This window comes from Bubalus bubalis, chromosome 5 (genome assembly GCF_019923935.1).
Source record: "Bubalus bubalis isolate 160015118507 breed Murrah chromosome 5, NDDB_SH_1, whole genome shotgun sequence".
NCBI classification, from domain to species: Eukaryota; Metazoa; Chordata; class Mammalia; order Artiodactyla; family Bovidae; genus Bubalus; species Bubalus bubalis.
The window spans coordinates 99,624,240-99,725,484 of NC_059161.1; the positions used below are offsets into that span (position 1 = coordinate 99,624,240).

The following is a 101,245-nucleotide window of genomic DNA, read 5'->3' on the forward strand; positions in this document are numbered from 1 at the left end:
GTCCTAAAAAATGTTAAATCCACACCAACTAACCAGGGAAAGTTCTGCATATAAATAGCTCTGCAAGACTATATAGTAGATAATTGTTTCTCCTAATTCAAAGAGTAAGAGGAATATACACAAAATGAAGAATCAGAGGAACCTCTTCCAGTTAAAAGACAATGAGAATTAGCCCGATGGAATAAACAGTGAAACAGACCTCTTCAGTATAATACTGGGATAGATAGCCAAAAAGTTCATTCAGGTTTTGTGTAACATAGATAGTTCAAAAAGTATGTAACGAAAATACTCAAGGAATAAAAAAAAAGGCTATCAACAGAAATTCAGATTACTGTAAAAAGGAACTAGAAACCATGAGAAGGAACCAAGAAAAATTAGAAAATTCATTTGCTGAGATGAAAGCTGAACTAAAGGCAAAAAATAGCAGAATGAATAATGCAGAAGGAATTAGTGATCTTAAAGATAGAATAATAGAAATTATCCAGTTAAAACAGAAAGACAAATGAAAAAAGATGAAAACAATATTAAGAGACTGGGGTATAATGTGTGCCATCTATGCATATCAGGGATTCCGGAAGGAGAAGAAAGGAATAAGGGGATTGAAAATGTATTTGAAGAAATTGTGGCTGAAAACTTCCCAACCTTAAAGAAAGAAACATATATGATGATTCAGGAAGCACAGAAAGCTCCAAACAAGATGAACCCAAACAAACATACACCAGGACATATTATAATAAAAATGACAAAAATTAAAGAAAATGGATTCTAAAGGCAGCAAGACAAGAGCCAAGAGTAAATTACAAGGGAACTCCCATAAGGCTATCAGCTGATTTCTCTACAGAAACAATGAAAGCCAGAAGGGAGTGGCAATATATATTCGAAGTCTCAAATGTGAAAAGCCTGCAGGCTGAAATACTCTACACAGCAAGATTATCATTTAGGAGAATAAAGATTTTTTTCAGACAAGCAAAAACCTGTCTTAACAGAAATATTGAAAGGTAATCTCTAAATAGAAAAGAAGATATAATGAGGAGGAAATCAATTGGACAGCCAGTATACACATCAAACAAAACTATTCATGAAAGCAAAGACATAAGGAATAGCAAAAGCATAAACATGAAAATGTGAAAGAGGACATCAAAATCATGAAATGTAGGGAAAGAGTAAGAAAATGTAGGGTTTTTTTAGAATGTATTTCAGCCTCTATGTCATTCTAAAGCAAGAAGATACAAGAAGGGTTAACATATTTGAAAAACACTGCAAGCACAAATTGAAAACATACAGAATACTCACAAAAACAAAAAGCATAAAATAAAACTAAATCATGAAACCACAAAAAGAAAAATAAAGGAACAAAGAAACAACTAGAAAGGAAAGTTTAATATGGCAACAAATACATATTGGTCAATAATTACCTTAAAAGTCAATGGACTGAATGCGCCAATCAAAAGACATAGAGTGGAAGACTGGATACAAAAAAAAAAAAAAAGTGCCTACAATATTCTGCCTGTACAGAGACCCAGCTCAGGGCAAAGGATGCACATAGATTGAAAGTGAGGGGATGGAGAAATATATTTCACACAAACAGAAATGGCAAGCTAATGGGAGATACAGTACTCACATTAGCCAAAATAGACACTGATAAATAGAAAACGATACCAAGAAATGGGAAGATACTCCTTGTTTGTGGATTGGAAGAATCAAATTGTTGAAAATGACTATACTGTCCAAAGTAATCTACAGACTCGGTGCAATCCCTTTCTAATTGCCAATGGCATCTTTCAGAGAACAAAAAATTTTACAGTTTGTATGGAAACACAAAGTACCCTGACTAGCCAAAGCAATCTTGAGAAAGAAAAATGGAACTAGGGGAATCGGGTTTCCTGGCTTCAGACTATAATAAAAAGCTGCAGTCATCATAACAGTACAGTACTAGCACAGAAATATAGGCCAACTGAACTGAATAGAAAGCCCGGAGATAAGCCCATACACCTATGGTCCCTTAATCTATGACAGTGGAGACAAGAATATACAGTGGAGAAAAGACAAGCTCTTTAGTAAGCGGTAGTGGGAAAACTGGACAGCTACATGTGGAAAAATGAAATTAGAACACTCTAGCACCATGGCAACCCACTCCGGTACTCTTGCCTGGAAACTCCCATGGACAGAGGAGCCTGGTAGGCTGCAGTCCATGGCGTTGCAAAGAGTCGGACACGGGACATGACTGAGCGACTTCACTTTCACTTTTCACTTTTCGTGCATTGGAGAAGGAAATGGCAACCCACTCCAGTGTTCTTGCCTGGAGAATCCCAGGGACTGGGGAGCCTGGTGGACTGCCGTCTGTGGGGTTGCACAGAGTTGGACATAACTGAAGCGACTTAGCAGCAGCAGCAGCAGCACCATACACAAAAATAAATTCAAAATGGATTGAAGACTTGACTGTAAGGCCAGATACTATAAAACTCTTAGAGGAAAACATAGAACAATTTTTGATATAAATCACAGCAAGATCTTTTCTGACCCACTCTCTAGAATAATATAAAATAAATGGGACCTTAGTAAACATAAACATTTTTGCACATCAAAGGAAATCATAAATAAATGGAAAGAAAACCCTCAGAATGGGAGAAAATAATTTCAAACAATGCCACTGATAAGGGATTAATGCCCAAAATATAGAAGCTGTTCATGCAGTTCAATATGAAAACAAACAACCCAATCCAAAAATGAATGGAAGACCTAAATAGACATTTCTCCAATGAAGACATACAGATAAGATAGCCAACAAACATATGAAAAGATCAACATCACTAATTATTTGAGAAATGCAAATCAAAACCACAGTGAGATATCACCTCACACTGGTCAGAATGGCCAGCATCAAAAAACTACAAACAATGAATGTTGGAGAGACTGTGGACAAAAGGGAACCCTCTTGCACTGTTTGGTGGAATGAATAGTAAATTGATACAGCCTCTATGGAGAACAGTATGGAAGTTCCTTGAAAAACTAAAAGTAGAACCATCATATGACCCTGGGGCTTCCCTGGTGGCTCAGACTGTAAAGAATCTGCCTGTAGTATAGGAGACTTGGGCTCTATCCCTGGATCAGGAAAATCCCCTGGAGGAAGGAATGGCTATCCACTCCAGTATTTTTTCCTGGAGAATTCCATGGACAGAGGAGCCTGGCAGGCTACAGTTGATGGGGTTGCAAAGAGTTGGACATGACTGAGCGACTAACACACACACAGCATATGATCCAGCAATCCCAATCTTCAGCTTATACACAGAGAAAACTGTAATTCCATAGGATACATGCACTCCAATGTTCACTACAACCCTATTCACAATAGCCAGGACACGGAAGCAACCTAATTGTCCATCAGCATAAAAATGGATAAAGAAGATGTGGTACGTATATACAATGGAATCTTACTCAGCCTAAAAAGGAATGAAATTGTGCCATTTGCAGAGATTGTGGTTGGACCCAGAGACTGTCATACAGAGTGAAGTAAGTCAGAAAGAGGAAAACAAACATCATGTAATACTGCTTATATATGAAACCTAGAAAAATGATACAGATGAGCTTTTTTGCAAAGCAGAAATAGAGACACGATGTAGAGAACAAAGATGGATACCAAAGGGGAAAGGGAGAAAATAGGTTGAATTGGGAGATTGGGATTTACATATATACAGAACCATGCATAAAACAGCTAACTATTGAGAACCTACTGTATAGCAGGGGGAACTCTACTCAGTGCTCTATGGTGACCTAGTTCAGTTTAGTCAGTTCAGTTGCTCAGTCATGTCCGACTCTTTGTAACCCCATGGACCGCAGCACGCCAGCCCTCCCTGTCCATCATCAACTCTTGGAGTTTACTCAGATTCAAGTCCATTGAATCAGTGATGCCATCCAACCATCTCATCCTCTGTTGTCCCCTTCTCCTCCTCCTTCAATCTTTCCCAGCATCAGGGTCTTTTTCCAATGAGTCAGCTCTTCGCATCAGGTGGCCAAAGTATTGGAGTTTCAGCTTCAGCATCAGTCCTTCCAATGAACACTCAGGACTGATCTCCTTTAGGATGGACTGGTTGGATCTCCTTGCAGTCCAAGGGACTGTCAAGAGTGTTCTCCAACACCACAGTTCAAAAGCATCTGTCCTTTGGCACTCAGCTTTCTTTATAGTCCAACTCTCACATCCATACATGTGAAAAGGTGGTGACCAAACTGGGAAGGAAATCCAAAAAAGAGGAGATAGGGACTTCCCTTTTGGTCCAGTGGCTAGGACTCTGTGCTCCGAATGAAGGGGGTCTGGGAACTAGATACCAAATGTTGCAAGTGAGGGTTGGCATGCCACAGCTAAGGATTTCACATGCCACAACTAAAAGATCTGATGCAGCCACATGCCACAACTAAAAGATGCGATGCAGTGGAATATTTAAAAACAAAACAAACAGGAGGGGATATATGTATTCGTGTAGCTGATTCACTTTATAACAGACACTAGCAGAAGATTGTAAAGCAACTATAATAATTAATTTAAAACAAACAAGAACACAAACATCTACTATGTATATACTGGGAAGATAAAGCCCTAAAATAGACAATTTCTAGAATAGTGCTGTGGGAACAGAGGAGAGGGTGAAAAACTTCCCAAACTGGAGATCAGGGACAACTTCACAGATGGAGGACTTTTAAGCTGAGACTTGACAAAGAGAAATAAAAGGATTTGTGCTGTGAGGTGGGAAGGGAAGGGGAAGGGAAAGGGAAAGGCAGAATTCACAGGCAAAGGGAACAACTTGAGACAAAGTGAAGAGGTGTGAAAGAGCCCATTCATTATGTTTGGTGGTTTATCACTGGTTCAGTATATTGAGTGTAGCATAAGCTATGGGAGATGAAGAAAGTGATATGAGCAGAACAGAGCAGAACTTCCCCAATTTATTTATTTTTAAATAGAGTTTATTTTTTAGAGTAGTTTTAGGTTCACAGTAAAATTAAGTGGAAAGTACACAGATTTTCTATAAACCTCCCACCCCCACATATACACAACCTTCCCTACAACCAACATCCTGTATTTGATGGTATGTTAGTTATAATTTATGGGCCTACATTAACACATCATATTGAGTTTAGGTCCATATTTTACATTAGGGTTAACACTTGATGTCATACATTCTGTGGGTTTGGACATATGTACATTGACAAGTATCCAGCATTATAGTATCATACAGAATAGTTTTCACTGCCCTAAAATTTCTCTGTTCTCTACTAATTCATCCTTCCTTCCCCCCAACCCATGAAACCCACTGATCTTTATGCTGTCTCCATAGTTTTGCCTTTTGCAGAATGTCACATAGTTGAAATCATAGAGTATATAGATTTTTCAAATTGGTTTCTTTCGTCTAATAATATGTAGTTTTCTCATTTTTTTAATAGTTTGATAGCTCCTTTCTTTTTAGTGCTGAATAATATTTCATTTCCCAGATGTACCCGAGTTTATTCATTCATCTACTGAAGGACATTTTGGTTGATTTCAAGTTTTAGCAGTTGTGAATAAGACTGCTATACTATCTGTGTTCAGTTTTTTTGTGAACATATTTTCAGCTCATTTGGGTAAATACTAAGGAGCACGACTGCAGTATTGTATTGTAAAAAGGTTTAATTTGGTAAGAAACTTGCAATCGGTCTTCCAAAGGGACTGTATAATTTTGAATTCCCATCATCTATGAATGAAAGATCTTGTTGCTCCATCCTCGTCAGCATTTGGTGTTGTCAGTTTTGGATGTTGGCTGTTCTAATAAGTGAGGTGATATTTCACTCCTGTTATAATTTGCAATTCTTTGATGACACATGATGTTGAACATCTTTTCCAATTGTGTATCTTTTAGTTAAGGTGTCTGTTCAGGTCTTTTCTCATTTTATTAACCAAGTTGTTTGTTTTCTTCTTTCTGAGCTTTAATAGTTCTTTGTGCATTTTGGATAATAGTTCTTTCTCAGATACAGTCTTCCCTCAGTATCCATGGGGGATTGTTCCAGGACCCCTGCAGGTACCAAAATCCATGGCATTGAAGTTTCTTATATAAAAGGGTACAGTGTTTGCATATACCTATACACAACCTCCCATATCATCTCTAGATTACTTATCATTTGATTACTTATCATATAATACCTAATACTAATGTAAATACTATATTAATAGTTGTAACTATATTGTAAATGCTATGTAAATAGTTTCCCATGTGGCAAACTGAAGTTTTGGTATATTTTTGATCTGCAGTTGGTTGAGTCCACCAGTGAGGAACTCATGGATACTAAGGGACAACGGTCAGCAAATATTTTCTCCTTATCTCTGGTTTCTCTTCATATTCTCTTGATCCTCAAATTTTACATGCACATGTTAAAGCTACGTGGATGATTTGGGACATAATTAAAATTCAGATTCATATGCAGTAGGTCTAGGGTGGAGCTTGGGATTCCACATTTACAGCAGTCTCTCAAGTGATGCTGATGCTGGCCTAAAAAGCAAGGCTACAGATCACTCTGGCCACTGTTGGAAGGGATGAAAATGCAGGTGACAAGTTCCTGTTAAAATGATTCTGGCCACAGAGAACAATGTGTGAAATAGGTAGGGTGGTGGCAGTGGCGATGGAGAAAAGTGGATGAATTTGATCACTCTCTAGAAGGTGAAATCATTAATAACTTGGGGACTGCATTGGGAGAGAGGTGAGAGAACACCATCATGCGTGGCCGCTGTCCAGAGCGGGCAGAGCGACAGAATACAAAGGCCTTGGGGCTGGGAGAGTGAAGACCTCAATCCTGGCCCCAGATCTGCTGCTCACTTGCTCTGTAGCCTTGGGCAGGCTACTTAACTTCTTGGGACCCTTTCTTCTGTCAAATGGGCACCATCATCACTGCTGTGATGTCACCCAGGCGTTTTGAGGCGCTAATGAACTAACTCAGGTGAGAGTGCTTTGCCAACACTAGGGCAGGACACACATGAAAGTGATCATTGTAATTATTATGAAATGTAAATCTATTATAAAGTGCTATGGGGTTTATTTGTTACTGACCCTTTCGAGTTAGGTCCTAACAAGGGTCCTCCAGCACAGTGAGCCAACGGAACGAGACTGAGTTTGGTTTTGAAGCCAAGGAAAGTTTTATCCTTTGAAAAAGAACAGAGGGGTGTGAGCCTGTGTGCCAGAGCCCCAATTCTCCTGGAAAGGCTGTGGCCGGGGCTGCTAGTGGTTTCCTCTGCGGGGGGAGGGGAGGAGTTCTCCCAGGCGGAGCACAGAGAACTGCTCAGCACACACAGCACTGCTCAGGCTCGAGAGCCGGGCGCAGCCCTTCTGCACACGGCCTGCGGCCGATGTCTTGAATACGGTGTCTGCCTGAGTTTCTACCCCCGGCCTGTGGATCTACAGTGTTGGGAGCATCCATTTCGCACTAGGAACTCTGGTCTGAAGAGCCCAGTGCAGGGCCCCCAGTACAGGTACCCTGAGAGCAAGTGAAGCTTGCTCAACACAAAGAAGAAATAAGGGTAAGACTTTATTTTATCACCAGAGACTATGTTTATTTCCTGGGAGTTGTTAATGGGCTTTGCTGGTAACATACTGACACTTTCTTTGGCCCTGGGACTATTCAGTCTGGTAGTAAGGCTCAACCTGGAAAGACAATAGAACAAGTGCTACAGAATAAATAGATCATATAAATTGCAGCCCAGTTCTTCTGGGCACTGGGGCCTTAAGTGTGAATTTGGGGGCCTTATTTTACCTATTGGGCTGCAGCGTATACTTTTAATATGAACTCCTAGGAGAGGCCCAGACAAGCCTGGTGTTCAGCCCCTGTCTGAGCCCAGCCCAGGTACCGCTCAGTGAATTCTTTCAGAGGTGAATTTGGGGCTTCCATTCTTTAATGCTGAGCCTTGCTGGTGTATGATCCTGGGTATTTCTAGGTGGGAAAATGTCTAGCTTGTCACGGAGCCCAGGACTTTGTGCCATGATTGTGATAGCATGGAGAATTACTTTTCCTACAAGAAGAAACTGGTTTTCCTGGGAGATCGGTAATGGGAAGGAAGAGACTCAGGGCTCCTCACCTTTCCTCACTTACTTATCTTAAAGAAGGGATAATCCGGTCTTGACTCTGGGATATTGTGGCCTTCAAGGTGTTTCTGGTTTGCCTAGATATCAAGTTTGTTACTTGACAGGGTACCTGTACAGGCCCTGCACCGGGCTCTTCAGACCAGAGTTCCTAGTGGGAAATGGATGTTCCCAACACTGCAGCTCCTCAGGCCGGAGGTTGGTTATACTTGTCAGGAAGGGTCAAGCCCAAGTAAATTATTAAAAAGAAGTAGCTATGTTTCCTTACCTATAAGATGGGGATTATTAATATCTGTATTGTAGAATTTCATGAGTATTTGGTGAAATAATGCAAACAGAATTCTTAGCACATGCCTGGCTACCATAAATGGTAGATTTGCAGTTGCCCTCTGAAACCAGTACTGTCAGATGATATGTAGGGAGTTCTCTGTGAGTTTGTTTAGACCACATGGCCCTGTTCTCTACCTCCTCCCTAGGAGATTAAAGGAGGAGGAACCCTGGCTGGAGGAAATGGAAGATTCCTACAGATTTTTAAAATCTTGGCTCTGTAGGTCCCCATCTAGGAAGAAAGATCATCAGGCTGAGCCTGCTGCTGCTGCTAAGTCACTTCAATTGTGTCCGACTCTGTGCGACCCCATAGATGGCAGCCCACCAGGCCCCTCCATCCCTGGGATTCTCCAGGCAAGAACACTGAAGTGGGTTGCCATTTCCTTCTCCAATGCATGAAAGTGAAAAGTGAAAGTGAAGTCGTTCAGTTGTGTCTGACTCTTCGCGACCCCATGGACTGCAGCCTACCAGGCTCCTCCGTTCATGAGATTTTCCAGGCAGGAGTACTGGAGTAGGGTGCCATTGCCTTCTCCGAGCAGATTGAGCCTAGGAAGATAAATATTTAAACCCATTTAGCTGGGTTGCATTTGTAGATGGCTGCGGAGAAGGCAATGGCACCCCACTCCAGTACTCTTGCCCGGAAAATCCCATTGACGGAGGAGCCTGGAAGGCTGCAGTCCATGGGGTCGCTGAGGGTTGGACACGACTGAGCAACTTCATTTTCACTTTTCACTTTCATGCATTGGAGAAGGAAATGGCAACCCACTCCAGTATTCTTGCCTGGAGAATCCCAGGGATGGTGGGGCCTGGTGGGCTGCCATCTATGGGGTTGCACAGAGTTGGACACGACTGAAGCGACTTAGCAGCAGCAGCAGCAGCAACCATAATGAGACGCTATTGAAACATTTTAAATGGGGGAGTCATACATTCTAACACAATGCTAAATAACCACCCCAAATACTTTGAACCATGCTTCCAGCAGTGGGGATTGGTTTGCTCTGAGTCATTTGTACCCTTATCAATTATAAAACAAATTTTCACATATCCGACACCTTGTGGCACACCAGCTCCTTTCTTATTCAGTATCTATTTTAATATTCACAGGTGTTTTATGAAGCAGCTTATTATCTTCATTTTATAAAAGATAAAACTGAAATCAAGAAGGGTTAATGGCAGTAGGTATGTGATTCTCAATATTTATTACTTTCCCCTTATTCACTCTTTCATCAAATGAAAGAGATGTAATTAAAAGACGAGGATGAATTTGCAAATGTTAAGGTGTTTGGGAATTTCTCCCAGTTGCTGAACTGTAAATTATTGAAGAAGAGGCCTGAATGAAGCTGAGCCATGCTTTGTGGCTCAAATGTTTTTATGCTTTCATAGAAGGAGTAATAGCTATTATTTATTGAATAACTAATATGTGCCAGGCACTGTGTTAATAAATTTATATATGTTAGCATATATAACACAATTACCTTGTGAAGAAAATATTATCCTCCCCACTTTGCAGGTGAGAAAACAGACTTTCCTGAAGGCTCATAATTGCTATTGGTGGTACAACCAGATTAGAACTAGGATATTCTGAGTCCCTGTCCTGGATTTTTTTTCACTGTGGCAGGGAACTGAGAAAGAAGATGTTGGAGAGGTCTTATAAAGGAGACTGCAGTAAAGCCTTTGGTCTGTTGTTCCTTAGAGGCAAAGAGGAGCCCTGGGGCGCATGCCATATGGCAGAGAGGAGAACACCTGCTTGGTAAAAACCTGTATTGGTTTAGAATCTACAATTAAAACCACCAGGCTGTCAAGATTATTTCTGCCCCAATTCAGAACATGTCCCTGTGACTCAGTCCTCTTTATCTGCTTGTTAGTATTACGTGGGGGATATGGTTTATATTGTACTAGCCTGGCATTGTTTTCATACTAGTTTCACATGGATCATTTGGCTTGTTTTGTAAAATAAGTGGATGGGATTGTTATCTCCATGACACAAGAAACAATGAATCAGAGAGATTAAAAGACTCTGTACCCTGGATGAGTCAGTAGTAGAGACCAACACAAAATTCAGTTCTCCTGAGCTTTTATTTATTCACTCATAGCACACATGTTTTTGTAGCACCTTCTTTTGCTGAGGTATTGATGATACAAAGTTGAATATGCTCTATCTTTGTCCTTAAGGAAAAATTAACAACAGAATAGAGGTTGAGGGCTGCAAGAGATGTGTAATTAGTATACAGTGGGGGTCATATTTTATGCAGTGATTTATTCTGTCTGGTAGTACAATGAGGTTTGCATGGAGCTGTTGGCACATTAACTATGGGTTCATTTAACAAAGATGATCTTCAAGTTTCCTTCAAGCTCCAGAATCGTTTTATTTGTGGCTCACTGATCTGAGATCTGGCCCTCAAATTCTAGCATTTTAGTGCCTGAATTCTCATTTATAAAATAAACACTTTCTATGTAAAAGGCTCTTTTGGTACCAAAGACTCGAGGACTAGTAAGGTCTTTGCTCTTGATCTCACAATTTAGTGAGGATTCATAAATATAAATAAGAATTTATAATGTCAGATAAGCACTGCTAATGATCCTAGCCAGAGGAAAGGGCAATAGTTTTTGTGTGAGGTGGCATGAACAAAAGCCAACTTAAAGATATATCATGTTAGGCCAGAGAACTTGGACTTTGTGCTGAAGCTATGGAAGTATTTTAGATCAGATATTGATGTAGTTGGATGTGCATTTTAGTGTAAACTACAATATCTGAATAAATTTGAGGGCTTCCCTGTTGGCTCAGTGTAAAGAATCCACCCACCAATGCAGGAGACATGGGTTCAATCCTGGTCCAGGAAGATTCCACATGCCTGTGATCAACAAAGCCTGTGTACCCAAACTATTGAGCCTTGCTCTTGGGCCTGAGAGTTACAGTTACTGAGATCCCAAGGTACTGAAGTTCACATGCCTTAGAGCCCATGAGAGAAGCCATTGCAGTGAGAACCTGTGCACTGCAACTGGAGAGCAGCCCCTGCTTGCTGTGACTAAAGAAAAGCCTACGCAGCAACAAAGACCCAGCCCAGTTAAAAATAAATAAATAAAATTAGCCTATCTCTCTTGCTGTGCTAAATTGCTTAACTTCAGATGCCATTGCCTTCTCCTCTTAACTTCAGAAAAGATACATAAAAATCAATTCAAAATAATGCACCAGTATAAAAACAGGATATAAATGGACCATTGCCAGAAATTCATGGAAGAGAGAAAGCAGATAAAATCAGATTGATCAGAACAGAAGAAATCATAGCTTAATGTGTATAAAAAGAGAAAATCCTAGTAAAATGAGACAAGCTCTAGAAAATACTGGCTGAGAGAGAAACAGGAATGAGTCATGGGTCATCTTCATGGATAAATTATTTAAAGTTCTGTATTCGAAACAGGAGGGGAAGTTTCCATTTTGCAATTCACATGAGGTAGCGGAATTTTGATTCCAAGCTTACACAAGATAATTTTTTCTTTTTTTCACTGAAGTGTAACTGACTTAGAATATGATATTAGTTTTGGAAGTACAACATAGTAATTCAGTATTTTTATGTATTACAAAATGATCGCTGTGATCATTCAAGCTACCATGTTACCATAAAAGTTGTTATCATGTTGACTATATTCCCTGTGCTGTACATTATGTCCTTGTGACTTACTTATTTTATAACTGGAAGTTTATACTTCTTAATTGCCCTCACACATTTTATTCATCCTCCTACATGCCTTACCTCAGGCAACCAAATGTTCACTGTATCTGTGAATCTGTTTCTCCTATATTGTTATGTATGATTATTTTGATTTTTAGATTCCATGTATAAGTGAAATCATATGGTATTTGTCTTTTTCTTTGACTTATTTCACATGGCATAATACCCTCTAGGTTCATCAGTGTGATCACAATTGGCAAGATCAAACTAGCATTCAAGCTTGATGTCAATATAAAGACAGCTTTGCACATGTAAAGTTCTGGTTTTATCACTCATAGGTGATCTTGGAAAGGCTAAACACCAAATGGTAATAATAATAACCTCCAGGGTTGGTGATTATGAACATTTACTTTAAAACTTAATTTTTCTCAACTATTAGATTAAAATCAAACAGGATTAAAATCCTTGTAACTAACAACTGTCGTTCTGGGATCTCCCTGCAGTATTGACTTGGTAGTATTTTTGAATTTTGGAGTTGGAGTTTCTGTGCAGTGCCTCCCTCAGTTTTAGTTTGCTTTTGCAGTTGGTGGAGCCTATATTACAGTAGGTTTGGGAAAGTAAATGGAGAGTAAATATTTAGTATCTTTTAGGTCTCAAAATGGAGTATTTCTATTCTACGCTCACATTTGATTTATACTTGAGAGTATGGAATTCTAATAAGGTTGAAAATTTTCCATTGGAATTTGGAAAACATTGTACTTTTGTCATTTACATTTCCACACTGGCTATTGATATCCAAAACCATTTTATTCCTGCTTCTTTATTTTCTTCTTCAGTTGAGAAGCTTGTAGCATTTTTGTTACCATCACATTCAAATTTTATTACTACTTCCTTATATTCACCTCTTTATTTTGTGAGGAGCTTTTTGGACTCTTTCAACCTGGAAAGGCTGCCTTCTGCTTTAGAAAATTAGTTTGAGTTGTTTTGTTGATGAGTTCTTCCCCTCTGTTTTTTTTTTTTTTTTTTCCTTTCAGAAATTCTTTTTATTTAGATTATGAGCTTTCTATTCTGATTCTCTATTTTTCATATATTTCATTCATTCATATATTTTCTTTTCTATTTTTTTATTGTATTTGTTTTGCCATACATCAACATGAATCCACCATGGGTGTACATGTGTTCCCCATCCTGATCCCCACTCCCACCTTCCTCCCCATACCATCCCTCTGGGTCATCCCAGTACACCAGCCCTGAGCATCCTGTATCATGCATCGAACCTGGACTGGCGATTCTTTTCACATATGATATTATCCTTGTCTTCATTTTGTTTTGATTTATGGGAGATTTCCTCAAATTCATCTTTCAAACTGTCAAATTTTTTATTTTTTTCTCACATTTAGTTTCTAACAGGTTTTTAAATTTTTGTTTATAAAATTATACCATTCAATTCCTGTTGGACCATAAAGAAAGCTGAGTGCTGAAGAATTGATGCTTTTGAACTGTAGTGTTGGAGAAGACTCTAGAGAGTCCCTTGGACTGCAAGGAGATCAAACCAGTCAATCCTTTAGGAAATCAGTCCTGGATATTCATTGGAAGGACTGAGGCTGAAGCTGAAGCTCCAGTACTTTGGCCACCTGATGCAAAGAACTGACTCATTGGAAAAGACCCTGGTGTTGGGAAAGATGAAAGGCAGAAGGAGAAGGTGACGACAGAAGATGAGATGGTTAGATGGCATCACCATCTATGTCCAACTCAGTGGACATGAGTTTGAGCAAGCTCCAGGAGTTGTTGATGGACAGGGGAGCCTGGCGTGCTGCAGTCCATGGGGTTGCAAAGAGTGGGACATGACTGAACAAATGAACTGAACTGAACTGAACTAATGGCTACTTCAACTTATTCTTATGGTTCCTGTTTGCATAGTATATCTTTTCCATTGTTTTGTTTTCAACATACTCATGACTTTGATTTTATAGTGTGTAATTATTGATATATTTGGATTTACATTTGCCATTTGCTGTTTGTATTCTATATGGATCCTGAATTTTCCTGTTTCTCCTTCAATGTCTTTTGTTAAATGAATAGTTTTATTTCACTATTTCTACTCTTTTTAAAAAACATATTTCTTAGTGGTAGCACTCAGGATTGAAATATACATTTTAATTTATCATACTCTTCTTCTGACCAACACAAACTGAATTCCACACACACACACACACACACACACACACACACATTTATATATGTTATAAGCCTAACAGTAAAGTGTTATAATGATTATTTTATACAATCTTCTGTCTTTTAAATAAAATGGAAGGCAGAAATGTATTTATAGAATCTTTCATGTTAATTTTCTTATTTACCATTTCTTCTGCTCTTTACTTGTATTTGTGGATTTAAGTTACCATTTGTATTATTTCTTCTTAGTCTGGCAGACTTCCTTCAGTATTATTTGTAAACAGCTCTGCTGGCAGCAAATTCTCCTTGCCCTTTTTTTATCTGGGTATTTTCTTATTTCACCTTCATTTTAAAATATAGTTTTGTTGGATATAGCTTTCTTCATTTTTTAAAAAAACATTCCTTTGAATATGTTATCCTACTGCTCTCTAGCCTTCATGGTTCAGGTAAGGAGTTTGTTTTTAATCATATTGTCATTTTGCATCATGCACCATTTTTCTCCTGATGCTTTCAGCATTTTTACTTTGGCTTTGACTTTTATCAGTCTGACTATGATGTCTCTATGTATGAATCCTCATGTATTTTCCTACTTTGTGTATGTTTTGGGATTCTTGCATCTCTATATTAATATTTTTCATCAAACTTTGGGAAATTTTTCTCCATTAGTTTTAAAATATTTTTCTCTTCTTTTTTTTTCTCTCCCTCAGACTTTTCCATTTTTGTATGTTGGTGTGTTTTATGTTGTCCCACAGTTCTTTGATACTCTGTTACTTTTTCTTCAATATTTTTTTCCTCCAGGTTCCTTATATTGGGAAATTTCTATGGATCGTTCTTCGAATTCACTAATTCTTTCTTCTCTCGGGTTGAATCTTTTGTTTAGCATCACAAGTGAGATTTTTCATTTACTATGTGAACCGTGAACTTCCTGATGTTCAAGCTGGTTTTAGAAAAGGCAGAGGAACCAGAGATCAAATTGCCAACATCCACTGGATCATGGAACAAGCAAGAGAGTTCCAGAAAAACATCTATTTGTGCTTTATTGACTATGCCAAAGCCTTTGACTGTGTGGATCACAATAAACTGTGGAAAATTCTGAAAGACATGGGAATACCAGAACACCTGATCTGCCTCTTGAGAAACCTCTATGCAGGTCAGGAAGCAACAGTTAGAACTGGACATGGAACAACAGACTGGTTCCAAATAGGAAAAGGAGTACGTCAAGGCTGTATACTGTCACCCTGTTTATTTAACTTATATGCAGAGTATATCATAAGAAACGCTGGACTGGAAGAAGCACAAACTGGAATCAAGATTGCCGGGAGAAATATCAATAACCTCAGATATGCAGATGACACCACCCTTATGGCAGAAAGTGAAGAGGAACTAAAAAGCCTCTTGATGAAAGTGAAAGTGGAGAGTGAAAAAGTTGGCTTAATGCTCAACATTCAGAAAACGAAGATCATGGCATCCGGTCCCACAACTTCATGGGAAATATATGGGGAAACAGTGGAAACAGTGTCAGACTTTATTTTTGTGGGCTTCAAAATCACTGCAGATGGTGACTGCAGCCATGAAATTAAAAGACGCTTACTCCTTGGAAGGAAAGTTATGACAAACCTAGATAGCATATTGAAAAGCAGAGACATTACTTTGCCAACAAAGGTTCGTCTAGTCAAGGCTATGGTTTTTCCAGTGGTCATGTATGGATGTGAGAGTTGGACCATGAAGAAGGCTGAGCGCCAAAGAATTGATGCTTTTGAACTGTGGTGTTGGAGAAGACTCTTGAGAGTCCCTTGGACTGCAAGGAGATCCAACCAGTCCATTATGAAGGAGATCAGCCCTGGGATATCTTTGGAAAGAATGATGCTAAAGCTGAAACTCCAGTACTTTGGCCACCTCATGTGAAGAGTTGACTCATTGGAAAAGACTGTGATGCTGGGAGGGATTGGGGGCAGGAGGAGAAGGGGACGACAGAGGAGGAGATGGCTGGATGGCATCACTGACTTGATGGGCGTGAGTCTGGGTGAACTCCGGGAGTTGGTGATGGACAGGGAGGCCTGGCGTGCTGTGATTCATGGGGTTGCAGAGAGTCGGACACGACTGAGAGACTGATCTGATCTGATCTTTAGTATATCCTTTGTTTTTTTTTTTTTTTAATAATGAGAATCTATATTTGTTGATTCATTATTATACTTTCTTTTAATTCTTTGAACATATTTATAATACCTGATTTGAAGCCTTTCTAAATTATTTTTCTTTGGAGTATAGTTGCTTTACAATGCTAAATTAGTTTTTGCTGTACAGCATAATGAATCAGCCGTACATATACATACGTCCCTTCCCTTTTGGACTTCCTTCCAGTTCAGATCACCACAGTGCCTTAAGTATAGTTCCCTGTGCTGTACAATATGTTCTCATTAGTTATCTATATATGCATAATATCAATAGTGTATATGTGTCAATCCCAATCTTCTAATTTCTCCCACCTCCCTTTTCCCATGGTATACATATATTTGTTTTTTACGTCTGTGCCTATTTCTGCTTTGCAAATAGGTTTATAATTTTTTAGATTCTATGTATATGTATTAAAATACAATATTTGTTTCTCTTTCTGACTTCATTCTGTATGTCACTCTCTAGGTCCATCCATCTCTCTACAAGTGACCCAGGTTCGTTACTTTTTATGGATGAATGATATTCCATTGTATGTATATTTACCACACTTTTTATATCCATTCCTCTGTTGACGGACAATCAGGTGGCTTCCATGTCCTTAAAGCAGCTCTATTTAGAATATTTAGAATAGTGCTACTATAAATTTTGGGGTGCATACATCTTTTGAATGATGGTTTTCTAGGGCTTTGTGCCCTGTAGTGGGAGTTCCCTTTTCGTCACACCCTCTCCAGCATTTATTGTTTGTAGATTTTTTCATGATGGCCATTCTGACTGGTGTGAGGCAATACCTTATTGTAGTTTTGATTACATTTCTCTAATAATTAATGCTGTGAACATCTTTTCATGTCTTTGGTGGCCACATGTATGTCTTCTTTGGGAAAGTGTCTATTTAGTTCTTTCACCCATTTTTTTTTTTTTTTGGGTTGTTTCTTTTCTTGATATTGAGCTGAATGAGTTATTTTTGTGTTTTGGACATTAATCATTTTTTCAGTTGTTCTGTTTGAAATTATTTTCACCCATTCTGAAGGTTATCTTTTCATCTTGTTTATGGTTTCCTTTCCTGTGCAAATGTGTTTAGTTAGGTCCTATACATATTTTTTTTTATTTCCATAACTCTAGGAAGTGAGTCAAAAATTATCTTGCTATTATGTATGTCAAAGCATGTTCTACCTGTGTTTTCCTTTAATAGTTTATGATGTCTGGAGTTATATTCAGATCTTCAATCCATTTTGAGTTTATTTATGTGTATAGTATTAGAGAGTTTGTAATTTCATTCTTTTACATGTGCGTGTATGTGTGCTCAGCCATGTTTGACTCTTTGTGACCTTTTGGACTGTAGTCTGCCAGGCTCCTCTGTCCTTGGGATTTCCCAGGCAAGAATACTGGAGTGGGTTGCCATTTCCTCCTTCAGGGGATCTGCCTGACCCATGTCTCCTGTGTCTCCAGCATTACAGGCAGTTTCTTTCCCCATGGAGCCATTGGAGAAGCCCTTCTTTTACTTGTTACTGTCCAGTTTTCCCAGCACCACTTATTGAAGAGTCTGGTCTTCATTGCATATTCTTACCTCCTTTGTCATACCTTAGTTGACCATAGGTGTGTGAGTTTATCTCTGGATATTCCATCCATTCTAAATGTAATAGCTTGCATCTAACAACCTGAAATATCTTGAATGGGGTTTTGCAGCCTGCCGAGGATGTTAAATGGCCAACTTCTGGAACATTATTTTGGCACAGCTGGTCCTGATATGGGAGAGAGAGCTGCCATATTTTACTTTGTGTGTGCAGCTAGCAACTGTTTTGGAGGCTCTTGACTCAGTTCTGTTTTCCATCCTATTTTGTGTGAAATAGTTTTATCTACATAGCAGCTTTTGACTCCCTAAATTCCCTAGGGTTCCACTCACATCTTTTCCTGTGTAGAGCATTGCAAAGTACATAAGCACATGCTGGGTGAGAGCAGTGTGAGAAGTCAGGGTAAAAAATGTAACTGCTTTTAAAGAAAGGCTGATCATCAAGAATCTGGCCTATTTTTTCCATCTTGGATAAGGAGCTAAAAATTAAGATCTTGTGATGGCCTTCAATGCTTAGATTAAAGAGAAGGATCTCCAAATCTGACTATATGTTAGTTTTGGATGGGTTTGTTGGCTGGAGATGGTAGTCTGCCAGTTGTGAGGGGACCTTGTTTTTACAGTGCTTGGCCAAGCTCTCTACAAATAGAAATGTTTGCACTGAATGTTAGCTCTGTCCTGCTGTCTCTGTGGTTTTGGTCCTCCCATTATGGTAGGACCCCTGGCCAGCATTGTGGCTTGTCATGTCAGCCCCATTGGCTATCCTGTCATACGTACCATTGCCTCTGAAGGACAAGTTTTATTTCCTTCAATAAAAGGAGTATACTCTAATTGGAGTATGCCTTTCTTTCTTCCTTTCCTTTTCCGCTTCCTTTCTTTTCCCTCTTACACTGTTGGTGGGAATGCCAATTTTAAATTTTGAAATAGTTTCAAACTTAAGAAAACCTAAGAAAAAATATATTATGACATAGATATTTCTTCTTCCAGAATCATTTGAAATTAAGTTGCAGATAAGATGTCCTTTTATCACTATGTGCTTCAACATGTATTAATTCTTCTTTTCACTTTTATTTTAAATATTAATTGATTAAGAGAAATGGGTCCCAAATGTTTGTGTATTATAAGATACTGAGTAGGCAGTTACGAAGGCTGAGAAGTCCCATGATCTGCATTTGCAAGTTGGAGACCCATGAAAGCCAGTGGTGTAGTTTGAAGGCTAGACAGCCAAAGAGAAGTAGTGTAGATTCTAGTCAAAGTCTGATGCCTAAGAACCAAGAGCACTGAGGCCAGGAGAAGATCCATGTCCCAGGTGAATAGTCAAGCAGCGAGCAATCTTCCTCTACTTTTTTGTTCTTCTTAGGCCCTCAATTAATTGGATGATGCCTACCCCACCAAGGAGGGCCATCAGCTTTATCCAGTCCACCAATTCAAAATGATAATCTCTTCTAGGAACACCTTCTCAGATCCACACAGAAATAATCTTTAACCAGATACTGGGCTTCCCATGGCCCAGTCAAGTTGACTCATAGAGTTAACCATCACACTCTCCATCCCCACCTCCAGGTGAGGAGCTAATTGTAGGAGGGCTAAGGGAGTGGATATCTCCTATAATGCTATGTGGTTTTGCCTTTTAGATCAAGGGGTCAAGATTGATAAAGGACTCATGACTTTTAGTGTTGGTTTATGAGGGGAAAAACAATTAAAAATAAGCAATAAAGGCACAGGAGATCCTCCATTCTCTTACTAAAAAGACAGGTACAATTGGATTTCTTTTTTTTTTTTTTTTCTTTTTTAGAATTAATACTTTCAGGGGTCATTTCTATAGTTTATTACAATTGGATTTCTTATCTTGCTAAGATAGAAGGAATGTTAGATTATGGTTTGGCCCACCAGCAGGCAGGCTTGACACTGACCCAAGGATTTCCTCACTTTGACTGTGTGGAGGTAAATGGTTAATCTAATGAAAGCCTAACTCCTAACTGATATATGATGAAATGGTGGAAGAGACTAGAAGCCACAGTTCTGCCATGTCATGCAGCTATTGGATCACAACTCTTATGAGGCTCACCATTCTATGCTTTTCCAACCTCTTCCTTTGTGAAGCAACAACCTCCCTCATTGGCAGTGAAGGGGGACGGGAGGGGATTAGACAACACTACGCAGTCATATATATGCAAGACCAAGGGGCCTTCTCATTCCTGTGTGTTGAGTACAAATGGAATAAGCAACAGCAGACTTCCAAACCTGCTATTGGTTTCCTCCAATAAATCCTATGATAAAGGCCTGGTATATGTACTGTTTAGCCATCTGGCTTTGTTTGCTCCATGTTATTCAGTTGCATGAATGTGCTGACATTATTTATTAATTCTTATCAATGAGCATTTGGATTTTTTTTTTTTTTTTCTTCTCTTTGGGGCTATGACAAGCAATGCTGCTATGAGCAGTGCTGTATATTTAGTGACCATAAACACGTTTACCTAGAGATATTCTAAGTGTGGATTTATTAGATAGTAGAGCATATATATCTTCAACTTTTTGAGATATTTCCTAAGAGTTTTCCAAAGAAGTTATGCCAGTTTTATCAGCCACCAATCTGGGAGTTCATATCTTTTGCTCAGCGTTGCTCTCATTGCTCAGTCCTTGCTAACGTTTGATAGTCTCAGACCATTTCATCATAACCAATCTTGTGTGTGATACTGTAGTATTTTATTGTGATTTTACTCTTTTGTGAAGTGAGTTTTCAAATTTTTTCTTCATTTTATTTATTTTTCTATCCATTGAATATTTTTTGTTAGAATTCTTTCATCACAGCCTTAGGTATGACCCACAAATTGTGTGTTATATTTTCACTTTCATTGAGTTCAACATATATGTATAATTTACCTTGAGACTTGCTTTTTTACCCATAGATTATTTCAAAGTGTGTGGTTTAGTTTCCGAATATTTGCAGATTTTCATGTTATCGTTCTGCTATGATTACTAGTTTGATTCCAGTGTATCATAGAACACACTGTGTATGATTTAACTCCTTTTAAACTGTCAAGGTTTGTTTTAAGACCACTATGGTCATATTGGTGTATGTTCCATAAGAATTTGAAATGAATGTAGATACTGATGCTATTGGATGGAATGTTCTATAAATATCAATTAGATCCTATTTGTTGATGCTGTTGTTGAATTCCTGTATATATTTGCTGATTTTCAGTCTAACTGTCCTATTAACTTTTGGGAGTTTAACGTTGAAAACTTAAACTATTGCAGATCCATGTATTTTACCTTTCAGTTCTATCAGGTTTTCATTCACATATTTTGCAATTCTGTTGTCTGCTGCACACAAACTTAGAATAGCTATGTCTTCTTTGTGGATCAGCCCTTTATCATTATATAATGTCCTTCTGTGTTTCTAGTAATTATCTTTTCTCTGAAATATAATCTATCTGGTATGAATGTAGCCTCTTCTGCATTCCTTTGATTTATGTTTACATGATATAACCCTTCCATCCACTTACTTTTATCCTGATCGTATTGTTATTTTTGAAGTGAGTTTCTTGTAGATAGCATATAGTTGACTATTCTGCACCTTATACCAGGGAGGTCATGCAAAACCAGATGAGGTGTCCTGATTTTTATTTATATTTATTTCCTGACCTTTGCTGCAAATGACTTAAGAACACCTCCAACAAGAACTTTTTCAATGAAGTAGTAATTAATAAACACAGAAAATTAGGCTCAAGGAAATGATGATGCAGATATGTTTTTCATGGGGGCTAAAATATTGTTATACTTGAGCTTAAACTTTGGAAGTCAGTACTGCTATCAGTTCAGTTCAGTTCAGTCACTCAGTCGTGTCCGACTCTTTGCGACTCCATGAATCGCAGCATGCCAGGCCTCCCTGTTCATCACCAACTCCCGGAGTTCACTCAAACTCATGTCCATCGAGTCAGTAATGCCATCCAGCCATCTCATCCTCTGTCGTCCCCTTCTCCTCCTGCCCCTAATCCCTCTCAGCATCAGAGTCTTTTCCAATGAGTCAACTCTTCGCATGAGGTAGCCAAAGTATTGGAGTTTCAGCTTCAGCATCAGTCCTTCCAATGAACACCCAGGACTGATCTCCTTTAAGATGGACTGGTTGGATCTCCTTGTAGTCCAAGGGACTCTCAAGAATCTTCTCCAGCACCACAGTTCATAAGTATCAATTCTTCGGCACTCAGCTTTCTTCACAGTCCAACTCTCACATCCATACATGACCACTGGAAAAACCATAGCTTGACTAGATGGACCTTTGTTGGCAAAGTAACGTCTCTGCTTTTGAATATGCTATCTAGGTTGGTCATAACTTTCCTTCCAAGGAGTAAGTGTCTTTTAATTTCATGGCTGCAATTGCCATCTGCAGTGATTTTGGAGCCCAGAAAAATAAAGTCTGACACCGTTTCCACTGTTTCCCCATCTATTTCCCATGAAGTGATGGGACCAGATGTCATGATCTTCGTTTTCTGAATGTTGAGCTTTAAGCCAACTTTTTCACTCTCCTCTTTCACTTTCATCAAGAGGCTTTTTAGTTCCTCTTCACTTTCTGCCATAAGGGTGGTGTCATCTGCATATCTGAGGTTATTGATATTTCTCCCGGCAATCTTGATTCTAGCTTGTGCTTCTTCCAGCCCAGTGTTAAATAGGCAGGGTGACAATATACAACCTTCACGTACTCCTTTTCCTATTTGGAACCAGTCTGTTGTTCCATGTGCAGTTCGAACTGTTGCTTCCTGACCTGCATACAGGTTTCTCAAGAAGCAGGTCAGGTGGTCTGGTATTCCCATCTCTTTCAGAATTTTCCACAGTTTATTGTGATCCACACAGTCAAAGGCTTTGGCATAGTCAATAAAGCAGAAATAGATGTTTTGCTATAGTTGAGCTTAAATTTTGAAATTGAACTTCCATGAAGTCAAAGTAACAAGGTACTTCATGTAATTCTCATTATCAGCAAAGAGGGAGGGCATTCCAATTACCTGTGATTCTAGACCAGCACTGTCCAGTAAACTTACAGTACTAACTTTCTCTACCTTCTTTGTCCAGTACAGTAGCTGCTAGCAAAACGTGGCTGTTAAGCACTTGAAATGTGGTTAGTAGCTCAGAAAATGACTTTAATTTTTATTTACTTTTTATTAATTAAATCTTAATTAGCCACAGGTGTCTCATAGCTACTTAACTGAAGGACCCAGGTCTAGGGAAAAACATGTTGCATCAAATAGACCAGAATAATTTATGAGTCAGATGTGTATGTGACTGTGGAGCAGCTACTTAACCTCTGAGTATCAGTTTCTAGATCTGTGAAATGAGTACAATGGTGATATCTAATGCTAAGACTGTGGGGAAGTAAATGATATGTGCAAGGTATTTAACACATAAATGCAGTCCTGTTTTATAATGTTCAGATAGTAAAGAATCTGCCTGCAGTGCAGGAGACCTGGGTTTGATCCCTGGGTCAGGAAAATCCCCTGGAGATGGGATTGGCTACTCACTCCAGTATTCTTGCCTGGAGAATTCCATGGACAGAGGAACCTAGTGGGCTACAGTCCATGGGGTTGCAAAGAGTTGGAAACTACTGGAGACTAACACTTTCACTTTATAATGCTTGGAATTACCTGATTTGTCAGACTTGTATGCCACAAAACCTTTTACATGTGCTACTGTGGAAGTTTTGTAGAAGAATCAATAACTAGTTATATTTAAGCATCTTAACCAATAACTGGTTTCTATTTCATAGACTCAAAGGCCAATCAACACTGATAACAACCTGAATCTGTTCAAAATCATGGGATTCTCTTTTTTTTCTTGTCAAATTATTAAGGATTTCAATCCTAATAGTACCATTTAGTAGCTCTTTCAAACTTGCTGTTCAGTATTTCTTCATTATGAGTGCATTAAGAGCAAAAATATTAATTTCAATGAGCTTTCATGAGGAGATTCATTACTTTTAATAAAAAGGACAGTTGTTAAAGTAGGAATACCATATGTATTTAACAAAGATAATGTCCAGACTTTGGGCTTGATACACTGCGGTACAATTGACTAGAGTCTGGCATCAGGCCCTAGCATGATGTCAAGATAGAGAAATCAAAGGCTGGCACTCAGCTGGTAAGGACATGTATCAGTAGGTCTTGAGTTTATCCTATTTTTCTGTCAATTTTATTGTTTTGCAGATTTAGGTAACTGGTACTTAAAACAACTCCTGACTCATCCTTCAGATCTTCAGGAAGATACCCTAGAGTAGGGATTGGCTACCCACTCCAGTATTCTTGCCTGGGAAATTCCATAGACAGAGGAGCATGACAGGCTACAGTCCATGGGGTCACAAAGAGTCAGACATGACTGAGTGACAAACACTTTCATCCTTCAGTCCAAGCAGTAATCAACAGAATGCTCTTACAGTAATTAGAAAGCTACAAATAAAGTTTGGGATTGCTATTGACTAGACTGTACACTGAAGGGCAAGTTAGGAATTTGGGTGTTTTTTAAAATATTGCTAGCTTCTGATATTTTCCTGTACAAAAGGCCCAAGTGACAGAGTGCCAGCCTAGATGTTTAAATAGCAAATGACTGTGTTTGTGTGTGTATACATATGTTTGCAAAGTATATGAAACATGTCTTATGGACTATAGCAAACTGCAAACTCTCTTACGTTGTTTCCAGTAGAATTTCTCCCTAGATGATAGTGTAACAGTGATCACTAGGAAAAAACTTTATTTCAGGTCGGTTTGCCCCTTTTGGAAGCTATTTGACTAAGAGTTCCTACTCTATAGGAGATTGGAGTTTTGAAAAAAATGTCTGACATTCTTTGTTTGCAGGCTTGAAAGTGTCTTTAAAAAATGGGCATACACACTGAGGAAACCAGAAGGGAAAGAGACACATGTACCCCAATGTTCATCGCAGCACTGTTTATAATAGCCAGGACATGGAAGCAACCTAGATGTCCATCAGCAGATGAATGGATAAGAAAGCTGTGGTACATATACACAATGGAGTATTACTCAGCCATTAAAAAGAATACATTTGAATCAGTTCTAATGAGGTGGATGAAACTGGAGCCTATTATACAGAGTGAAGTAAGCCAGAAAGAAAAACACCAATAGAGTATACTAACACATATATATGGAATTTAGAAAGATGGTAACAATAACCCTGTGTACGAGACAGCAAAAGAGACACTGATGTATAGAACAGTCTTATGGACTCTGTGGGAGAGGGAGAGGGTGGGGAGATTTGGGAGAATGGCATTGAAACATGTAAAATATCATGTATAAAATGAGTTGCCAGTCCAGGTTCAATGCACGATACTGGATGCTTGGGGCTGGTGCACTGGGACGACCCAGGGGGATGGTGTGGGGAGGGAGGAGGGAGGAGGGTTCAGGGTGGGGAACACATGTATACCTGTGGCAGATTCATTTTGATATTTGGCAAAACTAATACAATTATGTAAAATTAAAAAAAAAACAACTCAGTTTTTCAAGTACAGTCTTATATGAGTTCATCATACTTTTTGTCCAAGATCATTTATGGCCCATTAGACTTTGAACAGTATTCATTACAAAATAACCATTTAATTAGATGAATAACATGTGAAAACTGTATCAGTTCTTTTAGGACAATAGAGCTGGGAAAAAATATTTCCCAGATATCAGTGGAAACTGTGGTCTCTTATGCTACATCATGTCTTTGAGTCAACTTCTTTAACTATTTTTTGCAGTCAGGTTTGAAGCCATATACAGAGATTAAGTACTTAACGTTCTTTGAAATAAAAATGTGATACTTAGACTTATTTGATAAACTCTTTGATACCCTTTTTATATTCTGCTTTGCATGCTTTAATTTTGTCTTGCTTCTGCTTTAAAATCAGAAATGATAGGATCAGGCCTTATTATGGGTCCAATCTCTAGAACTTGTTTTATTTCAGAGAAGAGAAAAAAGTGTCTAAAGAAGGAGTCAGAATAAAGTTTTAGAAAATCTTTATATCATAAAATATTTCTTAATCCCTTGATTGCTACCTAATCTCACTGGATACAATGATTTCAAGGTATATATAGGACAAGAGGAGGAAGTATTTAACTGAGTATGGTTCTGAGGTGATGATCAAAGATGATCAGCTTCCTGAACTGAGTCTTACACCAATAAGAGATGTTAACAGGTGAAAGCTGGGTGTGGTAAGTGGGTCAACCTGGCAGTAGGGACAACATGATCAAAGATATATAATGATCTCGGGGAGCAGTATAGGGGTTTGCTTTTGTGGGAGTTTTCCCCACTTTTGCTGAGTGGGGATGAAGGAGAGTAGCGGGAAGATGAAGCTGGAAAGGAAGGCAGGATCCACTTTAAGAAGCTAAAACTTTAACCTTAGAAATGAATTTTAACCATGGTCAGGCCTGTGTTTTTAAAAATATCACTAGCCAACCCTTGATAGGTAAATTTTGGGAAAGATAAACTGGAAGTAGTGAGATTCTTACCTTAACACTTACCATAGAACTACTAAGTAGTTGGTACCAGGGTGACGATTATGGACCTAGTGGGCACTGAAATCAAATGACTAAGGGAAATGAGAAGGAAGAATAATTATCAGAATTTCTTAAGTATCCATGGGAGTGGAGTTGGAAAGGAAAAAGGGAAGAACTACAAATGAGGTATTGGTTTCAAATCTTGTCATTTAGGGATTTGGAGGCAGAGGCGATGGAGTGTATTCGAAGGGAAAGATCATTTAGGTTAGGGTTTACTGAGTCTGAGGTGTGTACAGCAGGACATTTAGATGAAGATAACCAGTAAGCAGTTGAATATGAGTCTAGGGGTCAGAAATGAAGTCAGAGCTAGAGAAATGCCTGGAAGAATCAGAGATCAAACAAAAAAGGTAAAACAGGTTCATTTTTGAAGCAGATTAGTGAAGAGAAAAAGAAAAAAACAGCAAGAAAAAAAAAAAAAAAAAAAGAAAAGAATGACAAACTGGGGTACTGGCTGAACTAAATGACAGACAAGAACTAAGTTTATGTGTAAGTTATTTTTAGAAAGAGCAAGACAAAACAAACCGGCTATTTAAAGTGTGCTGCTCTGAACAAAGGTTGGGCATTAGCCTTAGTGTCTGACTGGACACCTGAGGCCACGCCCCTGGCCATGCACACCCGCACCTGCAGCCATGGGCGCTTCCTGCTGCCTGGCCGCCATCTTGAGAGACGTTGGCCTTTTCTAGCCTGAATTCCCGATTTAGGTTAAGGGCTGTGAAATCACAGTATGTACAGCTCCTTGCTTACCCTTTAAGCATCTCCAGAAGGAGGAAGCTACATTATTAATACTCTCAAGTTGACAGGCACACCTGGGGCACCGTATCCTGTCAGCTCACTACCTCTGGTGAATTATCCTTTCCTACTCAAGGAAGGACTCTGAGAACGGAGGGCACCTGTGCACCTAAGCCGGCCCACAGCCCCCATGTGGGGCAGGTGGGGTGGGGTTAGGGTGAGGGGTCCCCAAGCCCTGCAGTCCCTGTGCAGGCCCAGTGGCTCAGCTTATCAGGAAGCCCTGAAGGTGTGAATGGTACTCTTGTTTCTCTTCTCAAGGGTCACTGCTCATGGCTGCCTTTTCGAGTTGTTACATGCATTTTGTCCAGTTTTTTAGTTTTTCATGTCTCTTGGGTAACTCTTGTTTTACCTTCTCAGTCCTGATGGCCGCATCCTGGATTTTGCCTCAAATGACTGGGTGAACAGTGGTACCCTTTACTAATAGAACTGACCTCAAGAGAAATAGATTTTGGAGGGAAAGTCAAGGGTTTGGTTTTGGATATATGTAATTTTGAGATGCCTGTGAGAAACTAGATTGAGATTGTAGTAGAGTTTTGGATGTATGGGTTTGGAAACCAGAAAATCAAATATGTAAGTAATTCCAAGTAATCCTGTAAGAGAAACCATGTTTATTAGTCTTTCTCTAACTATTACTAAATTTTCATGTGAATTTGGCCACCTTGGCTGGTAAATGCAAAGGTAAAGAATTGGTCGATATGTGGGATATGATTATGGTAATGATTCTGGTTAGAATGCTTTCTTTTATTCAGTATTCAAGCAGTATACCTTCCTCCCAGTCACATAACTTTTGTTCACAATGTCTTTCCTTGACTAATACTTGCAATATCTGTATTACAATTCATATTGCAGTTTCAACATCAACCAATTAAAAATTTTTTCTCATTTAATTGTAATTATTTTCCTTTGACTCATTTTTTTTTTTTAATGAATACAGCGTTTCATTCTCAAATGTGAGTTTTTCTAGTTATTTTCTGATTGATTTTTGGCTTGATTGGACTGTAGCCAGCAGGTATACCCATGAGATTTTGTTACTGAACCACAATTGTTTTTTTCAAGGGCCTTTATGGTTCCATAAAGTCCACTTTAGTTCTTTAATGCTGTCAGGTCATATTTGATTTTATGTATTTTCCAAATAGGACATTCCACTTAAAGACATGGTAATATAGCCATCATTACTGTGTCCTGTTATAAGGAGAACAAATTCTTAGTAAACTCGTGCAAGTAGCTATATTTCCATGAAAGTAAAAATACTGAGTTTCCAATTGTAGAGGGCTTGGGTAGAGAAGAGATAAATGTTTCAATTTTACTTACAAAGATATAACCTACCAGGTTACTATATGTCATAATTAGCTTAAGAGGAAAGCTTTCCCCATATCTGGAAATCACAGATTAAAAGTCAGTAATATTTCAGATAAAAACTATAAAACATAATTATATTCATCAGTTATAATCATCATAATTATATTCATCTGTCCTACATAGTAATCCTTGATCTTAATATTTTGTTAACAGTTTGAAGAAACGATCAGGGTTCCATCAGTGTTTCCATTAGATTTCTGTAATTTCTTGCTCAGTTGAGTAGTCTGATCTGAATGTTTTCAGAAACCTGTACTTGTCAAAATTCCTTTCTATGAATCTTCTTTTTTTTAATTAATGAAGCCCCTTTTGCAAAAAGCATCAGAGTGAAACAATAAATCTCTTTGAATGACAAATAAAACTTAAAAGTCTTGATTAAATATCTGATCACAATGCAATTGACAAAGAAACATGATTACCAAGGTGACATACAATGTGTGATGATAGTAGCTAGAATTATGACTGGTATTATTATACTAGGACGTAGCCAATTTGTAGAAATTTCATATGATTTCTAGGACATTTATATTAATGACAGTTACCCATACAGTATAACTTGAGATTTATCACCACTCATTTTCTAATGCTTTTCATGTAGTTTAAAATATCAAATAATCCTAATTAGTTTAATATTTCTCACTGAGATGCTTCAGGGCCCCTCTGAAACATCCCAAAGTTAACTCAAGATCCAAAAAAACTTTAGTTAGAATTTGATCCTTCGAATTTTGTCAGAAATATCAAAAAAGTTTCAAAATACTTGGTCAGATAGTGTTTTAAGGGGACTGTAAAGCACAAGTTATTCACTTAACCTAAGTGTTACTATGAAGGAAATGGCAACCCACTCCAGTGTTCTTTCAAAGGCAAATAGAGAAAGTTACAACAGATCACTTAATAGGTAAGAAATGTAAAGTCTGTAATCCAAAACAACTCACTATTCCAAGAAAACCTGATTCTCTTAACAGAGAGAACATCAAATTTCAGTCTTACATTTATTTATTTTTAATATCGAAGTCCCTAATTAGATTCATTTACCTAATTACAATCCAATCTAATCCTAACCATTCCTGACCATGTGCAAAACTCTTTTCTCAGGGTTCCTTTCCCATAAACCATCTACAATTTTATGTATGCATATTGTTGTTTAGTCGCTAAGTCATGTCCAACTCTTTTGTGATCCCATGGATTGTAGCCTGCCAGGATCCTTTGTCTATGGGATTTTCCAGGCAAGAATACTGGAGTGGGCTGCCATTTCCTTCTCCAGTGTATCCATATTAGCTTATCCTTTATTTTCACTCCCATTTAGAAATAACCAAGATTAGGACAAAATAACTTTGTTTTCCCTTAACAAAATGTATTTATGTTTTTCATACTTTCTTGCACTGAAAACACATATTTTACTTTCCTATATGCTGAAATATTTCCCTTATTATTTCTAGTAGCTTGAATTACACATATTTTACAATTTTTCCTTATTTTTTAAAAGGCTAATATTCCATTAGAATACACCTGCCGATGCAGGAGACATGGGTTTGATCACAGTGTTAGGAAGATCTCCTGGAGAAGGAAACTGCAGCCCCCTCCAGTATTCTTGCTTGCAAAATCTCATGGACAGAGGCGCCTGGCCAGCTACAGTCCACAAGGCTACCAGAGTTGGACATGACCCAGTGACTAAATAACAAAGTTTCCATTCCATTCCATATACATTGTGTATATATATATATATATATATATATATATATATATATGTATTTGTGTGTGTGTATATATATATCACATCTTGTTTATCAATTCCTTCGTCAGTGCTGCAATGAACTTTGGGGTTCATATTTCTTCTCAAATTACAGTTTTCTCCAGATACATGGCCAGGAAGGGTGTTGTTGCATCATAGGATAGCTCTATTTTTAGCTTTTTAAGGAACCTCTATACTGTTCTACATAGTGGCTAAACCAATTTACACTTCCACATTGTGGGAGGGTTTCATTTTCTCCACACCCTCACCAGCATTGATTGATTATAGATATTTTGATGATGGGTATTCTGACTGCTGTGAGGTGGTGAAGAAGAAGTGAAGTGAAAGTAGCTCAGTTGTGTCCAACTCTTTGTGATTCCATGAACTATACAGTCCGTGGAATTCTCCAGGCCAGAATACTGGAGTGGGCAGCCTTTCCCTTCCCCAGGGGATCTTCCCAACCCAGGGATCGAACCCAGGTCTCTTGCATTGCAGGCAGATTCTTTACCAGCTGAGCCACAAGAGAAGTAATTACAATTACTTCATTGTAATTTTGATTTGCATTTATCTAATAATTAGTGATGTTGAGCACCTTTTCAGGTGTCTCTTGGCCATCTTTGTGTCTTCTTTGGAGAAATGTCTATTTAGGTCTTCTGCCTATTTTTTGATTCTTTTACATTTTACTTTTGAGCTGCATGAGCTGTTTGTGTATTTTGGAGATTAATCTCCTTATCAGTAGCTTTATTTGCAAGTATATTCTCCCACTCTAAGGGCTGACTTTTTGTTTTTTAGTTTTTTTTTTTCTAACTTTTAATTTTATACTGAAGTATAGCCATACTGGGAGAAGGAAATGACAACCCACTCCGGCATTCTTGCCTGGAGAATCCCAGGGCCGGGGGAGCCTGGTGGGCTGCCGTCTATGGGGTCACACAGAGTCGGACATGACTGAAATGACTTAGCAGCAGCAGCAGCATAGCCATACCTTGTAGGTCCATCCAAGATGGATGGGTCATGGTGGAGAGTTCTGACAAAACATGGTCCACTGGAGAAGGGAATGGCAAACCACTTCAGTATTCTTGCCTTGAGAACCCAATGAACAGTATGAAAAGGCAAAAAGATAGGATACTGAAAGATGAACTCCTCAGGTCTGTAGATGACCAATATGCTACTGGAGAAGAGTGGATAAATAACTCCAGAAAGAATGAAGAGATGGAGCCAAAGCAGAAAAAACACCCAGTTGTGGATGTGACTGGTGATGGAAGTAAAGTTTGATGCTGTAAAGAGCAGTATTGCATAGGAACCTGGAATGTTAGGTCCATGAATCAAGGTAAATTGGAAGTGCTCAAACAGGAGATGGCAAGAGGGAACATCGACATTTTAGGAATCGGCTAACTAAAATGGACTGGAATGGGTGAATTTAACTCAGATGACCATCATGTCTACTACTGTGGGCAGGAATCCCTTAGAAGAAATGGAGTAGCCCTCATGGTCAACAAAAGAGTCTGAAGTGCAGTACTTGGATGCAATCTCAAAAATGACAGAATGATCTCTATTCATTTCCAAGGCAAGTCATTCAACATTACAGTAATCCAAGTCTGTGCCCCAATCAGTAATGCTGAAAAAGCTGAAGATGAACGGTTCTATGAAGACCTACAAGACCTTTTAGAACTAACACCCAGAAAGATGTCCTTTTCATCATAGGGGACTGGAATGTACAAGTAGGAAGTCAAGAGATACCTGAAGTAACAGGCAAATTTGGTCTTTGATTACAGCTGTGATAAGCTGCAGTAATCATGATTATAATTTTGTCTTTAAATATTCAGTTATCTTCTAAAGTGATATTATAAATAAGAACATTCTTTTATACCTATGGGCTTCCCTGGTGGCTCAGATGGTAAAGAATTTGCCTGCAATGTGGAAGACCTGGGTTCAATCCCTGGGTTGGGAAGATCCCCTGGAGAAGGAAACGACTACCCACTCTAGTATTCTGGCCTGGAGAGTTCTATGGGCAGAGGAGCCTGGCAGGCTACAGTCCATGGAGTGTACACATATTTATACCTACACATATATTTACTATTTCCAGTGTACTTCATTCATTTATTTAGGTGTCCATTCTCAACCTGGCACTTTTCCCCTTCTTATCAACAGACCTTCTTTAACATTTCTCATAGTAGAAGTCACCTGTTGATTAATTCTCCAGTTTTTAATATCTGAAAGGGTCTTTATTTCACTTCTTTTTTTTATGACTTTCATTGTTGTGTGTCGAATTCTAGGTTAACATATTTGTTTCTTTATTTCTTCAGTTCTTTAAAGATGTTGCTCCACTATTTTGAGGCTCACCTTTAAGTTTGTTTGGCCAGACCATAGCAGCCTTTATAAGGCCTTTTTTATTTTTATTTTTTTGCACTACTGAGGAAATGCCCTTCTAAGTATGCTACCTGGTGCCGCATGCAAGGTTTTTCTGCTTTGGTGGAAACTATCCCCAGCCTTTTATGAGCCCTGGAAATTGACTCACACTTTTTTTGTGTGGTTCGCTCTCTACTCTCAGATAAGTTCTTTTAAAGCATGTATTGATTAGTATTCAATTGAGAAACACAGGAGAGACACAGGGGAACACTAGTCTCCCTCAACTCCTGTTTATTTTTGCTCAGTCTGGGATACTGCCAGGCTCTACTACATACCCACACCCAGAGCTTTACCCTAGAAAGTGAGATTTTAAGTGAGGCATTCATAACATTCACTTCCTTTGTTTTCCTTCTATCGAGGATTGCTCTCCTTCACTGCTTATTGTATGCTGTCTGAAAGCTATTTCATATTTTGCAGTTTTTAAATCATTTAATGTGGGCAATTTACTCTAGCCCTTATTATTCCATTTTGGCCAGATGTGAGCATTCAGACATTGTGTTCTTAGTTACATTAGAGTGTCTTTCACAAAAAAAAAACAACAAAATGGAGCATAACAAAGTTTTCAGGAGCAACGACTGTCATCTGGGATCAACTCTTAAGATTTTTTTGTCATTTGATTTAATTTTTTCTTTCTTCCCCCAATTCCACACATTCTCTGGAAGTTCTGAGAATTTTATCCTGTCACAGGGGGATGAGAAAATGTGGTAGTGACAACTAGATATCTTTCAATATCTGTTTTTCCTTTTTTAAATTTAAATTTGTTTATTTTAATTAGAGGCCAATTACTTTACAATATTGAAAACACCTGTTAATGAAATGTCATGTCCAATTTCTTGAAATATCCTTAAAGGGGAGCACCCTTCTTTGTTCTTCCTTCCTTCCTGCTAGTCGGTATTTGAAGTGATAGTTATAGTTTGAGCTTCCAGTTTGTACCCTGAGAAGGAGCCATGTGCTGTAATGGAAGAGCAGACTGGAAGGTGTCTCAGTTCTAATGACACTGGGAAGCTACATACCATATTATTTGTTTATACCATTTTGGGGCAATTTTTATGGCAAAAGCAAAAATAAACTTGTCTAATTTCAGCCACTGCTGTTCTGAATTGTCCATCATTTTTGATTGAGGCTCTCAAAAAGCCATATGTGAGAGAAGAGAATGACAATGGGAAGGCATGTGTGTGTCTGAGTAACTCATTAGCCAAGGATTGTATTTTTTCATATACTTCACCCATGCCTCTAAGTTCTAAAGTTACTTCAAGACCGCACTACAGTTTTAAAAACACATTCATATCTATTATCTGACTTGATGTTTTCAACATCTACTAGTTGGCTAGTATATGGGCAGAGAATATGGTACCATTTTAGAGGTAAAAAAATTAAACATTGAATAGTGTAATGTCTGCAATAAGCACTAAACTAGTTCATGGGAAAGAGAGGGTGGAGCTCTATTCTTCTACACCAAATCCAGTGCATCTTCCAAGAACTTTTGAAAGACCTATCTATTGTTGATAGAATATTCTGTAGAATTGTGAGGTAGGAAATGTTTGAAGGAGCTACCGGATTCTGACTGTTTTATTTACCATTCCAGCAAAAGGGTGAACCATGGATGACATTGACAGGACTGAGACTGAGAATGAGGAGACAGGAAGATGGAAAAACTTTAATTCATGGATTAAACGCAACTTCAACTATGAATGCTATATGACTTTCCTTAATGGCTGCTACGGCTGCAACTGGGAAGCCAAACAGGAGAAGAAAGCTAGACGACCACTCTGCTGCTGCTCTTTGGTGCAGAGAGTTGGGCAGGGGGAGACCGACCACACTTTCTTTTGCCTTGAGAGAAGTGCTATAATTGTGTGTGTGTGTGTGTGTGTGTGTGTGTGTGTGTGTGTGTGCATGCGCCTACATACATCATGTGTAATGGGTCAAAAATAACTTTATTTAGTAGGTTAAAGGTGATCAGAATTGGATAGCTAAAGAATAGAGAATGGCAGAAGAAATGGTATCGGAGGAGGAGTCAAAGGGCTTAGTATAAGGTGTATTTTAGGTGGAACAGAGGATAAGAAGGGAGAAGTGATGCGAACTGAAGCTAGAGATGGAGGCAGGACAGATGTTGTGTGGTTTTAAGAATTTGATTTCTGCCATGTAAGCAGTAAAGAGTCCCTAGAGATTTTTAAGATACTGAGAAGCACAGTAGTGTGTTTAGTGAAAAAATAATTTCCATTGTTGAATTTATGCATACATGGCAATAAACAATAAGTGATCGGATGGAAAAAATGTGTTAACCAAATTATGAAGTATCTTTATGTCAAACTAAAATATTTGAAATTTATCCTGATAACAGTGTGGAGGCTTTGAACATTTTTGAATGAATGGCAGCAAAAAAAAAAAAAAATCAAAATAAGAAGATGGATTTATTCATCAGGCTTATTGAATGTGTGCCACAGTGAATAAGACCATTAAGGCTTCTAACCCTCCTGCACCTCACAATCTAGTAGGATGAGTTAGGTAGTAAACGGTAGTGAAGAAAGATGGCTTTGGCTACAGAGAAGAGCTCTGAAGATAATACATAGGAAAATGTGTTATGTGATGGGAACGTGGTTATAGAAGACTGCTTTGAGACAATGTTATCTGAGCAGTCTGTTAAGAAGACACAGGGGCCAGCCGTGTATATGCATAGGGGCAAAAATATTTCAGGCAGAGGAATCAGTAAGTGTGAAACTCTTGAGGTAGGAACAGATTTGGTCATGTTCTAGAAACAGAAAGAAAACCAGTGTGGCTGGAGTTGAGAAATGGCATCAATTGGTAGAATGAGTGGAGATCAGGAATGGGCAAGGCTTGACCATGTAGAATTTTTGGGCCATGGCAGGTAGTTTGGGTGATATTCTTGTATAGTAGAAAGCTCTGGAAGAGTTGTGAGCAGGGGATTGACTTTATCTGATATATGTTTTTAGAAGGGCACACATGTTTTGTGTAGAGAGTATCAGTTCAGTTCAGTCTCTCAGTCATGTCTGACTCTTAGTGACCCCATGGACTGCAGGACACCAGGTCTCCCTGTCCATCACCAGCTCCTGGAGTTTACTCAAACTCATGTCCATGGAGTCAGTGATGCCATCCAACTATCTCATCCTCTGTTGTCCCCTTCTCCTCCCGCCTTCAAACTTTTCCAGCATCAGGTCTTTTCAAATGAGTCAGTTCTTCACATCACATGGCCAAAGTATTGGAGTTTCAGCTTCAGCATCAGTCCTCCCAATGAATATTCAGGACTGATTTCCTTTAGGATGGACTGGTTGGATCTCCTTGTAGTCCAAGGGCCTCTCAAGAATCTTCTCCAACACCACAGTTCAAAAGCATCAATTCTTTGGCTCTCAGCTTTCTTTATAGTCCAACTCTCACATTCATACATGACTACTGGAAATATAGCTTTGACAGATGGACCTTTGTTGGCAAAGTAATGTCTCTGCTTTTTAATATGCTGTCTATGTTGGTCATAGCTTTTCTTCCAAGGAGCAAGTGTCTTAATTTCATGGCTGAAGTCACCATCTGCAGTGATTTTGGAGCCCAAAAAGATAAAACATCTCACTGTTTCCATTGTTTTCCCATCTATTTGCCATTAAGTGATGGGATCAGGTGATATGATCTTAGTTTTTTCAGTGTTGAGTGTTAAGCCAGCTTTTTCACTCTCCTCTTTCACCTTCATCAAGAGGCTCTTTAGTTCCGCTTTGCTTGTTGCCATAAGGGTGGTGTCATCTGCATATCTGAGGTTATTGATATTTCTCCAGGCAATCTTGATTCCAGCTTGTGCTTCATCCAGCCCGGCATTTCTCATGATGTACTCTGCATATAAGTTAAATAAGCAGGGTAACAATATACAGGTTTGATGTACTCCATTCCCAATTTGGAACCAGTCCATTGTTCCATGTTTGGTTTTAACTGGTTTTTTTTTTTTTTTTTTTTGACTTGCATACAGGTTTAGAGGCGGGTAAAGTGGTCTGGTGTTCCTAACTCTTTAAGAATTTTCCACAGTTTCTTGTGATCTGTATACTCAAAGTCTTTAGCATAGGCAATGAAGCAGAAAGCAGATTTTTTTCTGGAATTCTATTGCTTTTTCAATGATCCCACAGATTTTGACATTTTGACCTCTGGTTCCTCTGCCTTTTCTAAATCCAGCTTGAACATCTGGAAGTTCTTGGTTCACATACTGTTGAAGCCTAGTTTGGAGAATTTTGAGCGTTACTTTACTAGAGTGTGGAATGAGTGCCATTGTGCAGTAGTCTGAACATTCTTTGGCATTGCCTTTCTTTGGGATTGGAATGAAAACTGACCTTTTCCAGTCCTGTGGCCACTGATGAGTTTTCCAGATTTGCTGGCATATTGAGTGCAGCACTTTAACAGCATCAGGTTTTAGGATTTGAAATAGCTTAGCTGGAATTCCATCAACTCCACTAGCTTTGTTTGTAGTGATGTTTCCTAAGGCTCACTTGACTTCCAGGATGTCTGGGTCTAGGTGAATGATCACAGCATTGTGTTTATCTGGGTCATGAAGGTCTTTTTAATGTAGTTCTTCTGTGTATTCTTGCCACGTCTTCTTTATATCTTCTGCTTCTTTTAGGTCCATCCCATTTCTGTCCTTTATTGTGCCCATCTTTACATGAAATGTTCCCTTTGTATTTTTAATTTTCTTTTTTTCCTCATCACTTTCTTTTTTTTATTTAAATATATATATATTTTTTTATTATTATTTTTTTTACTTTACAATATTGTATTGGTTTTGCCATACATCAACATGCATCCACCATGGGTGTACACTTGTTCCCCATCCTGAACCCCCCTCCCTCCCCATACCATCCCTTTGGGTCATCCCAGTGCACCAGCCCCAAGCTTCCTGTATCCTGCATCGGACCTGGACTGGCGATTCATTTCTTATATGATATTATACATGTTTTAATGCCATTCTCCCAAATCATACCCCCTCCCTCTCCCACAGAGTCCGAAAGACCGTTCTATACATCTGTGTCTCACATACAGGGTTGTCATTACCATCTTTCTAAATTCCATATATATGCGTTAGTATATGGTATTGGTATTTTTCTTTCTGGCTTACTTCACTCGTATAATAGGCTCCAGTTTCATCCACCTCATTAGAACTTTGAGACTCTAGTCTTTACCATTCTATTTTTTCTTCTATTTTTTTTGCATTGATCACTCAGGAAGGCTTTCTTATCTCTCCTTGCTGTTCTTTGGAACTCTGCATTCAGATGGGTATATCTTTCCTTTTCTCCTTTGCCTTTCACTTCTCTTCTTTTCTCAGCTATTTTAAGTCCTCCTCAGACAACCATTTTGTCTTTTTGCATTTCTTCTTCCTGGGGATGTTTTTGATAACTGCCTCCTGTACCTCCATCCATAGTTCTTCAGGCACTCTGAAGAACTACAGCAAGTCCCTCCCATCAGGAAGCTTCCACAATCCTCTTTTCCTCACCCATCAGAGGGCAGATAGAATGAAAACCACAATCCCAGACAACTAACCAAGCAGATCACATGGGTCACATTTCTAACTCAATAAAACTATGAGCCATGCTATGTATGGCCATGCAAAACAGATGGGCCATGGTGGGGAGTTCTGACAAAATGTGGTCCACTGGAGAAGGGAATGGTAAACCACTTCAGTATTCTTGCCTTGAGAACCCCATGAACAGTATTAAAAGTCAAAAATATATGACACTGAAAGATGAACTCCCCAGGTTGGTAGGTGCCCAATATGCTACTGGAGAAGGGAGGAGAAATAACTCCAGAAAGAATGAAGAGATGGAGCCAAAGTGGAAATAACACCCTGTTGTGGATGTGTCTGGTGGTGAAAATAAAGTCTGATGCTGTAAAGAACAATATTGCATAGGAACCTGGAGTATTTGGTCCATAAATCAAGGTAAATTGGAAGTGCTCAAACAGGAGATGGCAAGAGTGAACATCGACATTTTAGGAATCAGTGAACTAAAATGGACTGGAATGGGCAAATTTAATTCAGATGACCATTATATCTACTACTGTGGGCAAGAATCCCTTAGAAGAAATGGAGTCACCCCCTCATAGTCCACAAAAGATTCCAAAATCCAGTACTTGGGTATAGGTTCAAAAATGACAGATTGACCTCTGTTTGTTTCTGAGGCAAACTATTCAGTATCTCACTAATCCAAGTCCATGCCCCAACCACTAATGCTGAAGAAGCTGAACAGTTCTATGAAGACCTACAAGACCTAGAACTAATAGCAAAAAAAGATGTCCTTTTCATCATAGGGAACTGGAATGCAAAAGTAGGAAGTCAAGAGATACCTGGAGTAACTGACAAATTTGGCCTTGAAGTTCAAAATGAAGCAGGGCAAGGCTAACAGTTTTGCCAAGAGAATACACATGTCATAGCAAACACCCTCTTCCAACAACACAAGAGATGACTCTACATATGGACTTCACCAGATGCTCAATACTGAAATCAGATTGATTATATTCTTTGCAGCCAAAGATGGAGAAACTCTATACAGTCAGCAAAAACAGGACCGGGAACTGACTGTGGTTCAGATCATGAACTCCTTATTGCAAAATTCAGACTTAAATTGAAGAAAGTAGGGAAAACCACTAAGTCATTAAGGTATGACCTAAACCAAATCTCTTATGATTATAATGTTATAAATAGGCTTCTACAAAATTCCATTAGGGTAAAAGAATACAGAGGTCTCTCCAGCCTGAGGAGGGTAATGCTGCACTGTAACTATATAGACTTTTGGGGAATATAAACAGATATTGCTGAGGTACCATGGATAAATGGAGCTAAATGAGACCTCCTTTTTTCTCTTCCCAGAGAGAGCGATTATTTTACCCTTGGTTGATTGTGTCATTTTGCTTGTCTACGCTTTTACTTTTCACATGCATAGAAACTTCAAATGAATTCAATGGCTTTGACTGGTGAGTTTCACTTTTTGTATTTTCATTTGTGTAAGGGCTCTTTGGTATAATTACCACATGGATCTTACTTCAGACTGAAAAAATCTGGTGACGTAAGAGGGAGGGTGGACAAAGTTGTAGTTTTGCAGCTGGTGGATGGGAGGCCTGACTCTGAGGAAGTGTAAGCATGCTCAGCACCCTCAGCTACTATACCTCCCTTCCCTGCTCAGTCTCACTCTTAGACCAAATCTGGCTCAGGGGGAGCTTTCTCTGTGCTTCCAGTCCTTCTATTCAGATGACTCCCTTGTTTCTCAGCCTCTTTTGCCTGCGTTCACTGATGTCTACACCAGTTAGTCTTCATGATCTTGGTCCATGAACCCTGATGTCTCTGCCTCACCTCCAGCCTCTACTTCTTCCTTCTGTCCCCACTGGGTTTCATAAGACTCTGGAGACAGAAACAGTGTCCAATCTCAGCACGTTTGTAGCCCAGTTCCTACTCTGGACTGCTCCTGGCTCTTCCCGTTTTTCTGGCCTGACTGGTACAGCATACCCATTAGTTGGTCTTTGAGGGGAAAAGGGGTATCTTTGAGTGTGAGGCTTTTAAAAAATGTAGTATAGTTTATTTTTTCCTTTGTAGAAGTACAGTATGGTTTGTTATTTTAAACATTAAGAAATGTAGAAAAGTAGATAATATCATCTTATTCTTGAGTAGCAATCACTTGGTATACTTCCCAGTCTTTTTTCCTGTGCCTGTTTTTATATTATGTTCATACTATATATATAATTTTTATTTTTTCTCTCATTTAAAATAGTTGTATACATTTTGACAAATTATTAAAACTCTTAATGATAATCACTTTAAATGGTTTTAAAGTATTTCCTGATATGAAGGTAGTATAGTGTGCTTACTTAACCACTTTTTATTGTTTAGGCTTTATGATTAATTTTCTGTTTTTATAAAATAAGAGTGAAGAGAAATCTTTGTGTTCTGACTTACGGTCTTACAGGAAATTCCCACAAGTGGCATTATTCAGTCAAGAAGAATAAGCACTAGTAAAACTCATTGTGCCTGCTACCAAAGTATTTCTCAAAGATAGTACAGTTTCCATTCACAATAGAGGTATTTGACTTTCTGTTTTAACCCTCCATTGACAGCATTGACTATTCTAATTTTGAATTGTTTTTATTAATTTTATTGATGAAATTTGCTTTATTTTAATTATTTACCAGGTATCAAAACTTATTTCTTTAGTAACTTATTTTCTTTTTAGTTCTCTCTGTTTGAATATATTTATCTTGTGGAATCTAATTTTCTCATTTATATGCATTCTTTATTTAGAGATAAGTTCTAAGTTTCTCCACAATATTGGAAGTAAGAAATGTTTCATTTCTTTATAAAATTTCCCTCAGTTTTAAATAACTTTACATTGAGATGTAATTGAAATATAATGTTACATTTATGTTAAGTATATATTATAGCGTAATGATTTGCTATTTCTATATATTGTGGAATGATCACCATAGTAAGTCTGGTTAATATTCTTTATCACACATAATTTCAGATTTAGTGTGTGATGAGAATTTTTAAGAAACTTTCTTTTAGCAACTTTCAAATATACAGTACTGCATTTGTAACTATAGTTACCATGCTGTATGCATTTTATCCCCAAGGCATGTTTTTTTATAGTTGGAAGTTTATACCTTTTTATCCATCTTCACTCATTTGTCCACCTCTCACCCCTGTCCTCTGGCAACCACCAATCTGTTCTCTGTGTCTATGAGTTAGTTTGGTTGGTTTGTTTTTATCTTTCATGTATAAGTGAGGTCATATCTTATTTATCTTTTTCTCTCTGACTGATTTCAATTAGCATAATGCTGACTGGGTCTATCCATGTTGTCATAAATGACATTTTTCATGTTTTATATGACTGAATAATGCTCCCTTGTGGTATGCATGTGTAAGTATATTACCACATTTAAAAAATTAAGTCATCTGTGGACACTAAGGTTTCTTTCATGTCTTGGCTATTGTACATAGTGCTACAGATGTTTTTAAATGATGGCCATACTGACTGGTGTGAAGTGATATCTCATTGTAGTTTTGAATTGCATTTCTCTAATAAATAGCAGTGTTGAGCATCTTTTCATGTGTTTGTTGGCCATCTCTATTTCTTCTTTGGAGAAATGTGGTCTTTTGCCCACTTTTTTATTTCATTATTTGTTTCCTATTAAGATGCGTGAGTTGTTTGTTTTGTAGGTTAATATCATGTCAGTCAGATAATGTGCAAATATTTTCTCACATTCTGTGTGTTGTCTTTTCATTTTGTTAATGGTTTCCTTTGCTGTGCAAAAGCTTTTGAGTTTAAGTAGGTTCCATTTGTTTCTTTTTTTCCCCATTACTCTAGGAGTTGTATCAAAAAATATTTTGCTGAAACTTATGTGAAAGAGTGTTCTTACTTATTTTATTTTTGTGTATGGTGTTAAAGAATGTTCTACTCTCATTCTTTTAAAAGTAGCTGTCTAGTTTTCCCAGAACCATTTATTGAAGAGACTGTATTTTCTCCATTGTATATTCTTGCCTCTTTTGTCATGCATTAGTTGAGCTTATGTATGTGAGTTTACTTCTAGTTTTTCTATCCTGTTCCATTGATCTGTATTTCTACCTTTGTGCCATACTGTTTTGATTACTGTAGTTTTGTAGTATAGTGTGAAATAAGGAAGCCTAATTCCTCCAGCTCTTTTTCTTTCCAAAGATTGCTTTGGCTATTCAGGGTCTTTGTGTTTCCATACAAGTTCAATTTTTTTTTGTTCTAGTTCTGTGAAATATGGCATTGGTATTTTGATATGGATTGTATTGAATCTGTAGGTTGCCTTGGGTGTATAGTCATTTTGACAATATTGATTCTTCCAATCCAAGAACATGTTTTGTCTTTCCATCTTTGATTTCTTTCATCAGTGTCTTATGGTTTTTAGAGTACAGGTTTTTTGCCTCCTTAGGTAGGTTTATTCCTAGGTATTTTATACTTTTGATGCTATGATAAATGAGTTTGTTTCTTAAATTTCTCTTTCTGATATTTTCATTGTCAAAGAGTCAGACACGACTCTTTGTGACTGAACTGAACTGAATGTGTATAAATATAATAGAATTCTGTGTATTAATTTTGTATTCTGCAACTGTACCAAATTAATTGATGAGCTCTAGTAGCTCTCTGGTAGCATCTTTAGGATTTTCTACATATAGTATAATGTCATCTGCAAATAGTGACAGTTTTACTTATTCTTTTTCAAGCTGAATTTATTGCATTTCTTTATCTCCTCTGAATGCCATGGCCAGGACTTCCAAAATTGAATAAAGCTGGTGAGAGTGGACATTGTTGTCTTCTTTGTGACATTAGAGGAAACAGCTTTTGTCTGTTGAGTATGATTTTAACTGTGGGTTTGTCATATGTATCCTTTATTATATTGATGTATGTTCCCTCTTTGCCCACTTTCTGGGTTTTTTTTTTTTTTTAATTATATATGGCTATTGAGTTTTTGTCAGAAGGTTTTTCTGCATCTATTGAGATAATCTTATGATTTTTTTACTCTTTAACTTGTTGATATGGTATATCATACTTAAGTATTTGTATATATTGAAGAATCCTTGCATATCTGGGATAAATGCCACTTGATGGTATATGATTCTTTTAATTCGATTCATTATTTTCAGTTTGCTAGAATTTTGCTGAGGATTTTTGCATCTATATTAATCACTGTTATTGACCTATAATTTTATTTTTTTGTGATATCTTCATCTGATTTTGGTACCAGAGCGTTGGTGGCCTCACAGAATAAGTTTGGGAATATTCTTTCTTCTGCAATTTCTTTGGAATAGTTTCATAAGGATAGATGTTAACTCCTCTCTAAATGTTTGATGGAATTTGCCCATGAAGCCATTTTGTCCTGGACTTTTATTTATTGATAGACTTTTAATTACACTTTCAATTTCAGTACATATGATTGGTCTTCATATTTTCTATCTCTTTCTGTTTCAGTCTTGGAAGGTTGTAACTTTCTAAGAATTTGTCCATTTCTTCTAGGTTGTCCACTTTTTTTTTTTTTTTTTTGCATATAGTTGCTTATAATAGTCTCTTATGATCCTGTGTATTTCTGTGGTGTCTGTTTTAATTTCTTATTTGTCATTTCTAATGTGAATGATTTGAGTCCTCTCCCATTTTTCTTGATGAGTCTGGCTAAATGTTTATAATCTTATCTTTTCAAATAAACAGCTTTTAGTTTCATTGATCTTTGCTATTGTTTTCTTTGTCTCTATTTCATTTATTTCTATTATGATCTTTATGTTTTCTTTCCTTTTACTATTTTCAGTAAAAGGAAATTACTGAAATTTTCTTGTTCTTTCTCTAGTTACTTTATGTATTAAGTTGTTGTTGTTGTTCAGCCACCCAGTTGTGTCCAACTCTTTGGGACCCCATGGACTAGAGCACGTCAGGCCTCCCTGTCCTTCTCCATCTGCTGGAGTTTTCCCAAGTTCACATGCATTGCATTGATGATGCCATCCAGCCATCTCATCCTCTGATGCTGTCTTCTCCTTCTGCCCTCAATCTTTCCCAGCATCAGGGACTTTTCTAGTAAGTCAGCTGTTCACATCAGGTGACTAAAATACTGGAGCTTCAGCTTCAGCATCAGTCTTTCCAATGAATATTCAGAGTTGACTTCCTTTAAGATTGACTGGTTTGATCTCCTTGCTGTCCAAGGGACTCTCAGGAGTCTTCTCCAGCATCACAGTTTGAAGGCCTCAATTCTTTGGCATTCTGCCTTCCTCATAGTCTAGCTCTCACAACTGTATGTGACCACTGGGAAGAACATAGCTTTGACCATATAGACGTTTGTTGGCAGAGTGATGTCTCTGATTTTCAACACATTGTCTAGGTTTGTCATACCTTTGCATATATATGTCATACTCATACTGCTGTATAGTCTTGAGTAACTGTATAATCCCAGTTGCTTTTTCAATTCCCTCTGATGTGTATAAACAGTCACCCAAGCAAACTATTCTCATTCTTCTCACTCCCTTGTGTTTCCCCACTACCATCACCTAAAGTAGAAGAAGGGGAGAGAAAAAGAGAGAAAAATATCATAGTTCTTCCTTTGACAGAAGTACTCAGCCTATGGGTGGGAACTTCTGAGTTTGGTGGGAGAATTTGTAACTCTACTAATTTTGAATATTTACATGTGAGTGAGTATAGAAAAGAAGACCATTATGTTGATAAAGAGGGAAAAAATCTGATGTGACTAGAGAAATGGTTTGAAAAGATAGAGGCACAATTAAAGGCTAAAATTAACCTTTCTTTCTCACCTGGAAAGTAAAGTCAATATCACTACTTGCATAAGCCATTTAATTAATTCTTTGGCTACATTTAGACTGTTTATGGGGATTCCCTGGTGGCTCAGACAGTAAAGAATTTGCCAGCAATGCAGGAGACGTGGGTTCAATCCCTAGATTGGGAAGATCCCCTGGAGAAGGAAATGGCAACCCACTCTAGTATTCTTGCCTAGAGAATTTCATGGACAGAGGAGCTGCAGTCCATGGGGTCACAAAGAGTCGGACATGACTGAATGATTAACACTTTATGTCTATCCTACATGTTTTTTTCCCCTTTATTTCATTATTTGATCATTACTCTGCTTGCATTTAAATGTTCTATTCTTCCTGGTCCAGTTTTGGAAAGTTGTACCTTTCTAAGAATTTGTCCATTTCTTCCACGTTGTCCTTTTTGTTGGCATATAATTGTTGATAGTAGTCTCTTATGATCCTTTGTATTTCTGTGTTGTCTGTTGTGATCTCTCCACTTTTATTTCTAATTTTATTGATTTGATTTTTCTCCCTTTGTTTCTTGATGAGTCTGGCTAATGGTTTGTCAATTTTATTTATCCTTTCAAAGAACCAGCTTTTGGCTTTGTTGATTTTTGCTATGGTCTCTTTTGCATTTATTTCTGCTCTAAGTTTTAAGATTTCTTTCCTTCTACTAACCCTGGGGTTCTTCACTTCTTCCTTTTCTAGTTGCTTTAGGTGTAGAGTTACGTTATTTATTCGACTTTTTTCTTGTTTCTTGAAGTATGCCTGTATTGCTATGAACTTTCCCCTTAGGACTGCTTTTACCGTGTCCCACAGGTTTTGGGTTGTTGTGTTTTCATTTTCATTCGTTTCTATGCAAATTTTGATTTCTTTTTTGATTTCTTCCGTGATTTGTTGGCTATTCAGCAGTGTGTTGTTCAGCCTCCATATGTTGGAATTTTTAATAGTTTTTCTCCTGTAATTGAGATCTAATCTTACTGCATTGTGGTCAGAAAAGATGCTTGGAATGATTTCTATTTTTTTGAATTTACCAAGGCTAGCTTTATGGCCCAGGATGTGATCTATCCTGGAGAAGGTTCCATGTGCGCTTGAGAAAAAGGTGAAATTCATTGTTTTGGGATGAAATGTCCTATAGATATCAATTAGGTCTAACTGGTCTATTGTATCATTTAAAGTTTATGTTTCCTTGTTAATTTTCTGTTTAGTTGATCTATCCATAGGTGTGAGTGGGGTATTAAAGTCTCCCACTATTATTGTGTTATTGTTAATTTCTCCTTTCATACTTGTTAGCATTTGTCTTACATATTGCAGTGCTCCCGTATTGGGTGCATATATATTTATAATTGTTATATCTTCTTCTTGGATTGATCCTTTGATCATTATGTAGTGACCATCTTTGTCTCTCTTCACAGCCTTTGTTTTAAAGTCTATTTTATCTGATATGAGTATTGCTACTCCTGCTTTCTTTTGGTCCCTATTTGCATGGAAAATCTTTTTCCAGCCCTTCACTTTCAGTCTGTATGTGTCCCCTGTTTTGAGGTAGGTCTCTTGTAGACAGCATATGTAGGGGTCTTGTTTTTGTATCCATTCATCCAGTCTTTGTCTTTTGGTTGGGGCATTCAACCCATTTACGTTTAAGGTAATTACTGATAAGTATGATCCCATTGCCATTTACTTTATTGTTTTGGGTTCAAATTTATACACCGTTTTTGTGTTTCCTGTCTAGAGAATATCCTTTAGTATTTGTTGGAGAGCTGGTTTGGTGGTGCTGAATTCTCTCAGCTTTTGCTTGTCTGTAAAGCTTTTGATTTCTCCTTCATATTTGAATGAGATCCTTGCTGGGTACAATAATCTGGGCTGTAGGTTATTTTCTTTCATCACTTTAAGTATGTCTTGCCATTCCCTCCTGGCTTGAAGAGTTTCTATTGAAAGATCAGCTGTTATCCTTATGGGAATTCCCTTGTGTGTTATTTGTTGTTTTTCCCTTGCTGCTTTTAATATTTGTTCTTTGTGTTTGATCTTTGTTAATTTGATTAATATATGTCTTGGGGTGTTTCACCTTGGGTTTATCCTGTTTGGGACTCTCTGGGTTTCTTGGACTTGGGTGATTATTTCCTTCCCCATTTTAGGGAAGTTTTCAACTATTATCTCCTCAAGTATTTTCTCATGGTCTTTCTTTTTGTCTTCTTCTTCTGGGACCCTTATGATTCGAATGTAGTAGCATTTAATATTGTAGAAAATCTTAACAGACCCACCACAAGCACGGAAATGGAAACTGTAATCAAAAATCTTCCAGCAAACAAAAGCCCAGGTCCAGACGGCTTCACAGCTGAATTCTACCAAAAATTTAGAGAAGAGCTAACACCTATCCTGCTCAAACTCTTCAGAAAATTGCAGAGGAAGGTAAACTTCCAAACTCATTCTATGAGGCCACCATCACCCTAATAGCAAAACCTGACAAAGATGCCACAAAAAAAGAAAACTACAGGCCAATATCACTGATGAACATAGATGCAAAAATCCTTAACAAAATTCTAGCAATCAGAATCCAACAACACATTAAAAAGATCATACACCATGACCAAGTGGGCTTCATCCCAGGGATGCAAAGATTCTTCAATATCCCCAAATCAATCAATGTAATACACCACATTAACAAATTGAAAAATAAAAACCATATGATTATCTCAATAGATGCAGAAAAAGCCTTTGACAAAATTCAACATCCATTTATGATAAAAACTCTCCAGAAAGCAGGAATAGAAGGAACATACCTCAACATAATCAAAGCTATATATGACAAACCCACAGCAAACATTATCCTCAATGGTGAAAAATTGAAAGCATTTCCTCTAAAGTCAGGAACAAGACAAGGGTGCCCACTTTCACCATTACTATTCAACATAGTTTTGGAAGTTTTGGCCACAGCAATCAGAGCAGAAAAAGAAATAAAAGGAATCCAAATTGGAAAAGAAGAAGTAAAACTCTCACTATTTGCAGATGACATGATCCTCTACATAGAAAACCTTAAAGACTCCACCAGAAAATTACTAGAACTAATCAATGATTATAGTAAAGTGGCAGGATATAAAATTAACACACAGAAATCCCTTGCATTCCTATACACTAATAATGAGAAAACAGAAAGAGAAATTAAGGAAACAATTTCATTCACCAATGCAACTGAAAGAATAAAATACTTAGGAATATACCTACCTAAAGAAACTAAAGACCTATATATAGAAAACTATAAAACACTGGTGAAAGAAATCAAAGAGGACACTAACAGATGGAGAAATATACCATGTTCATGGATTGGAAGAATCAATATAGTGAAAATGAGTATACGACCCAAAGCAATCTATAGATTCAATGCAATCCCTATAAAGCTACCAACAGTATTCTTCACAGAGCTAGAATAAGTAATTTCACAATTTGTATGGAAATGCAAAAAACCTCAATTAGCCAAAGCTATCTTGAGAAAGAAGAATGGAATTGGAGGAATTAACCTACCTGACTTCAGGCTCTACTACAAAGCCACAGTTATCAAGACAGTATGGTACTGGCACAAAGACAGAAATATAGATCAATGGAACAAAATAGAAAGCCCAGAGATAAATCCACGCACATATGGACACCTTATCTTTGAGAAAGGAGGCAAAAATATACAATGGATTAAAGACAATCTCTTTAACAAGTGGTGCTGGGAAAACTGGTCAACCACTTGTAAAAAAATGAAACTAGAACACTTTCCAACACCATACACAAAAATAAACTCAAAATGGATTAAAGACCTAAACGTAAGACCAGAAACTATAAAACTCCTAGAGGAGAACATAGGCAAAACACTCTCCGACATACATCACAGCAGGATCCTCTATGACCCACCTCCCAGAATATTGGAAATAAAAGCAAAAAGAAACAAATGGGACCTAATTAACCTTAAAAGCTTCTGCACATCAAAGGAAACTATTAGCAAGGTGAAAAGACAGCCTTCAGAATGGGAGAAGATAATAGCAAATGAAGCAACTGACAAACAACTAATCTCGAGAATATACAAGCAACTCCTACAGCTCAACTCCAGAAAAATAAATGACCCAATCAAAAAATGGGCCAAAGAACTAAATAGACATTTCTCCAAAGAAGACATACAGATGGCTAACAAACGCATGAAAAGATGCTCAACATCACTCATTATCAGAGAAATGCAAATCAAAACCCTATGAGGTACCATTTCACACCAGTCAGAATGGCTGCGATCCAAAAGTCTACAAGTAATAAATGCTGGAGAGGGTGTGGAGAAAAGGGAACCCTCTTACACTGTTGGTGGGAATGCAAACTAGTACAGCCACTATGGAGAACAGTGTGGAGATTCCTTAAACAACTGGAAATAGAACTGCCATATGATCCAGCAATCCCACTGCTGGGCATATACACTGAGGAAACCAGAAGGGAAGGAGACACGTGTACCCCAATGTTCATCGCAGCACTGTTTATAATAGCCAGGACATGGAAGCAACCTAGATGTCCCTCAGCAGATGAATGGATAAGAAAGCGGTGGTACATATACACAATGGAGTATTACTCAGCCATTAAAAAGAATACATTTGAATCAGTTCTAATGAGATGGATGAAACTGGAGCCTATTATACAGAGTGAAGTAAGCTAGAAAGCAAAACACCAATAGAGTATACTAACACATATATATGGAATTTAGAAAGATGGTAACAATAACCTGGTATATGAGACAGCAGAAGAGACACTGATGTATAGAACAGTCTTATGGACTCTGTGGGAGAGGGAGAGTGTGGGGAGATTTGGGAGAATGGCATTGAAACATGTATACTATCATGTATGAAACGAGTTGCCAGTCCAGGTTCGATGCACGATACTGGATGCTTGGGGCTGGTGCACTGGGACGACCCAGAGGGATGGTACAGGGAAGGAGGTGGGAGGGGGGTTCAGGATGGGGAACACATGTATACCTGTGGCGGATTCATTTCGATATTTGGCAAAACCAATACAAGGGAAAAGGGAACCCTCTTACACTGTTGGTGGGAATGCAAACTAGTACAGCCACTATGGAGAACAGTGTGGAGATTCCCTGAACAACTGGAAATAGAACTGCCTTATGATCCAGCAAGCCCACTGCTGGGCATACACACTGAGGAAACCAGAAGGGAAAGAGACACATGTACCCCAATGTTCATCGCAGCACTGTTTATAATAGCCAGGACATGGAAGCAACCTAGATGTCCCTCAGCAGATGAATGGATAAGAAAGCAGTGGTACATATACACAATGGAGTATTACTCAGCCATTAAAAAGAATACATTTGAATCAGTTCTAATGAGGTGGATGAAACTGGAGCCTATTATACAGAGTGAAGTAAGCCAGAAAGAAAAACACCAATAGAGTATACTAACACATATATATGGAATTTAGAAAGATGGTAACAATAACCCTGTGTACGAGACAGCAAAAGAGACACTGATGTATAGATCAGTCTTATGGACTGTGTGCGAGAGGGAGAGGGTGGGGAGATTTGGGAGAATGGCATTGAAACATTTATAATATCATGTATGAAACGAGTTGCCAGTCCAGGTTTGATGCACGATACTGGATGCTTGGGGCTGGTGCACTGGGACGACCCAGAGGGAGGGTATGGGGCGGGAGGAGGGAGGAGGGTTCAGGATGGGGAGCACGGGTATACCTGTGGTGGATTCATTTCGATGTTTGGCAAAACTAATACAATATTGTAAAGTTTAAAAAAAAATGTTCTATTCTTGTTATGTGGATATGAATCATTTAATTCTGTGGAGATCTTGAATATATTTTTTATGGTTCTTTTCTAATTGTTCTATTATATTTTTTCTGCAAGTTATTGTATTAGTTGACTTTATTAGGTTAATTTATTGGCCTTTCCTGTTATCTCAGGTGATGAAGAATCCACCTGCAATGCAGGAGACCCTGGTTCAATTCCTGGGTTGGGAAGATCCCCTGGAGAAGGGATAGGCTACCCACTCCAGTTTTCATGGGCCTCTCTTGTGGTTCAGATGGTAAAGAATCCACCTGCAATGCAGGACACCTGGGTTTGATCCCTGGTTTGGGGAGATCCCCTGGAGGAGGGCATGGCAACCCACTGTAGTATTCTTGCCTTAAGAATCCCCATGGACAAAGGAGCCTGGCAGGCTACAGTCCACGGGGTTGCAAAGAGTCGGACACAACTGAGCAACTAAGCACACAAACAGATTAATTTGTTAACATTGCTTACACATTTTCTGATTCCTGGCTGTGAGATCACATTTTACAGAGTACTCTTCAGAGTGTCTCGATCTGGGATCAGTCTTGCCTAGGATAGCTGCTTGTCTATTTCTTTCTCTTGGTGTCCTTTCTCAACCCTGACGAAAGAGAAATTTTTCTTATATTGAATGAGTTATATGTTCAGTAATCTATATTTTGTATCATTAAAATATAATTTCCCCTCATATGGAGGGGAAATAATTTCTGTTATCTTGAAATGAAGAGTCTAAATTATGTGACATATAATACCTAGACTAATTATAATATTGTTTAACTTAACAAATCAATGTACTAGCAGTTTTATCTCATAGAGTACTTTAGGAACAAAAAAGACCAGAACTGTTTTTAAGGGGTCCAAACTCTTACACCAAATATAGATATTAATATAGTGACTTGCTCTTATATAAGAAAACATATATGGATAAGAAATCTGCTGAAATGGAAAGTATTAACTATATGACAGCAGTGAACTTATGGATGACTTTTCCTTTTTTGACATTCCAGAATTTCTATATTTTTTTAAAGAGTATGTAATTTTTGTATGTATTCTAAATAAATTTAAAAACCATACAACTCGTATAGAACCCCATTAAAGTACCTGATTGTCTATGAACAAAGTTAAAACTTCTCAAATAAATATCCCCAAAGATCTTCACACATCTGTTCCCAAATTGCTCCTCTTCTTATCCCCCTTTTTATTTTCTTATGTTATGTTATTTTTTTTTAATTGTTTTATTATGCTTTATCTAGTCCAGTCTTATACCTTATCCTTGACAGAGATACTACTAACTTGTATGTTTTAGAAATTGAAACACATTTTTGCAGGGTTGTTTTCCTAGGTACAAGAGTCTGGTTCTTTTGGTCCATTGTCTTGCTGAGTTTCCTTGGGATCCTGGCTGCCTACACAACATTGCTACTGGTGAGTAATGTTTCCCATTTTCCCCACTCCCTTCCTGAGTAGCCTCATGAATTGCTCTGTCAGTAGTATGGTTCCCAGTTCGTGCTGGGAGCCATAAGATTGCTCCTGGCAGAGTTCAGATTTGCATCAGCTACTTGAATATTAGGGAGAAAGGAGAGATGTGCGGAATAGACTTGTGCTGGTAGAGGGTGTGTCTTTCCACTTTGACCCTTTGTAAGGGTGCCAGAACATCCTTATTCTCTTCCTGTGTTTCATGGCTTATTTTCTGACTCACATAGTATTGTCATTTTAGATGTTCATACTTTCATATGGTAGTACTTCTGCACATTGATCTACTCATTTCATAGGTTGTCTCCCAAGAATCAGTCTTTCTGTGGCTTACAAATTACCTAGTGTGCTAAACCTGTTTACTCAGTTCAGTTCAGTTCCGTCACTCAGTCGTGTCCGACTCTTTGTGACCCCATGAATCACAGCACGCCAGGCCTCCCTGTCCATCACCAACTCCCGGAGTTCACTCAGATTCACGCCCATCGAGTCCGTGATGCCACCCAGACATCTCATCCTCTGTCGTCCCCTTCTCCTCCTGCCCCCAATCCCTCCCAGCATCAGAGTCTTTTCCAATGAGTCAGCTCTTCGTATGAGGTGGCCAAAGTACTGGAGTTTCAGCTTTAGCATCATTCCCTCCAAAGAAATCCCAGGGCTGATCTCCTTCATAATGGACTGGTTGGATCTCCTTGCAGTCCAAGGGACTCTCAAGAGTCTTCTCCAACACCACAGTTCAAAAGCATCAATTCTTTGGCGCTCAGCCTTCCTCAGTGATCAATGCAAAGAAATAGAGGAAAACAACAGAATGGGAAAGACTAGAGATCTCCTCAAGAAAATTAAAGATGCCAAGGGAACATGTCATGCAAAGATGGGCTCGATAAAGGACAGAAATGGTATGGATCTAACAGAAGCAGAAGATATTAAGAAGAGGTGGCAAGAATACACAGAAGAACTGTACAAAAAATATCTTCACGACCCAGATAATCACGATGGTGTGATCACTGACCTAGAGCCAGACATCCTGGAATGTGAAGTCCAGTGGGCCTTAGACAGCATCACTACGAACAAAGCTAGTGGAGGTGATGAAATTCCAGTTGAGCTATTTCAAATCCTGAAAGATGATGCTGTGAAAGTGCTGCATTCAATATGCCAGCAAATTTGGAAAACTCAGCAGTGGCCACAGGACTGGAAAAGGTCAGTTTTCATTCCAATCCCAAAGAAAGGCAATGCCAAAGAATGCTCAAACTACCGCACAATTGCACTTATCTCACATGCTAGTAAATAATGCTCAAAATTCTCCAAGCCAGGCTTCAGCAATATGTGAACTGTGAACTTCCTGATGTTCAAGCTGGTTTTAGAAAAGGCAGAGGAACCAGAGATCAAATTGCCAACATCCACTGGATCATGGAAAAAGCAAGAGAGTTCCAGAAAAACAGCTAGTCCCCTGGTCAGGTTCCAAGTACATTTTAGCAAATATCTTTATGCAATAGAGACACCACCTGTTTCCTGACATAGTAGTGTCATGTAGTGTGAGAAATTCACACTAGACATAGTAGTGTCACCTAGTATGAAAAAATTGAGACCAGGCAGCAGAGGAGCCTGCAGAAGTGGAAAGCTTATGGAAGACTAACTTTTAGGTTACTGGAATTTTTCAGTGCCCACTTGAAAATAGGACATAAGTATCTTGCTCTGATTCCATAATTCCTTGTCCCCACTGATAGCCTGTCTGATACTAAAGAACCCAACCCCCAAATCAGTTTCCATTTGCATAAATATTTATTTCAGCAAAATGTATTAATCATTATATGAGTGATAAGTACTGAGGTTACAGAGAACAAAGAGGTGTAGTTTTTGTTTTCATACAGGGTGCCTCAAATAGAGAGGTGTGAGAAAGTTACAATGCTCCTTAATTCAATGAGTTTAGAATCTATTAGGGAAGTAAGTCATAGACAAAAATAACCAACACAGAGCATTATAATGGTCATTGCTGCTGCTGCTGCTGCTAAGTTGCTTCAGTCGTGTCCGACTCTGTGCAACCCCATAGACGGCAGCCCACCAGGCTCCCCCATCCCTGGGATTCTCCAGGCAAGAACACTGGAGTGGGTTGCCATTTCCTTCTCCAATGCATGAAAGTGAAAAGTGAAAATGAAGTTGCTTAGTCATGTCTGACCCTTAGCGACCCCATGGACTGCAGCCTACCAGGCTCCTCTGCCCATGGGAGTTTCCAGGCAAGAGTACTGGAGTGGGGTGCCATTGCCTTCTCCATAATTGTCATTAGTGAGACCTAAAAAAGTTCTGCCTGGGTTCTGAGAAGGAAGACCTTCAGTCAAGAGGATTAAGTGATGCTTCGAGGAAGAGGTGGCACAGGAGGGGCATCTTGAAAGGATGTTGGATTTAGACATGTGTTTATGGGAGAGGGGAAGAAAGTCGAGATCATGGGAATTTCACGACAGATTCAGCAAGACAGAGATAGGGATAAATGGGGTTCGACTAAATAAGAGCGAAGAATCGTACTGTTAGCATGTAGAGGATATTGAAGAGAAATGAAGTATATGACTAAAACAATAGGCTTGTGATAGATTTTAGAAAGCCTGAAAAGTATGCTAAGACACATGGTATAAATCAGATTTCTAGTTAGTATTATCATTCTGAAAGTCATTGCATGGAGAGTGTCTGTAGAGAGAAATAGTGAGAAACTTTTACTTTTAATGAGGAAAATGCAGATGAATGATGTGTTTGGGGCAAGAATCTGGCCACTGAAATGTACTGCACTCATACATAATCAAAATAAAATGGTTTAGGTAACTTCTAAGACGGACTTCCAGTGTCCAATAAGCCATGCTTTTTTTTTTTTTTTTAAACAACCTTGTACTCGAGGCTACCTCTTTAAGTTCTATTTCTGCTTTAAGTTATTTTGTAACCTTGACAGAGTCATTTAACTCTTCTGAGCCTGTTTCTTCTTTCAAATGAGAATTATTTCTTTCAAATGAGATAGTTAATAAATTTACATTTTATAAGGCTTGATTAAGTACAAGTAAATGGCCTGGTGGCTCAATTGGTAAAGAATCCGCCTGCAATGCAGGAGACTCAGATTTGATCCTTGGGTGGAAATATCTGCTAGAGAAAGAAATGGCAAATCCACTCCAGTATTCCTGCATAGAATAGACAGAGAAGCCTGGTGGGCTACAGTCCATGAGGTCGCAAGAATCAGGCATGACTTAGCGACTAAACCACCACCACCACCAAAGTACAAATAAAATCATATCCATAAAATTATTTTGAAAAAAAGGTGATTGCCTTATACAGTCAAATTCTCAATATCCTAAGTATCTGAAGACTCCAGTTTTCAATCTGCGTCTCCACACTGACTTGGTGATGACTTAGATTTAGATTCAAATCTAATCTAGATTTATTGACTAATACCTATGTTAACAATAGTGCTTAACAGTTGTAAAAAAAAAAAAGCTTTTAAAAATTATGTACGTATTTGGCTGCGTTTGGGTCTTAGTTGCATCATTCAGGATCTTTCATGGAGGTGCATGAACTCTCTAGCTGTGGTGTATGGGCTAAGTTGTTCCTCTTTGTGTGGGATCTTAGTTCCCCTACCAGGGATCAAACCCCTGCATAACAAGGCAGATTCTAAACCACTGGACCACCAAGGAAGTCCCCAAAAAGAAATTTTAAATGACCCTTGGAAGGGCTGGCCCCTGACCTCTGTTCCCTCACTCGTGTCTCTATGTAATACCACTAATAAGCTCCATCACAGGGAAAAGAAAATTGTAGGAACTCAGGAATATCTGTGTACTGATTGTCACAGAATCCCAGAGAAGATAATAATAAATTCTCTCTGGGTTGCTGGTGAAAGTTATGACTAGGAGGTGACATATGAACTGTGTTTGAAGGGAGAGCTATTTAGGCAGAGGGACAGGGTGGCAATCTCTTAGATGCTGAAAAGAGCAGGTGTATCAATGGCACCCCACTCCAGTACTCTTGCCTGGAAAATCCCATGGACGGAGGAGCCTGGGAGGCTGCAGTCCATGGGGTCACTAAGAGTCGGACACAACTGAGTGACTTCACTTTCACTTTTCACTTTCATGCATTGGAGAAGGAAATGGCAACCCACTCCAGTGTTCTTGCCTGGAGAATCCCAGGGATGGGGGAGTCTGGTAGGCTACCATCTATGGGGTCGCACAGAGTTGGACACGACTGAAGTGACTTAGCATAGCATCAAGAAGTGAAGATAATCCAGACTGTGTAAGGAATTTTGAGTTCAGAACAGTGTTTCGGGTAGTATCTTGGTGATTTCAAAACAATCTCTTCTTTCTTGTTTTTTCAGGTGCTTGGATTTTTGTTGTGTTGGGAAAAAAATCAACTATACCTGCACTGGTATCATAAGGTAAGACATTTGAATCTTCATAAAAGACCTGAGATCAGGGCTGAATGTGCCTCTTTGGCACTAAGGGTTAAATGCAGAGCTTCCCCTTTCTTTGCCTCCCTTAGAAAGAAGCAATCTGGTTACACGAAGTTTCAACTAAAATCAGTTTCCAACAGATGAAACTGGCTTACCAACCAAACTGAACCCAAACTTAATTTTTTCCCACTACTCCATGTTAAAACTCACTCTGTGACTCTGTTCTCTCTATCCCCATAAAATCTTGGGCAAGCTCCATTATTTTCCCAGTCCTTTAGAGTCACAAGAACTTTCTTATTTCAGTCATTAAGAATTTCAATTAATTGTAGTAGACTGAACTGCAACTTTATGAGACTTTTCCCTCCCCCTGTTTCACATGACCCAGGCCTGGGAACCTGCAGTGATGGAAAGAGTATGATTGTCTTTTACCTTTATTCCAGTGTATGGATCAGGGGAAGGAGCGATAGGTGAAAAAACACAGTCCCACAAGGAGGAGTTACTTTCATCAGGACCAAGTAGATGCAGTTTTTGGCTCTTAATCCTGTGGCTTTTTCCTTGCGTATTTTCAAACACCTTACCACTGAGAACCTTGACTGCAACTCTCTTGGTACACTCAATACTTGTCTTCCTATACTCCCTGAAATTTCTTTGTTGAGGTCCTTTGACTATCCCTTAGTTTAGAACCATTTAAAATTACACTAGAAGGGAAGTGGGTGAAATGAGTTGGGAGCTTGGGATTGACATATATACACTATTAATAACAGTGTATAAGTTAGATAACTAATGAGAACCTACCATTTAGCCCAGGGAATTCTAATTAGTGCTCTGTTGCAACCTAAATGGGAAAGAAATCCAAAAAGGAGGGGATATATGTCTACATATAGCTGATTCAATTTGGTGTATGGTAGAAACTAACACAACATTGTGAAGCAACTATATTCTGATAAAAACTTTTAAAATTAAATAAATTAAAAAATGAAGTTATACTAGCAGTAACAAAGGATCCATATCTGGTATGAAGAAGCAGGCATCACTGACCCAACATCTGAAGACATGCAGCTCATTTCCAACATTTCCTCCCTTGTCTAGTTCTGCCATGGGCTTGAGCATCTCCAGCACAGACTCTTGCTATTTATAGACTTTTTCAGGCATGGTTTTGATAACATTCTTTGTGTTTTCTCAAATCAAGGAACATGTCAAACTCTGAGTGGTTGCCTTAAATTTCCTTTTACTCAAAAGGGAAGTATGAACTGAAAATATAAACTTAAGAATTAGGATGAATGGAAATTAAAGTCATAGGATCATACAGGGATACAAGAAATTGAAGACTGAACATATAAGCCGTACTGAGATTCCCACAGGTTTTGGAGTTGGGACACATGAGCAGTTTGTCACTACCAAGGGTCCCTGTGGGTTAAAACATTCTGATTACCATTCCAGGCTTTGTGTCTATTACAGAAACCATGCTTACCTTGCCTCTGGCAGTGAGCGCTGCTACTTGGCCTCTGCCACAGCAGAATCTCATCATTGCCTTTGAACTCAGGAAGCCCATTTCTGTGGCAGCACCTCTCACCTTTATCCAGGCATAAAGCATGGCCACTCCAGTGCTTTTCAAGGATGCTGACACTTTCCTCACCAATGTGTTTCTCAGTGTCTTCTGAAACCTCCCATAGAGCCCAATATGAAGCAGGTTAGCTTATCACAGGTGATATTAATATCATTCCAGTAACCTTTTCTAAATAAATCATTGGATTTTTTCTTCCACATTACACCAAGAAATTGCTGACATCCTAATTTTATAAAGCATGGGCTACTATTGAGCCAAAGTTTCAGATAACTGAGCAATTAGAACCTCTTTGAGATGCATATTACCTGCTGCTGCTGCTGCTGCTAGGTCGGTTTTGCTGCTGCTGCTACTGCTAAGTTGCTTCAGTTGTGTCCGACTCTGTGCGACCCCATAGACAGCAGCCCACCAGACTCCTCTGTCCCTGGGATTCTCCAGGCAAGAATACTGGACTGGGTTGCCATTTCCTTCTCCAATGCATGCATGCATGCTAAGTTGCTTCAGTCATGTCCGAATCTGTGCAACCCTATGGACAGCAGCCCACCAGGCTCCTCTGTCCACGGGATTCTTTAGGCAAGAATACTGGAGGCATAATACCTAGATGCTGGTATATTGAATTCAGAGTCTTTGATAAATGCACACATATCAATAAATCCAGGCTGATTTAATATTACTTTATTTTCTCCTTGTCTAGCATCCTTAATATTACATTTTCCCCCCTCCTTGGCTAGCATCCTTTGAATTCATTCTTACACATTTTCTACAGGGTTTTGTTAAAATGCTTTCATCTCTTGAGGTATTGTGCGATCTAATTGCTGTTATGAATCCATAGCCAATGAAAAGTGGTGAAACTGGATATGAGAAGAGTTGAAATACCCTTGTTAGATAACTAATTTGGTTAGGCCTTTAAACCTGTTAACTTTAAATCTTCCTGGCAGGGGAGTTTCTTTAGGGCTTGGAATTTCGGTGTGAAAATAGTAAACCTGGGTTGTCCCATATTGTCCCTCCCTTGCTTCTCCTACATAGTCCAAAAGTCTGTTCTTTACATCTGTGTCTCTTTTGCTGTCTTGATATAGGGTCATCGTTACTGTCTTCCTAAATTCTATATATATGCTTTAATACACTGCATTGGTGTTTCTCATTCTGGCTTACTTTTACTCTGTATAATAGGCTCCAGTTTCATTCACCTCATTAGAACTGAGGTTCTTTTTTTTTTTAATAGCTGAGTAATATTCCATTGTGTATATATACAACTTCCTTATCTATTCATCTGCCTATGGACATCTAGGTTGCTCCCATGCCCTAGCTATTGTAAACAGTGCTGCGATGAGTATGGGGTACATGTGTCTCTTTCAGTTCTGGTTTCCTTGGTGTGTATGCATAGCGGTGGGATTGCTGGGTTGTATGGCAGTTCTATTTCCAGTATTGGATGGGGTGAGGAGAGGGGTGGGAGGGGGTTTCAGGATAGTGGGGCACATGTACACCGATGGCTGATTCATGACAACGTATGGCAAAAACCACGACACTATTGTAAAGTAATTACCTCCAATTAAATAAGTAAAAAAGCAATCACATAACTAAACCAAAAAAAAAAAAGAGAGAAGAAGAAATCTGGGAGGAAAGGATTAGTACCAGGCCTAATAGTGTATTGCCTTCTGCCTAGGCATGTTCAGAGAGCAATGAATGATCTCAATCAAAACTCTATAAATAGCTAATAACCCAACCTCCTAATAAATGTACTAAAGATATTTATTAGCCAAAATACAATGGAGAGTCCTTATCTATGGAAATTTCTATACAACAGGATTCTAACCTGTTGCATCTAGGTTGCTTGCAATAAATAAACCTGGAATTTATGGATTTGTAAGTGGGAGGCATGGCTGCTTGAAGTTGTATAGTTAACAGAATATATGAGAAAAGGATCCACCATAACTCAAAGATTCCTTCTGTGGAGAAATGTTTCCACATACTTTGCTCAGAACACACCTCACATTTTAAGTCCCAGACCAGAATGTATCCTAATATAAGAGAGGAAAGACCTTTATATGAGTACCTACATTTCACAGATTTCTCCAAGGAAAATTGTTTTATCTGTACCTTGTGTGTGTGCGTGCATGTGTGCTAAGTTGCTTAATGCCTTAAATCGTTAGTAAAGCTTCGTGTTGAGTAAGATCACAGAATCACATGAGATTCATGTGAGTCTGATTTGCCTATTAAAGTTTGTATTGTGATGCATTTTTTGCTGATAAGTTATTTAAGATTTTCACATCTATGTGGATCTATATATAAAAGAGTTTGGACTGTAGTTTTTGCTTCCTATAATGTCCCTGTTGGCTTCAAAAAACAAGTTAGAGAAAATTCCCTCTTTATTCTCTGGGAGAGTTTGTTAAAGTTGAAATATTTCTTCCTTAAATGTTTGAAAAATTAACCATTGAAGGCAGCAAGACCCAGAGTTATTTTGTGAGTTATTTAAGATACAGAATTATGGAAGGGAGGAAACCAAGCACTGTCTAGGAGCAACACAGATGTAGAAAACTGTCTATTTGAAGGGAAGAAGTAAAAATTATATCTTCTTGGTCTCAGTGTTTACCTATGGCTATATATAGTTTTCTGGCCAGCAGGTTTTTTCATCTGTTCACCAAATATTTATAGAAAATTTACTGTGTCAGACATTCTAAAGACACCAAATATATAATCATAAACAAATATCATCCCTGATCTCATGAAGCTTATAGTCTATTTGGGGAAAACATATATTGAACAAAATGCTGTTTACCTGAGATTGTATTGAGTCATATTAAAAAAAAAAACTGAATATTTATAATGCTTATTTTTGAAACTGAATGAGACCTGCCAAGCAATGTTGAGGGCCAAGCAGATATGGAGATAATAAATCAATAAAGGAATCAGACCACATAGCTGTGTAGGCTTTTTTTTTTTTTTCAGCCATGCTGCATAAAGCAGAAAGGATGGTAAATTATTAGATCCATGTACTGGCAACCCACTCCAGTACTCTTGGCTGGAAAATCCCATGGATGGAGGAGCCTCAGAGGCTACAGTCCATGGGGTGGCAAAGAGCCGGACATGACTGAGCAACTTCACTTCACTGTTAAAGAATGGTTAGATTAAAAAGATGAGGTAATGAGGTCCCTGAAATTGTGAGTACATATGTTTCCCAAGGACAGCTCTGATCCAAGTTTAGTGCTTAGAAGTCAAGGTATTCTTTTTATTTCCCCAGATCCTGATTCTGATAACAATTCTGTTTTGCTCACTTTTGTTATGGATTTTATTAACTTACTGGAAAGACAGGTGGCTCACCATTGGGCTGTCACTGCAGGTAAGCACCATCCTATAGTTGTAGCCCTGTCTGTCCAGATGTGTTTAGGCTGACTTTTGAATTTTCCCCCAGATCTTTTCTCCCTACATACACCTGAGCAGCATATCTGTGATGGTTTTGCTTTCGTGGCCTGTGGCCATCTACTTGATCCATTTGGAAGGAGAAGGTATGTCCTGTGGGTGGAACCTTTCCTGATTCTTCCAGCTCTGGCTTTAGCTAGTGTACTTCACTTAACCAAACAAGCCTGGTAGATAGCCAGCACTGTAGCTTTTTGAAATTCATTTAGCTCGTTACTTAGGCATGCTCCTTCTGGTCAAACTCACAACCCTACATGGACTGTCATAGCATTTCTCTGATCAAACATACCTTCTTCTAAAGAAGGATTCTCCTTCTAGAAAAATGAGAATTTCCTCTCTGTTATTACAGGTTGACTGCCTGGGAATAAATTGGAGTAGTTTTAGGGAGGGTAGAGGAAATTTTAATTTTTTTTGAACAATGATGGTACAAGTCATAGTTCTTTTAGGTTGTATTCCAATACTACTATTTTCAACTTAAGAACCAGGTGGAGATATCCCCTGGATACATCCTAGTCCTTCAAAGCAGTCCCTGGTGAGTTCCTGTCACATCTGAGGACTTCCACAGAAGCAGAAATGTCTCCCTCTGCCCCTGTTTCCTCTCCATTCTTTGCCCTAATATTATGGAAACAAAGAATCAGAGCTGTATGTGAAACTATTTTGAGAATGGAGTTATCTCTCAGTGCCCTTACTGAGAAACTAGGAGGGCTTTCTGTCCCTCTTTTTTACTGATGGTTAGATAGGGAGTGCAAGAGTGCAGGAAGGAGAAAACGTAACTGATAGTGCTGCCAGTAGGTGTTCACACATGTGGGTATGTGTATGTGGCCAGTGAATTTTAGGAAACTTTTTTTGGGAGCAAGAACTTAAAGGGGACAATAATGAATTCTTTCTTTTTCATTTCCTGAATTTTAGCTAGAATGAGAAGATTCCAGATTACAAGTATTGAAAGAAAAAGAAACGAGAGGTGTAACATGCACACAAAATTGAGAGGTCAGAGCTGGCAGATCTAAATTTGAAAGTGACATAGGTGGTAATTTTTAAATGTTCAAATGCATAAAATCCTTCGAGTAAAAATCCTCTAAAATAGTAAGTGTTGGGGAATGGCCAGTGATAACAGGTATTATGGTCAGGCTGTATGTGTGTGTGTCTCAAAGAGGGTTGGGAAGAGAGAAGTATCTATTATATACTGAAGATCTGTGACAAGTCAACACTGTCATATCAATTATATGAGATCCATGTTAGTAGCAAAATAGTGCCATTATTCAGAATGAAGAAAATGAAGACCCAAAGAGGTTAAACAATGTGTCTGAGTTATAAAATTAGAAAATAGTAAATTCTGGCTTTGAATGTGGATTTCTTTCAACTAGTGTCTCTTCCACTACCACTCCCTGTCTTCAATACGGGGTATTTTAGGCTGACCTATAAGGGCTTGAGGGCTTTCTCAGAACCAACCAAACTCCTCCTCCTTTTTAGAAGTTATTCCTTAACATTCCCTCTCCTTCTCACCTCCTGTACAATTCATTCCCTTGTAAATTTGCATTTGTAATAATTTTCACTTAATAATAAACTTTTATTTGGATAACACTTTTTTTCATTTTCAAATCACTGAAAGAATACGGGGATGTGACAGAAATTGGCAGTAAATCATTGAGTCTACAGATGCAGCGAACCCATGTACTGAGTATTTACTTGCTGTTCTTTTGAGGATAGTTACTTGCTTGGGATGGTTCTCCATTCTTCCTTTCTTTTTTGTCACTTTCTCCTTCCAACTTTTTCAGCTTTACAAGTGGCTATTGGGTTGCCCTTTGTTCTTATACTTTTGTGTCTCTATGTAGTGCCATTTGGGATTTATTCTGCCTGCGTTCAAGAGAAGGATAAATTAGGGCCCAAGCCAAACTTCTTCGGACATAGAGGTGCACCCATGGTAGGTCTGAGCTTGATGGATGTTGGTGAGTACAGATGTGCATGGGTGTGGAGGGCACATCAGATCCTTGGAACTCCCTGGAAAAGTAAAGGAGTTGACTTGAGATGACAAGAAAAAAAGTTAAATGTAGAGACTGGACTTGAACCCAGGTCACCTAATTCTCTGTCCATTTCTCTTTATTGTGCCTCAGTGACATTGCCTCAGATGAGCAGAGTCTCCAAATCAGATTTGAATAAAGAGCCAAGGGAGCCAAACTCTCTTCCTAAAGTCTTTTCTTACTGGGCCCCCTCCCTACCATAAAAGGGATGTCAGCAGAAAAGACTGTGAGATTAAAGGCCTGATGTCCTTTTCTTCCACAGCTGGGGCCTGAGAATACCATAATGTCCTTTGAGAAAGCTGTTGAATATGGGGCCCATGGACTGGAGAGTGATGTACAAATAAGGTAGGAAAGAAGGGACCAGAGTGGGAGGAGAAAAGACCAGTGGATGACTCCAGCCTGGCCCAAGCTGTAGAGAGAGCAAGCCCTGGGAGTTTCTCCCTTATTCTCCTGGCACATCTACACATAACACAATACATGAATCACTTCTCCTTTACAAACCACATCTCTGCATCTCTACATTCTCAATCACAGGCTTATAAATCACACACTCTATATAGTCTCCACACATAGCTCAAATTTGTCCTCCCTGCAAACATGCTTGCAGCTTACTTCTGTGCACTACCTTAGCAATCTATTTAACATTTCCTAGGCATCGCCTGTATTCCTACTATATCCTTTTTCTGAGTGCAGTGAGAGGCAGATGAGTAAGAGTCGTGCCTAAGAGCTGTTTGCAACTGGTGAAGGAGACATGGCATGTTTACAAATAAACACAGTATAGGACCATTTGTGGTGAGCGCCTTCCAGAGAAGAGTAAGGAAAATGCAGTGGAACCTCAGTGGAGGAGGAAGAGGCCACCTCTTTTGTGAAAAATGATCCGTGTGCTCAGAACAGTGTTTGGGTTGAGACTTGAAGGAAAAATAGTATTTTCCTAAGCAGAGATGGAGAACGAGAATATTCTGGGCAGAAGCAACAGCTTAGTCAAAGGCATCCAAAGGAGAAATAGCAAGTTTGTAGATCCGTGAGCTGGTCTGTATGAATGCCAAAAGTAGTCCACTTTGGGGACGTGAGGGGCCTATGTGAGGGGGAAGGTATGGCTGCAAGGCTTGCTGAGACTGGATCACAGAGATCCCTAAATGTGTACTGGGCAGCCATGGTAGGTTTTAGAGAACACATTAGCTTATTGTTTTAGAAGGACTTATTTGAGAATCTGTGAGGGAGAATCATCATGGCTTTGGGCAGTAGGCTCTAGCAATGTCCAAGGGACAACAAAGGAAGACTTGGATCCTATCAGGGACGAGGACAAATCCCATGCTTTTCTGTAGAATGTATGTCCTTGGGCAGCCGAAAGTAGAGACGAACCTTCGGATGGTTATATTAGAGAATGTGGCATGCATTACTCCCTTCCCAGCCTTCTGTGAGGCAAACAGGAAAGAAATGAACATCCTATTTCACAGTGAAGAACTGTGGTTTGAGCCTGAATTCAAAGAAGAGAAATGTATTGCTGAGGATATAAGGCTAGAATGTACATGATAAAGCCAGAATTAGAACTAGATTTCCTGACCCCAGGAAACACCTAACAGTGGTGTTACCCAGCTGTTCCATGCAAGCTATCTGAATCAGATTGAAACTGGATGTTCTTTCAGAGCTTCTAGGTTCATTGTGCAAGTGCCTCATGGTCATGACCTAATGTGGTCATGGTGCTGAGACAGTGAGTTCCTGGCACATGGACTTTCTCTCTTGTCTTGTGACTTCAACTTCAGTGTCGATGATCCTCCCAACCCTTTAGTTTCTCTGTGTGTTGATGTCTTCATTTCCAGTCTACTTCTACATACCTCCATCATCCATATTGATGGTCATAGTTTACACTTCATCATTAATAAAAATTGCATATCACTCAGTCTAGCCAGAACAGGAATACCGCAGCAGTACCTAGAACAGAAAAATGTAGTATCAAGAATTACTAAGTAGTAAAAAGTTGTTAACTAATAAAAGAGGAAAACAGGACTGTGGAAATGCACAAGTAACTCTATTAGAACTTCTACACATTCTACCCTATTCTTTCCAAGATTTACAAACACATGAAAAAAAATTAAAAACTGGAAAAAATTCACAAAACTTCTGACAGAAGACTCTGAAAGGTGAAGAAATGAAGGTGGACTGGCTGGGTTTATAAGACTAAAGGAACTTGCTAGTATTAAAGCAAGTTTCCCTGTTGGTTATTTTTGTTATTTTCCTCATATATCCTGACATGACCTCTGAAGAGACCTGTACAGAAACACCTACAGCTGCAGAGGGAAAAAAAAAAAAAGCCCCACAAAAATCTGCTTTTTCTAACCAGAGAAATGGCATTAGGGTCACCCAGCAGGCTATAAATGTTTTGACCATACTTGTCCTACTCAGGGCAACACCACAGAAAAGCACTCTCCTCTCTCTCACAGCTTGAGGCTGTGGCCCTGAAGGGTGTGAGCAGATCCCTGTAATGACTTCTGCCCTTATGTCAGAGGTGGTACTCCTCTCCAGTCTCTGCCCACTTAAGAGTAGAGGGAGGATTACTGAGAGACGTTTTCTAGAGAAAGTGATTTTTTTCTGGTAAAATATATTTAGCATAAAACTTACCATGTTAACCATTAAAATTTTTTTTTAATTGGAGGGTAGTTGGGCTTCCCAGGTGGTGCTAGTGGTAAAGAACCCACCTGCCAATGCAGGAGACTTAAGAGATTTGGATTCAATCCCTGAGTTGGGAAGATGCCCTGGAGAAGGGCATGGCAACCCACTCCAGTATTCTTGCCTAGAGAATCCCATGGACAGAGGAGGTTGGCAGGCTACAGTCCATAGGGTTGCAAAGAGTCTGACATGTCTGAAGTGACTTAGCACTCATTGTTGATTTGCAGTGTTGTGTTAGTTTCAGGTGAATCTGGTATACATATACATTTATCTACTTTTTTTAAAAATTTTATTTTATTTTTAAACTTTACATAATTGTATTAGTTTTGCCAAATATCAAAATGAATCCACCACAGGTATACATGTGTTCCCCATCCTGAACCCTCCTCCCTCCTCCCTCCCCATACCATCCCTCTGGGTCGTCCCAGTGCACCAGCCCCAAGCATCCAATATCGTGCATCGAACCTGGACTGGCAACTCGTTTCATACATGATATTTTACATGTTTCAATGCCATTCTCCCAAATCTTCCCACCCTCTCCCTCTCCCACAGAGTCCATAAGACTGTTCTATACATCACTGTCTCTTTTGCTGTCTCGTACACAGGGTTATTGTTACCATCTTTATAAATTCCATATATATGCGTTAGTATACTCTATTGGTGTTTTTCTTTCTGGCTTACTTCACTCTGTATAATAGGCTCCAGTTTCATCCACCTCATTAGAACTGATTCTAATGTATTCTTTTTAATGGCTGAGTAATACTCCATTGTGTATATGTACCACTGCTTTCTTATCCATTCATCTGCTGATGGACATCTAGGTTGCTTCCATGTCCTGGCTATTATAAACAGTGCTGCGATGAACATTGGGGTACACGTGTCTATTTCCCTTCTGGTTTCCCCAGTGTGTATGCCCAGCAGTGGGATTGCTGGATCATAAGGCAGTTCTATTTCCAGTTTTTTAAGGAATCTCCACACTGTTCTCCATAGTGGCTGTACTAGTTTGCATTCCCACCAACAGTGTAAGAGGGTTCCCTTTTCTCCACACCCTCTCCAGCATTTATTACTTGTAGACTTTTGGATCGCAGCCATTCTGACTGGTGTGAAATGGTATGCATTTCTCTGATAATGAGTGATGTTGAGCATCTTTTCATGTGTTTGTTAGCCATCTGTATGTCTTCTTTGGAGAAATGTCTATTTAGTTCTTTGGCCCATTTTTTGATTGGGTCATTTATTTTTCTGGAGTTGAGCTGTAGGAGTTGCTTGTATATTCTCGAGATTAGTTGTTTGTCAGTTGCTTCATTTGCTATTATCTTCTCCCATTCTGAAGGCTGTCTTTTCACCTTGCTAATAGTTTCCTTTGATGTGCAGAAGCTTTTAAGGTTAATTAGGTCCCATTTGTTTATTTTTGCTTTTATTTCCAATATTCTGGGAGGTGGGTCATAGAGGATCCTGCTGTGATGTATGTCAGAGAGTGTTTTGCCTATGTTCTCCTCTAGGAGTTTTATAGTTTCTGGTCTTACGTTTAGGTCTTTAATCCATTTTGAGTTTATTTTTGTGTATGGTGTTAGAAAGTGTTCTAGTTTCATTCTTTTACAAGTGGTTGACCAGAGTTCCCAGCACCACTTGTTAAAGAGATTGTCTTTAATCCATTGTATATTCTTGCCTCCTTTGTCAAAGATAAGGTGTCCATATGTGCATGGATTTATCTCTGGGCTTTCTATTTTGTTCCATTGATCTATATTTCTGTCTTTGTGCCAGTACCATACTGTCTTGATAACTGTGGCTTTGTAGTAGAGCCTGAAGTCAGGCAGGTTGATTCCTCCAGTTCCATTCTTCTTTCTCAAGATCGCTTTGGCTGTTCGAGGTTTTTAGTATTTCCATACAAATTGTGAAATTATTTGTTCTAGCTCTGTGAAGAATACTGTTGGTAGTTTGATAGGGATTACATTGAATCTATAAATTGCTTTGGGTAGTATACTCATTTTCACTATATTGATTCTTCCAATCCATGAACATGGTATATTTCTCCATCTATTAGTGTCCTCTTTGATTTCTTTCACCAGTGTTTTATAGTTTTCTATATATAGGTCTTTAGATTCTTTAGGTAAATATATTCCTAAGTATTTTATTCTTTCCGTTGCAATGGTGAATGGAATTGTTTCCTTAATTTCTCTTTCTGTTTTCTCATTATTAGTGTATAGGAATGCAAGGGATTTCTGTGTGTTGATTTTATATCCTGCAACTTTACTATAGTCGTTGATTAGTTCTAGTAATTTTCTGGTGGAGTCTTTAGGGTTTTCTATGTAGAGGATCATGTCATCTGCAAACAGTGAGAGCTTTACTTCTTCTTTTCCAATTTGGATTCCTTTTATTTCTTTTTCTGATCTGATTGCTGTGGCCAAAACTTCCAAAACTATGTTGAATAGTAATGGTGAAAGTGGGCACCCTTGTCTTGTTCCTGACTTTAGAGGAAATGCTTTCAATTTTTCACCATTGAGGATAATGTTTGCTGTGGGTTTGTCATATATAGCTTTGATGATGTTGAGGTATGTTCCTTCTATTCCTGCTTTCTGGAGAGTTTTGATCATAAATGGATGTTGAATTTTGTCCAAGGCTTTTTCTGCATCTATTGAGATAATCATATGGTTTTTATTTTTCAATTTGTTAATGTGGTGTATTACATTGATTGATTTGCGGATATGGAAGAATCCTTGCATCCCTGGGATAAAGCCCACTTGGTCATGGTGTATGATCTTTCTAATGTGTTGTTGGATTCTGATTGCTAGAATTTTGTTAAGGATTTTTGCATCTATGTTCATCAGTGATATTGGCCTGTAGTTTTCTTTTTTTGTGGGATCTTTGTCAGGTTTTGGTATTAGGGTGATGGTGGCCTCATAGAATGAGTCTGGAAGTTTACCATCCTCTGCAATTTTCTGGAAGGGTTTGAGCAGGATAGGTGTTAGCTCTTCTCTAAATTTTTGGTAGAATTCAGCTGTGAAGCCATCTGGACCTGGGCTTTTGTTTGCCGGAAGATTTCTGATTACAGTTTCAATTTCCGTGCTTGTGATGGGTCTGTTAAGATTTTCTATTTCTTCCTGGTTGAGTTTTGGAAAGTTGTACTTTTCTAAGAATTTGTCCATTTCTTCCACATTGTCCACTTTATTGGCATATAATTGTTGATAGTAGTCTCTTATGATCCTTTGTATTTCTGTGTTGTCTGTTGTGATCTCTCCATTTTCATTTCTAATTTTATTGATTTGATTTTTCTCCCTTTGTTTCTTGATGAGTCTGGCTAATGGTTTGTCAATTTTATTTATCCTTTCAAAGAACCAGCTTTTGGTTTTGTTGATTTTTGCTATGATCTCTTTTGTTTCTTTTGCATTTATTTCTGCTCTAAGTTTTAAGATTTCTTTCCTTCTACTAACCCTGGGGTTCTTCATTTCTTCCTTTTCTAGTCGCTTTAGGTGTAGAGTTAGGTTATTTATTTGACTTTTTTCTTGTTTCTTGAGGTGTGCCTGTATTGCTATGAACTTTCCCCTTAGGACTGCTTTTACCATGTCCCACAGGTTTTGGGTTGTTGTGTTTTCATTTTCATTCGTTTCTATGGAAATTTTGATTTCTTTTTTGATTTCTTCTCTGATTTGTTGGTTATTCAGCAGCGTGTTGTTCAGCCTCCATATGTTGGAATTTTTAATAGTTTTTCTCCTGTAATTGAGATCTAATCTTACTGCATTGTGGTCAGAAAAGATGCTTGGAATGATTTCTATTTTTTTTGAGTTTACCAAGGCTAGCATTATGGCCCAGGATGTGATCTATCCTGGAGAAGGTTCCATGTGTGCTTGAGAAAAAGGTGAAATTCATTGTTTTGGGATGAAATGTCCTATAGATATCAATTAGGTCTAACTGGTCTATTGTATCGTTTAAAGTTTGTGTTTCCTTGTTAATTTTCTGTTTAGTTGATCTATCCATAGGTGTGAGTGGGGTATTAAAGTCTCCCACTATTATTGTGTTATTGTTAATTTCTCCTTTCATACTTGTTAGCATTTGTCTTACATACTGCGGTGCTCCCTTGTTGGGTGCATATATATTTATAATTGTTATATCTTCTTCTTGGATTGATCCTTTGATCATTATGTAGTGACCTTCTTTGTCTCTTTTCACAGCCTTTGTTTTAAAGTCTATTTTATCTGATATGAGTATTGCTACTCCTGCTTTCTTTTGGTCCCTATTTGCATGGAAAATCTTTTTCCAGCCCTTCACTTTCAGTCTGTATGTGTCCCCTGTTTTGAGGTGGGTCTCTTGTAGACAACATATGTAGGGGTCTTGTTTTTGTATCCATTCAGCCAGGCTTTGTCTTTTGGTTGGGGCATTCAACCCATTTACGTTTAAGGTAATTACTGATAAGTATGATCCCATTGCCATCTACTTTATTGTTTTGGGTTCGAATTTATACACCGTTTTTGTGTTTCCTGTCTAGAGAATATCCTTTAGTATTTGTTGGAGAGTTGGTTTGGTGGTGCTGAATTCTCTCAGCTTTTGCTTGTCTGAAAAGCTTTTGATTTCTCCTTCATACTTGAATGAGATCCTTGCTGGGTACAATAATCTGGGCTGTAGGTTATTTTCTTTCATCATTTTCAGTATGTCTTGCCATTCCCTCCTGGCTTGAAGAGTTTCTATTGAAAGATCAGCTGTTATCCTTATGGGTATTCCCTTGTGTGTTATTTGTTGTTTTTCCCTTGCTGCTTTTAATATTTGTTCTTTGTGTTTGATCTTTGTTAATTTGATTAATATGTGTCTTGGGGTGTTTCGCCTTGGGTTTATCCTGTTTGGGACTCTCTGGGTTTCTTGGACTTGGGTGATTATTTCCTTCCCCATTTTAGGGAAGTTTTCAACTATTATCTCCTCAAGTATTTTCTCATGGTCTTTCTTTTTGTCTTCTTCTTCTGAGACCCCTATAATTTGAATGTTGTAGCGTTTAATATTGTCCTGGATGTCTCTGAGATTGTCCTCATTTCTTTTAATTCGTTTTTCTTTTATCCTCTCTGATTCATTTATTTCTACCATTCTCTCTTCTAATTCACTAATCCTATCTTCTGCCTCTGTTATTCTACTATTTGTTGCCTCCAGAGTGTTTTTAATTTCACTTATTGCATTATTCATTATATATTGACTCTTTTTTATTTCTTCTAAGTCCTTGTTAAACCTTTCTTGCATCTTCTCAATCCTTGCCTCCAGGCTATTTATCTGTGATTCCATTTTAATTTCAAGATTTTGGATCAATTTCACTATGATTATTCGGAATTCTTTATCAGGTAGATTCCCTATTTCTTCCTCTTTGGTTTGGTTTGGTGGGCATTCATCCTGTTCCTTTATCTGCTGGGTATTCCTCTGTCTCTTCATCTTGTTTAAATTGCTGAGTTTGGGGTGTCCTTTCTGTATTCTGGCAGTTTGTGGAGTTCTCTTTATTGTGGCGTTTCCTCACTGTGTGTGGGTTTGTACATGTGGCTTGTCAAAGTTTCCTGGTAAGGGAAGCTTGTGTCGATGTTCTGGTGGATGTAGCTGTATTTCTTCTCTCTGGAGTGTCATGAAATGTCCAGTAATGAGTTATGAGATGTCTATGGTTTTGGGGTGACTTTGGGCAGCCTGTATCTTGAAGCTCAGGGCTGTGTTCCTTTGTTGCTGGAGAATTTGCTTGGTATGTCTTGCCCTGGAACTTGTTGGCCCTTGTGTGGTGCTTGGTTTCAGTGTCGGTATGGAGGCGTTTGATGAGCTCCTGTCAATTAATGTTCCTTGGAGTCAGGAGTTCCCTGGAGTCAGGGTTTGGAATTAAGCCTCCTACTTCCAGTTATCGGTCTTATTTTTACAGTAGTTTCAAAACTTCTCCTTCTATACAGCACCATTGATAAAATATCTACGTTAAAGATGAAAAGTTTCTCTACTGTGAGGGTCACTCAGAGAGGTTCACAGTGTTACATGGAGAAGAGAAGAGGGAGGAGGGAGTTAGAGGTGACCCAAATGAGATGAGGTGGAATCAATAGTGGAGAGAGTGGGCTAGCCAGTAGTCACTTCCTTATTTGCACTCCACAACTGGACCACTCAGCGATGTTCACGGAGTTATACAGAGAAGAGAAGAAGGAGGCAGGAGACAGAAGTGGCCAGAAGGATAAAAGGGGGAAATGAAAAGGAGGGAGACAGATCCAGCTAGTAATCAGTTCCCTAAGTGTTCTCCATCGTCTGGAATACACAGAAATTCACAGAGTTGGGTAGAGTAGAGAGGGGTTAGGGAGGAGATACAGGCGGCCTTGTGGAGAAAACGGAGAGTCCAAAGGGAGAGAGAGCAGTCAAGCCAGTAATCTCACTCCCTAGTGAAAAATGGGTCCTGAAGATTGGGTTCTTAAAGGTACAAAATTGGTAACAAATACATAAAAGCAAAAATTAAAAATCGAGAGTAGAGTTTGGAATTTCAAAAATACGATGTTAATGAAATAAGAAGGAAAAGAAAGAGAGAAAAAACGAAAAAAGGAAAACAAACAAGGTCGCAAAAATTATAAAGAAACTACAGGTACAAAATTGATAACTAATACCAAAAAGCAAAAATTAAAAATCTAGAGTAGAGTTTGGAATTTCAAAAATACAATGTTAAAAAAAAGAAGAAGAAAAATAAAGAGAGAAAACAAACAAACCAACAAAAACAATGTCGCAAAAATTATAAAGAAAATACAGGTACAAAATTGATATCAAATACCAAAAAGCATAAATTAAAAGTCTTGAGTAGAGTTTGGAATTGCAGATATACGATGTTATATAAGAGAAGAAGAGAAAGAAACAGAGGGAAAAAAGAAGTCACAGAAATTATAAAAAAAACTATAGGTACAAAATTGATAACATATACTAAAAGGCTAAAATTAAAAATCTAGAGTAGAGTTTGGAATTTCAAAAATACGATGTTAAAGAAAAGAAGAAGGAAAAGAAAGAGAGAAAAAATGAAAAAAGAAAAACAAACAAGGTCGCGAAAATTATAAAGAAACTACAGGTACAAAATTGATAACTAATACCAAAAAGCAAAAATTAAAAATCTAGAGTAGAGTTTGGAATTTCAAAAATACAATGTTAAAAAAAAATAAGAAGAAAAATAAAGAGAGAAAACAAACAAACCAACAAAAACAATGTCGCAAAAATTATAAAGAAAATACAGGTACAAAATTGATATCAAATACCAAAAAGCATAAATTAAAAATCTTGAGTAGAGTTTGGAATTGCAGATATATGATGTTATATAAAAGAAGAAGAGAAAGAAACAGAGGGGAAAAAAAAAGTCACAGAAATTATAAAAAACACTATAGGTACAAAATTGATAACATATACCAAAAGGCTAAAATTAAAAATCTAGAGTAGAGTTTGGAATTTCAAAAATACAATGTTAAAGAAAAGAAGAAAAAGAAAAAAAAACAAAACAAAACATGGTCAAAAAATTATAAAATATATATATGAAGTTTGCTGAAGAAGAAAAAAATAGGGTCTTTTTATGTTTTTTGTTTTTTGCAAAGTAATAGGTTATAAAAGTGAAAATTAAAGGACAATAGAGGACTTAAATTTTTTTTTAAAAAATTTAAAAAAAAAGAAAGAAAGATTGATCGTAAAAATAGTAAAAATATATCTAGGTCTTTCTCTGGTTTTGTTGTGAGTATTGTGGGTTCAGTTCATTTTTGGCTAGTTCCTTGGTCCGACTTATATTTCTCAAGATCTATAGGCCCCTTCCTATATAGTCCGTAGTAACCACAGGGTTTTAATCTATTGCCTGTAGCTTCCAAGGTGTTTCCCTCTGTTATAGCTTCTTCTGTTTGCTGGTCTCTTCAGTGTCTGGTTTCCGCCCTGACACAAAGGGGATGGTGGAGGACACTATTTTTTTTTTTTTTTTTTTTTTAGGCTCACTTGTTCAGTCACACTGTGGTGAGGGAGGGAGGGATGCTGCAAACAAATAACACTGGCGTGCGCTCTCAGTGCCTCAGCCACACTGGGTCTGCCCCCGCTCACGGCGCGTGTAGCCTCCCTGCCCACACTGCTCGGGCTCTAGGTTGTTCCGCCGGGAACAATCAGAGGCCGGCCCTGTGCTGACCTCCCAGGTCCAAGCCGCTCAGGTTCCGGCACTCGGGTAGTCCTCAGAGGCACAGACTCGGTTGGGCCTGCATTTTGTGTTCTTCCCAGGTCCGAGCAGCTCAGGTGATGAGGTGTTTGGCGGGCGCCAATGCTGCGACTTATCGCCTCCCCGCCACTCGGTTATCTGGGTGTAAAACCGGCGCACCTTCTCAGGCAGATGTTGACCGTCCAGACCCCCAAGAAGTTTTAGTTAGCAAAGAAGCCTGCTTACAGTTTTATAGATAGTGTCTCTCTGGGGCTGCGATTGCCCCCTTCTGGCTCTGGCTGCCTGTCACTGGAGGGGGAAGGTCTGCAGCCGGCTATCTCTGTTCAGTCCTTTGTTCCGTGCGCGGGCCTGGCGGTGTCTTAGGTTAGGGCTGGCTTTTCACGTGGTAGATATCCCACAGTCTGGTTTGCTAGCCCAAATTATTTCGCTCAGATAGCGCTCAGGACATTTGGGTCATATTCTTACTCTAAGCGACGCAGCCCGTGCCCCGCTTCCCTGCCCAGCCCCCGCTTGCTAATGGCGTGTGCAGGCGTCTGCGCTGCTTCTCCGCTGGGGGAGTTACCGTAGGGCTCGCAATCTGCGATTTTTAATTGTTTATTTATTTTTTTCTCCCTGTTATGTTGCCCTCTGTGCTTCCAAAGCTCGGCACAGATTCGGCAGTGAGAAGATTACCTGGTGTTTGGAAACTTCTCTCTTTTTAAGACTCCCTTCCCGGGACGGAACTCCGTCCCTCCCTCTTTTGTCTCTTTTTTTGTCTTTTATATTTTTTCCTACCTCCTTTCGAAGAGTTGGGTTGCTTTTCTGGGTGCCTGATGTCCTCTGCTGGCATTCAGAAGTTGTTTTGTGGAATTTACTCGACGTTTAAATGCTCTTTTGATGAATTTGTGGGGGAGAAAGTGTTCTCCCCGTCCTACTCCTCCGCCATCTTGGCTCCTCCTCCCCTTAGGTTTCAAGATAATCTTGGTTTGATTGTTTCAGCGTGGATAACTAGGTCATCCTCTTGGTTATGTTTCCAGGCCATGCACAGAAAGTCAAAAGAGGTCACGTGGTAGGACTAGTCTGAGTTACGAATGACATCCGAGGAGCATGGGCTCTTACGATGGCAAGGTCACAGTAAGCCTGGAGTAGAACCAACCACGTGCTTCAGGGTGAATGGAGGGAGTTCTGCCTCCTGGCAAGGCCACCTCACTGGAAGAAGGGTCAGAGGCCACGGTGATACTGTCATGGTGGCCAGCCAGCCCAGCCTTCCTGCCTGGGTAGTCAGGGTCTTCCCCTGGCTGCAGAGGTCGCTGATGGTCCTGAGCCAGCTGCTGCCTGGAAAGTAGGCATGGGGCCAGAGCCACCTTCCCACTGTTCCCTCGCCACTCCTGGGGCCCCACTGTTTGCTCATGGCTGTAAGCATCTGGCTAATATAGGGAGTTGGGAGGTCATCCATCTTGTAGCCCTGAAAACAGCAGCAAGAAGATAAACAGAGCACCGAGAAGGACATGGCCGTCCACTCAGACCCAGAACACAGATAGCTCCCAGGAAACTGCAGTGGACAGAAGCCTGGACAAAGACAAATCCTGCCCCCATCTGGACTCAGTCTCCCTAGCCAGCAGCTGAAGGTATGGATTCATCCACCCAAATTCTAGGATTTTAAGTTGTTGTGACCCTACATTAAGGTGCTAGTTTTTGGGTCCCTTAAATCCTGAATGCCTGTCTCCAGGAGTGATCATAAAGGCTGTACCAACTGAGCTCAGTTTCAGGAGGCCTCATTGCTAATGGCTCTTCAGTTGACCTCAATGACTAAAGGCTCAATCTCTAAATATTAAGGACACTGGGACATAGATCCTGAGTGGGTGATGTGTTCCTCAGCTCTAGATTAAGCCCCTACCCCAGACCTAACCTGATCTAACCTTAGGTCCAACTTGACCCTGACCACAGGCTAAGCTGCACACTTCTCCTGTGATGTGAGGGCTGGGAGGATGGCTGAAGCTGCAAGTGGGGCTAGGGAGCCCCCCAGGCCTGGAAGGAAGCCCTCTCACCAGTGATGTTTCACAGAGGAGTTTGCTCCCATGTACCAAGTTCCCGGTGCTGATGTGGAAGAAGGTGTTGCTGCTGCTCCAGTTGGAGAACTTGGTGAAGGGGTGAGTGGTCAAGATGTCCTAGGGGAGCAGAGAGAGTCTGAAGTTGCACAGCTGGACTGTCTGGCCTCAGTCTCCTCAGCTCCAGCCCAGAGACACCACCCACACGAAGGACCTCAGGCCCTCAGATAGGGAAAGAAGCAAGAGGGTAGAGTCCAGCTGTGCCACAGAGCTGCTGTGCGAGGCAGGCCATGGTTGGGACCAGCTAGAGGGACAGCCAAGGAAGCCCAGGAGGCAGTCAGGTGTATAGGGCCAGTACTGGAATTTTAAGAGTTTCAAGAAACTATGCTCCCACATGAGGTGATCCAGTGGAGTTGGAAGAGGGAGATGAGAAGACATCACCTCGGGGAACACAGAGTGTGGGCTGGGTTGAGAAGCAGCCCAGGGAAGTAGAGAAGAGTAGAGAAGCCTGGGAGGACCAAGGGAGATGTGAGGAAGACCAGGCAAGTGGGCCCATGAAGCCAAGGAAAAGATGGTGGTCATCGCCGCCTTCGCCAGCAGCCCCAGTTGTGCCCTCCTGTGTCCGTGGTAGGACTCTGCCCCCTTGGTAGGAACTGCTCAGGCCCTTACAACTGAGCAGTTACCCCAGCACAGCCTGCCACCCCGACTAATGTGGGCAGAGAGCATTCTGGAGGGAGGAAGTGGATGGTAGTGTCTGATGATGCTGAAAGACCAAGCACTAAAAGAGTTGAATGGATTTAATAGTGAGGACTTTGCTCGTAACTCAGAGAGCAGTTTTGATGGGGAGATGAGAGGTAAGGAACTAGACACAGCAAAAACAGACAGCCTCTCAAGATGCGTGGCCAGGAGGGTGGGTGAAGTGAGGATGACAGTGACTAGAAAGGTCTTTTGGGTTTGGGTCTGGGATCAAGTGCAGACAGAGAAGCCCATCTTCTCCTGCTCTTCCCTGTCACTGCTCACCTTGATGCTGGGATTGAAGAGGTTGAAATTCTTGTTAATGGCAATTAAGAGGATCTCAGGGTAGAGGAGATCAAGATGGCAGGGTGGGAGAACGCTCACTAAAAGATCAAAATTACCAAAAATATAAAGCAACTAGCGCTAAATTCATTTGAGGACAAGCTGAACACTTGTTCTACAGCCAAGGCTGTAAATAAAGATACACACAGACTTAGGAATGTATGAGAAGCGATCAGGTCGGGACTGACCCCTTTAGCAGGAGACACAGGAGAGGAGAAGGATATCTTGGGCTCAGGGATTCTACTTAGGGAGTGAGGGGGTCAAGCCATGTAATAGGAAAGTCCTGCATATAAATAGCCCTCCAGGACTATACAGTAGATAATTGTTTCTCCTAACTCAAAAAATAAGAGGAATATACACAGAATGCAGAATCAGAGGAACCACTCCCAGTTAAAAGACTTGAGAATTACGGTGATGGAATGAACAATGAAACAGACCTCTTCTGTATAATATTGGGATAGTCAAAAAGTTCATTTGGGTTTTTCTGTAACATTTTATAGATAATGAGTTTGAAACCAAGTTCAAAAAGGAGGTAATGAAAATACTTAAGGAATGAAAAAATGCTGTGAACAGAAATGCAGATTACTGTAAAAAGGAACTACAAACTATAAAGCAGACACAAGAAAAATTAGGAAATTCGTTTGCTGAGATGAAAGCAGAACTAAAGGCAAAGAACAGCAGAATGAATAATGCAGAATAAATCAGTTATCTTGAAAACAGAGTAATGGAAATTACCCAATTAAAACAGTAGATGGAAAAATCAAGTGAAAAAAATGAAAGCAATATAAGAGACTTTGGGTATAATACAAAGTGTGCTGATCTGTGCATACAAGGGATTCCAGAAGGAGAAGAAAGAGATGAGGAATTGAAAATGTATTTGAACAAATTATGGCTGAAAATGTCCCTAACCTAAAGAAGAAAACAGATATGATGATACAGAAAGCACAGAGAGCTCCAGACAAGATGAACCCAAACAGACCTACACCAAGACATAATACAAATGGCAAAAGATAAAAATAGAGGATTCTAAAGGCAGCAAGAGAAAAACAAAGAGTTAATTACAGGGGAACCCCCGTAACGTGAACTATTTGAAGTAATAATGACTGAAAAACTTCCAAAATTAATAACAAAAACCAAACCACAGATTTGGGAAACTCAGAGAACCTGAAGCAGGACAATTACTAAAAATTCTATACCTTGCTGTAATACTATAGTTATGTTACTGTGTCATTCGGTCACCGTCTTGATGATGCATGCACCAGATGTGTAACCTGATGTACTGTGTTCATTGCTTGTAACTTATGAACTTAAACACAATGAAGAATGGAAATATCATGAAGCACCCACCAAGAAAGGGATAAATATCAGGAACAGTAAGAGTTTTGGGAATACTGTTTTCCCCCTTTGGTCTGGACAGTCAAAGGAGGACCAGATTGTTTTCCACCTCCCTAGTGCTGCAAAGTCTTTGAACTCCTTTGAGAACAAGGAACTCTGTAAGGTATAAAATGGCAGTCATCCACACTTAAGGCAAGGTCCCCTCCACGAATGCGTGCATGTAGTGGATGGTGTTGATCAAGAGTTTATGCTTTTGAATAGTGGTGTTGGAGAAGACTCTTAAGAGTCCCTTGGACTGTAAGGAGATCCAACCAGTCCATCCTAAAGGAGATCAGTCCTGGGTGTTCACTGGTAGGATCAGTCCTGGGTGTTCATAGGTAGGACTGATGTTGAAGCTGAAACTCCAATACTTTGGCTACCTGATGTGAAGAACTGACTCATTTGAAAAGACCCTGATGCTGGGAAAGATTGAAGGCAGGAAGAGAAGGGGACGACAGAGGATGAGATGATTGGATGGCATCACCAACACGATGGACATGAGTTTGAGTAAACTCTAGGAGTTGGTGATGGACAGGGAAGCCTGATGTGCTACAGTCCATGGGGTGGCAAAGCATCGGACACGACTGAGCGACTGAACTGAACTGAACTGAGTGGATGGTGTTCCCACTGAGGCTCTTGTGAGCTGACCCCAGGACTTCCCAGCTGCAGAGAGCCAGATGAAGGTTCTTTCCCCCGGACTGGTGAGATTCATTTACTAGTGCTATTGTAAGCTTCCATTATTTCCTTTTGCTTTGATGCTTGATTCATACTAGCCTAAATAATAAATTGATGTTTGCTACCATCTTGTGGACTGTGTCTGGAATTCTTTAAAAGAAACACTGAAGCAAAGCTAAACACTAGAAATATTATATTCGAATTGCAGAAAATCAAAGACAAAAAAATCTCTAAAGAAATCAGACAGGAGGAAAAAAAATCCTTATCTATTGAGGAACAAAGATAAGAATTATGTCAGACTTCCCATCAGAAACCACACATACAAGAAAAGAGTGGACTATTTATAATTGCAAGAAATGTCAAAAGAAGTTCTTCAGAAATAAGGAAAACAATATAGGTGAGAAACTCAAATCTACATAAAGAAAGAAAGAGCATCAGAGAAGGAATATGTAACTCGAAAATGAAATTTTTTAAATTTAGTTTAAAACTTCTATTAGAATAATAGTAGAAAATTTTAGTAATCTTGGATTACTTAAAGAGTTCTTAGAACATCAAAAGCATGATCTTAAAAAAAAATGGATAAATTGGACCTCATCAAGATGAAAAGCTTTTGCTCTGTGAAAGACATTGCTAGTATTTCAAGGCAAGGAATATTGCTAAGGGTAAAAGTAATATGGAGCATAATATACCTAATTATATTATCTTTGCTTGTCAGAGCTATGCTCAGGTTTACATCCTGAAGGAGACAACTTTTGATATTTTGCTAAGGAACAGCACGTAATTTGGGGTGTAAAAAACTTAATTTTATTTTTCTGAATTTAGGGTCCTATGTTTGGAAGATAGCATAAGAATGTTATAGTATGCAAGTCATTTAAGATTGGAGTGTTATGTATCTGAGAACAGAGAATGATTCTAGTTTTATTGTATATTAAGCATACTGATAAAACAATGTTTTAAAATAAAAATAGCAGAACATAACATAATTTTAAGGAAATTTAATTCCTTAAGGTGAAAAACATTTGTTTTTGCTATCTAAAAATAATAAAGGGCATGACAAACTTAAGGCATGCAATAACAAAGCACAAGTTATCTGAAGGAAATATAGGAATAGATTTTGAAATTCTTATTAAATACAGAAAAAATAGTAGGAGACTAGCCTGTGTTCCTTTAGCTGCAAAGGGAAGTAGGAGACAATGAGTCTCAGATAGTGACCAGTTCAGGACACTAGGTGGTGCTATTAGCCTAGACTATTTGATGTCACTGGCGGCTGAACAGCCTCAGAATAGAAAGTCAAAAATTGCTTATATATTAAAGGTGTGAATTGTTTTGTAGAATATATATCAAAGTATTGTGATAATTCTCGATTTTCTACTCTAGAGATGATTTTGAAATTTTTTTTGTTTTGTTTTGAAGTAGTTTCTTTTTAAATATTTTATTTGATGGGCACTCCATTTTTTTTCTTATTTTAAATTCAAGATTATATATACAGTGTGTTTCTGTTTAGAACTCATAGTAAAACAAGATAACAGGTTTTCATATTGGGATGATAAATTCAGAAAGAACTTGGTGTTAAGTTTTAGTGAACTTAATTCAAATCGGTGTTCAACTCCATTAAACTTTTAAAAATACTGAAAATAGTTGATTTCTTTTAAGATTCATGTTAATTTCTTTTAAGATTGAGAATAATTAAATTCATTATTTGACTTCTGTACATGATTTATACCACTAAATTTTTATTGATACCTACATTGAACAAGTGAGAGAAACCCCTAACTCAGTGTGGCTTAAGCAAATGGAAATTTATTGGGTCACATAATTAAAAAGATATGGCATTGCTGATTTCAAGTGAAGCTTGATCCAGTGGCTTAATTTTTTGGATTCTCTTCAATTGTTAGCTGTGTTTCACTCCCTCTTGGCTTCTTTTGCAAATAAGCTCCCATCTCCTGAAGGTAGGTAGGTCTCAGCAGGTTTATATCCTTCTCATTTTGTTTGTTTGTGTCTAATGACTCCAAGAAGAGTTGTAGTGTTAGATCATATTAGGTCTGTTTGGCTTGTCTTGGGCTGCCTATCTACTCCGGTAGCTGTAGATAGAATTAGCAATCCTAGAAATTTAAAGATTAAGAATGTTGGAGGGATGGTTTCTCAAAAGCAGATTTGAAGATTGTTATAGCTTCCCTGGGAGAAGGCAATGGCACCCCACTCCAATACTGTTGCCTGGAAAATCCCATGGATGGAGGAGCCTGGTAGGCTGCAGTCCATGGGGTTGCTGAGAGTCGGACACGACTGAGTGACTTCACTTTCATTTTCTACTTACACGCATTGGAGAAGGAAATGGCAACCCACTCCAGTGTTCTTCCCTGGAGAATCCCATGGACGGAGAAGCCTGGTAGGCTGCAGTCCATGGGGTTGCACAGACTTGGACACAACTGAAGTGACTTAGCAGCAGCAGCAGCATAGCTTCCCTTGGGCTTCCCTGGTGACTTAGATGGTAAAGAATCTGCCTGCAATGTGGGAAACCTGGGGTTGACCCTTGGGTTGGAAAGGTCCTCTGGAGGAGGGCATGGCAATCCACTCCAATATTCTTGCCTGGAGAATCCCATGGACAGAGGAACCTCATGGACTACAGTCCACAGGGTCACAAAGAGTTGGATATGGCTGAGCGACTAAGCACAGCACAGCCACATAGCTTCCCTGGTGGCTTAGATGGTAAAGAATACACCTGCAATGCAGGAGACCTGGGTTCGATTCCTAGGTTGGGAAGATCCCCTGGAGAAGGCAATGGCTACGCACTCCAGTATTATTGCCTAGAGAATCCCATGGACAGAGGAGCCTGGTGGGCTACAGCCCATAGGGTCGCACAGAGTCATACATGACTGACTGACTAAGCATGAGCATGATAGGACCATTGCTAAGTGGAGAGGTGACCCACAATAGAAATAAAGATTTTAAAGAAAAGACTAAATAGTCAAAGATCTATCTGGTGTTTTAACAAAGAGAAAATTGAATTATGGTTGTGCAATAGTATAACATTTGTCAGTAGAGACTTAAAAGCCTTTTAACCATATTTTTAAATGAGCTAATCTGAACTAACTTTGTCAAAATATTCATACATTTCATTGCCTCTTGCCACATTCATTATTTGCAGATATTACAAACCACAGCAAATATATCAGTAGTTCTCCTTCCCTCAAATCTTACGTAATTTATTGTACACACTTATTTGCCTTTAATTATTTTGTTTCACATTCTAGAACAACCAAATACTTTCAGCTATTTCACTAAACACACTGTTTAGTTCAGTTGAATAGCCTTATTCTAGCATGATATGTAGAGTGTGAAATAATACACCTAAGGAAAAATCCTAGCATCTGGGCTGTATTTTATTCCTGGAATTGTTCACTGTTGAGTGGAATAATTGGACCTGTCACATAGCTTACCTATTGGTTGAATAGGTAATTGTACTTGTAATTGACAATTGTACTTGTCATTATTTTTTAAGCTTTATTTTTCTCATTTTTAATATATGCTATCATCAAAATTAAATAGTGGATTCTTTTTGCAAATTGCATCTTACTGTTACCATAGTGCAACTCTAAGAGCCAAAAATAATTTTCCATGACCACTGTTGTGAAACTTATGTCATGTTTTATTTTTCTGTGTGTCTTATCTCCCTTACTCAACTGAATATTTTGAGAATAGGATTTGTGTTTTAGGAGCACACTGAGTATGTTGCTGAATAAATGATTATCCAGTATCCAGGGCTTAGTGAGCAAACCTTACACTCCTTTCTTCTCTATCAGTGTCATTGAAATGTACAGTTAATGGCATTGCTAAGTTAAACTTCGAGAACACTGCACCGCAAGTAGCATCCACTGCCACAAAACCAAGGCAACGCAAGCCCTTTTGATTGCATTTAATAAACCCGTCCCTAAATGGCAATCCACTCCAGTATTTTTGCCTGGAGAATCCCAGGGACGGCGGAGCCTGGTGGGCTGCCGTCTATGGGGTCGCACAGAGTCGGACAAGACTGAAGCGACTTAGCAGCAGCAGCAGCAATCAAGCCACAGTTGATCTTTAATCCGGTACAACATGAAGTGTTAGCAGTGGTGCTGGTTGGACAAAAATAAGTATGGGGCTTTACTGTGTTCCATAATTACTCAGGCTAAGGAATTTAAGCTGTTAAGTTGTACACATAGACTTCAGTTCAGTTCAGTTCAGTCGCTCAGTTGTATCCTACTCTTTGCAACCCCATGAACCACAGCACACCAGGCCTCCCTGTCCATTACCAACTCCCGACTTGGGTAATGTCATTTATCACATCAAACAAAGTAAAAGACACATTTAAAAAATTGCCTCAAATTATTCAGTTCCTGGTGGGATCCATATTCTTAAAAGGCTATTTCCTAGAAAATATGCTATTCCTTCATATGCTTTATAAGCAGACATGTTTAGCTGAGGGTTTGGGGAGTCTTGCAGCTGCAGAGGTCTAAAAGGCCCACAGAACATCTAACCCTGCCCTGGGTTACCATCACAAAGTCTTATTTCCACATATTTAAAGAATATAGGAGTTATACAATAAAAAATACTGTCAACTTTGGTAAACTTTTAAGCATATTTTCTTTGAGAATTGTCATAATAATCATTCAACTATTACACCACAAGTCCATCTTTATCTTCTTCTAGGTCAGGGATATTTCTCTTCATTTAGTTACTACTTACAAAAATAGTCATTATTAATACATTTCAAGTTGTCTACACTAGTAACATCTTAAGGAACTTAATTACACTTAGAGTGATGACTGAATATAAAAGAGGCAAATTATTATTTTTAGTAAGAAAAACATGATAGGCTAAATCAAGAGTGCATAACTTAGAACTTCCCTGATAGTCCAGTGGTTAAGAATCCACCTGGCAAAGCAGGGGAAATGGGTTTGATCCCTGGTCTGGGACGATTCCTCATCCTGCGGGGCAAATAAACCCATGCACTGCAACTGCTGAGCTCACATGCCTAACTGCTGAAGCCAGCATATCTTAAAGCCCATGCTCTATACCAACAGAAGCCACTGCAATGAAAAGTTTGTGCACTGCAACTAGACAATAGCCCCCCATGCAGCCTAATAAATTCTTTAAAAGTTTATACGCTTAAACAAATAAAAAGAAAATATAGCCAGAAAGATAAGGAACCAAAGCATTCAAAGGCAAGGCTGGCGTTTAACAGGAGAGCCTTTTCCCAATGCTCTTTGGTGAAAGCTGTTCTACTTCATGCAGCTGTTTGCTTGTGCCAAGGATCTTGGGGCAGCTGTTGACCTCTGTGGTTCTCTGGGCAACCTGGGTTTGTAATCTCTGATGGCTGTGACTTTACAATTGTTGTCAGATGAATGTTGTGATTTTCGTTGTGAAATGTGTATCCAAGGATCAATTCCTTCTACTTTAACGGCTCTGTTAGAGTTGAGTGTTCAATATAGTCCTTTTCAGTGATGTTCAACTTTCTATGAGTTGTTTTCTACACACTGGATTTCACTGATGAGGTGGTTGGAAAGGAAAAGCAGCTGTTCTGTTAATGACAGGAGTGAGATATATTGCTTAACCCCTTATAATATTTACCTGAAAAGTTTGGGTAAATTTTGGCTAAAAGGTTTTAAAGCTAGGCTAGAGATATTTCCAAAATGTAGGCTTGCAAGTGATCAGTTGACAGAAGATAATCTGTTGATAATCAGTTGACAGAAGATAATCAGTTGACAGAGATGATGAAGGACAGGGGATGGTGCTGCAGTCCATGGGGTTGCAAACAGTAACACACAACTTACCAACTAAACAGCAATAACAACAAATCTAGGATTACCTGATGGGAAAGAACACAGAGCCTAAGAGGAAAAGAGTGGTCCTTGAGGGTATGGAATATCAAGAGTATCTGATAGTTTGGTTGATTTGCGTTTTTACATGTCGTGTATTCCTCCCACTTTTTTAGAGTACCATGTGTTGAAGGACATTTCCTGTCATTTTTTAGTAAGGAGCTGGACTTCCCAGGTGGCTCAGATGGTAACATGTCTCCCTGCAGGGCTGGAGACCTGGATTTGATCCCTGGGTCAGGAAGATCCCCTGGAGAAGGGACTGGCAACCCACTCCAGTATTCTTGCCTGGAGAATCCCATGGACAAAGTTGCCTGGTGGGCTACAGTCCATGGGATTGCAGAAAGTCGGACATGACTGAGTGAATAACACTTTACTTTACTAAGCTTTACCTCATTCAAAGTAACACTCCCAATAAAATGTTTTCACCTCTCACTAAATAGCTGGGTTGGAATGGCTTAGGTAAAGAATGCAAATATATAATAGTTTTTAAAGCCATTTTAAGTTGCAGTGAAATTCAATTGTTAGTGCCTCCAAAATAAACACACAATTACTAGTAAAAATTCATAACCCACAGAGGGAAGAAATGGTACAAAATCTATTTGGAGATCCTCAAATTATCCTGTGGGGCAAGATTCCAATTCATGTCTGACTTTATAGTTTTTCTAGGATTATGTTGGTTATAGATGAGGGAAGAACTGCTCCTATCTTCTGATGTCTTAGAAAGCTATCCCATCAGTGTGTATTTAATACGTGATTTTGGTGATTACTATAGTGATTTTATCTGGTGCTCCAGTGGTTAAGAATTTGCCAGCCAATTCAGGGGACATGGGTTCGATCCCTGGTCTGGAAAGATTCTACATGCTGCATGGCAGCTAAGCCCGTACACCGTAACTGTGGTGAAGCCTCATGTGCTCTAGAGCCTGTGCTCTACAACACTGGAAGCCACCGCAATATGAAGCCTGTGCTGTGCAACCAGAGAGGAGCCCCCTCTCGCCCCAACTAGAGAAAGCCCATGTAGAGCAACAAATCCAGCACAGTGAAAAAAAAAAAAAATACTGTAGTCAATTTCTCCCTACTGTGGTGAGTTGTATCATGGAGGATTTAAAGAAATGCCCATCTGAGCTTAATTGGTACCACCAGGTTGCCGTCATGAATCTCAAAACCTAGGAAGATCTAAGTTAAGTAAGTGAAAAAAAGTTGCTCAGTCGTGTCTGACTCTTTGTGACCCCATGGACTGTAGCCTACTAGGCTCCTCCATCCATAGGATTCTCCAGGCAAGGATACTGGAGTGGGTTGCCATTTCCTTCTCCAGGGGAGAAGTTACTAGCAGTCTGTTAATGAAAGAAAGGAATGTCTCAAAAATCAGAGAATGGCACCAGGCCCCTCACCCACAAGATGTATTCTGAGATAATCTTGGCACCAGGTGAGTCATCCCAGCCATAAATCTAGTGCTTTTTGGAATTGGGGGTCAAATACTATGCATCAATGATGGAATTTGTGAATTCCACAGACTGGTCTGTCTTCTGTGAAAGAGGCCCTTGTCTAAGGTCTTTAGTCAGAGGATTCTGTGTAGTATGGTGATCTGCTAAAACCTTTTTCCAATGTCTCATCTCACAGGCTCTGAGTAGACGACTAATTTGGCCAACACTGGTTTGTTTTTTTTTTTCCTGAGGCAAAGATAAAAACCTTTACTTCTAGATCAATGAACAGGCATTTATAAACAATGAGTCTTTGATATGTTAACTTGTTAATAGATTTAGATCATGGCCTCATCTATTGTATACCTTTAAAGAGAAAGATTTATGGTTATTTGGGAGGTCAGGAAGGTGAGCAAGTTCAGCACAGATGATTGTTGAATAAATATTTGAGATCACTAAAGGTCTTTTTGGGTTTTGTTTTTTATTTTCTGTTTTTTTTTTATTTGGTTTCTGAATGGGAATGAGAACAAATACAAAGGGTGGTATAAGAATGAAGATTAAGTTGTCTAGAGACAAAGAGAGAATTCTTTAGTCTTGATAAAATGTGAGATAGCTACTGCTTCCTTCTCCTGAGAGATAGCCTTCTCTCACCAGCTTTACCAACAAGTGATCTAAAATTGGCAAATGATGGTAAAAGTAGCCATCTACTAAGTTCAATATAGGCAATATATATATGGACTGAGGTATATGATGAAATGCTTGCTATATAATACACAAAAAAGTGACAGTTCCTGCTGTGAGTAAGTTACACTCAGTAAAAGCAATAGAGTGAGAAAACTATTGTGAATATTGCAATATTGTGTACCAGCCATTCTCCTAGACCCACAAAATATTTTATCATATTTAATCAGCAAAATAATAATGAGAAGTACATAGATTATCTTCCCCTTTCCCATTTTGTTGTTTGGATAATAACAACTTTAAGAACATAAGCAATTATATCAAGGTTACAAAACAAGAAGCATATTAAACCAGGATTTGCATTTGGTTGAAGACATATACAAATAAGTATAGAGAACAGAATTAAAGAGGCATAAAAAGGAACCATTGGAATTGAATGCCTCCAAAATCTCTTTAGTTCCAAAATATTTAAGGAAGTCTTCATGAAGGAGATACCATTTGAACTAAGCTTGCAAATAGAGGAAAGGATTTTAACAGTTAAATATGGCAAGAAAGATACCTTGGAGAAGGAAATGGCAACCCACTCCAATATTTTTTCTAGGAAAATCCCATGGACAGAGTAACCTGGAGGATTGGGCTACATTCCATGCTGTTGCAAAGATGGAATACAAATAAACGCTTACATGTGTGTGCCTGCACACGCGCGCGCACACACACACACACACACACACACACACACACATGCAGCAAGGAAGACAAAAAAATGATAGAGCTGGGAGTGAGTCCAATTCAGTCTGAAGCCAAAGTCTATTTTTTTCCACTACGCATAATTAAAACAGTGAGAAAATCTGGGAAACCAATGAGAGTAAAAATATATTACCTTGAGTTTAGGGAAAAAAGGTTGAAAAGGGAACTCTAGAGAATAGGAAGGCACTTCAGTGCAAATACAGCAGGTTCTGTGTTATAGAATTGTTGTTTTTCAGTCACTCAATTGTGTCCGACTCTTTGAGACCCCATAAACTGCAGCACACCAAGCTTCCCTGTCTTTCACTATCTCCTGGAGTTGGCTCAAACTTATGTCCGTTGGATCTATGATGCCATCCAACCATCTCATTTGCTGTCATCCCCTTTCTCCTCCTGCCCTCAGTCTTTACCAGAATTAGGGTCTGTTCCAGTGAGTCAGTTCTTCGTATCAGGTGGCCAAAGTATTGGAGCTTCAGCTTCAGCATCAGTCCTTCCACTGACTATTCAGGACTGATTTCCTTTAGGGTGGACTTGGTCCTTGCAGTCCAAGGGACTCTTAAGAGTCTTCACCAGCACCACAGTTCCAAAGCATCAATTCTTTGGAGCCCAGTCTTCTTTCTGGTCCAATTCTCACATCCATACATGACTACTGGAAAAACAATAGCTTTGACTATACAGACCTTTATCAGAGAAGTGATGTCTCTGATTTTAAATAATCTGTCTAGCTTTGTCATAGCTTTTCTTCCAAGGAGCAAGCGTCTTTAATTTCATGGCTACAGTGACTATCTGCAGTGGTTTCAGAGCCTAAGAAAATAAAGTCTCACTGTTTCCATTGTTTCCCCATCTATTTGCCATGAAGTGATGGATGTGAGTCTGGGTGAACTCCGGGAGTTGGTGATGGACAGGGAGGCCTGGCGTGCTGCGATTTATGGGGTCGCAAAGAGTCGGACACGACTGAGCGACTGAACTGAACTGATGTGACCAGATGCCATGGTCTTCATTTTTTGAATGTTGAGTTTTAAGCAAGTTTTTTTCATACTATTTCACCTTCATCAAGAGGCCCTTTCGTTCCTCTTCTCTTTCTACCTTAAGGGTGGTGTCATCTTCATATCTGAAGTTATTGATATTTCTCCCAGTAATCTTGATTCCAGCTTGTGCTTCATCCAGCCAGCATTTTGCATAAGGTACTTTATATATAAGTTAAATAAACAGGGTGACAATGTACAGCCTTGACATACTCTTTTCCCATTTTGGAACCAGTCTGTTGCATGTCCAGTTCTAACTGTTGCTTCTTGACCTGCATACAGGTTTCTCAGGAGGCAGATAAAGTGGTCTAGTATTTCCACCTCTTTAAGAATATTACACACATTTTTATAGTCCACACAGTCAAAGGCTTTAGTTTAGTTAAAGAAGGAGAAGCAGATGTTTTTCTCGAACTCTCTTGATTTTTTGATGATCCAACAGATGTTGGCAATTTGATGTCTGGTTCCTCTGATTTTCTATATGCAGTTTATACATCTGGAAGTACTTGGTTCACATAATGTTGAAGCCTAGCTTGAAGGATTTTGAGCATTACCTTGCTAGCATGGGAAAAGAGCACAGTTGTGCTGTAGTTTGAACATTCTTTGCCATTACTCTTCTTTGGGATCAAAATGAAGACTGATATTTTCCAGTCATGTGGCCATTGCTGAGTTTTCTAAATTTGCTGGCATATTGAGGGCAGCACTTTACCAGGATCATCTTTTAGGATTTGGTATATTTCAGCTGGAATTCCATTACCTACACTAGCTTTGTTTGCAGTAATGCTTCTGAAAGCCCACTTGATGTCACTCCAGAATGTCTGTTTCTAGGTGAATGATTACACCATTGTAATTATCCAAGTCACTAAGATCTTTTATGTACAGTTCTTCTGTTTATTCTGGCCACTTCTTGTTAATATCTTCTGCTTCTGTTAAGTCCATACTGTTTCTCTCCTTTATTGTGCCCATCTTTGTGTGGAATGTTCTTTGTTAACTCTAATTAAAAAAAAAAAATATATATATATTATTGAAGAATAGTTGACTTACAATGTTCCAGGTACACAGCATGGTGATTCAGTTATACAAATACTCATATATTATTCTTGAAATTATTGTCCATCATAGGTTATTACAAGATATTGACTATAGTTTCCTATTCTATACAGTAAACTTTGTTACTTGTTGCGTATCTATTTTTTAATTAGAAATCTAGTATTCTATTCATACTAAGTCAAACAAGTGTAATCAAAATGTAATAATTTTTTTAGTTAGGCAAAAATTAATGTTTTTGAAAATACATATATGTGTATATATATAAACTTTTCTATTACACTTGATAAAGGCTGAGAAAGAACATAAAAAAAGAAGAGTTGGAGAAATTGGAGAACATAAAGTAAATGAAAGAAGCACTGAATATGAAATAGAAAAAGTGAAACAGTCTAGATAAAAGTAAAGGTAATCATATAGTCCAGTTGTTTTTAAACATGATTGCTCATTAGAAACATATCTGGTGCTCTGGAGAAAAAAAGCAATACCTGTGCATTTGTATTTTTCAAAAAATTTCAAAATAATTCTGAAATGCATCTGGATTTTAAAAATGGTTACAGGTTTTTCTGTTAGATCCTAGTTTTGGTGATATAGAATGCTATTATTTTTCTGTTGACCAATCATGATACAATGGTAATAAGTGAGTAATAGTTACATAATCACAATAGCAAAAATATTTTTCAGCTTTCACAATCAATAGTCAGGCAAAAATAAAAGATAATTATAATTGCAAGTCATAATGGGAACATGATTAACTTAACAACATAAAATAATTACATACAATTTGGGGGTTTCAAGTGGAGTGATCAGTAAATGCAAGTGCATATGTGCACATATTTTCATCCACCCAGCCAGTCTATGTCTTTTGGTTGGTGTATTTAATCCATTTACATTTAAAGTATATCAATGCATATGGTCCTATTACCATTTTCTTAATTGTTTTGGGTTTATTTTCTGTAGGTCTTTTCCTTCTCTTATGTTTCCCGCCTAAAGAAATTTCTTTAGCATTTGTTATAAAGTTGGTTTCGTGGTGTTGAGTTCCCTTAATTTTTGCTTGTCTGGAAAGCTTTTTGATTTCTCCATCAAATCTGAATGAGAGTCTTGATAGGCAGAATATTCTTGGTTGTAGGTTCTTCCCTTTCATCATTTTAAATATATCATGCCATTCCCTTCCAGGTTGTAGAAAAATCAGCTGATAGCCTGATGGCAGTTCCCTTATATATTATTTGTTATTTTCCCCTTGTTGCTTTTAATATTTTATCTCTGTCTTTAATTTTTGTCAGTTTGATTACTGTGTGTCTTGGTGTGTTCCTCCTTGGGTTTATCCTGCCTGAGACTCTCTGTGCTTCCTGAACTTGATTGACTATTTCCTTTCCCATGTTTGGAAAGTTTTCAGCTATTACCCCTTAAAATATTTTCTCAGGTCCTTTTTCACTCTCTTCTCCTTCTGGGACCCCCATAATGCAAATGTTGGTGCATTTAATGTTGTCCCAGAGATCTCTTAGGCTGTCTTCATTTCTTTTCATTCTTTTTTCTATATTCTGTTTGGTGGAAGTGGTTTCTACTATTCTGTCCTCCAGTTCATTTATCTATTCTTCTGCCTCAGTTATTCTGCTATTGATTCCTTCTAATATATTATTCATTTCTGTTTGTTTTTTCTTTAGTTATTCTAAGTCTTTGGTAAACATTTCTTGCATCTTCTCAATCTTTGCCTCCATTCTTTCTCCAAGATCCTGGATCACCTTCACTATCATTATTCTGAATTCTTTTTCTGGAAGATTGGCTAGCTCCACTTCAGTTAATTGTTTTTCTGGGATTTTATCTTGTCACTTTATCTGGGACATAACTTTCTGCTTTTCCATCATGATTAAATTTCTGTAATATGGTTTTTGTGTTAGCTGTTGTGAGACTGTGCTTCTTCTATCTGCTCTTTGATGGATGAAGCTAAGAGGCTTGTGTAAGCTTCTTGATGGGGAAGGACTGGTGGTGGGCAAAACTGGGTCTTGCTCAGGTGGGCAGGGCCTTGCTCAGTAAAACTTTAATCCAATTATCTGCTGATGGGTGGTGTTGAACTCCCTTCCTGGTAGTTGTTTTGCTTGAGATGACCCAGCCCTGGGCTCTATGGTAGGGCTAATGGCAAACTTCAAGAGGATTTACACCAAGAGGGGCCTTCTGGTGCCCCCGTCCATTTGGTGCTGCTGCTGTTGCTGCTGCTAAGTCGCTTCAGTTGTGTTCAACTCTGTGAGACCCCATAGATGGCAGGCCACCAGGCTCCCCTGTCCTTGGGATTCTCCAGGCAAGAACACTGGAGTGGGTTGCCATTTCCTTCTCCAATGCATGAAAGTGAAAAAATAAAGTGGAGTCGCTTAGTCGTGTCTGACTCCTAGCGACCCCATGGAGCAGCCCACCAGGCCCCTCCGCCCATAGGATTTTCCAGGCAAGAGTACTGGAGTGGGTTGCCATTGCCTTCTCCAGTCCATTTGGTGAGCCCCTGCCAACCCACGCCTCCTCAGGAGGCCCTGTAACACTAGCAGATAGTTTTGGTTCAGTCTCCTGTGGTCACTGCTGTTCTCCTCTGGGTCTTGGTGCACAAAAAAATTTTGTTTGTGCCCTCCAAGCCTGGAGTGTCTGTATCCTTCAGTCCTCTGGAAGGCCTACAATCAAATCCTGCTGGCCCTCAAGTCCAGATTCCCAGGGGATTCCAAGTCCTTTTGTTGGATCCTCAGGCTGGGAAACCTGATGTGGGGTTTAGAACCTTCACAATAGTGTGAGAACTTCTTTTATATTATTGTTCTCCAGTCTGTGGTTCACCCACCCAACAGGTATGGGGTTTGATTTTGTTGTGATTGTGTCCCTCCTACTGTCTTGCTGTGGCTTCTTCTTTGTCTTTGGACATGAGGCATCTTTTTTTGGTGGGTTCCAGTGACTTCCTGTTGGTGATGGTTCAACAGCTAGTTGCAATTTTGGTGCTCTTGCAGGAGGAGATGAGTGCATGTCCTTCTACTCCACAATCTTGAACCAGAAGCCTCTAATTTTATTGAAGAGATCGCTAGTCTTTCCTATTCTATTGTTTTCCTCTATTTCTTTGCATTGTTCACTTAAGAAGGCTTTCTTATCTCTCTTGCTATCCTTTGGAACTCTGCATTCAGATGGGTATATCTTTCCCTCTTCTTTGCCTTTTGCTTCTCTTCTTTTCTCAGCTATTTGTAAGGTCTCCTCAGAAAACCATTTTGCCATGTTGCATTTCTTTTTTAAAACATATTGTGACAGGCTTGTTGTTGATTGCTGCTTTCAGTTGGTCTAGTTTGGAGTAGTACTTGCAGAATTACTCATTTGGTTTTCTGGAAGGAGCTCATATTAGAGAACTCCCTTCCAATCCCACCACACATATCATCACTTTCTTTGGATGAGGACTGGCCTTTGATGTGCTTAGTGGTGGTTCATTTTACTGACTCCATGGTCTCTTCAATTCCACATTATTGTATTGCATTTATGTTATAGAATGAATCATTGCAAATACCATCACCTCCTATGAGATTATTTTTCATTTCTCTTCTTGGAAACTCTTATCTCAGGAACAATATTTCAAAAGACCTGGTGGGTTGAATGATAATGGACCAACACAGAGGTAGTGCTGGGTTTGGGGCTATAAGCAGAAGAATTGGAAAACACATTTTCCTTTTTTCTTTAAAAAAATATTTATTTATTTTTTAATTGAAGGATAATTGCTTTACAGAATTTTGTTGTTTTCTGTCAAACCTCAGCATGAATCAGCCATAAGTATACATGTCCCCTCCCTTCCACCTCCCTCCCCACCCCACCCCTTTAGGTTGATACAGAGCCACTGTTTGAGTTTCCTGAGACATACAGCAAATTCCTGTTGGCTATCTACTTTATATATGGTAATGTAAGTTTCCATGTTTCTCTCTCCATACATCTCACCTTCTCCTCCCCTCTCTGCATGTCCATAAGTCTATTCTCTGTCAGTTTTTCCATTCAGTCAGTTCAGTTGCTCAGTCATGTCTGACTCTTTGCGACCCCATGAATCGCAGCACGCCAGGCCTCCCTGTCCATCACCAACTCCTGGAGTTCACTCAAACTCACATCCATCGAGTTGGTGATGCCATCCAGCCATCTCATCCTCTGTTGTCCCCTTTTCCTTCTGCCCCCAATCCCTCCCAGCATCAGGGTCTTTCCCAATGAGTCAACTCTTCTCATGAGGTGGCTAAAGTATTGGAGTTTCAGCTTCAGCATCAGTCCTTCCAATGAACACCCAGGACTGATCTCCTTTAGGATGGACTAGTTGGACCTCCTTGCAGTCCAAGGGACTCTCAAGAGTCCTCTTCAACACCACAGTTCAAAATCATCAATTCTTTGGTGCTCAGCTTTCTTCACAGTCCAACTCTCACATCCATACATGACCACTGGAAAAACTGTAGCCTTGACTAGATGGATCTTTGTTGGCAAAGTAATGTCTCTGCTTTTGAATATGCTATCTAGGTTGGTCATAACTTTCCTTCCAAGGAGCAAGCATCTTTTACTTTCATGGCAGCAATCACCATCTTCAATCATTTTGGAGCCCCCCCCAAAAAAGTCTGCCACTGTTTCCACTGTTTCCCCATCTATTTGCCATGAAGTGATGGGACCGGATGATATGATCTTAGTTTTCTGAATGTTGAGCTTTAAGCCAACTTTTTCACTCTCCTCTTTCACTTTCATCAAGAGGCTTTTTAGTTCCTCTTCACTTTCTGCCATAAGGGTGGTGTCATCTGCATATCTGAGGTTATTGATATTTCTCCTGGCAATCTTGATTCCAGCTTGTGCTTCTTCCAGCCCAGCGTTTCTCATGATGTACTCTGCATAGAAGTTAAATAAGCAGGGTGACAATATACAGCCTTGATGTACTCCTTTTCCTATTTGGAACCAGTCTGTTGTTCCATGTCCAGTTCTAACTGTTGCTTCCTGACCTGCATACAGGTTTCTCAAGAGGCAGGTCAGGTGGTCTGGTAATCCCATCTCCTTCAGAATTGTCCACAGTTTACTGTGATCTACACAGTCAAAGGCTTTGGCATAGTCAATAAAGCAGAAATAGATGTTTTTCTGGAACTCTCTTGCTTTTTTGATGACCTGCAAATAAATTCTTCAGTACCATTTTTCTATATTCCATATATATATATATGTGTTAGTATATGATATTTATCTTTCTATTTCTGACTTACTTCACTCTGTATAATAGTCTCTAGGTTCATCCACATCATTAGAACTGACTCCTATGCGTTCCTTTTTATGGCTGAGTAGTATTCCATTGTGTATATGTACCACAACTTCATCCATTCATCTGTTGATGGTGGAAAATACTTTTGATAGGAGCTAATGTTTACTCTAATGTACTTAGTTGTAGATCAAACCATTTTTTGGTGTGAAACCCTTATACCAAAGGTTTAAGTCTGACAAGGGAAGAATAGGACATCAGAAGATTCCCAAACTAACTGAATTATTGTAATTTGCATAGAAGGAAAATAAGTTCGTGATATTTGATCTTAATGCTCCTCCATGATCACATCCTTCCAGATCATCGTATATCCATCTTGTAATAAGCTTTATCCTTGACTCTAAGATTGAGCGACATCTGGTATGTCTATTTCAGTATTTTTGCTAGAGGTTGAAAACTGGGTAACATCCCCCAGGAGCTTAGCATTTGAACCTGACCTACCTTGTAGATCTTCCTTAGAATGCTTAAATAATTCTATGCCCTAGAGAAATGGAATTGACTGCTTATATAGCTACTAGGAGATGGCAACCCACTCCAGTGTTCTTGCCTGGAGAATCCCAGGGACGGGGGAGCTTGGTGGGCTGCCATCTATGGAGTCGCACAGAGTCGGACACGACTGAAGTGACTTAGCAGCAGCAGTATAGCTACTAGGTTGGCCATCCTTCAGTTTTTAAGTAAAAATAAAAGACATTTTTTCATTTCACCAAGAAGTTTGCTGAACAATATATTCACTGTTTTGTTTCACTAAAAAAAAAGGTAAAGATGCATGCTCAGGCATGTCTGACTCTTTGCGACCCCGTGGATTATAATCTGCCTGGTTCCTCTGTCCATGGAATTTTCCAGTCAAGTGTACTAGAGTGGGTTGCCATTTCCTACTCCAAGGGATCTTCCCAACCCAGAGCTTGGACCCATGTCCCTTGCAACTCCTGCCCTGGCAGGTGGATTCTTTACCACTGTGCCACCTGGGAAGCCTTATCTTCTGTCACTTTTCAGGCAACTTCATAATTTCATCTCCCCCAAGCTTCTTATTTTTTGGGACAAAGAACTGTTCCAGGTTCCATTTACAGTTTTATGGGAAATTGAATTTTTTTCCATTAAGAGAATTCTGTAAAAACCAAAATAAATGGAAATCCAAAGGTGCAATATCTGCTGAATATAGCAGGTGAATCAGGACTTCCCAGCTAAGCTATAACAATTTTTACCCTGTCATCCAAAAAACAGGCAGTTTTGCGTTATCCTGATGATAGATTATTCATTTTCTGTTGACTAATTCTGGTTGCTTGTTGTTAAGTGCTGCTTTCAGTTGGTCTCAATGGGAGCAGTACTTGCAGGATTAATCATTTGGTTTTCTGGAAGGAGCTCATAATAGAGAACTCCCTTCCAATCCCACCCTATACATCATCACCTTCTTTGGAAGAATACTGGCCTTTGGTGTATTTAGCAGTGGTTCATTTTGCTCGCCCCATGGTCTTTCAATTCCACATTATTGTACAGTATCTACTTTTCATAGCCCATCACAGTATGTTTTAAAAAAGAGCATTTTCATTATGTTTAAGTAGAGAATCACATGCAAAAATACCTTCAAGAAGTTTTTTTTTTTTTTTTTTGCTTAATTTATGTGAACCCAAACACCAAAGCAATTAACATAACCAAGGTGGTATAAATGATTTTCTACACTTGAATTGGATATTTTGAGTATGTCAGCTCTCTCCCACATGGTATAACATTTGTTGTTATTAATTAATAACTTGATTTTATCACTATTGACTTCAACTGGTCTTTATGACCGTGGAGCATCATCCAATGAGAAATCTCAAGGATGAAACTTCACAAAACACTTTTTACTTCAGTCATAGCAGCATCTCCATATACTGCACATACCTTTTCTGCGTTCAGTTTTGTGTTTACCTTTCTTGAAATAATAAAGCATAATATGCAAAAATGTTACTTTTTTCTTCGATCTTCAATGTTAAAATGGCTACACAAAAATTATCCAGTATAGGTTAAGTTTTTTTTTTTTTAATGCATGCTAATGTGCCAGCTGCACAATACGAGCTAAGACAATTGTTTCAAATGAACTTAAAGAGAACTAAGTGCTGCCAGAGCCATCTTACAGGAAAAGAAAAAGCAAACAAAATTTTTGGTCAACTCAATGCTTGTGGCAATCTAAGAATGAGCCAGTTAAATTCATATCAGTGGGGAAAACGTTGAGGCTGTTTGCTGTTCCAAACCAAATGAAATGTCACCACTGTGTTAAAAGGGAATGTGTGTGATTGCTATACAATGTGACCTGCGCTTAGTTGCTTAGTCATATCTGACTCTGTGCAACCCCATGGACTGTAGCCCACCATGCTCCTCTGTCCATGGGGATTCTCCAGGCAAGAATACTAGAGTGGATTGCCATACCCTCCTCCAGGGGATCTTCCCAACCCAGAATTGAACCCAGGTCTCCTGCATCGCAGGCAGATTCTTCACCATCTGAGCCACCAGGGAAGATTATCAACATACATCTATTAGAAAAGGGCCTGGGTATGGAACACTAAGGCTTTGAATACCAGCTTTCATTTATGATATAGAAAGTTCTTATTTGAACAGAGATTCATTCATTGTGTTTTCCAGAGCGCTCTGCATTTTGGCAGTCAGTCATTCCAAATATCTTTAATTCACAGAATATGGAAGAATGCTATAAGTGAAACAAGTATATGTCTTTTTGAAAATAGAACTCTTTCCACAGATGAATCATAACAACATCTCCTGTTGGCAGAAAATGACTCTTCTCAAAAATGATTTATAGCATCATCAGCCAGAGAAGATGTTTATGATCCTGACCCTTCACCCACACCTACCAACTCCTCATCCACTTTAGTTAGTGTGGTGACACAGTGGACCCTTGGTCCCATGACATTAACTGGGACCAGCTTAACAGCTCCAGAACAACCCTGGTGAAAGCCCCATTATAAGAGTTCACTAGACAACATTAGGGCAGGTTGATATTCATCAAAGGCTAGAACCTCTGCTCCATATAGACTGTTACCCATGCTGGAATGAGACTCCTCCCATTCTACATGGGCCTGTTTGTACCAACACAGCTGATTTTCCACTGAAAGACTTGCTGTTTCTTCTTGAAGATTATTTGCTTACCAGGTTCTGACAGGAAGTATGTCCAGAGCAAAGCTCTTGGTTTTTAGCACACTAGCCAGTTATTCACCATTGAGGAACTTAGAAAATATCACCAGAACAAATGTTTACTACAAGATGTTGTTCTACAATGGGTTGAAGTAAGTGTTTAACCACACCTCTCTAGGTATGTGTTGCCTTTCTTGCATAAAATCTGCATCCCAGCCAAGCTACTTAGGTTCCCCCTCCCATCTCAGGATTTATGTTTATGGCTTAGTTCTGTTCACTCAGTTGTATCTGATTTTTTGCAGCCCCATGGACTGCAGCATGCCAGTCTTCCCTGTCCATCACCAACTCCCAGAGCTTACTCAGACTCATGTCTAATGAGTCAGTGATTTCATCCAACCATCTCATACCCGCTCTGTCGTCCCCTTCTCCTGCCTTCAATCTTTCCCAGCATCAGGGTCTTTTCAAATGAGTTTGTTCTTCACATCAGGTGGCCAGAGTACTGGAGCTTCAGCTTCAGCATCAGTCCTTCCAATGAATATTCAGGACTGATTTCCTTTAGGATGGACTGGTTGGATCTCCTTGCAGCTCAAGGGACTTGCAAGAGTCTTCTCCAACATCACAATTCAAAAGCATCAATTCTTTGGTGCTCAGCTTTCTTTATAGTCCAACTATCACATCCGTACATTACTACTGGAAAAAACATAGCTTTGACTAGACAGACCTTTGTTGGCAAAGTAATGTCTCTGCTTTTTAATATGCTGTGTAGGTTGATCATAGCTTTTCTTCCAAGGAGTAAGCATTCTTTAATTTCAGGGCTGCAGTCACCATCTGCAGTGATTTTGGAGTCCAAGAAAATAAAGTCTCACTGTTTCCATTGTTTCCCCATCTATATGCCATGAAGGGATGGGAACAGATGCCATATTCTTAGTTTTCTGAATGTTGAGTTTTAAGCCAACTTTTTCACTCTCCTCTTTCATTTTCATCTAGAGGCTCTTTAGTTCTTCTTCACTTTCTGCCATAAGGGTGGTATCATCGGCATATCTGAGGTTATTGGTATTTCTCCTGGCAATCTTGATTACAGCTTGTGCTTCATCCAGCCTGGCATTTCACATGATATACTCTGCATATAAGTTAAACAAGCAGGGTGACAATATACAGCCTTGTCGTACTCCGTTTCCATTTTGCAACCAGTCTGTTGGCCCATGTCAAGTTCTAACTGTTAATTCTTGACCTGCATATGGATTTCTCAGGAAGATGGTAAGGTGGTCTGGTACTCCCATCTCATTAAGAATTTTCCACAGTTTGTTGTGATCCACACAGTCAAAGGCTTTGGCATAGTCAATAAAACAGAAATAGATGTTTTTCTGGAACCCTTGGTTTTTCGATAATCCAACTAATGTAATCACCCCATTCCTCTGTCCATGGGATTTCCCAGGCAAGAATACTAGAATGGGTTGCCATTTCCTCCTCCAGGGGATATTCCTGACCCAGGGATCAAATTCAGGTCTCCTGCTTGGCAGGCAAATTCTTTACCACTGAGCCACTAAAGAACATCATAGCTTAGCCTTGCCTCCTTAAACATGCATGAAATACATTAGCCTACAGTTGGGCAAAATCATCTCACACAAAGCCTATTTTATAATAAAATGTTGTGTAACTTACTGAATATTCTACTGAAAAAGAAAAACAAAATGGCTTATATATACAGAATGGTTGCAAGTGTATTGGTTGTTTATGAAGCTTAATATGGAAACTCCCTTGCTTATAAAAACTACTTGCTACCTAAGTCTTCAAGTCCTGCTTCTTTCTGTGGTCTCTCCCTGACCTCCAAGTGCAGGGGCCAGTTTCAGATTTCACTCTGAAAACTCCTGAGTTTGCAAACCAAAAACAGTGGTCTGGTCTACTCTAACCTTATCATGAAGGTAACCTGGGCCATTTACCGTCTTTTGTACATGTCAATAATTTCAATATCATTGCCCCTGTTTTGCCATAATTTTTTCAGAGTCTTCCTTCATTCTCCATGGAGTTTAATACCTCCTTCTCCAGTTCCTTTCCCTTTCACTAAACCAAAACAAGAGCTCTCCTTAAAGTTCAGATTCCTTGGCTTTGCATTTGACACAGCTCCTTTGATGACCCTAGGAAAACTCAGATCCAAAGGCCATGAGCAATAGGTATGTCACCATGGAGGTTCCAGTAAAGAGCTTTGTTTCTAGTGAGTGAATAGATTAGAAGACAAAGTGCTTAGGTTGTGAGAGCTCAGAAATGGCGTCTAGGTCTAAACTGACCTCTTTCCAGAGCTAATGCTGAAGGATGCTGCTGAAAGGAAGAAGCTGGC

General features: G+C 39.0%; 1 protein-coding gene across 1 annotated transcript; it reads left to right on the forward strand.

Annotated features, from left to right (window-relative positions):
- The first annotated feature begins 8,006 nt into the window (after positions 1-8,006).
- Positions 8,007-66,194, forward strand: LOC123333851 (glycerophosphodiester phosphodiesterase domain-containing protein 4-like). Its single transcript, XM_044943959.2, has 11 exons — positions 8,007-8,056; positions 8,201-8,325; positions 19,801-19,949; positions 39,673-39,776; positions 52,240-52,333; positions 56,715-56,774; positions 61,592-61,690; positions 61,763-61,856; positions 62,677-62,754; positions 63,543-63,688; positions 64,048-66,194. Exons 1-11 carry the CDS (start codon positions 8,007-8,009, stop codon positions 64,132-64,134), a joined length of 1,086 nt encoding a protein of 361 aa, XP_044799894.2. The 3' UTR covers positions 64,135-66,194.
- Positions 66,195-101,245: the final 35,051 nt, after the last annotated feature.

Excerpts from the sequence above, each read along its gene's own strand:
- LOC123333851 (XM_044943959.2), top strand. The coding sequence starts at position 8,007 with ATGGAGAATTACTTTTCCTACAAGAAGAAACTGGTTTTCCTGGGAGAT. Across the intron at positions 56,775-61,591 it reads ACCTGCACTGGTATCATAAG|ATCCTGATTCTGATAACAAT; the intron begins GTAAGACATTTG and ends TTATTTCCCCAG. Across the intron at positions 63,689-64,047 it reads GACATAGAGGTGCACCCATG|CTGGGGCCTGAGAATACCAT; the intron begins GTAGGTCTGAGC and ends TTTCTTCCACAG.